Consider the following 144,179-nt stretch of genomic DNA (forward strand, 5'->3'; position numbering starts at 1 on the left):
GAAAGTAGAAGCAAACAGCTATAGATTCGGTTTCATTCGTGATTTTTCATTTTTGGTCAGTAGGGGATTCTGGAGACGAACGGATTCGGTTAATTTTTTTCATTCGTGATTTACTGTTTGATTTTACAGATTCGTTTATTGTCCTTTAAACAGTATTTTCCATTGATTTTCGGTCGGCTCCAAAAGTGCGCTAGAAACGCCATATTCCTACCTACTTATATATATATATGTATGTGTGTGTGTGTGTGTGTGTGTGTGTTTTATTCAAGAAACTCCAAGTATTTATGGCAAATTTGTGTGATAAAGTTGTCAAAAACATGAATATTCCAAATAAAAAAAAATTTAAAGATATAAAAAAGACAGACTTAGGGTTTAAAATTCATTAATTTTAACTATACCTCAATCACTATATGTAATATCCTTATTCTTAATTTTGTCTTCTAGCTTTTGCTTCTTGAGCTTGTATATTAAAAATTATTGTACACTGTACCTTTTATTTATTTGTCTTTCACATCCATAATTCACCCACAAAATTTTCGACAGCCCTATTGAATAAATATGAGTAATTTAAATTAATACCAAAATTAAATGGTAACACTCATTCTTTACTGCGCACTTCTAGAGTTCATCTTGATAAGTTCTTATTTTGGGACATTTTTCGTAATGTGCCATGATGCAATCTTCAACTGCACCGTCCCTTGTTGTCAACTGCACATACTTCCTACACATTAACTCCCCATCGACATACTACAGTATAAGAAAATTTATCATACAACGTTGAAAAAATTCATAGTGTCTGACACTAGAGAACATTTTGAACATAGGTATTAAAACGCAATCGTAATTGAAACGTAAAAATTAGTATCAGCTACCCAACAAGTTCTCCCCTCAGTGATCATCAAGTGGCTGTCATTCAAAAATTATTGGGCTACGACTTTATAACTATGTAAATTAGCAATCTCTCATCATGAATTTATTCTAAAAGAGACAATCTTGTCTAATAATTTCAAGAATCAAGAATCTTTATTTCTAAAGAACATTACAATAATTTCTTTACACAAAAATTACATCAAAAAGTACATAAAAGTACAATGGATAGGCACCTCTGAGCTATTAGCTGAGTTGAGGTTGCCATCACTAATTAATTTAAGGCAGATGGGCCTGGCAGCTCCTCTTTCAGAGTAAAATATACATAATTAGAGTAATGAATAAACCATACCAATATTTAAAACAAAGCACACAATTAAGTTGTATTTAATAATGAAATGCAATACATTAAATTACCACAACATATAAAAAATAATTAAATTACTACATAAATTCACATACACATACATACATATACATAAATCCACACACATACACATACACACATACAGATACATATTCATTTATACACATTCACACATACATACAAATACACGCACATAAACATAAATTTACAAACACATACATTACTGAAACATATAACACACATACAAACACACTACAAAGATAAATAGATAAAGATGTAACCATTACACACTCATACAATAAAACAAGTCTTCAACAAAATATCTAATTTATGAGTCGCTCTACATCAACAATTGTAAAAAGCCAGCATTTCAAACTTCGTACTAATGTACCCAATGTTTTCGACGAGGACACATCGAAAGGTAATTTGTTATAGAGCTTCGGAGCTATGAATGTGTAAAAACGTTTTTAAACTTAATAATAATAATAATAATGTTGTCTTTATTTTCATCAAGCGTTTCTCAGTTTCATACAGAACAACTGCTTTTCAGAACAACTATCGTCACATACAACATATAAATGAAAATGAAATACAAATAAATAAAGAAAATCTATACATTAAGCAAATTCTGCCTCATCTTATTCTTAAATGTAGCTATCGAACATTGTTTCACGTTTGGTGGGAGGTCGTTGTACAATTTCGGGCCGAAGTAAGAGAAGCTCCTCCTTCCCAACTCCAGCCTAACTTTGGGAAAGTGAAGAAGATTCCCATGGCGGGTTCTGCGCTGAGAGACCTCATCCCGAAATGAGAGCTTCTCACTAAGGTACTGAGGCTCCTGATTAACAAGAGCTTTGTGGACCATACAGCACGTCATGACCCTGCAGACGGTCTCTACCGACATCATCCCAGCCGCATCTCTGTAAGGAGAGACATGCTCAAATCGTTTAAAATTAAAAATGAAACGGATTGCAGAGTTTTGCAACTTTTGAATGCGATGCATGTCTTCTCCAGAAATGCTATTCCCGTAGGCTAGGAAACAGTAGGCGAAAACGGACAGGACTAGTGACTGCATGATAACGTAGTTTCGCAGACTCAGGTAAAAGATCTCTAAATCTGTAGAGTCCTCTCAGTCTACCGAGTGCTCGTTCACAGGCATGCGTGACATGGTCAGAGAACGTGAGGCCGCTGTCTAGCACAACGCCAAGAGTCCTCGCCCTATCAAATACAGCCAAACTCTGGCCATCAAGCCTCACCATCACTCCTCTTTCACTGAGGGACTGCACAATGTTGTGTGGCGCCGTATGCAACACAGTGCACTTGCCTATGTTTAGTTTCAGCCCATTCGCCATTGAACACCCCAATATTTTTTCAAGGTCGACATTGATCATATCAATGGCTGACACCATCTGCGATGGCTCATAAGACAAGTGCAGCTTCGAGTCGTCAGCATACAAATGAACTGTGCAATTTTGCACACATCTTGGCATATCGGCTGTGTACATATTGAACAGAATAGGCCCTAGGCAACTACCTTGAGGAACGCCTCGATACTTCACAAGCGGGGTTGACGTTTCACTCCCTAAACGCGTCACCTGCAGCCTGGAGTCTAAGTATGACCTTAGAAACTTCTAACTTAGGAAAAGGAATAGTTACTATGTTTAAAATGTGTAACCTAATCGAGTGAACATTTACATTTCCCAGTGTGTGGCCGCCTCTTGAGAAAATATCCTGAGTACCCTATAAATGTACAAATATCTAAGCGGAAGTATTCCAAGCTGAATATAAAAGGAAAAGAATAATCACGCCGATTAGCTCTGACAATTTATAGTAACTAAATATACTAATAGTACAGTTTAGAGTAGATTATTAACCATTATATATGGGAAATATGCATATTAAATTTAACTTGTATTGTAATAACTAAAGTAGCAATAAACTACAACATAGTTAATAGTGCTATTCAATTAAAGGTTTGTTATACAAAACAGTAAATAGTTTTCTTCCATAACTGTTCTGCTAACAACATTATAAATCTAAAAATAGATACAGTTTATCTCCCTAGTTTTATAGCTATGATTTTTACACGTTTGCTCTTTGAGTCGTATAATGCAGTAAAATCGACTTTTATTAAAATATAATTTAAACTTATATTTTGGCACATAGGTTAATATAGATATAGTTGTTAATATAATTATTATTTTATTACTACATGGAATAACAATTACTAAATGGAAACTTGAAAAGATACATATTGGAAACAGGAAACCATTTCGTGTACATATTTAGTTTATAAACATGTTTGAATGTTATTATGATGTATACACAGTATTTTGGAATAACAAAAAAAAATATATATATATACTACTTTTAACATATATGTTACTAAAACAATAATAGTAAACTTATTGGTATCGTACAGACAAACTCAGACAAAAAAAGCAATTCTGAAAAAGCTAACCTCTACTTTAAGTTTTAAATATTAAAAGGCTTTGTTTTTTTCCTAAACTGCTGACCAAAAAAATGCGGGCATTATCATAGCTGGTTATAACTGATGTTATGGATGGGATTTTATAACAGCGTGTTTACACTGTTATTATATTTTAGACATATACGGGTAGTTATTCTTTAAAAAGTGGAAATTTTTAAAAATATAAAAATAATTACAATATGTTAATTATATTATGTGTACTTATAGTAGATTAATTTCATTTACTCCGTTCCGAGAACGTATATTTTGCTAAAATGCAATGTTGTACTTTCTACTATCTATCTGCTATGTACTATTACACTAAATTACAATTTAACTTCTCCAGGAAAGTGTATTGAACGTATGATTTGTAAAGTTATTTTTATAATTTTTTTACCTGTATGATAAATCCGATGTCAGCAACATCAACACTCTTAGTGTGGACATTTTTGTGGTATAAGGACCAATTGCATCAGTCCTGAGACCGTCCTAAGGAAAAAAGTAATATGGTTTATAGGAATTTCATTTTTTTCCGTCACCAGATAAGTCACTCTCCTATAGTATCCAAGTTAGTAGGTCGTAGCGTTGAAACTTGTTCAAAGACGATCGCCCAACTTTGTCTCATGGAATGAGGTGTCGTGTAATTAGAGTATTAGTTTTAACTTTTGTAGGTTTTCCACTGATTTGAAATATTATCTTGGTGTAAAATTTAATTAGCAGATAAGTTCAGTTTTACCCTACTGACGACATATGTTGAAGGCAAGGCAGTGTAAGAATTCCCCATACTTAATATGACGGTTTGCAATAAGAGTTGGCAGATAATTTTGTCTTTAAAGATCTACTATGGAGACGGGCGTTGTGCTGATATTAAGTTATAAGCATGTATTCTCGCATAACTGCTACTAAACAAAACTGAAATTTGCTGTACTCCTGTTATACAGCATCTCCAAAACATACAAACAAAACAGTATGTTACTTAGGATAATTGATAAATAAAATACAAATTATCAAGTATTAAGGGACTAAGCAAATAAACTCACACACTTGATAAGTGGTAGTGTGTTAATTAACGTCATGGTTCAGTAAAAGCATTTGTCTGTTTATTTATCAAACAACATATAACTGTCAAGAATTAACTAAAAGATCGTATATCGTTCATTGTAATCCAGGTAATGTAACTATCCTTTTCGATAACCACCATATTTTTAATAACAAGTGGTGTGGCAGTACTTTATAACACTGAATATGCAAATAATTATAAATAAACTCTGGGATTAGAATAGTAAAATTAAACTTCGTGAGAACGATATAACATTATTTTAAAAGGTTTTGAGTGTCTATTTCAGTAAATGACTGAGAAAACGGTTGAAGCAACGAAACATTCCGACCGGTCAGATGTGATAACCTGCCTATAAACGGTAGAAGGCAATCTCAAACTGCTGATTGAACACGGTTAAGTGCGATTTAACACTACGTCATTGGATTATCTTATTCCTTAAAATGTCTAGTCAATAAACTGTAACTGCTCGTTGTATTAAAGAAACTTATTTAAAAAGGTTTCATTAAATTAGTTAGTGATATCATACACTTAATCAACCCTATATAAATTATTTATATACTATTTAACAAATGTTAATACTATTTCGTGTCCATGATGTAATATTCTAAGCAGATTTTTCAAATGTGTCAATTTATTTACAAATTTCTTAGGTTTGGGTTTCTCATACCATATTAAATTATATTTACTAAAACTAAAAATCTTTTGTCAATACTCTCTCCTCTATAAAAATATTTATAACAGTGATCTTTACTCTGGATTACTTTGTCTGTCTGTTTGTAAACCTATAAGGAGGAATTTAGGATTGAATATATTTCTATAAATATTTGTTATAATATAACAAATAATTTCAATTTTATATTTGTAGAACTTCAACAATACAAAATGGTCAATCATACACAAAACAAATGTTGATAGATTTATTGATAATTTTATACAGTTATTATTTTCTAAAATGGAAGTAGAAAACATGAATAATTAGAATGAAGAAATAAAATTTTTGGTCTATTAAGTACAGATAAAGGAAATTAAAAGTTCGAGTTTGGTTGTTATTTCTCAAACTTCAAATGGATTTTAACCGACTAATAAATTTGGACAGTTTAAAGCGGTTAAGAATTATATATATAAATATATATAAGTATATAAATATACACATATATATATATATATATATATATATATATATATATAATCTTGTTGTTATCACGTCCCTGCTAGTGCAGTCGTCCTCAGCCCTATTGAGTCACCATACGTGACAATGCGACCCTGGCACTCTCCAGTTTTCTACCTGAAGCGTTTAGCTTAACCTCGGCGATACATACATTGCCAGTGTTCTTGCAATGTTTTCAATATGCAAGGCTTATCAACAAAACAAATACTAACAACTGTACAGTGAGATGTAAGATCATTGTTTGCTGCGTGTATGACATACTTAGTCCATTGCTACTCATACTTGTTGATTCCAAGTAAAACTGTCGCATTATTGTAATTGTAAAACTGTTTCTACAACATACACTCAAGTAAATTAAATCTATGTATCTCTTCATCCCCAATGTATTTTTCAGGCCTATTTTAGATACTTAATTTGTCGTCGGTATTATTTTGTTTATTAACTTTTGAATTATTTTCCATTTCTAAAATAAAAATACATCATATGCTGCATTCATATATATTTAAATATATATATATAATAAAATGTTAAACCAAATTCTTACAACATGTACATAGAATTAATTAACAACTACACAATTATCTCTTATTACTCTTAAATTCTCACATTGTAGTAATTTCCTTATAAATTAATAGAAAAAGACTGTGTTGTTTCTTTACAGAATATTACCTCTGTCAGAAAGAACTAAAAAAATCTGAACACGCTATTGGCACTGACCATATAGCTGAAATTACGATTTCTTAAAACAAAATACAAAATATTATAAAAAAGCCACTATTCCAGCCCAGTTCGAGGAATTTAGCTGCGCGCGTGACCTTGAGTGTGTGGTGATCGACGGGAGGGGTGGCGGGTTAACATTATGCGCTGCGTCCCGAAAACATATCCTGTGACTCATGGGTAAAGCCCTCCTTTCAGGAATCGTATTGACCCAAATAACTCACACTCACTACAATCAGTCTGTTTTGTGACAGTCAGCACTGTGGTTAAATTAAATAATAAGAGAATACCAAATACTAGCAAGAATAGGACTTATCCTTGTTTTTCAGTTGTTATAGTGTTGTTTAACGTGTTTTGGAAAATAACGTATTTGTCAATACTAATCTATAAATCGAAATCGTGAGTTTAAAGTCGTTAAAGAGATTGTTGCACCTTCATCTCAATTAGCCACACGTAAACGCAACCCGCCACACAGATAGCGTTTATTTATTGAAAGGGTAGTATTCGGGGTCTACGAGCACAGCTAAATTCCTCCAACTGGTATCATACAACATAAAGTTTAAACCTAAAAGTTCTGAAACCAAATTAAGAAGGTCAATCAATACCTACCATGATAGCGGAAACTTATAGGAGTACGTTTGACCCATGTGTGAAGGGTGAAGTTCAAGTTACTGCCGTAGTACTAACGGTTTGTGACAAGAATGTACATGTGTACACAGTTCAGAATGTTACAATTCATGCTAAAATGTGTGCACTATGTAATGTCTTGCACTATGATATAAAATCACTAAGACTGTGTGGTTGTAACACATGGCAGGACATCACTTTCACACAGCTGTGCGATTTACAATTGACATATACTTTTAAATAATCCCACATTATCACATGTTAGTAATATAAACCAATAGTTATGTGATTACTACATCTTATCTATTATAATTAAACTGTTATGCTTGTTGTATAGTAATAATAATAATTTAATTAGTAAACAATAAAAAAATTCTGAATAGTTGATCTGTGGTCACAACATGTAGAGTATATCTTAAAAATAAAGTTTGAATATCCTGAAAATACAATCACATGAATTAAAAGTGGAAATAATTTCCTAGTTTTACTGTTTAGTAACACATCAATATAGAAACTATCTTAAATATAACGTTTTAAGATAGGTATACAAATCAAACTAACAAGGACAATTATACCACAATGGAAGAATCGTTGAGAAAATGTTTTTTAATTAATGGGCAATGGAAGAGTAAAGGTCAAGTAATTGCTGCAGAACGACATTTTAAAAGCATTTACATACGCTTATGGGACAATCTGTTTAGTTTTATTAACATTTGGTAGTATAAGCAATGACTAATGCTTGAAATCCTTAACGTGGAATACGGATATGTCCGTATGATCGGAATTGCACTCATCGCGGTGTACGGGAATGTTAAGGATATTGTCTTATTTTAGTTTGTTGTGTACATTACAATCCAAGAAAGTGTCGCAGATTTGTAGTAATTCGTAAATATACTGATTTATGGCCGTCAGCAAAAAACTGGATTCCGTGTAATGCTGAAATATGAAACAGTTTCCCGCACTATTCATTTATCGTCGATTTATCAGGCGATGCGTGGCGGGCATGCGAATATGGTCTTAAGGCGCATCCATGTATAAAACGCGGCCGCCAGTACTGGTATAGTTTTTGTTGAATATGTGTTTGCTTGTACAATGGATTGTTTTTATTTCTAAATGCACGCTAATTGAATCCAAGCTAAATTTTCCCTCTGTAATTGATATTCAACAGGAGATAAGTGATGAGGTGACTGCCACATTTCTATGCCGTTTTTCAGCCGTCCCTCTCTACTTTAATATGTATACATATAATGATGAATTCTAAAATTCAACCTTGTTTTACACCTTATAAAACAATATAGAAAAATATTATATAGAAACTACAGACCACAGAAGTTCTTTTCGCTCATATTATATATGTGTGAATGCTATAAACGAATACCATATTACTGTATTATATTGAAATGACACTATATGACTTTTGTGTATGGTGGAGATAATTTCAAGCAACTTCCATTTTAAAATTTAATCTATCCAACTTTTTAGGGAAATTTCGATGCTTTCACCTTACAGCAGGGAGTTAGTGTCTTTGTTTTATTGATACGTGATATATTTCTTAATATAAACATAAATATATTTTATTGTATTCGCAGTTAACTAAAAGGACGTTGTTTGAATTAAATTTACTACTTCGATTTATTTATGTATTTGTATGTGTAACCTATTTCAGATTTTAAGTGCATGATTAATATGATATTTATACATATTCTAAGGTAACATTTGTTAGTAACGTAACAAGTATATTGTATTTTCAAGTATTTATAGAATAATATATAATTATTTCTTCATTTTCTTTTGGCACGATGTATTGTAAGAAATAAATAGTGAATAGTATTACCCTAAACAAGACAGAAGCTCCCAACACATACTATTATTACTTTTACCCTAAAAAGTCTAAAAAATCGATAACAACAAATTGTCACTAGCTAATCATTTAATGTACGATCATTGTAAGACATCTCCTAATAGGTTAAAAATATCGTTGAAATTCAGTTACGTTTGATATATATATTAGGTAACTTAAGTTAATACGACAGAAGTGTATCAAAATGTATTTTAAGTTATGAAAGGTACTAAGCCATCATTACGAGCAAATATAAATTTTTAAATAACGATAAGCGTTTCTTAAAACAGAGAAGTTTTAAACATATTCCATGTGGCACAAGAAAAATAATTTAAAAGCGTAATAATAACACTTATTAGAAGGTATTTCTGAAGGTTTGTATGTGATTACTTTCTCACACCTATTATAAGTTCTATATCATAAGTAACATTTACTGCTAAGATGAGATTAAATAAAATAACGGTAAGAATATTCTGAAGAGCTCAAATATAAAAGTTACAATAATTTAATACTTATATGTTTAGGCAGAACTGATTTAGGCTTTTGGATCTTCCTGACCAGAACAGTCTGTATGTCACATTAAAACAAATTATTGCTAGTAATATGTAAATTCTTCCCATAAATGATTTACATGAATACGTTAAAAATAATAAAGCGGTAGGACATCTACAATACAACAAAATAACACTTATTCGTTACCATAGCCTTATTACACAACACAGTACAAGATTAAGTTTCCAAGCAGTGATGACAACTCATATACACGAATAAGTCATTTTTATAATTTTAAACTCCACAAAATATTTAAATTCAACTTTGACACAACGTTAATCTAGTGTACTTAACATTTAAATTCTATGGAACTCTGTATTTTAATTTTTTCAGTGATAAAATATTATGAGTGATATTAAATTATTCTACTCGCATGAAGGGAAGGCCCTGTTTTAGCCCCTTCACGTCAAAGCGGGCATTGTAAGCCGTACTACCTCACGTTTAGGCTTTGTAACCATTTAACTTGAAGAGACCCACTTCCACAGCCATTCCCCGCAGCAAACGAAACATATATACCAATAATTTTTACCTCATTATATCGGTATTTGCTATTAGTGATGTTCCGCTTTTGGTTGATATCCATTTGGACATCCCAGATTTAAGTCACACTTTGATCTTTACTGTATCCATTATAGGTTCTACTGCCAGATGTAAACCAGCCAAAAATGAACCCTCCTAGAGGATTTGTAACCTCACTCAAATCCTGAAATCCTGTTTTTTTTTTTTTTTATTTATTTTTTTGGCTAAAAATGTAAGAAATTTGGTGTAAATGTAGAAATTACCCCAGATATAATTGACCTCTTTAATATTATAATTTGGAGAAGTTTTAACTTCAGAACTATTCCTTGTCGGGATGTTGTAGGATAAAATTATACATGCTGTTATACATAATAATATTTTCCCTAGCATAACACAAGTAGCAAGGTCATTATTATACAACAGTAGTGCATTTTCTCTTTGACGTACAGTTCATCACGTACTATTTTAGCACCAGGTACGCCTGGGTTAGCCGTTGGTCCCCAGGTGAAGTGTTAGAGGGCTTCTTAGCCCTAACTTCACCTTGTAAAATAAGACATCTTTACTTTACTTTAATTTTTTATATTTAGTTAGTTAGTGTATCCCTAATTTCTAAAAAAATTAGCAACAGGTGGAAGTCTTAATATGTCTTTCACGCTATTTGCTTCCTTTTCATATTTGGCTTCCATTTCCTAATATACCTTGGTATATGTACATTTCATATTATATCCTGCCCATCTCTGTTCCCTCACACAGTCGCCTGTTAAAGAACCTCTAGCAATGGCCTTTTAGTAGTATCGTCTACGGCAGATTTAACAAATGTCGCTCCGATGATTACCATTGATCGGCAAACCACGTTTCCCCAATTCATGCTCTTTATACAGACTCAGGACCAAAGATACTTGAATTTATACTCAGTTTCCGTAAAAATTCTAGATTGGTCGTTGCAGTATCAATTAAGGAGCGGTATCATTATCAACGTTCGGGTACCAGAAATGTGACGTAATTTCAGAGTCGACAATCGTCACAGATTAAGTTACGGACACTGATGTGAAGAGGAGTCTATGCCGTTCAGCTCCCCTTCACCTAATCGCGTGTGAGGAATTAACTGAGGGTTTGAAGTTAGTCATACATCAAAGCCAAAAGTCGTACGAGATGACACAATTTATCATCGCTAACCATCACGTGTGAAATCGAAGCTCAGAGGCCCCACTACGCTCACCCACGCATATTACTGGAGCTTATCTGACGATTTTCCAGATGAAAGATACTCCCTTCAACTTGACATTACCGTACGTGAAATGTAAATTAGCCAGTTTGTTGGAGTAAATATAGGGGTGGCTACCTCACTGCAGATACTTTACATATTACCTAAGGAAGCCTTGGGGAATGTGACAAAGGCAAAGGGCCGTCGCGGAATATCCGTCCACAATCTGCCAAATATGCTATTGACAACCTTATCATGAGTGAATTCCCTCTGGCGTGACTTTTGCAGTATATTCTATTTACCAGGGAGCTAGGTGTGAAGAGAATGTACAGACATAAAACTAAGCTGATGTAACTATTGAAAAAGGTCGTCCACACCAGCAATATATAACCACGTAAATAGGTCCGTATACTGAACCCTACCTTTAACTTAAGAACTATCAGTCACTCCTTTAGTTAAATGACGAAATATGTCGTTATAAAGCAGGCCTTAGTATATAAATTTGAATGCTAGCTATACATTTTTTAGGCAAGTACTGATTGCTGCAAAGAAATTCTATTTTAGAATACTGTACTGTCTAGTGGTTCTATAAAGCATGTCCCAATGTTTTCTAGTAGCTCACTCTGTGTCACTCTGACATAAAAAGAAACACCTTTCCAAAATTGTAATTTGAGGAATACCTTTCTTTTTATTTCCCTCATGCATAACATCATTAATTTTAAAGAAACATTTACAGGATTCAATAATGTAAAGGTAGTACACTACCCATAATAGTGTTCCAAGGTAAATTATGGGTTTAAAAGTAACGCTCATGTATGCGATTTACCTGCCAGGGCTTTAAAATAGTTAATGTGCGACTTCCATAAAAGGGGATAATGTTGAGTTGAGGGATAATTTTTAAAATTTGGAAAGGCATAATTGAAAACAGCCTTAGTCACTTTGAGAAGTCTGTAAATTTCAAATGTACGTTCGTCAACTACAATCGACGTCATCAGGATCAGGTCATGAATAGCCACCTCGTAGTCAGATTCTTTTCCCGCGATTGGAGATAATTTATATTTAGCTTTATGTTATGCATTAATTTTATTTCACTAAATATCATATGGAACATTCACTTTTATAACCTTGTCTTCCACGAGTATTTCATTATTATGAACATACAAATATCACAGCTCTATTTGTTACTGTAGTTTTCATTTCATATTTCGGCAAAACGAAAGAGGTTAATTAATGCTCTGTACATACAACTGTTCTAAGTAATTGAAATACTTTAAATATAGACTAAAACTGTAAAATTGTGTTTCTCATTTATTAATTTTTACTGCAATTACAAAATCATTATTAGGCTGAGTAAAAATTAACTGTTTCTATATCAGCACAAGAAAAAATTAAAAATATAATACAATATATAATAGTAATTAAAAACTTTAACAAAACTCGGTTACTACCTTAAGTTTAAAAGATAATATTTACCTTATTTATAAATGAATTAAAATTATTTTTAAATATATCCAATTTTTTAAGACAAATACCATGTCGGCATATTCTTCCGTTGTAAATAACAAAGGCATTGCAATTGTGATAGTAAGTTACTTTAAAATACACTTCACTAACAAACGAGTAGTAAATTAATTGTATTAAATTGCACTCATTAAACTAGTACAGAATTGGTAACAAATAATTTGGATTCCTCAATAAATTGCAGTGTATTGTTGAACAGCTGATTTGTGATACCAACTTATAAAAACATAATTTACCTTCTGTAAAGCTAACGTGACAAAGATATTTAGGTACATGATGTAACCATTTGGATAGTCCTAAAAAGTAATAGTATTATTGTTTTTTAGTTGAGCATTAATCTATTAAAATCGTATTTACAATTGTATGCTAATCAATTATTTGTGTACCTTATATCATTACATTACGGTGTTTTATTTACTAAATACGTATTTCTTGCTTGGTAGAATGTTTGTTGTAAAATTAAATTCCAGAAACTAATACTTCGCTGTTAATAGCCGTGTGGCACATAATTTTATTCAGAATTAAATTTTTCTGCAAGTTTCTTTGTAAAAATGTGGGTCTTCAATGCCTATTTAACAAAATAATTGTCCGTTAAACCTTAAAAAAGTGTTTTCAAAATTATTTTATTTCTGTTTTTTGTAGTATAACAAAAAAAACTAAATGAGATACAGCTATGAGATGAACTTTATTCAATTTCTCATCTAAAAATCCGTTAGAAAAAGTTGCATTCGCCTATAAATATCTCTTCATAAACACGCGGCAAATCATCATTTGACCTCCTGCACACAATTTTTGGTGAAATCTTCAATTGGCCATAACCCAGTAAGGAAGCATTTCCGGACCCATGTTTATATGAACTTTTTTCTTTATTTTTTATAGTAAAATCAGCTCAGAAAGTGCCGGTACTATATAATAGATATAATTTAGATATAATAGTAATCTAGAGTGTAGTATTACATTGTAGTAGTATCAAAAGTGTAGTATTAAACACTTTCCACAGATTCCACCTGGATGTGCTAGACATTCCAACAGGTGTATAACCGCGTATAAGTCACGATCCACTAACTGTTATTGAGTTGCACATACTGTGCTACAGAGTTATTTGGCCACTCACTTTAATAGTATGGTTCTTACATTTCCCTGCTTTATTGAGCTTTATTTGTAATAAAAAAATATTCTTGTATCCTCACAAAAACAACAAAAGAACAGTTGCATTAAATGAAGTTCCATTACTACGCCTTCATGTATGAAATTCTGTGGTAAAGAGCAGCAATCTTTTGTAAAGAGCAGCTGGAATTGGCAGAGACCCCTGGATTGACATAATAAAAGGAGACGGAAATTGCAAAGTATAGATTTAAAATTAACTTACTTGTTCATTAGTAATAGTAACTAGTAACTAGTAATGGATATCACGTAATTAGTTGTAATAATTTGTCAAATATCGGGTTGTACTAAATTAACTTGGTAAAGCTTACTAGTCTTACGAAACGAATAGTACTTTCTTACTAGAAATATAAAAAAATATCAGGTTTCCTACTCTTAATCAGTTCTTACGTGTGCAGATATAAATGTATGTTGACATTCAAATAGTAGGTAATAGATTAAATTTCAAATATTTCACGTTTCGTTGTCGCAAAAAGCATTTGATGATACATTTCGTAACATAATAATAACATATCTATTGTACTTGAAAAGTTTAATATTTTGTGTTAGAAAATGAAACACATGACTATTTTGTATCAGTTTAGCTGTCAATTACAGCAATGCAGTAACAATTACAATACAAATTTAATATCTAATACCACTTCAACTGTATTCAAGTATGTATTAACCAGCTATTTTCCTAGAATATGACAGTAATGTGGTTCATTAAAACCTTAATAATTGCCATAATTTGTTTTGCAATAATGCAAATCCCACCCAATTCCTAGTCCATAATCTCTTCCACAGATTAGTGTGAACCAGAAAACAATTGACGATTTAAAAATTAGCTTTGAAAATTCTAGTATTTATAATATAACGGGCATTTTGTAATAGTTTGTTAAGAAATTAAGCATAATTTACTCCTGGCAAAGTACCTGAGATGCCCAACCTAAGCTGAATGTTACGCAGTGGTGTCTTTGCCACGTGTTATATTGAGACACCTGGTTGCAGCACATTTGAGCTTATAGAAAACTGAGATTTCCGCTATGTCGTATAAGTGTCAGAATATTTAAAGCCTGATGTTATTTTGATATGATGTGTAACAAACATCATGCTAAAAAAATAATTTCTTTTTAGTAAATATTTCTGTATTTTGATACGTTTGTATCATAGTCATATATTATACCAACAATAATACTTTAATTTAACAAGCTAACAAACCAATAACAAACGTACCAAATATATATATATATATATATATATACTGTATGCAGAAAATTAATGCGCAGAGGCATCTTTGAAACAATATGTATACACTTTTTGTATCCTTCTTGAAAATGGCAATATTATTCGAAATGTATATATATACATACACATTTTATATATATATATATATATATATATATATATATATATAAAATTTGAACAAGTATTTAAAAGACAAATTTAGCCAGGTTTGTATTCGGACCCTTTTTTTAAATCGTTGATGATTATTGATGATTTTAATTAAATCAGCCCAAAATTCTGTGACATTGTGGCCGATGTGTTCAGTCCGCAAGGCGTAGGACACGGACCCTGCCTTCTCGTGTTCTTAGCAAGCTGAACTGTAAAATACCTAGGAATCGTGGGGGGGGGAGGGGAATTATAGTTTCAAAAATATACAAAAACTATAATGGGGCAAGAGATAGATCCTTTAATGCATGCCTGCATGACTAAGTCCTCTTTAATAGTAAGTATGAAAGAACTTCAAGTATTAGTAACTTAAAATAACATGAATTGAACTAATTAGCAGACAGTTAATTTTCAAAATGAAACAAATAATGTTCAAAGTTTATTTGCGATATGAAGTGGCCACTATTTTCATGTTCTATCCTTCCGATTTCATCAATCCGATCTCCCCACTCTGTACTTGGAATTGAGACTGATGCAAACAGAACAGCTTAATTCACTAATCTGTTTGAATAGACTTATGTGCACGCGCGAGATGTGAGTATGCAGGTAGAATGAAAGCAGTCCTCCATGTTCTGACGTGCTATTGTCTAACGCGTGTAGTTTCTAGTTTATTTCAACCACTCCTAGTAAAATTATTTCTGTTCAGGAACGGCATATGTGGTCGCTTCATAAGCCATGGCATATTCAAATATTTAATAAACGGTTGTTTGATTGTAAGCAACTTTAATGGTCAGTATTACCTGCTAATATTACAGTTATGTAGAAGATGTTTTTGTGCTCACTCTGCCGATTCTGGCTTGATACCTACCAGTAAAAAATGGGGTGTATGATAAGTATCCTTTTATTAAAAATTATAAGTATCATTTTGCTAAAACTAAAGTTGTGACATATTCTGTTCGCTACAATGTATTTTGTAGAGAAAACTCATGAGCAGTGACAAATGAATATTACAGTTGGAGAACGAATGTCAGGTGGTTGCTTGAAATACTTGTTAAGTAATATATACGAGGATTTGTCTGTGGAAGGATATTAAAGTAATAATAAATGTTGAACCCGTGAGAAACATAAAGTTTTACTGAAATAAACATGCATGTTCTTGGTCTTATATAGTTTGCACCCAATAATAATGCATATTGGTTAATCTTATTACAGGTGTTTAAAAAGGTATTAATATTTAATTTCATGTAAAAAATTGGTTGTATTATTTCGTACACCCGATATAAAATGCAACTTGCATATTTTTTCTATAATAATTTGATAGTACGTCCAAAATCATTATTAAGACTATTATACGTTATTTACCTGTAAGTGTCAAAGGTTACACAAATTACATTAGTTTTAAGTTTGGCATTGCTTGACTGTGACCAATTAAAGGCACCGTGATTTTTGTTGTGTATAGTATTTTGACACTTCTCTTAACACGCGTCTCCTTAACAACCAGTAATTTAGACGGTACCATGCAGTCACTCACACCTCCCCCGCCATCCTCTTCTATAGTGTCTAGGAGTGATATTTAATATAGAAAATCTCTTCCACTAACTTATTGATTGTAATAATTATTATTTAGTGCCAGCGTACAACAACATACGTGCATCGTACAATGTCATAGCTGAATATTTATTTCTTTTTCCGTCGAGTTAATCTGCGAATAATAAAAACTATTCTCTCTAGGAAAAGTGTAATAAGAGTACCGAGAATTTTAAACTTAAAACAACATAGGGTTAGTCCTAATGAAAGGCAGCAGTTCACAAACTCAAATATTAAAAAATGAAATGCAAATTAGAGTATAAAAGATCAAACTATTCCAAGAAGGCATTACATGGAACAACAAAGATAGCTAGCTCCACATATGACAAGTATTATAAAATTGTATTTTTCAATTCTAGTCTACTGTATACATACTATTAGTAAATATTCCTAATTACTCTTTTACAGCAAAAAATAAATAAATAAACTAAATAATAAATAAACCGTTTTGAAGAAAAGTCACGGGATTCCACTTTATGCCAGAGATTGCAATGAGGCCTGACCGTTTACTCATCGAAAATAATACCAAGAAGAACTATATCCCATGAACCATGCAAGAGCATGTCAGATCAGGAGCATAAGATAATAATGTAATGATGTCAAAATAACACATATTACGTCGAGTTCCTAAGTAACTCGCCGCCACTTCTTTTTAAAATTCTTCAGTTCAGTTGTGTAATAAATTGAAGGTATTAGCTTTGAAAATTTGCTCTCGAATGTTTTTAGATCATTGGTTTATTTTACAGCATTTTCCTAACAGTGACTGGGCTCCAAAAGTGGTTCTAATGCTGTACCTTCTGCTTACTCTTCTAATTTTCTCCGCCTTCTCAAGCACAAGGAATGTTATCGATGTTTTAATTTTTTGACAAGATAATATTTTCTATAATTTTCAGTTATAATTGACACAAAAAGAATCCAATTTTATAAGATTCAAAAAATTTTCCAATTCCTCCTTTAGTTTATTTTTTTCTTAACATGAACTCACTTTTAAGTAAAGGATATGCAAATCCTTCTTTAAAAGATTTTAATGGATGGATTTAAAATGTACTTAGTGACCCCCGTACGCTTTCTTTGTAGAAGCTGTTATTTTACATACGTTTCCATACTCATGTCAAAAATTTATTATTTGGACTTTTTTCATTTGAATGGACATAGCATTGCTATGAATAGCAGGTGAAAATTCAGTTTTATTTCTTTTAATTTATTGTTTCTATGAGAAAAGACAATAACAGTTTTATCCACGTAAAAGGCTATACACAGGATATAGCCAAAAAATGGGCAACAAAGAAAACCCTACATTCATTTCCTCATCTTTAGACAATTTTACGTCTAGTTAAAAATAGTTGTATAAAGTCCATAATTATGCAAGCTCCAAGATTGCGGAAGTCTAGTTCTCTAGTTTAGTATTTGTTCTTCTTTAAAAAAATCAGAGATTCAGGAAATGCTACTTAGTGAACAGACTTTCAACGTCAAAGCTAACTAGCCTTTTGGTCCTAGCCAGTTTCCATGCTTTTGAGCACTCGACGAAGATCTTAGAGTTTTTAATTAACACGTGAGTTTGACATGAAAGTGGTGTCAGTATGCCCATTTGATAATTATTCCATACACGTTGAGTTCCTGAAAATATTTATTGGCTAAAGAAGAATGTTAAATTTGTGAATTTTCGCGGGACTACATTTGCATGAGACTTTAGTTTAGTGAAATGTTAATTTTTATCTAAACTAATCTTAAAATCTTGATAACTTTTAAAGAGATATTGAAGATACTGGGTTTAATTTACAATAAATAAACTTTTTATCTTCAACTGTTTATCTGAATATACTAAGCTATTTTTTTATAACACAGCTGTGGCGAAAATGGCAGGAGTGGATTTAACGATTGACTTCTCCCATGGACCAATTAATTGCAACCTTTGCACACGTAATATTAATGGTCTTTTACTGTAGCAAAGTACATGTAACTTCAGCTAGTGTTACTTCTGAAATACATTATATTTTCTTTTCTATTAAATTACAACAATATTTAAGTTGAAATTAAATCTTTTCTCTTAAATAATCTCAAAGGATAAACTTAAAGAGATTATCTTTAACTTGAAGTTCTTCTTTATATTATAGTTTTCAAGGATCTTCAATATACTAATTAGAGATAATTTTATATCCTATTTTCATATTAATATTATAAATTCGAAAGTGCAAGTATGTTATTTTTGTTTTGCTTTCACGCATAAACTATTCAACGGATTGCACTGAAATTATACATAGACACTCTTACGTTCCCTGGCATGAATATAGGCCTATACTATTTTCGAAACTCCCTCCTAGAGACGCCTATTAAGAGGTATTTTTTCCCAGACTACAGTTCAAAAAACAAGACCTTATTGACTACAACTATATAAATAAATATTACTGAAATGTTGCATAAACTTACCAAGGGTTTTTCTCTTATACCGGGAGTTGATGTTTTTGAGCGCAGTGGAGTTCTCAGTTTTAAGTATGTATGTATATTTTTCTTCATCATGACAACAAGGCAAAATCAACTATAGCCGTGGAAATATTTTAGACCGAAAGAAGTTTGTAAAAGACGGAAGTTGACCCTATTTGAAAGAAGTAGTAGTATCAGTCTTTAGTGTTTACATATATTCTTTTTATCAGGACATTTGTGGCAAATTCTTCTGGGGCACTGGAAATATCTTTGACTAGAATATAAAGCTACTTTACAGGAGATGCTTTCCTAGATCTACACACATACACATATTGAGTCGAACATATATATAATTGCGTTTGAAGCTGCAGGTATCGGCTAGTGCTATAAATAATCTTTAAATTTTCCATGTTTGATAACATTTTAAAAATGCATATTAGGTTAAATTCCATTCAAATTTCTAGTTAAATTACCTTAAACTCTTATTATTTAATATACAATAACAGTAAAGTTTGTAATAAAGTCCTTCTTAATCGATAATCTTTAATATTGTTTTAGATGTATTTTTCGGTATTACTGGTATGGCAAATGTTAGAATCTGTATCTAGCAGTTTTTTATTATTTATACGTTGAAGAATAATATCGTTAATATATGAAACTCTAACTTTTTATGATAACTCCTTATTGTTTGTTATATTACAAAACATGTATTTTAATGTACACGTATTGAAATTAATATAGATTAAACTTTTTGATCACAATATCGGACTATGATCTTAGAAAATTTTTAATATACTTATCAAATAGTACCTATTATGTTATAGTAATTTAAAAAGCTAGTAATAATAAGTAAGAATAGAACAAATTCAATGTTATCAAATAAATTAAACAAGTTTATTTTCAGATCTATGCAAATCTCTCAGTGATATCCAGGTTTATAACATTATGATAAACATCTGCAACATTTTAAATTTTTTTCTGTTTTGTTTGGAAACTTAAAAAAATATTTAGCAAAAATTGTATTCAGAACATATTCAGATTAATCATTCGCTTTATTTGTGGTATGTCAATATTATTTTCAGCATCGTGGATTTCTGACGTACTCATACGAAACACGTTATGACTTACACCATAATTTCATCATTACATTACATTTTTATTGGTTAACGTAAAATTAAGAAGCAATACTTCTTTAGGTATGGCTGCATATATATCTACATAACTTTTGTTCAGTTGTATCAACTATATTACTAAAAGGGAGCTATATAAATATATATGTAATTGTAGTTAAAAATAAAGCTTGAGGAATTTTAAATTTGAAAAAATGTGTTACATGCAATTTGATATCATATTGATTATATTATTAATTCTTAAGTATTCAAGTTGCCAAAACGCTTAACTGCTTGTTGGCTAAAATGTGCACTTGTCTTTCCAATAAAGAAACAATTAAATTAGATTTTTAATTGCGCTAGATAATTTTTTATCTTGTATACAATAATCTTTATTCTAATAACAAAGGTGTTATTCATTAAATAGTGTTAACTTTGCTGTAAACAGTATTTTTTTTAAATGTCATGATATTCAAAATTTTCTTACAGTTGAGAAAAACTTAGTTTTCTAATTTTTTAGCTCCTGTAAGCTTCTATATCTCAACTTGACAACTCTCTGAAAGTCAACAGCGAGAAGAGCTACTGAGTAAAATGCTTTCAAAAAGATTACTTGAAAACTCAACTAAATCTTCTGTCAACAGGAAAATATGTGGGAATGAATTCGATACCTTGTCTTATTTCAATATTAATTCGATGGCATTTGGTGCCAATTGTATAGTCAGTAAAGAATTAAGCAAAATGTAACCTTTTCAGAAGAACGTGCTCAAAATAAATGTCTGTTTATGTAACAAATAATACATACTAAATGTATTTGATGATAAATACTATTAATTTTTGATTCGTTAAAAATAATAATATTTAAATGCATTTGTTAATGCTTATTTATATATTCCACTGATTTATCACAGGCCAAACGGGTAGGAAAGAGGAAAGTCACTGTTGACTGAATAACATTCATGACTTATAAGCCCAACACCGTTATATTTTAATATTTTTTAACATCTTACATGGGGACACGATTTACCCTGCCATGGAGAATATTAGGATTTATCCTAATATAAAATTAGTGTTGATTAAAAGCGCAGGTTTTATAAAATTAATTAAAACTGACATCCTAAAACACTGCACTGGTGATCTCCTTAATTTAGTTTAATAATAACAATGTTAAACCCCATACACATTTAATTCTTTATTTATATTTTTAAAATAAGGGCAGATGTCCCATTATAAATATAATTGTATATATTTAATAAAACTGTTTGGTACTCAGTTGTTTTTAGCCGAATTTTGTTGAAACAAAGAAATAAACCAGTTAATTATGTTAGTGTAATTTTGTAATATTTCTTACATATTTATATATATTTAGTCCACGCTAAACTATTACTAAAAATACAGTTTACATTTTTCTAGTTATTTAGTATACTGTTTTAAGCCTTTTTGTATCTTTTAAAAATAAAAAGTACTAAGCGTTTCGTTAGCGCATACATTATTTTTAAAGGTTTTTTTACTACCGGCACCTTAACCATAAAAGTCAAATTATTATCACTGGATTTCCTGAAAACTAAGGAGAGTTATAAATCCCCAGATTCCTGAGAAGCCAGTCTATAAAATCTTCATTATCTCCCACAACATTTGCGTGGATACGTAACTGACTGTCTAGAATAAATTACCGTTATTAAATTTTTCCTCTTCATTTCTTAGTTTACAGTTTCACATGAATCCTTATTGTTCGTAAATAAATGACTCAAAGTAAGCACAACAAACAAGTTTTAGAATGACAACTCCAATATTCTCCTATTATTTTGCACCCAATAAATATATTTTAGTAGAAAGTATATGCTCCGAATAACATTTAAACGATTTTATTTTATTTTATAGTTATAGTTTAACTTCCTTTCATTTTTTTAACCTTTTTGGATCTTTTCAGCCGTAGGTTCGCTGGTTAAGTGTTAGAGAGGACTTCTTAACCTAACATCGCCTGGTAAAATTAGATATCTTTACTTTGCTTTTCTTTTGATTTATCAGGGTAATAGTGTTACGGTCTGCTGTAGCTTAGGTGTATCAGTAACGTTCAACGTTTTGACTGTTAGAGTTGGTTAAACCAAGAATATTTCACATTTTAAAGGTTCGCTTCGATAGTTCTGTTTTGAAAAAGTTATTACAGGAAGACTGAGCGTGTCACTGACCGCTGACAGACTGAAAATCAGCACTGTGCTGGTACCGACAACAAGGCAATCAATACAATCGTCAACAGGCGCTCGACAATAGATCACCTTCTCGACAACTTATACAGAGTCTAGTGTGTTATTGAACGTTCAAGGAACGCGTTGTGGTGGTAGGGCTGCGGGGAGTGGGGAGCGGGGTAGGTTTAGGGGTGGGGTGGGAGTCAGGGCGGAATCGATCCCCGGGCACACGCCGGCGTCCTCCTTCTGCCCAGTGCCGAGTACCCAGTACCAGTACCCAGTCTGAGTCGTGTCTCTGTGCCTCTCGCTTTGGTCTGGTACCGCCTCCGCCAGTTCCCGGTCAGGTGTCAGACATCCGGTCAGGTAAGTGTGGTGCACGTAAAACTTAATATCCACCCATTCAGTATTCTTGTTTACGTGACTATTTCACTTAATACAGGATTTACATTATAAGCCACGAATCAAATATAAAAAATAGCATTGGTGATCGCTGGCCCTTCTGCGTTTTATGGTGTCAGATTTTGGAACAGTAACTTCATATTATGTTTAACAGAAAAAGTAACAGTTTTTGTATGTGACTTATACAATTTTATTTCAATATAATAGATTCCAAAGTGTTGTGAACAATTTTTAGTTTACCAATGTATTGCTATAAATAATTGAAAGTGTGTAATGTAATTCAATATCGTTGAACTAACATCAGTAACAAAAAGTAGGTACAATAATGTAAACTGGACATGTAATTAAGTAGCGGTATTTAACTGAATGTTCTAGATACCCATAGTGTTCATCGATACTAGTAGTTGTAATCTTAGCTGTTGGTTTCATACCAATTATACAGAGAGGTTTTGAGATTTACATTTACTTCCCAAATTTATTTGTTATATTAACGAAAATTATTACATTTTTAGAATAACTTCAATATTATGATCTAAGGACGAATAGTTTCGCTGTTTTCATTTAATAAAATTATACAAGGTTTTAGGCCAGAGAGGTGTCGACCAGCCAGAATACACAGTAGAGCTCTAGCTTGTCGACACTCAATAATGTAATAAAGTGGAGGCAGCTGCCCCTACCCGCTACCCGCTACCCGCTTCCTACTACCCTCTACCCACAGGTCGGACAAATAGACAGAGACCAAACCACGATTCACGAAGTATCTTTCAACTCCACAACAAGACATAATAACAGCACTTGGAATCTTCACCACGTCGATATTTATCGTTATAATAGGCCAAACGTTCAATATAGATACAACTAGGCAATCTGTTACTTCAATCCCGTAGCTATTGAACGTTGATATCAACATATATAAATACCCAATCGAGAAATCGAGAATTTTTGCTGTTGATTCATAATTTATTTTCAATGACACTATTTAAAGTGCTAATCGTCTAGAAAGACAAAGATCTGCATTGTTTTTCGGATTAACTTCGTATACATAAGTAGTGTAAAATATGAAGCGTAATCATAAATAGGTTATCACTTAAATGTAAATAAAAAAAGCAACATATCATTGGCAGACACTATTAGTATGTAATAATACCAATATAACAAATGTATGTATATACTGTTTGGCATGTTTACACGAACATTAATTATTTTTAAGAATATAATGTAACATCGCCTGAATTTAAATTAAGTTTTTCTTTCTTTTTAAACGCTTTATGAAATTCTTTACTGACAGACCATGAGAACTATAAAAAGTTATGATAACGAAATCAAAACTTTGTTCATTTTACATAAGTTTAAAATCTTTTTTCAGTTTTTAACTTCTTATACGAGTACTGTCCATTAAAATAATAAGTAACCAGTTTTAAAGTTTCCAACACTTTATAAAAAGGAGCATGTGATATTATAAACTGAGGATTTGATGTGTAGGACATACTGCATTACAATTGTGAAGCAGTTTTACTATCATATTTTGCGATTCAAGATAGTTTCAGTTTTAGACATGTATGATTAATAAGGCTTCACGTTTTGTTAATGATATAGTGTGTTTGGTCTCAGTCTCTAACCTTTTATTCCAACATCCATAATACCTTAAACCGAAAAAGAAAGCAAGGTGATACAAACATATGTCTTGTAATAGTTATTATTTGAATATGCGCTTTTGCACAAAACAATGTGTAAAGAAGTTAAGGTAAAACAATTGTGCAAAATTTTTCCTTGTCATTACGGACCTTCATAATGTGTCAAATTGAATTTGATATCAAACATGATGGTCTCATTAGTTTTTAAATTGTGTGCGTTATAAATTTAATTATTTTGAGCTATGGTATAGCATTTAATACCCAGTAATTTCCGAAATATTCAGAGCGTACTTTGCGGTTACTTTGTTAGTGAATGCAAAATTGTGAATGGAGAAATATACACGCGATTTTCGGCCAATAATAGAAATACGGCATAGGTAAATAATTTCTCTTTCACTTCACTTTAACGAAATCTTTCTTTATCATCGTGGTTTTAATGCTAATTCTTACAATATTCTTCATTAAAAATCAGCATTTAAATGTACCACATTCCTTTCAAAAGGAAAACTAAAATTAGTAACTTTTCATTATACTATTACGACCAAATGAATCCAACAAAAAGTTAACTTAGCTGTTACTAAGATGACATATAAATGAAACAAAATCAGCTCTTTCGCAGTTTCAATTATTAACAAAGCACATTAAGAACTTCAAACTCCCCTCCAACTCATCATCAATCAGCCCCGGAAACTGAATTAAACGAAAAAATTTAAAAAAATGTTTGAACGTCAGATTCAGAGACAGTTAATTGAGTATTTCATGCAGGTAAGAGTCATGGTTCCATAGTAGGATTGGCTCCTGAATGATTAATACAAAGTATGGAAATCAATTTGTTACAATCGTTTGCGTTTGGTTTATAATTTATCTGAAAGTGCCGATCATATTGAGCTTTTACGTATAATACTGAATTCTGTGATGTTTAAAATCTTCCTGCTCCTTATCCTAACACATGAAGAGAAATATAATATTCACTATGCATTGCAAGAAATCTATTCTGTAACAATGTTTTAACATTTATACTTTTCGTGTTAAAATCCAATTATATACTTATATTATTATAGCAATGTAATTATACCTGGTAGATAAATGGTAAAAAATACTGACATATAGTAATCAATTGAATTATTTACTAAGCATCTTTATGCATTGATCATTTTAGTTTTTTTACACGCGTTAAGTGGGTTCGTAATAGAAAAAGATAGGCTCATAGAAATTCAATCGAATCACATTTTCTCTTAATAATGATTTTAATAATCAAATATATCTTATGGAAGCAATCTATTTTTGCATATTATCTAAACGTTTTATTAAACTTTATTGCAACGAGAAAAGGAGGAAACTAAAGTTTCACTGTTACTGGTCGGCATTTAGTGAACATCTCCTTTAACTCCGTTAGTTAGTTCCAAATACGTGCTGAGATGCAGTGGGAATAAATGGGTTCTGTCAATTGTTTGATTACCACATCGCAAAACTCGTTATTTATTTCCGTAATTTCTTTTATTCCATTTAAATTTAAAATCTTCCTTGTATACGTAAAATAATACAGCCGTAAGAATATTTTTGTACATAATATATAAAAAAGTTACGAAACTAAAATAATTTTTAATTTACTATTTAGTATTTAACTATAAAAGATTGTGTCCGGTTAAAAATGTTTGCATTTAGTTCTACTTTACTCCAGTTTGCGTATAGTTAGTAAAATACAACTTGGTTAACAATCTGTGAGCGTTTAGGACAGAAAAACTTTTCTTTATATTAAGCTCTAGTACTGAAATGAATACAAAATAAGAAAGTAATCTCCTTATAACATATTATATTTTTTAAATTACTGTGAAATAAGTATGAAATACTATATAATACGTTTCATTGAAAAATAAAACTTTCATAATAAAATAGGATAATAATTAAATTATAAACCCAGGCTTACTAGATAAATTTAAAAATACTTACTTCAAAATCACGTTAATTTATTTCATTTTAGATTCATGGGGGGAAATAAGTTTCGCCAATTTTGTAGTTTTTGTGCTTCTGAGTTAAACTTTGCCAAAATATTTGCAGTACGTATATTATCTTGTTTTATTCTGTTTTTATGTCCTTTGTAGTTGGATTTGAAATGTCTTTGTCGTGTAAAAAACAACTTGGCACTGGAATTTTAGAGGATTGAAAGCAAATTTATTTTTAGTATTGAATTCATAGAAAACTATATCAATATAAATCGTCAAACTTAATTAACTTAGCATACCCTTTCTACAGCGTGAACTGCCTCAAAAACACTAGCGTAGGAATGTAACACTCTACTATGTACCGTACCATCCCACAACCAGCGTCTCCCATAAACTCATTAACTATGTAATTAAATATTTAGGTAATATTACATTTCTCTAACAATAATCCCGTATAGTCAATCTACAATCTGGGCTACAATGTAAAATGCTGTATTGCGCGAGATTTCATAATATTATTATTTTCCATGATGCACGGATCACACAATCAAATTTTCAACTATTGAAATGTTTAAAACTGTATGAACATGTTAGATATTATCACACATTTCAATTATCCAATATTAACCTAGTTTGCTCTTTTCATCAACACACCATTGTTGCAACATACCGGGTCTGGTAAACACTGGTTCACACCATTATAATTACATTTCCTCTTTCGATTGATACTGCTACTATATTGAAACAAGAGATTATTCTCATGAATGAATCCTATTCAACTTCATCGAATAGACTTCCACGGTAGCTACGATATTTGTGAACTCATTCAATATAATGAAATATTGTTTATCTTGTTACTGTATTTTCTTTTTCACCGTAATTATAGCCCAACAATAGTTTAAAATTCACTATATTAACACTAAAATATTGTAACACTTTGGTGTACGTCACGTGATTTGATATATTGATTTTTATTGCTTCATCGAATTGCACAACTTTCAGACTTGACGGACTCCTACATTTTTAAGCCTAATGTCAAAATTTACACACAAAACCTTAAGAAACCCTAAGATAGAAACGTTTAGTTATTTATATAATTGAATACAGGATATTTTTACAGGCAATATTTTAAAGTATTAAAACCTAAATATAGATCACAAACGTACTAAAATAATTACAACACGTCAGGAGAAATGATCAAACTTGACATGATTTTATGAAGCATCAAACCGTGTATAACATACGGGTTGAAAAAAACGGTTGAATTTATATCAAAGACCTTATTAGAGTAATGACCGAAGCGGAGTACAGTGGACATATTACACAGGTTATTTTACACGAGCTTAAAAAAACTGGATTTCGTTTTATATTGTAATGCAACTTTAATTTTTGTAAGCAGGTTTTTTGTGTTTAAAACTTTAATTTGTACAACAATGCAGAAACATTTCGATCCCCACAAATAAAATTAATAAAAAATTCACCATTCAAATCCTCTTACTATAACATTGAAAAGCTAGTAAACTGTTCTCAGGCACGGTACTTTGTTGATGTATTTTAGTAAGAACAAAACAAGAAGACAATATTGAACGTCTTGCGTACATTTTAAGAGAAGCGAATGGAGAATGACACATAAAGTTTCCCCACTCGAAGCAAAAGTGTCCTTCGGTGCTTCGCTTATTCCAGCTTGGCTTCACCTCGATAGTAAAATATGATTGCGAAAGGAAAATACACCAAAACTTTTTTACCCATGGTTATGAAATCGCTAATTAGATTTTGCTACACATTTATACTTGAAAATTAGGAATTATTTTGGTTTTCACTCAGAATTTGTTTAAAATATTTCGTTGGTCCTAACCTACTAAAGGAAGGTGTAGCTGCTATTTTTTTAATTTATGTACTAAATTGTTGTCTATAATTTTAGTATCTTTATTTAACTATCACAATATAACAATTATTTATTATTTTTGAATATATGTATTCAATTAAGTCATAATATTTATATATTTTTAGGCTAATAAGAGAGAAAACTTACTATCAAAATTTCGCGTATCTATAAATATTTATTCATTTTTAATCTACTTATTACTTTAGGCCATGTTTTGACAACAATTCCTGTAGAAATAACCGAAAATAGTAGGTGTACCTTTGAGAGAGAAAGAAAATAGAACTGTGTTACCAAATATAGTCGATGGTTGAATACGTTACTCTTATCTCGCTTATTATTATTTAATAATATTTAGACTATTGTATTAATGTCGATGGTTGGTAGCAACACCTTTGCATATAAAATAGAGAGTGTTATTGATTAATCAAGAAGGTTATTCACTCTATGGGACTGTTAAATTAAAGGAAAAAGTTAGTTATGTATTACACGATTATGAATTCCATAAATTATGTTTAGTATGATTAATAAGTACTCATTTCTGACCAAAGGGATAAACTTAATTCTACTTTTTGTAGCGTATGAAGTTAATTTATCTTTTATTTCTTAATATTAAAAGAAACGAAGTAATTTCATGATTGCTGTTATAAAACCGTAATACCTTTTATTTACAAACGTTAAAAAAAACAATAAAAGCCATACAATGTTCTGTAGTTATCTTTAAATATAGTAGAATTATTTTTTAACTTTTTTTGTATATAAGCCACAATGAATTAGTATTACGACTGTGCCACTCAAACCTTTTTTTAAATTTCCGAATGGTTTTTAGAGTTTTTGAGAGTGTAAAGCTTCCTGACCTGTGGTGCGGGCGTGATGCTCTTACCGAGGCAATGTGCGCCTAACCGACGACGCGTGGATATCATCAGTGTATGAAAACTACGGGATAGGTAAACAAGTGCAATATAAACTAATCGCAACACAGCTGGTAAGCTACTCTTCAACTGATGTACAACGTTCTCAACAAATGTATGTTCATCTCATTTCTTCTATTTTCATAACACAATCTCTATGTTAATCTTATTCTATCTAAATATATAGTATTGCGTGCAATATATATAATGTGTTGTATCCAATAAAAAACCGCTCCTGCGCATTAATAAAAAACAATCTAATTTAAAAAGTAAGTAACCTACATACATATCTGGTCTGGTTAGATTGTTGTATTTTACTACACGTGCACATGATATATAGTTTTGAATTAAATTCATTTAATTTCAACGCGGTGCTATCATGTAACTCCCAAAGAATTCAAAACGTATCTTTCTTTCAGTAAACCTATAACCCAACTCACTAAGATTTCTTTGTACACTTCTATTTTAATACAACAATCAAATTAATTGGTATTTTATTGGTTTTATTTTATTAAATAGTTTTTTTTCACTTTGAGTCATCAGTACATTCTACAGAAATTGTACGAAAGGGCTGACGTTTTGATACATTTCCTGTGTGATAAACTTTGCAACTCAGAGGAAGTTATGAAACTACAATTTTAAGATCGTACTAAGAATTAGCGCATATTAAGAAGTAGACGCGCTCGGATTTAAGCCTGAAGATGATGGCTTACATATTATATAGTGGTCAGACTTTCGGTATATAAACATTTGGTAACCTTAAAAGTACTCTCCAGTAGTTTATACAAACATTGACAGAAGATACGTGCACAATTAAAACTGCTGCCATTAAAGCCCTAGGTATACAATAAAGTATTTTTGATATTTTTAAAATCTAAAGCAAATTTAGACATTTTAATGTTTATAATAGTAGAAACCCCCTTTTTCCTTGATTGTGTTTTGCCAAAAATTTACAAAATAAAAAAAGTTATATATTACTATGAATCATTATGAAAGAAACTTAACGAACGTTGAACCAATAGGCAGTGAGTGAATAACAAAACATAAAGTCACGCTTTTAAATGAAGCAATTCAGTGGTGAGGTCACACACCATGAAAACGTAATAAAATATCTCACATTGTGTGCAAATATGTCATGTTTTATACAATCAGTTGTATCAATAAATGTTAAATTAATACTATCGTCTAAATTATTTGTTTATCCACGTTATATCAGTACTACGTAATATAATGTATTTTGCGGACATGCCAAAGATAGAACGAGTTACATTGGATCAATCACTAATTAAAGTCAATATTAGAAAATAACATCAGTTCATTGTGACTACTTACTTGTGAATCGTTGTATTTGATGTCTGAATGTTTCTTCCTTGAGTTGAGTATCAGCCTACAGATTACCTGGATTATCTGTGGAAAAAAAAATAGTAAAAAAGTTTTCATAATGATTGTTTTCACATCATTTATTTTAATGTTGAATTTAATCTTACTAATGAAGAAGCTAAAAATCTTCCAGATTACTGGATTTCTAAGCTTTCCAGCAACAGGGTCACAAAGACTGATATAGTTATTATATGACACTAAAGAAGTTTACGATTGTGCAATAATTCACGAACGAACTCTGAGGATTCACTTCAACAGATAAGTGACTTGCTGTCTTCACTTGTTTGCTCAGCAAGAAGTCAGCTAGCAATTTCGCGTTGACATTTGGACAAACCATCAAGAGTCTAATTACAGCATCTACCGCCGCCTGGAGTTCTTTAGACTTCGTTACCGTTTATTTACCTTCACTCTAAGCAAGTTATTTAATTCACCGAGGCCGTTACAAACAGATTCCAATGATTTAAAATGTGACAAATCTATAATCTCTTGTCACCTAACATTAAAGGATGTTGCTTGTACCATTACTGTAAATAAATATTGTAACCTAATGAAGAGAACTATTTTATTGACTCTATAGGTATTTTTTTGTAATTTTATTTATTCAGGGATGTAAAATTCTTGAGGTCCTAAAATAGTATGAACTACGACCATTGTAAAGAGCAACCTAACATCACATAGAACAAACTTTAAATATGCTTATAGGCTATATGTTGATTTAACCATACTTGATTGAAGTTATAGTTATTATATAATGCAATTAATATTTTAAAACCCACGGTTTTGCAATGCTTTCAAACAAGGTAGGTTTGTCTCAGAATTTAGGCTTAACTTATTTATTCAGTTGCTGAATGCTTGCCGGTGTATGCAACACACTTCTGCTGTGCATTGCAATGGCATCGTATGCTTACAATTTATAATTAAATTCACAATCTTTAATTTATGGCATCGGGTATACATTAGGAATCATTGCATAAAAACCCGAAGGGTTGTCTGAAAATAATGTAGGAAATTATTACTGAATTAGATGCTGGTATACTCAAATTTTCAACAAATTAGGTGTATAAAACAGTATAATTACGTAAATAATTTTTTCTCATTGGTTTTATTAATAAATAAGCCATTGGTACTAATAATTTTATAGTTAAAATCCATGAAAGGTCTCAGCTTAATAGTTGCCAATGTGTTGAAATGAGTCGTGAAAAGAAGTAAAACCTTTCATTTATAAGAAAATATATTCATGTGTCATAGAAGTAGTTAAATAAAGCAAAAATATTTTTTTCATCAGAAAGAGTGAGTTTTTGTGTGTTTTGCAAGCCCTTACAGGAACTAAAATATTAGAAGTGATACATGGATGGTTGTGTTTTTAATTTTTACAATATACTAAAATCTGTTACACGTAGCATTTGAATTTACACACCATTCACGAATAAAGCTACAATAATTATTTTATTTATAAGGAATTCTGAAAAATTTAGTTTATTATTTGCTCAATTATGTTAATTTATTACATTACAAATCCATGCTACAGATGCTCAAAAAACTGAAGAAAAAAAGTTTCTTTCAGACATTTAATTTGAGAGTTTTATGTTCCCACTTTGGAAAAATAATCCATTGGAAAAAAGCAAAAACCCAAACAACGACACTTTTTAGTTTGTTGGCATAATAAAATTAAAGCATACTATGATCATAAATGAAAACAATCACTGTTTTTCATTCTTTCTTATTACTGTAGAAATAATACGTAGAAGGTGCCTTTTTCCATTCTACAGCTAGAATCTTACCAAATGTGCAACTTTAAAAAGGTTTTTTGCGTTACAAAAACAATTACATAGTTATGCGTTTTATATTGTTTTTGTTATGAAATTAGTATATACAAAAACATAGTAAAATTATTTTTTTTATGTTACCGTTTTACGAGGTTATAATCCCTTAAACTTTTTAAGGTCCAAAGAACATTTTAATAGTCTTTCATTTGGGCTATTTTTAATTATTTATTGGACCTCTTAAGTCGATGAACCAAAACGTTCTTATAATTAATTAATTCCATGTAATGTTATAGGATTACTTATATTCTGTGAATGAATCTTTATTTTTGCCCAGTGGATAAGAAGAGAAGATGAACCTTTATCACCAATCTTTATTTCCATGCTGACTAGGTCAAACCCGGTTGTTGTGGAACTGCATGGGTCAGGGGAACGCTATTCGATTCGGTTTCAACGTTTTAAGGATTTTATTGTTACGGTTAGTGCCAATTGACGACGAGTGAACATCGTTTCGCTACCTTGTACAACAGACGGGTGCAAAGTAATGACTTGGATTCACAACAGTACTTCTCAAACAGTTTATTCTCGTATATTCTTTAAAAGGGGAATTATGGGATTTATAAATTACTTCGAGTAAATAAAAATTACTTATATTGATACTATTTATAGCTCGTTGCTCTAGAATTACTTTTATAAGTATATGGGAAAATATATATTATTTAAAACATATTTAAATACGTATGATACCTAGGTTAAAAAATAATTTTGGGACGAAAACCACGAGTTATCTCGTGATATGTTACGTTACATATTAAATATGTTTATTACATATGCTGTTATGTTAATCATGGCCAGTAATTTTGTTTGGAAGTTGGCTATAATGTATGTCTTTCTTTTTTATTTATGTTGACACCTGAGCTATGACACAAACAATAACATTGTAAATTTGGTTATTCATTTCTTGTAAAAGTTTCGAATTGTGGTTTTATAGTTTACATTTATTATAAAAAGGAGAACAAGAAGAAAATAGGTACTATACGACAATGCTACAAAACGAAAACAATTATAGAACAATTAAAATACAACGAATCTTTTCAAAAAATCCAGGTCAATCTTCTTCAAAGCTAGGTCTACAACATCACTTTTTTAGCTAAAGTTAAGTGACAGCTCTGACACTTATATTTCCAATACTAGTACTTTTCAATATGAAGTAATATATATGGAACAACTAAAATTAGTTTTAGGTTATATAGCTGTATTCAAGCTTTGTCAGCATAAACTATAGATCTCTACGTAAACCATAGTCGGGCTTTACTACTCAATTTACAATATCAAGCTCAAATTGTAAACAGGGTACAAAATATTTTGTAAACAGCCATATAGCCATCATAAGATAGCCCTAGTCCTATTACACTCTATGATATAGATTTGATACATTTATGCCTTGCAAGTAATCGAAAAAGGGAATACTGCTGCTAAAAGCCTATGCAGCATTCTAGATTTGACTCCTCCATCTACAATGTATACAAAACATGAGGCATTATGATTGGTTTGTGAAAAGCTATGCAAAACCTTCAGTGGAAATTTCTGTTGAAAAATGTATTATGTACACTAATAATGTGCGGAAAAAAGGAAACTGTCTAATTAAAAACCCCTTTCTGTTAAAAATCTCCTTACTTAAACTGATAAACAGAAAATACAGATTTCTACAAATAAGAAGCCAGTGTACCAGCTCTCTCCAAAAGACGAGGAGTCGTGGTATAGATACAACACATCTATAGTTTCAGAAGAACTTGATGACCACTCTGAACATTTTCACCTGCTAGACCTCATTATGTTATTTTAAACATAATTTTTCCACATTTTGCTGATTCGGAACTACTAAAGAAATGTTTAAAGGAAATTCACTAAATCCAAAGGAATTTTAATTTAGTAAGTGTCACAGTTTCAAACAGATATTTGTAACTCTCAGAACATTAAATATTGGTCTACCTGAAGCTATACTTTCATTTAATGATTGGCGATTGTCCAAAATTGTAGTAATGGGATAGATGGGACTTTAAACAGGAAAAAGTAATGTCAAGTCAATGGAACTATGATCGCAAACGGGTGTTCGAGGTTTTAAAGCTTAAAACAACTTGGAAAAAATCAGAATGAAATAAAACTAGGCCTAAAAAGTGGTGGGAGTTAAGCTACAATGTGTTTTATTGTTTTGTTGTACAATACATTTTTGTACCATTGCCGTAAAACATCTTTTTTTAAACATATTCCATGAGAACCGTTTAATATGTATCAAAAAATGTTTTGTAAATATAAATGGGCCCTTTATCTACTAAGTATAATACGATTTCACTCGTATATCTCAAAGAAAAAAAAGGTAATGTAATCTTTTTGTTTTTAAAAAAAACCACCATAATTTGACTCTTTCTTTATTTTATTTATGTCTCGTAATATGAACTAGATGAAGGTCTAGTATAAAAGGTTTAAAAAATATTAACTTAGTTTAAGTAGAGCATGTGTAATGTGTAATATAGATAAAATAATCGTTAAATGCGATTTGCCGTGCCCTTGATTAAAATAATAGGAATTTCACGAAGTGTTAATATATAACTGTTATTTTATCAAAAAACCAAAGCTAATATTATTAGGTTACCTAGCTTTGCTTGTAATTTCAGTAGATTATACTTAATAGACCACGTAAACAAACTATCTATGTGACTAAAACTATTACACACACGCGCAGATTCAAAAAAATAAAACTAACAAGTTTTGAACTTGTAGCATAACAATCCATAAAACTTTCATTGTTTTAATGGAATATATTATGAACACTAAAAGAAGGACATACGTATTTATGTCCCGTTGTTACTAGTGTACTTTGTGATAAGGTGTAAAACGTCAGAAAACGGATCGCGTTGATCAACCCATTACAGTAAATACTTGATCCGGAGCAATTTCAAATTAATTGGATGGTTATTGCAATCACATTAAATTCTCGCAGGATCATCTTGATGGTTTTCTATTAGCACACGTACGTGAGCTGCGTTTAACCAGCTCTGATAACCTGTATACTGGAATGAGAGTAGGCTATGTACTAACTACAGTACGTTATTAAATTGAAACGAATGTTTATTAATTGTTGTACATTATAAAATTCTTTGGCCAAGATGTACAAGGTTGATACGATGTTCATTACTGCTGGATTGGCTAGGACTCATTATTTTATCTATTGGATCTAATGATTACAAATTTCTGTTTAATATAATTTCTTTTATAGAGAGTATTCATAATAATTCTCAAATACAAATGACATTATAACTATTGTGTTACCTATGACCCCAAACTGCTAAATATTCATATAATACCGACGTATTTAAGCGTAAATGAGTTGCTGCAGTGGTTAGCCTAGTAGTGTACGAGATAATCTCAATTAATTAATTAAATAAAAGAAAAGGAGGTCATATATAAATATAATCAATATATAGAGCGCTGCAGAAGACTACGCATTAGCATGCTGATAAATATTAGCAAAATATAAAACCTGTTGAAAATTCACAGTCAATCCTGATTTAGCTAAGAAAAGGGTATTTGTAGCTTACCATGGTACACCAAATTCATGAGAAATATATATATAAATCCAAGAAAGAATTTATCTTAGAAAAGTGATTAAATAAAGTTTAATCAACCATAAAACCAAACCAAAGTAATTGCACTCAAAGAAATATGATTTCTTCAGATCTCTAACTCTGAAAACAAAATTAGCTGAATTGAAACAATTAAGGAAACAACAGTACGCATCCGAAATTTCATATACTCTTGTACATGTACAATGATGATACTGAAGTTAAAGTTGCAGAGTACTTTCTTTTTAAGTCAACAAAGTGCATTTTTGTGGAAATGCAAAAAAAACCACTGAGTTCTCGGAAGTTTTAGAGGAGGAATTATGTAAAACGATTACATTATTAGTTGACTTAAATTAAGTATTTTCGAAATGAATTAGTTTTTGTACATCGATCGTTTCGTAATCACTTTCAAACAGCAACGAATTTATGCAATAACGATCGCAAAACAGGGTTACTTCAAAGTCGTTGTTACAACACTGATTCCGCCATGATGCTGGTAAAATAGGTTATTGTTCAAGCCAGTTCATTTCATTTCTAATCCCTCCATTATGCTGGCCAGATTCTCCATGAGGCTTGTGAGATAGGATTGGCGACGAAGCCGGTACATATCCTCCCATCAAGCTTGTGATATCCAACACGGGACTTGCAAGATAGGTTTGTTCACAAAGCCGGTATATGACTAATCCCTTTATACAGGTGAGACAAGTTTGTCACTTAAGACAGTCTACTCTCAGTATCGATTTCAGGCCAGCCGATTAGGTTTGTCTGTCAATTTTTACTATCGTGCGAATTATTTTCGTTAGATAAGTCAGTGATTTCCTATACTACCTTGAACCTCGTGGAAAGAGTAGTAGCAACGTTGAGCATGCTGTACTCTCAACTAAGTCCGTTTTGAAACTGGTAAGATAAGGTTTCCAGTAAACATAGTCCCTTGGTCTCAGTAAAAGTAACAAAACTGCCCTTCTCGATTCTACTATGTCTTAAAAATATTTCAATATACTGCGTAAGTTGTATCGTTCATAGAAAATATATATTACACCCTTGAGTGAGTACAGTGACGTTTCTTATCATTAACAGTTTTAGAATCTGAACACCGATGGACTATGCATTATAAAATTAATTATTTAGTGACAACATAACGTCCATTGTTTTAAATTTATGTTTAATCGTTGCCTGTATTTTGTTATGTTTATTAGTTGTAATTCTGCATTGTATTATGCACATTCTGTGTGCTATAATGGAGCAAATATTAAATGTTGTGGAAATGGTTTTAAGGATAAAACCCCTATAGTTATATTATGAGTTATAATAGTTAGTGTCTAGTACCATTGGGATTGCAGTAGCAAGTTCAAAGTAATAACAATGGAACTGCAACACTTCCCCAAAGAATCAAGCTAATAAAAATAGAGAAACTTTACAGAACTTTAATGTAAAAACACCTTTTACAGTAGGATCTATATCGTTTTATGTCGTACCTGGTGAGGGTTGTTTCCTATATACATTTCTTGAGAACACCTTGTTTGTAATAGGTACTGAATTAATTCATTCTGCAACAAAGTAAGATGTTTCTATAGTGCTAAGGAGTTAGTATGTATATCATACATGGTATGGAGTGACTTTAAAGCAAACATTTCTACTTTATTTTTTAAGCGATTCACAAAACACAAATATTTAGGGTAGTTTATGACGCTTCTCAATGTTCTACAAATTCAAAAAGTGTTTTAAAACTATTAAACATATAACGTAAATTAAAGTTGTCTAGGACAATGTTTAGTAAGCATTTTTCTTTAACCGTAAAAAATATGTGTTACCGTTTCTAGAAGTGACCAGAAGTATATGAGGAGAATTTAATTTTAATATTTAGGTATATAAATATGGAACCCTGCACATAAGGTATGGTTCAAAATCCAATTGTACACTTCAAAAAATGGCCACTAGGTAAAGATTCGTTCCTAAATGTAATCATTGAACAGAATACATGATATATATTAAAACTATTGAATAAACGAGAACAATGATATATGTGTAATTCTTTAAGAAACGATAACAACTACAACAAATCAAGTGTCAAAAATCGATGTCTTGAATATATATGTAGCTCAATAGTCTAGCAGGAAAGGTATCTATAATGATATAAATGACGTGGAAAGAAAGAACAATTTGTATTTAAATAGGTAACATAGGGTTCATAACAGGACACATTTATAGAATATAGAGTTGCTCTAGATAAGATTGGTATGAGAGAGATAGAGGGAGGAGGAGACATTGACAATATATTTACTATGGTTGAATGAACTCCATCTTTAAATAAGCCAGAACAACGATGTCTAGTAGCTCCTACACATATCTCCTCAAAGAGTTAGCTTTCTTAATCCTTTGAACATTGCCTTTGTAGATTTACAATATGTAAGTTTTTTAATTGATTCAATAGCTTTTTTCATGATACTGATTCTTTATATGTTGGTATTTCAATAATTAGTACTTCGTCAGTCACCTATTTGAAAAAGTCCCAACTTTGAAGACCAACAATACCAATAAAAAGAAGGAAGATTGTAGAAGATTTTGTAAATAAAAATAAACATTACAATTTTGTATGTCTTCGTCATATAATAGTCGTGAAAAATAGTGTTAAAAGCAAGACAAATCCTAGCGTTTGGCGGGAACATCTTGGCCAAGCCCAGTAACGCTACACTACACACAACACGCCCCTGACATCTGACGGACGTGATTAGAACTACAAAGAGTTGCTTCTAAAACTCGCCGAGGGATGGCAGGATAGTTCACTATAAAAAATAAGTAGATCAAAACGTAACGTTCATGTTGTTTATATATATATATATATATATATATATATATATATAAACAGTGACGTCGTCATTGAAACACGCAATGATGTGACGTTTTAACTGTTTAAAACCTAACAGAAAGTGTGTATTTGGCTTATATACTATATATACTTGGCAGAAGGATTGATATTTCCTAACAACTGATAAATTTGCAGATTGGCAAAAACTGGGAATTACTGCATTTTTCCAACAACAGGAAGAGTTTTGTTTTAAATTTGGACTCGCTATAATTATTGATACACTTCACAAAGATTATAATAAATTTAAAATATTAAATTGTTAGTAAAAATAATTTAATTTGTTTAAACAAATATACCCATGTAATGAAAAGATAATTACAACGTTAGGGTAGGCTCTAAAATTAAATGTATTTATTTTTTTCAGGTATTCTTAAATCGATATTTTAAACTTACACCAATAGTACATAAAAACGCGCATGTAGCAACGTGAGTTACATACAACTCATAATTAAATATACACTTGGAATGAAATTACAAAATCAACAAGCGGTCGGAATAAATCAAATGACCGTATTTATGATTTGAGTAAAAGGACAGGTGTGCAGACTAAATAAACCCGGCAGGCATCGCTGGCAATAACGGTACTTTCAATCATTGTCACGCCTAATGTTATTAGAGGACCAGCACTGATGGATTGCACCGAGTTGGTATCAATCACCTCCTACTATTTAATCTAATAAATACTTATTTTCGTACGTTTCACTAAAAGTACTGTGCTGCCCAATCCGTAAATAACGCATAGCACATGAGCGGGCAATCACATCATCTGTTGGGCAATATAAAATGTGTTGTAATACATCATGATATTTTATATATATATATATATATATATATATATATATATTATATATATACAAACTAGTAAATTCAAACATATAGTCATATTGTTCGTGTAAGGTATAATCATATTGCCATTATTCTGATACAAACGACATTTCATGAGTTCTAGGCACTGGAATGCACGAGAGCCGGTCTTTGTATGTATTAAACCACCACTGAAATTCAATGATAATTGGAATAAAGCTTTGTGTACCAATCAACAAAGCCACCATGGCAGACAATAATTGGAATTACTGTACTTTGCTGTTGTACATTTTGACACACTTTGTCAAAAACATGTCCACATAATGAAGAGCAAGAGAGAACATAATACAAGTGGCTATTAGAATTAGCATCTAATTAGAAGACTGTTTACTATAAATAAATTTGAAAATAAATATCAAGCAGGGTTTTAAATTATCGCTATGACATAGTGCATGTATTACGGTCGTGGCGCCTGAGAAGGTACAACAGTAAATAGTTTCCTATGCAAAGCAGACATCAATATTAGATCACCATTCCATGTTTCGGAGCTGGTAAATAGAGATGGGGATGTATAGAGCTATTGAATTGGACAGTTAAAGCTTCAGTGGTGTACCAATGATAGCGTCAAGGGGGGGCCCTCACCCCACCGCGCTGTGACGCCCACATACCTGAGGGTGAGGTTAGCCTAAACCTCAGGGGGCAGGAGGCACGTTTACCACAACCTCTTGTCGTCGAGCAGACCGTGCACCTAGAGTTTATATTTTGTTTTTAAAACAAACCAGCCTCTCAACCTAAAGTTGGTTGCCAGTTAAATATGTTATTATTTTTTCATACTGTTTTATATTAAGGCTAATTATAGTTAAGTAATTTTATTTAAATATAATATTGGCTAAACAATATATATATTTTGAGTAACGTTAGTAACTACTTACGTTGCTATCGTATGCCTTATAAAAATTAAGAAAAATTCGCAGATATTGTATGTTATTTATATTATATACGTTTAATATGCAATTTCATTAGTTTTATATAGTAAAATAAAACATAATATTAAATATGTGTGTACTGTTACAAGTTCCATATGTCTCTGTAGTTTAATGTTACTATTGTCTTGAATTTTCTGATTAATAAACATAAAAAAAAAAACACGGAATAAAGTTACATTACACGAACTTTTGCGTTACTTGAGACGTAAATGAATAAAGAAAAGAATATTTTGCAGAAATTAACAGCTGTATATTCAGTTAATGGGTTAGAACACCCAAATATTTTAGAGGTTTACCAGCCGAAGTCCACACTACACTACACATTGGACCTAATCTATTTATTACCTATGAAATTTACCTACTATGACTGCAATTTAGCTAATATGCACAGTTCCAGTTTGAAACGGTTACGCAAGGTAAACAATGATTTCAACTAAATGCATTTAGTTTTTACCCGTTTCTCTCGCTATATACCAATAAATAATTATTTTTCAGACTTAAAAAACTGCCAATTATTACCATCCTACAACTTGCATACATATACATATATATATATATATATTATATATATATATATATATATATATATATATATATATACATGTAATAGTGTATTTATCAGTAGGATGCCAAACCTCAACTCTTAAGATTTATAGTTATATACACAGTGTAGATAACTAGTGGTACACAACGCGAGAATGAAGGTAAATATAAATTGTATTTCCAGTTTTAATTGGAATCAATCATTGATGGATTACCTTATCTAAACTGTTCCGCTGTAGTATTTAAATTGTAATTGAGCTGAATAAACTAAATTAGTCACTGTTTTGAATAGACCGATTTTATAGGTATGAATTTACTGTTAATGGTTATCTATTTATTTTATTTTATTTGTTTTAAAAGGTATTGGTTCAGGTACTTTGTCTTCATTGAATTGTGTATAGAATAAACATAAAACTGCCCTGTTAGCTGTAATGCAGGATGAAGATTAGAAACGGTAGTGAATTAATAGCCCAGTAACCAGAGACCTACGGTTTAACCTTAGCTCCAAACCACTTAGGCACTGATCTAATTGTATTTACTAATTATTAACGCCAGCTCTGCTACTTGTAGCACTTGCTGAGACTCTGACGGTCCCACCTACCGAACTTGTACAAACCAGGGTTCCTAAGACATAATTGCAACTCATACATGTCTGTCTTGAATGACATGCCTAGTAAGTGATCATCGCGTACCTAAATCAAAACATTAATATATACAATATTTGGGATTGTTTTAGAGAATTAAAGAGTGTTGACTGCTCCATGATTAATTTATATATATATATATATATATATATATATATATATATATACACTGAAATACGTAAAATCCTTGTCTTTATCTATACAAAAAATTCCCAAAAAGTTACTGTATTTTCCTGAGTAATACTTTATTGTAAATTTCGAGTTTTGTGTTAAAATATCTTAAGGTGTGGATAGATTTCTGAGAACATTAATTAAAACTCATACAGCTCCGGGATATTATTTTAATCAAAAGATTATTTTGTTCGTAAAATGTTGAATCTATTTTAATAACACACAAATAAATGTATAAAAAGGAAACTTTCTTAATACAGATAATACCCTAAAGAATCTATTCTGTTAGAAAAACAAAATTCTACTACACAAAATAATAATGGTGCTATCTGAATTTTTAAATCAATAATACCTGTTAGTGACTTTATAAGAATAAGCTTTTTTCTAAGTACATCTAGTTCAAATTAATTACCGTTATTTTATTTTAAATAAACTGAGTGGACCTCACATTAGAGTTTCGTAGTAGTCTAAAAACTAAATCTACCAAACTACATCAAAAAATCTAAACTGTACCTACTGCAATAAATAAAATTTTGCAATTATTTAAGACTAAAAAAATACATGAAAAATAAAAAATAAATAGTTGCTCAAATTAAAATCAACACCTTAATAAACAGTTACGATGTAGAATAAACTGATTATTTATGTTTGTTACCTAATGGTTATACAGACCGTATCACGTCTTGAGCACTTTTTTGGAACGAAAAATTGGAAAAAGCACTCACCTTTGTACAGTTAATAGTAGAGAAAAAAATAATGTTCTCGTATTCCAGTATTAAGGGGGTAATTACATTTTCACAGTTGAAGAACATTTACAGGTATTGTAGTACATGTAACAATATATCGATAAATTTTGTTTATCGAATACAAGCACATTCACTCATTTTCACTCAGCGTATAAAAGCATAAATGTTGAACTGTTTCACAATCTATTAAGAAGCCCTATACTGAAGTAATATTTATTCATATTTCAAGATTATCCGATTTATAATCATTAAGACGTTTAGCTACTTTAGTCGATTCGGGAGAAGAATCTGTTGATGACTTTGAAATATTGGGCAATGGGCCGAAAGTTACTACAGCTAACAAACAAATCCGGAAAATCATACATTTTATCTAAGTGTTAGTGTAAATATAAATATGTATGGAAAAGGAAATACCAAAATATATGCTCGTAGACACATCATCTCTTTTATATGTTTTAATATTCACTGATGTTTGTGACATAAGTGTAGAGCAGGAACATATCACAAAACCGTGTTTGTGGAATATATCATATGTAAAATATATGCAGGTAAAAATGTTTCTCGAAAGGAAATATGAACATAATGAATAAATTACAACTTCGATAACAAATCTATTTTCTCGTTGTGACAACCGAAACACAGTGAGAACATAGAATTACAAGTACTGTTAAAATAAAGTCCACGATCTTGAAACAAGACGATAAAAAAACTTAGTGGCATTCCAGAAATAAAGTAATCTTTTACTCAGTAATTTATTCCTACACTTACGACATACCTCGTAAAGTCTGCAACTGTAACTTTTTTATGTTTACTTAAACGTACAGAATTAGTAGTATATCGTGCAAGCCTATTTGTGATTCCTTTTTTAAAGCGAGTTTTAGTTTATAATCTGCGCTAGCTGCTTATGTTACAGAATTACATACAGAATGTTATTATTTTCTTATTTAACATAATTAGATATTTTTTAGAAGCCATCGTAATGGAATATACGTCAACATGTCTTTTTTAAATGTTGAATCAGATGAAATTTATGTTTGTGATACATGTAATTTATATAAAACTGCAATTATTATGTAAACGTTTTTGTTATATTTAAGTTATTTAAATAAAATTTTTATAAATAAAAATGTATAATATAATACATAGACATAAAAAGAAATATGTCTACGTAAAAGTTGAAAATGCTAGGATTTGTAACTTGTAAACGATAAGTTTTGGTATTTACATTGTATGGTAAGTTATAAAGGTAAGTAAACCGACAAAGGAATATAAAATAACGTACAAAAGTTACATAACAAATCTACGAAGTATGCCTCGTTTTTGTGATTTAAGGTATAATAACCAATACATCAAAATGTAATCATTTGAGCATAGTTGCTCATTCAGGAGAGAGCTAATCAGGAAAACTTTTTCAACAAATTTCATCCCATACGTGTATATTATACAGGTGATTCATGAAGTTTCTCCCCCCACTTCTACAGCACATTGTACTAGTAAAAAATAATGAAAAAATGTTATATAAACATAGGTCCGAAAACGCTTCGTTAGCGAGTTACAGCTAGGCGAAAGATTTTGCCTGAATTCCTGGGTAAAGAGTAAAATAAAGCCATACTGAACTTTTTGGAAAGGTTAATTAAGTAAGAAATATCGTGGATTCTTATGTATTTTTTACCTGATAAAGCTAATAAAATAGGTTTCAGAACTGTGCCTGTAGTTAGTTTTTGAGGGATTCAGGGTTTTTAAATGCAAAAATTTGGGGCACGAAAACAATGTTTTTTTAAGTTTGATGTACAATAACTTTGTTAAATTGGTAATAAATACATAAAATCAACAATAATTAATTGTAGAGAATTTAAATTCTGAAAACATTGATATAATCAAAGTCTAAAATAAAACAGAAAATAAGTACCAAAAAATCGATTTTATTCAGTATAATACATTACTAGCTGTAAAGAAATTACCGTACGGTATTTTAGTTAAAATAAAACAAAAACAAAATGTTTGTTCGTTAATGATGAGATAAATTGAGAAAACAAGATTAACTGTTAAATAAATTTGTTTGTAAATTAAAAATATCATGTTTTATTACGTTGTATTTTTTTTTTAAATAAAAAATTTACATCAAATGTTCGAAAATAAATTAAGCAAACATTTTTCCCATTATTGTTTACTAATCATCGAAATGCAGTTTTTTTGTTTTATTAATTTCTAACTTTGGTAACGCACAAATAACAGCTGATCAACAATGGTATTCTGTACTGTTACGTTAGAACTGTGTATTAGTGGTGTTTTGCAAGCCTACAGCTGGAGATCGGGTTCTGTGAATCGTGTTATTTAATTGCAATTTTTATGTGAGTTATAATTCGATTGTTTATTCAGCGAAAAAAAATGCCTTTACTTATTTACATCAGAGGAATACGCTGATTATGGTTTTTATTTTGGGTTACTGTAATGGTAATGCTAGAGCTGCTGTAGAAGAATATGAACTACGTTACCCTAATAGGAGGATTCCAGATACCAAAACAATTTCAGGAACTTTTCGTACTCTTCGGGAAACAGGATCACTACCAAGTACTAGAACCAATTATAAACGAGCTGTCCAACTTGATGATGATATTGTTATTAATGCTGTTCATCGCAGTCCAGGTGTAAGTACACGACGTATTTCTAGGCGGATAGGAGTTTCGCAGTCAAAACGGTGTGGAGGTCACTTAATCGAAAAAAATTTTATCCGTTTCATAAACAAAAGGTTCAACATCTACAGCTAGGGGATGGTCCGCTTCGCTTGGAGTTTTGCAACTTTTTGAATATTAATAATCAACTCTACAAAGCGTATTTTGTTTACGGATGAGGCACAATTCACTCGGGTTGGTGTCAATAACTTGCACAATGAACACTCATGGCAGAAGAAAATCCACACGAGGTAGTGGAAACAGAACTTTCAACACCGATTTAGCGTCAATGTCTGGTGTGGCCTTTTGCACAATCGGCTGATTGGACCTTTCATATTACCTGGACGCCTTAAATGCTGAGTTCTATTTGCATTTCCTTCAAGAAGAGTTGCCGCAGCTGTTAGAGAATGTTCCTTTACATCTCAGACAAAATTTGTACTTCCAGCATGACGGAGCACCTCCCCACTTTTCACGTGCCGTTTCTGCTTACTTTAAATCATCAATTTCCTGGACACTGGATTGGTCGTGGAGGGCCTCACCCTTGGCCACCAAGATCACCAGATCTATATCCATTGGATTATTGCATCTGGGGATGGATGAAAGACATTGTATACAAGACAAAAGTCAATTCTCGTGATGAATTAATTGCCCGTATTATGGATTCGGCTGTGCAGATACAGGGAAGTCCTGAAAAATTAAGAAACGCAACAAAAAGCAATACACAAACGTGCTGCAAAATGTATTGATAATGATGGCCTCATTTTCGAACATCTATTATAAAAAGGTGCGTACGGTTGGCCCAACCTGATTAATTTTGCTTAAAAACTAGTAATGTATTATACTGAATAAAATCGATTTTTTGGTACTTATTTCTGTTTTATTTTAGACTTTTGATTATATCAATTTTCTCAGAATTAAATTCTCTACAATTAATTATTGTTGATTTTATGTATTTATTACCAATTTTAACAAAGTTATTGTACATCAAACTTAAAAAAAACATTGTGTTTCGTGCCCCAATTTTTTGCATTTAACCCTGAATCCCTCAAAAACTACTACAGGTACAGTTCTGAAAACCTATTTTATTAGCTTTATCAGGTAAAAATACATAAGAAATCCACGATATTTCTTACTTAATTAACCTTTCCAAAAGTTCAGTATGGCTTTATTTTACTCTTTACCCAGGAATTCAGGCAAAATCTTTCGCTAGCTGTAACTCGCTAACGAAGCGTTTTCGGACCTATGTTTATATAACATTTTTTCAATTTTTTACTAGTACAATGTGCTGTAGAAGTGGGGGGAGAACTTCATGAATCACCCTGTATATATATATATTATATATATATATATATATATATATATATATATATATATATATATATAATTATTTATCTAGTAAATGCTCAAAATAACCAAACTACCTTATACACAATTGATGACTGCAAACAATTTTAAGCACTTATTTTGTTGAGCTAAGCTCTATCAGTTATAGTTGGAGTAAACCGATTCTTTTTTTCAATCTTGTATTATATTAAAACCTAAGAGCCTCGGCAGTCATGCTGATACAGCCAGATGTCACAACCCAAGACAATACACGCGGAGACGGCTCAAGAAACCACTACCTGGGCTCTAGCTTACCGTCCCAAACCTTTTACGACCGACTACTCGGGTACCTCATTAGTGCACGCTGTTGCAACGTCTCTCAAAAACAACATTTATCTTCACGCGTCATAAACTATGCCAAAATGGGGTTGTACGAATAATAGAATAGTTAAATCATTCAAAGCATCAACAATTAAATCATGACCGTGCTTTGTACCATTTATTATTGCAAATTATTATTTATATTATGTTATTACATTATTGCATTTATATTATTATACCAATTATTTATAAAAAGTAGGGTATTACGTAACACACACACACACACACACACACACACACACACACACACACACACACACACACACATATATATATATATATATATATATATATATATATATATATATATATATATATATATATATATATATATAACGTAATACGCTACTTTTTATAAGTTATTGTTACTGATTTAGACAATATTAAACTTATTATTTCCCTCTTAACACGTATGTTACGATACGCATTATGAATTTATAATATATCAAATTTTTCTTTCTTTTTTATGGTTGTAAATGATGAAAACTGACATTGGTAAAGAATGGTGAAAACTTAAACCTGCCTACAACAGTCTCCAAATTAAATGGTCTTTAGATGAAACATTTATCAATTTCAAAATAACGAAACACTGCTGAATCAAAAGCTCAAGCACGAACAAATATATTTGTTCGCATAATAGTGCTGTGATATTGCAATATTTTTGTGCATAACATAATATTATCTTTTTGATTTTTTTTACAAATAACATAAACATGTATAAAAGAATTTATGTTTCATTACATGAATATTTTAGCTATTTTAGGTTGCCTTTGGCTTAACATATATTAAGAGATAATGAGTTTAATAACAAATAATATCATAACCTTTATCATTTGCTGTATATAACTATATTTCCTGGGTAGAGAGAAGACACCACCTGAGAAATACACATTTATCCAGTTCAGTGATTCGTCATAATAAAGTAGCTCTCTCATGTTTTGCACAAAATAAATACTTAACAGAGACGTTCACCTGTATTTTATCTGTATCTGCGAACAGGAAAGTGATCTCATCTCTAAAACAGAGATATATAGTGTTTACTTGATAATTTCTTTGTCAAGACTTATTAATTATATAATTAACATCGATTAATTATATTGCATCCAATTAATTACGTCCCTTATACTCGTCTCGATTTCACTAACAACGTTGTTTTTCTCCAAGTTTAATCCGATATATACAAAATTAACTTTAGGTTTCACATCTTTTGTTTATGTAATTACTTAAAAATAATTTTTCAGGCTTGTGAATTTTTGAAGCCATAGTTTATAAGAACATGAATTCCAGAAAACCGGAATATACTGTACATTGCATTATAATATATGGTAGACTAATTATATAATACATTTACATTATAACTTGAACCAAGCAATAAATATCTTCGTAAAATGAAATACTATTACTTTCATGAAACAATTATGTAATATTCTACTCACTAAACACAATTCCTTTCAACCTGTTTATCAATAACATGTCACGTAATCAATTAACAATGCGACATTTTATTTTACTAGATAAAAAGAGATAGTCTTGGTTAAACAAACACTATGAAAGGTCATTAATGTAAGGTAAATTAATTTCTTGTATTTTGTATAAATTATTTATTTTTATTATCTGTTAAAAACATACATTATTATTTATTTTTTATTATATTCTCCTGCTATATAAAATTAAAACGATTTTGAATTCTAGTATTTCAAGCGAAAATTCGTCTTTAAATTTGAATAACAAGAGTCAAATACCTTAGTTATTTTAAAGAGGGAGAGTTTTAATTAATTAGACTGTTAAATTTGCATCGAATAAAGCTACGAATGTTACACATGAGGCACTAGTTGCAATTGTTTTAATGATTTTACCGTATATAAATATTTTTTTTAAGTGTAATGACATATTTGAGCAATTTAATGTTTTTTTCCTAACTGCGCGCAGAATTGTAGGAGGTGGTTATTTGTACAAATACAGAATAAACTATATAAATAGATGAGATACAAAGCACTCTAGTAAACATATTTACAGAAGCGATTTTACTTAATTGATCCAATATTATGAAAACACTTCTCATATATAATGTCGATCAATTTATAAATAGAAGATTTTACGTTAACTAGACTTATTTCTTGTTTATCTAGATAACGAAAAACGGTTTTAATAAGGTATATACATGTTATTTTTTCTCAATTTAAAAAAAATATAAAGACCAATTTCAAAAATTATTATTGCTGTCGAAGTCAAATAACACGTACTTTGACAAAAAATAATGATGTAGACTGTATATGTTTAGAAGTACAAATAATGTGAATCATTTTAAAGATTATATTTTATACAATCATACTCTTTAGTGCTTAACTTCTGTTGGCATCATGGATTTCTGTCTGATGTTGATGGAGACACCTATTATGTGAGCAAGTAGAGGTTATGCTCTCACTGGATGATAAAAATAAGACCGATAGGTAAATGAGACACAAAAGTACTTTTTATAACATTTACTTTTTGTTGAAATTACAACAAAGCACATAATATTTGTAAATAAATATTAACAAAAAACAAACATATTGCAATAAATGATCAAAATATCCATATTTTGAAATATGAAGTAAAAAAGACAGTAAAAACCCATACAGTAACAATGCAAAGATTCGTTAAAAAATTAAATTTCCTGAAGTAAGCAAAGTGTCTTTTGGTTTTAAGCTGAATGTAATAAATACCTATTTAATCTAAGATAGCTTCAATTAGTGTCATCAATTCTTAAAAATTTTTACAATAAACAAAAATGATTAGTCGCTGGACAAAATAGTATCAATGTTTTCAACTCATAGTGTCTAAGCATTTATTTTAGACTGTTGCATGAAACAAATGATTACACGTAGGATTTAAAGTAGGTTCATAGACACAACTGTTCTTTGACATTTTACTTACATCAATTTGATTTAGTTCTTGCTTATAGAACAGATTCATCTATGTTGTATTAAAGCCAAACAATTAAAATATACAGGTAAATTGTCCGTAGTTTATAAGCCGTTAATACAATAATAAACAGTTCTACACAGTATTAAACGATAGTTTAAAACACGATTAACAGCTATTTATAATAAAAATGTAAGCAAAAGGCTATGTAAAATACATTGGTTGTTTTTAGGTAATAAGTAAAACAAATATTATACGCGAGTTTGGAATATGATTTTCTCATTTCTTTATTTATCAATTTAATAAAGATGATTTGAAGAAAACGCGAAACTATGGATATTGCTTAGTAAGTCACAAAATAAAGGAAAATGACGTTGTAACCTCATAATGTAATTCAAAAGGCAGCATATTTAGCGTTTAGCGTCATTACAAACGATAAACTTGTCATAAATCACTCTTTATTTAACACGGTAGACAAAGCAAAGTCACCCTGAATGTGTGAAAGTGCTATCTCTAATGCTGTCGTTTCCAGAAGCTATTGTATTTACATGCAATAAAACACCTATCCAGATATTGCTTAACTGCATGGTATAGAAAAAATGTGTGTTTTAGTATGACATTATTTTTTGCAAAGTATCAAGTTCCATTGCAATTTACGAGTAAAGTAAGGATTTTCATGTGTTATTATTACACATAACATATTTAATTCATAGCCTTTAAAACGTGTGTTTAATTTTAATTATTACACAGAATTTAATATAATTTCCAATGTTATTAAACGATCTACTCTTACGGGAACATGTTTAGTTCTATCTCTTCAATAAATCGTTTACTGGTACTACCTGCCAACCATGGAATGCTCTTCTAATGGCATCAGAAATCTTGGCATGTGTTCTAGTTTCAGGACAGTAGTCGGGGAAATTTTACATTTATATATTTTTTGTTCATCTATATGTTCTTTTATATTCATTTATAAATGCTTTTTAACGATGAACTTTACTGATGTAGAAGAGGGGACTTTATACTTCTAATTTCACCTCTAATAAAAGTAAGTTTATTTAAATTTTTATATCAATTTTTCTCTTATATTAGTGAATAACATTTCAAAAAACTAAAAGCCGGAAACGTTATAATTAACTTGAAGCTTTCTTAACGAGTTAGTTTCATATGTGTGTTTAATATGTTTCACTATACGCATAGATCGTTTCCTCATTTTGAACTATTATTCTTTCATTCATTTTACAGATGCAAGAGCGGTACAGTAAATTTATATAAGAAAATGAGCTAATAACAAAATACTAGGTTGTTTATCATCGAGTAACGAAATTATCCCAGTTTTCTAACGTTAATGCATTTTCCTATCGGTACAGACAGGTTATTCAAATAGGACTGTCCTTTTAGTTAAGACCTGCTACGAATCTTTTCATGGTAGAAAAATTTGACACGAATAGCTCTTTCTGCGGTTGAATAACAAACCCTGTCCACTCTTTCATTCCATGCTTAAAACTATGTACATCTGCTCTTACTAAACCACCAACTATTATACTGTATTCTGAAAAATTACCATTCAGAATAAAATTTCTAAATCGTGATTGTTAAGAAATCAATTCTTAATTGATCGATGCTTTTTGCCGATGTAGATTCCAAATAATTTTGTGACATGTACCAATCTATCTTCTAAACAAGACAATTATGTGGGCAGTGTGAATGTTATGGGCTTTATGTAATCGTGTTTTAGAATTGTAGGATTCGTCCAAGTAAATACTTGATTTGTTATTAGATTATTTTTAGTATTGAAGAGGCGTGAAAAGAAAAAGATGAGGCAGGTCTGAGATTATTCCTCTCCATAATTAGTTGCATAGGAAAGAATAAAATAGGCGCTGGTATCCACAATTGAACCAATTTTAATTCACTTATTACAATGGAAATAGCGGATGCACTAAGCGACCACATATATCTCTCGCAGGTATGTCGGTTATTTAGGAAACCTTTCACTCTAACTAGATACTGCACCTTGCGATATAAGTCTAAAAGTAATATTATACGAAATATGCATTAATAATATACTTTCTATATGTAGACAGCCTCGGCGACTGGTTCACCCAAACTTTAGTCACCTTTTTCGTCGTAAATACAATCACTTTGAAATACCACTGCATTAGGGATAATTTAGAACAGGCTGGGTATCCCCAATGTCAATACCCGATAGTAATATATTGTTTTTAAAAGTTTTGGTGGCTTACATCTTGTTTTATTTGTGATATTACGACTAAGGTTCTGTAACGCACCTTTATAAACTTAAGTAGAAATAGCAAGTGGACCAATAGAGCTTTCAATGCCAAAAATGTTGAATAAGTCCAAATACAACTGTCTGCCATGAACCAGTATCGCGGTAAATAATCGTTAACTTGGCTATGTCCTAGAAGAGTAGTTTCGAAGCCAACACCATTTTATTCGCACCGTACACATTCACTTGCCTAGGGATTCAATCATCTCATAACACTCACAGTAAATTTGGGCGTACAGTATGGGCTGGTCTTGGTGTTCCGTGGCACCTAAATAGTATTACGTACTCTAAGTGATATCATACGTGTTGAAAATGTGTTAGACAGAAAGTAATATTAAGGAGTTAATATTAAGTTAATAATATAAGAATAATAATTGAAATTAATATAAAATCGCAGTGTTTCATTATATGCTTTCCATTTATAAAGTTATTCGCCCAAATGTTCTATTTGTTTTTTCTTGGTATGTGAATATGATAAACAAATATATTTCTTAAATAAACAAAAACTGTCACTTGATGGTGCATCAGAATGTGGTAGTAAATAAGGAATGTGAAAAAGCATCAAATATGCAAAACTGAAAGGCTTCGCACATATCTTACTGTAGATACGTATGAACGTTTTCAACAACAATTGTTGTTTCACGCGTACTTCCACTTTGATGATAAACTAGTATGTGACAGTGTGTATATATATATATATATATATATATATATAGTGTTAAAAGTATGGATACAGTCTGTTTAGTTTTTTATGGATAAAGCTGGAGGGATGGAACTCGGGACACTTTTGTAAAAAATAGAAGTGAACTTGTTAGTCACTTTTAAAACTTGGCCCATTTCCCCGAAATGGAATATTGGAGGGCGACTCAAAATTTTAAAATATAAAGACATATTAAGTCACAAAGATCTGGACAAAAGAAGAAGAACAGTGAAAACCAAAGCGGTCTATCTCAAACCAGTACAAAATTGCAGCTAATTGAAATAAATTTCAAATCGATTGAGGCAAAATATGAACATCCATATTTAAAAGGTAAATAATAAATAGGCAACCATTTTATTTACAAACTAAAACCAGCCTTACAGTACCTCCTGCAGGGCAGGCCTCGTTTATCATATCAGTTTTGAGTACCAACCAACAACTGTAATAAATTTTGGTTCCAGGAGGATGGAGCACCTCCACACTATGCCCTGCATGTCCACGAACATTTAATCAATACTTTTCCAAATCGCTGGATAGGCAGAAGAGGACATATCGTTTTGCCACCAAGATTGCCAGATCTATCTCCACTTGACTACTTTGTGTGGTCTTACATGGAAAACCAAGTCTGAAAAACGAAACCTTAGTGTATTATTGTCCTTAGGGACCAAAAATCAGCAGAAATTTAAAAATTATCGCGTGAGTCCCTACAGCATGCCGTTTCTGAAACAGGGTTGAACATTTTCAAACTGACCTAAGGCAGTAGTTTGCACATCTGATATAAAAACACAGGTTGCTAGTAAGTTTTAGCCGTTTATTTCTTAACGTAATGGCGAACACTGGTGCTGCTGTAACTTTACAATTTATAATTTTAAACTGTTTTCCAAAAGGCCCATTTTGAGGAAATGGTACGCTTTTGTTTCCTAAAGAGGTGTCTTGAGTTTCATTTTTCATCTTTTTCCATTGAAGGTTGACTAGGATCCACCCATGCTTTTAATTAAATATTCCGTCAACGCATAAATGAGCACGGCCATTTTAAAGATACGCCAACACAAGCCAGGAGTGCCAAACATGCCACAGTTGAGACTTTATCAGTCTTTTCCTGCTCCTGGCTTGTGCAAGAGTACCTTTAAAGTGGTCGTGCTCTCTTATGTGTTGGCGGGTTTTGTTTAAATAAGTACTCTTGGAACTTTTATTAAATTAAAAAAAATTGTTGGTATCTTGTAAAGTTTTTTCTAACTTATTTAAAACAGCTTATGCCTATGAAAAAGACAAAATGGTATTTCCTTTTGGCTTGTGCAAGCGTACCTTTAAAGAGATCGTGTTTGCTTATTCACTGACAGATTTCCTTGTAACGAGTACCGCTAGAATTGTAATAAAATTGCGCGAATAGTTTGCATCTAGTACATTTTTTTATAATTATACCTTTTTATTTGACTTTAAATATTTTCAACAGACCTCATTTTGTTATTACTAAAGAAAATAACACATTTATTTTCTTTTCCTCTAATCTTATGAAAACGATGTACGAAATTCACATACAGATTCATTCATACAGAGACATTAATTTTTTATAACAGAGGCCAGCGGCTAAACGACACATTGTTCGGCCTATATTTAAACGACGTTTTTTGCTTGAAATGGTGAATATTATCACGCACAGAAGATTTTGACACCCTTTTGTGAACACTCTGTATATGATATGATTGAGGAAACAGTTACTAAGAAAACGAGACTACGAGTAGGAAAACCACTTCCCACTCTACTCTAAGGAACTATAAAATTAAGCTATTTTACTTCATGGTGTTCCATGGAGCAAGTATTTCAAGATTAATTTTTAAACTTCTGATAGGGTGACTTGCTTAAATACATCACATTTAGACCCAAAAACTTGGAGTCATTCACAAAAGTTAAATTACAACATCAATAACGCTAAACGTTTTATTATCCACGAAATAGTTCAGTGTAGTGCACAGTTTAATACGATGTATACCGACCCACTTTTAGACTTCTCAATATTTCCCTACCATAAAAAATAATTTAAAAAATAAATTGCATCACCGCATCGTACATTTGTTATAATTCTAATCATCGCCCTCACAGTTAACGTTTTTGTGACATTGAAGAAATTTTAACCTTTAAGACTTTGTACTCCAAGATTCTAGCACATAACACCATTGGGGACTCACCATGCTAATGCAGTAGGATTACGGTATATATTATTATTATTGATAAAGCTCTGCCAAATAATCTAAAAAAAATACAAAGATTCGGTTGAAAATAAGTTGACCATGACTGCTACATACTTTTAAGTCTTACAAATGTTTACCACAAGTATAATTGGCTTCTGCCGTTGGAATCATGAAGTGAACAAGTGTTTAATAGAAAATATTTGTACTATAATGTGTACAGTAAAAACTCTGCATACCATAGATGTAATGTGTGCATTTTTGGTTTAAAATAATTTACCTGTTCTCCTGCGTAAAATATTATTAATGAGAAATAAATTTAAAGTACAACATTTGTGTACAAACTCGTTTTATATTCAGTGCAAAGTTATTGATACATATGAAATTTTGGCGTCATAATATTGAAGTTTAAGTTGAAATTTCATTCATCGAACATATTGTAAATACAAATACCTTATCAAATTGTGCTAAATTAGTAGTTCTTTTTTTGCAACAAAATCTGATAAAACTTGTCTAAGGACCAGATTTGTTTAGTGAGCTCCGCTTAATTTGACACGACCTCTGCATTCTTTTAGCACTATCAGTTACTAAGGTGATTTGATTACCTGATAATCCACGGTGTTGACAATGTGGTAACATGATAAAAGGGTATAATAGCTCTCCACGTCCGTACCACGAAGCTATTGTCCACAACACTTCGTGAGATAAGATAACAAAGTCTTGTGTAGTGCTGCTGTAAACAACACTCTTTGTTAAGTAACTATAATGTGATCTTGGATACGCGTATTATTTTGAATAACTTTGAAAACTTCAAACTTCAAAAGTCACAAGATGGAGCATTACAAGACTGTGTTAGTTTAATGAGATAATCTGTTTTAATTAATTTAAATTATATATATATATATATGTATATATATGTATGTATATATATATATATATATATATATATATATATATATATATATATAGTCCATATATATTATATGAAACAATTTATGTTTCTAAAATAAAGTAAAAATGTTTTGTTTTACAAAATACTATTGTTACTGCTGTAAAAATTACAATAATTTATATTCTTTATTTAATAACATCATTATTTTAATTGAGTAAAATTTTGACAATTTGTTAAAAGTAGAAAAAACTTAACTCTACAGAGAACAGATTTCCGAAGAATTATTAAAGTATAATCCATACAAGAGAGGTTACGCTCAGTATGTAAACTGTATGTTCTTTATGTAAACTTAAAATCGAATTTGTTCATGTTTTACATCCCATGAAATGGACTATTATTCAAAATGAGTTAAAATCAGCCTAGAAAATATATTGAAGTAAGGTTATTTTTAACAATTATAACTATATTTTGTCAAATTACATTATATCCATACAGATTTAATGCAAAACTTCCAGAAAATTTTTAAATGTTTGGTAAGCATCCATGTTTGGTAAGTCTTACAATGCTGATAATAATCCTATTTCAAGGTTAACTGCCCATTGATAATTTTAAATTTTAGACCTTTTACTCTTTAAAACAACCAAATTTAGGTTTAGTAAAGACCAGGTTACATCCTATACTTAATTTATAATTGATTATATCTAATAATATGTGATAGAAAAATTGTATTATATCAATTAAATTTATGAAAATGTTCTTGTAGCCGAACAATATCTGAGATTTAAAAATACTCAAAAACTACAATATAAAATTAGTATAAAATATGTTTTTCTTCCTACTGTTAAATTGTTAAACATGTAACAATGTTTTTGCAAATTAGTTCTTTGGCTCACGGTGTTTAAAAATTAATATACTAAAGTCAACAGATTCGTAAGATCATATCGACTGCTGCATTAGTTGTATATATGATCTACAATCCAGAAATAAATGTAATCTTAACACTAATAATCAATGTAGCCGAGTTTAAATAAATAAGGTAATGAGGTTTATCAAGGTGTTATTTACGCATGAGACAATCAAACACGCCACGTCATAGTCCTAAACTGAGGACACGTGAAACATTGTAAATTTCTCTACATAGTCGCCTGTTCATTGTAGACGGCAATTGACGCGCTGCACCCGAATTGCATCGCTTTAACACCAGGCGTTACTAACGCTGTTAAATGGCCGCTACAAAGTGACAACATTCCGTCGCTTGTTAAGCTGATATTGTTACAGTAAAGGATGTTAAAATTGTCTCTTTTAGATACTTAATATGAAACACTTTTCCTCTAACTGTAAAACATTTTTCCTAAAAACCTTGTTACTATCATTTATAACGGTTGTACCTAAGTACTTGCGGTTTCCAAACTTTTATTGGACACCGACAAACTAAGGTCTGTAACAAATTTTATATTTTAATAGAGGTCATATACAATTTATATTCACCATCACAATTACTATATATATGCGTGCGTGCTTGCTTGCTTGCGTGTGTGTGTGTGTGTGTGTGTGTGTGTGTGTGTGTGTGCGTGCGTGCGTGCGTTCGTGTGTTTATCGTAATATGACCTTAATGGAACGACCATTTTAAATTAAATTCTCAACTATGATAGCAACTTATGTAGGGTTTTAATAAAATATTCTCCTTTATGGTGCAACCAATAATCTAAAACTAACATTACCTATCTGTTTTATGAACATTAGTTGGGTAATACCGATAACTCAGCATGGATAATGCGGAAGATATAGTACGATATTTGTTCACATTACAATATTTCTTTAAGACTAGAAGAAAGCAATTACTTAAACGTGACCTTGATTGCTTTTATTCCTTAAAGCAACTACATGTGCCTGATATCATAGTGTCTTTGAAACATTACGTCTTGGTGTACCAATATAATTACTTGCATGGTAATTGATTTATCCCGGATAACCACAAATGATCAATTTACTCGTAACAAATATTATTTTTCTTTTTAAATATTTGAGTCTTTTATAAAATATGAAGTTTTATTGATGGAACGTTATTTATACATATCAAATATCTACATGTATGTATATATATCCACTATTTATAGGAAGAGTACTTTCTTGTCAAGATTCCAAGTTCACTAATATCGGAATTTCTTTTGTTGATTTAAATAAATGATGTATTTATTTTGTAAATTATGAATTTTGGTTAATTCATCTTGGGATAATTTGTCAGAGTTTGATATTGAGTACTAATTTTGGATTTATTTGAAATAAAATAGTTTAATATATCCCTAAAAGTTCATATTAGTATATTAAAGATGTTTTTTTTATATTTCATATTACATAAATTATATATCTATATATATTTATTTCATTAAGTGTTAAAAATCTCAGTAATTGTAACATGAGTGTAATAGATTTACTTTAAAAATCCAACTTGCAAATATTTCTTTATTCAGTATTATTTATTAATAATTCCAATATATTTACTTCTTAATTATTTGTTGAAATCACTCCAGAATATTTTATAATACATCATTGCAATCTATTTACGTCATTATCGACAAAATTCCGTCGATTAGCCTAGTCTTTTAATATTAATGGCAGAGGTTGTGATCTTTTTAAATAAATAACCCTTGCCACTCTGATATTGAATACTTATTATACAGTAATAAGCTACATATTTGTAATCTTAAAATAATACTTGTATGGTAAAATTGACTTCTTCAAAATATTCTATGATGTTTTTGTATGAAGTATTTAACCGTACGATTTAACGTGTGTAAATTTACTAAATAACTACATCCCTCAGTACATGTCTGGTTATATATTACTCATACTACTATTACATATTTATTTATTTATCAACGGACAACCATTTTTTATAAGAATAATACAAACTAATTAATTCAAGACAGACAGCATAATCGAACAAATTTACAATAAAACATGGTGTGTTAGTTTTGACTATGCAAGAAGTATCAAAAAATAACAAATCATAAATAACACTAACCAACTCGAAAACTAATATAACTTGACTATAATAACAATAACAACAACAACAAGATAAAAGAAAAACAATGATAAACATTTAAGAATTAACAAGATAAATTTAGAGCAGATAACAAACAACAAGAAATAAAGTAGCAGATCTACTTGAAAAAGTCTATACAGTTACAATATATCAGGCAATTAACAATGTACAATCACATTCAGCAGTGCAATTTTAGAAACAATTATCTATTGATTAAAAAAGTACAAAACAAATAAGTTCAATTTACCACCAAGCTATTAGAATAAAATAATAACATAACAAATAAATTAATTAAGCATCACTGAGCATGGTGAAAAGACTATTTCTAAAAAAGCTATAGCTACATGCGAAATAGTCCAGATGCTGGCACACCAAATATAATATTGTTTGGAATACTTACAGTTCTCTTTTTTTACGCAAAAGAAAGTAATGCGATTATCAGAGTTGATTGGTCTCCTAATCTATATTATCAATTATTAACAAGTTTTTTTGTATTTAGATATTAAGATGTATGTGCATATTTTAGCATCTATTCCTAATCATTTTTTTATTCAATACAAATTGATATAGTAACATTTACAATTTCATACTATTTTGTTATCAGGTGAACTAAACAATACATTTAGTTATGAGGTCAATTGGCTATAGCTTATTTTCCACGTATGACTAATTTTCAAGCTCATATAATACCTCGCCTTCGGATAGCTGAGGTTGGTGTTTGGTTAAATTTGTCATGAGGTTTCCAAATTTCATGTTCAAAGCTATATCGGTTCTAGGAAGTCGTGCGGGTCGTATTGCATCGCTAACGCTCAGCCAGATTTTGCGTGATACGAAGAACTAAGCAAAGGATTTCGTAGGAAAATTAAATTTTACTAAAATTTCGTATTCAAGGGGTATTTTTGGGACGAAAGATCATAAATCCCAAAAAGGTAAGGTTATACGAGTAAATACCAAATAACATTCTAAAAGGTCACTTTCCAATCAATATGCTGTGTTAGATTTGTTTTCCGGCTTCAAGATCGATAAAAATCGCTCTTTGAACACACACAAATAAACATGGAAAATTTTCTAAATTAATTCAAACTTTTGACATGGAGGGCATTTTGTGGCTTAACCGTTGGATTTACGACAAAAGGCGACTGGATCTCTCCCGTCGGATATTAAATTATAATTTAAAATTATAGCAATTCTACCTTCAGATTTCAGCTATCACCACTGGTTTAGGCGGTACAGAGCTTTGGAGAAAAGACAGCACTGGTCAGCTCTTAAGAACTTCTTAATGTAATTAAAAATGAAAATTGACCATCTTTTCTGGCAATTTTATCGTGTAAGCTACAACTGTACGCCTGGTTCTTTCTTGGAGGGTGTAGTGTTTGTGAACATATATAGAATTCACTATGTCCATGTCTACTATTGATGCTTTGCTAACGCTCAGCCAGTTCCCGTGGGGGGAATATAGCCCGTAATTGAACTATGTTTTGTTTGCCGAAAGTTCGCTATCGACTCCAGAAACAAAAGTCTCACTTCAAAATGACATAATATTAAAGTTTATTAGCCAAATTATTGAAGATAGAGCAAACAGCCACTAAATATTTTTTTTTGCAGATCCCATTATTTTGTGTAATAATCAAATTTTTATTTCTTGCTACAGGTAATATTTCGGCTGCAATGGAGCCCAGAATGACAATTTTCGAATAAAACTCAAGTAATACATTTAAACACGTTTTGCGGGCAAACCATTGAGGATAGGGCACAGTGTTACTAGGTCTTTTTTGTAGATCACCTTGTTTCATAAATGCCATAGGAAACTTGTTTTCAGCTAAGACCTACGGTTCAACCGCTATTAAGCCCGGAATGTAGATATTTAAATGAAAATTACGAAACTTTTCCACATAATTGCGTTTTGCGGCCTAACCAATAAAGATAGAGCAAAAGGTCACTGGACTTTTTTTGTAAATAACTACATTACCGACTAACAATCAGAGCTGGCTCTAACGTTTCGCTCGCTATCGGGCTTCTAATAAATGCCTGCGAGGGTGAAAAGTGCGAGAGTTTGCGTTTTTTAAGGGATTTAAAAGTTAAAATTTGCGGTTGTCAGGCTTCTCCCGGTTCTTTGAAGGTGAAAGCTACGTGCGTGCAAAAGGTTCGTGTTTCCAGCACTTCTAGAAGTGGGTTAGAATTTTCTATACCCTATCAGTCACTGAGTTAAATTTGTGGCTGTATATAAATACTCGCCTTCGGCTCACTGAGGGCTACGCCCCCAGGCCCCTTAAGATAGTGGTTAAGATTCGGGGATAGGAGGGATTTGGTTATTGGTTAAATTCAGACTTGAGGTTTTCAAGTTACGTGTTCCCTACTGTGTCCTCTCTCGTGGATTGTTATGCTTCGCTAACGCTCAGCCAAATAATGTGTGATATATAACACAAATCAATGGGTTTTGTCGAAAAATTAAGTGACGTGTTAGCAAATTTAGGAGACTAAGAATTGGGTGATAACTAAAGTCTGAGATTATGTTTGCCAGGAAGTGTAAAGTAGAGTGTTTAAATTTAACCAAACTTTTGAGTTGGGGGCGTTTTGTGGCTTACCCGTTGGAGTTACGACAAAAAGTGACTGGACCTTTCTTGTATAAAATTTAAAACTGAAGAAGGATTCTGCTGTCCGATTTTACCTACGACCTCTGGTTTAGGTAGTAAAGAGCTTGGAATAAAAGACTGCACTGGTCAGCTATGGTGAATTTTTAGTGTAAACAAAATAAAAACTACCTTTATACGATTATTAAGTTGATCAGGGGGTTTAATTTAATCAGGAATTCATCTACCATGAAATTCGCGGGATGGGGCTTATGTCATTCCCGACTAACGATTTTTTCTCAAATTCAAGCTACCTCTAACGGTACGCCCGCTATCGGGCTTCAAAGAAATGCCTGCAAGGGTGAAAAGTGCGAAAGTTTGCCAATTGTTTTGAGGGTTTTAAAAGTAAAAATTTCCAATTTTCAGAGTTTTCCCGATGGTTTGAAAGTAAAAGCTACGTGCGTGCAAAATTTGGTGTTTCCAGCACTTCTAGAAGTAGGTTAGAATTTCGTATACCCTATCAGTCAGTGAGTTGTATGCGGCTGTATATATAGGGATAAACAAGCTAGCACTGAGCTCGAAAGATGATAAAAGAATTGTTCTAGAAAATAAGATTGATACAGTAACGTATGGTTATAAAAATTAAACAAAATCTGATATATTATATGAATTAAATAAAATTTTTATAATTAAAAATAACCTTTGCTAACGCTCAGCCAATTCGCGATGTGCTCTAGTAGCAACGTATACTAGTCACTGGTTTACGAAGTAATACAAATTAAATCTAGAACTGTTATTAATTGCACCAATGTTATTCGGAAGAAATACAAAACCCTTAAAATTGCCTATTCACAAAAAAGATTTTGCTATTGAGAGCGTATAACAGGCTTACGGAAAGGTATACAACAAAAAGCTCCTTAGCCTTTTTTGTAGATCCTATTAATGGCTATCTATTACAGTGTTTAAGTTTAAGCTAGGATAAACGGGTCAACCGATATCGTCTCCAGTAAAAACATTTTCACGTCAAAATTACAAAATATTAGCATTTATTGGCCAAACCGATAGAGATAGGGCAAAAGGTTACTTGACCTTTTTTGTATATCATCTTATTTTGTATTAAAATCCGCTTTTTAATTTACCCTAACTTTAAAGTTTCTGCTGATATAGAACGCAGAAACAAAATTCTGAATTAAAACTTTAAAAAGCGACACATTTAAACGCGTTTGGCAGCCAAACCATGGAGAACAGAACAAAATGTTACAGGATTTTTTTGTAGATCACGCAATTTTATAAATCCCACTGAAAATTTGTATTGAGCTACGACCTACCGTTTAGCCGCTATCAAGCCCGAAATGAAAATCTTTAGGCAACAATTTCAAAAATATTTCACTTCATCACATTTTGCGGCCAAACCAATTGACATAGAGTAAAATGTCACTGGACCTTTTTTGTAGGCCACTTCATTTCACACTAGCGTTTTTACATCAGATCAGAGCTAGCTACAACGGTTCTCCCGCTATCGGGCTTCAAAGAAATGCCTGCAAGGGTGAAAAGTGCGAAAGTTTGCCAATTTTTTTGAGGGGTTTAAAAGTAAAACTTTCCCGGAGATTTGAGGGTAAAAGCTACGTGCGTGCAAAATTTCGTGTTTCCAGCACTTCTAGAAGTGGGTTAGAATTTGCTATACCCTATCAGTGAGTTGCAAATGCGGCTGTATATACCTGTATAAGGTTTATTATCTAAAATAATAGGTATCTAAAATATTTTCTTTTTTAGTTAAACAAATTTTTAACTTTGTTTCGAATCACCACTTCTCTTATAATGATGAACCATCATCACAATTCGAATTGCTATAGTTTATAAAGCATTATGTATCTTACAGCTAAGGTTAGGGAAAGAATTCCCAGTAACACTTTACACTGCATTGTTTTTATCACTTAAATTTAAAAACGAAATTGAAAATTGGAATTTGTTTATTCGAGGAAAACAGATTACAATCTATTTTGATGATTACACTTCCTGCAATACTACATGTTTATAACCAAAAGTAAAATTATTGCAATTTATGTAAAGATATGAGTTTTGAAAAACTAGTAATCGAATAAGTGGTAACTGTTTGGTTGCATTTGCAATTATTCGCGTTAGTGTATTTCTTTCTTCAAAGTACAAAATATATTGATTTTTGTAATGCAGAATAATTCAGGTTTCCATATAAGGTGCGTTATATGAGTAATGTGTAACACGTAACCAAATTTATTTTTAGACAACTGTACTTTAACTATCGTACGTCATAAATTCTATGGGGTTCGCATAATTTTACGTATTTTGGTTGTGTGATAAATACATATAGTTCCTTCATTATTTTAATTCTTTTCTTCTACTCCTTGCTATTAATAGGCTATAAATTCTTGTATTGTTTTAATGTAGGCTTCTTCATGGAAAAATGATTTTTCTGTTTTGAATAGACATCTTGCATAGACGTACTTAATTTTCACCTTTTATATAAAAATTATATTAGTTTACAAGACAATAAGTATTCAAACTAAAAAAAAAATCTTTTATCCATAGCCTGTTCGGAATATGGAAAATGTATTACAGTACTATAAACGACGAGATATATCACAGTACTACTTTCTCTACAGTGGCAAAACAAAAGAGCGTGAACGGTTATAAATTGAACATAAGCCCACAAAAAGGTGTGAGTGATGTCTAAAACCCAGCTCGTGTCAAGTTATAACAACAACGGTTCAACTTCATGATGTGTCATCGGACCGGACTGTACTCGGCCGTTCAGTGACAAAGTGGCAGTATTGTTTTATTGACCTAATCGTGTTTCCATAACAGTCTCCCGTGTAATATAAACTACACAACAACAAGCAGACGACCAGCGTTGTGTCCAAATGTTGACATGTGCCGGGTTCACGGACACTGGTCTAGTTAAGTAGGACTATAATGGAATTTGTAATGTCGAGACGAGTGTGCATTAATATACTATCATGTAATCAGTTAAAATTACTTAAATAAATGTAGGAGTTTTTTTCACACTACCTATTTATTCTTGAAAGCGTTTTTTTCATCTGTTACGTGTAGCTGACTCCTTTTATGATATTTACTGGCAGTGAATACACATTTTATATTATATTCATCCTACTAAAGTGTTACCATATTTTAGAGGAAGCTCCATCTACAATTGCACGTTTCAAATATATATATTATTAAAGCATATCTGTTTACTTAACATTTTGTGTATTTGCTAGCGCTAGTCGTCTAGGTTCACATAACATTTAGAAATGTTCTTTTGAGTATGATCTGAATAGCCTTAGGGACTATTATCAATTGAGAAAACATTTGATGCTAAAGCAGGAGCGGAACTCGCATTTGTTGCGAATATCATATCAGTGTGAACAGAAAATATACAGACTCAGACAACTAGTGTTAGTAGACAAATCTTTATAACCTACACTGTGACGAAAGGAAGCAGATAGTGGTATGGAAATCTGTCTACAGATGCGTTGTGACACTCTGATATAAAAGTATGCTATTCTTAGGTAAGCCGACTGGCAAAGCCTCTTCTTGTGTGTACTCATCTGAATAATCTTGTTATTAATGCATGATGATAGCAAATAAGATCAATTTGCTCTTATATATTAATGCGTTTGAATCACCAAAAACACAGCACTTTTTTAACTTATATTCAGTTGCCACTCTCATGTTTGAGAATTTTACTTAATTATTAACTATTTATGATTCGTTCAACTATAATATTGCAGGTTTGTACAAGTATTTGAATTGGAGAAGCTGAATATTTGCATTAATTACGTAGTACGACGAATAAATAAATTGCCAGTTTGAACTGTTTAATTTTTAATATTTAATATCAATTTACATGTAATTTAACATAAACTACGGAATTGTGTGTCTATATTATTTTTCACTGATTAAATATACATGAAATTAAATTTATGTTGTTTGTCATTATTTCAGATTAATTGATTCAACATATGATAAGTTATATTTATTGAAATTACATTATTATAATTATTTATGTTCAAAGTTTTAATAATAAAAAATATCCTTGATTCAAATTGTTCTTCAAACAAGTATATTACATACATCCTAAGTATTAAGAAAAGAAACTTATATAACAAAAAACATATCAATAGTATTTAATTGGTTACTTACTATACTTATTCACTATGAACTTATTTAATGATAGCAATTTGAATTTAATACTATAAATATTATGAAATAAAATTTAATTCAAGACTAAATTATAGATCTCTCGTTTATCGGGAAGGAATTGTATCATTGTCGTAAAGGTCCCGACGAGTTAGTCCTCTATTTCTTCATCAATATTCATTTACGTTATAATAAGCTATTAACACTTATATTGTTATAGATTTTCAAGCTACTGTTATCATACCATTATTAAACATTATATATACGTTTATATGTGTGTTTGTGTAAAAGAAATTAAATACGCATATTCCTGCACAATGTTAAACAGAATTATTTTCTTCACGGCCAGTGAGGTACCTAAAATAATGTGTTATATATTATAATTAACCAATATAAAATCAAACTTTAAAGTGTATATTTATTAGTTGTCAATTTTGAAATACCAAAAACCCATCAATTTATTTATATTGTTGAACATGAAGTATTATGTGTGATAAATGTATCACATCTTTTAGATTATTTGACACACTCTAATTAAAAATTAATGTCTTTCTAGTCTACATATAAGTTCAGCACAATTTGTGTGCGCCTAGAAATCTGTTGAACCCAGAATCTTGTCGATGTTGCTAGGAAATGCTATCTCCGCTATATTACAAAGCTCTCTGAAAGGAAATTGTTTTTAAGGCGTTCACGAGAGCTTACCTCCAGTGACAATAAAATGTGATATAAACAAAATCCCATGATAACATATTATTATGCTTTATTATTATTATTATTATAAATTATTCCTTTTCAATGTAAAAAAATATCTCAAGCTTAAACGCTCAGCAACATATTTCATTTACGTATTTGAATGGTGTCGAAAAGACATGGAATCTAAACTTTTTAGTGGATCTTAACTAATTTCCTATTTTTTAAATAAATTATATGAAACATATATTTAAATCTACAACTCACAAATTAATTCAAAAGCAGTGATTCTGGCAGCCGCAAAATATATGTTTCGATATTATTATGAATATTTTTGAATAATACTACATATCTATTATGAATCACAACAGTGTTGCCCATCATAATATAATTTAGAGTTCTGTCTTCAGTTTGACTTTTTACCACGAGATGTTGAGTTTTGCCTCACTTTAATATTGAAGTGGGCTTCCAGTGGAAAAGTGGGTTGCTGCAATTAAGGGTTGAAATTATTGTTATCATGATTGGACAGCGCGTGACGGATGGGACTCCTGGAACACACGCTGTTTCCCATTTCTGAAATCACTTTACTAGTTTCAAATGTTCCCATTATAAAGGGAATTTTTACATTTTGGCCAAACTTTATTGCTTGTCACATGACAATTGACCTTTATGAAGTTACATATAAGATTATCAGAAGTAAATAAATATTGCAGTACGTTACTATTAAAAAAGTACAATCTATGCCAATCGTTCTTCTAATTCAATGATTAAATATAAGTTAAGAATATAATTCATAGCTATTTCTAAAAAAAATAACTACAATTGTAACATTCAAATTAGGAAAATAGCTTGTGTAGGAGATAAAGCAGTTTATGGATATTACTTTTCCATCTTTATTTTATAAACTACAATTTTTCACGTTCTTTCTTCGGCCTTTTCCACCAAAACTTTCATAGAAGATGTATTAATTTTAAATTATTAGCTGAGCGTAACGAAGCTTATGAACATACTTGTAACACTGTTTAGGCGAGTCAAAAACAAATAGAACAATAACTATAACTTTTGATCTTTATTACTATATCGAATTAATTATCACTAAGTTTTGTTTGTTTTGATTTACGCTAAATATTGAAATAACCGGGACTTAAAGAGCATAGCCTATACTATATGTATGTGTGTGTATTTATATATAAATGTGTCAAGGAAAAGTGGTTATTACAATCTATAATTAATAATATATATGAGAGAAACTTGGGAATTTAGTTTATTTTAGGGATTAAGGATTTATAGTGATGGTTTAGTATTTTATAAGATAAAAATTATAGGAAAAAAAGTAAAATATACCTCATAGATGAAGCTTTGGTTATGATTTGATTCAATGATGCTAGGAAAAACATCTGTGTACGAATAGGATTGACTATAATGTCCGAGTTGATAACAATCTTGGAACCATTTCGTTGCAATGTGCCAGAGACAGTCGAAATATTTTGTTTCAGACTACCTATATCTTCTATTTAGTTTAATGTAAATAACAAAATATATTTTAATATTCGTAGCTAACTTCAGCAATGGTATAGGGTAATACGTCGTTTGCCTTATGTCATGCTTCTGGGTTATATCCATGTTGGAAGGGAGCTGTTTTACGTCTTGGAACAACGTGATGGAACAGAGTACAGAGATGTCGTTTCCCCTTAAGCACCATATACACCTTTTTTGTCATCGTTGTGATAATGTCCTGGCGCAATAACACTGATGAGCTTGTTAGATAGAGTTTTCTCAAATAAATATCATTATATCTAATACTTCAACAAGAAAGCTATGCCTAACCTAGAGCCTACATCGTATGATGGAGGGAACATTTGTAAAGAATAAACAATATATGTCAATCAATTATTTACATTATATATGACCTATATATTTACTTTTAGTGAATTTTCTTGGAGTAAGGTACACGTATATTATTTATGGTACGTTTTCGACGGTAAAAGATCATTTGGAATTTTAAGTGATTAATATAAACGTTACTATCTAGAATATGGTATTTAAAAACAATTAATAAATATAATCTTTAGTACTATGAACTAAACGTGCAATGGGATGAAATTAAAACTCTCGCAGCATTGATTAACGACTCGAATTCATTTAATATAATTTGACATTACCTTTTAGGAACTTCGAACAATGGAATTTATTGTATTATCTGCTATAAGAAACAAAGCAGTTTATATTGTTTCCTACATATAACTATACTTTAATGTTTTTTATGTGTTTACTTATCTGTAACGGAAAGAGTGAGCATACTGTTATAAATATTTAGCGCACATAGTAGTTATGAAATGTTAGAACATGTTATTAAATACGATTCTGATCATTTGTATTTCGTTTCAGGAGGGAGCTGAAGGGACCTTAGGAGGTCTATGATATGACAAGAGAACACTGAGGTCATCGGATCCAGAACCGACCTAAACTTACAGTTCTCTAAAACAGCTGAAGATGGACATTCCTCTGCGAGACGTCGGGTGACGGCTGCTGAACCGAGTGTTCCGTGCTATCAATGGAAAACAATGGATAAGACAGGAACAACGTACCGGTACAACCCGTCATTCCACGGCCACATCCAGCACGGAATGCAGAAGAACAACAACGGTAAGACCTCCCTGAGCAGAGTACAAGCGCACGCTCTCGGCTACCACGAGGATGATAGCCAGACCTGCTTCTGTTTTGAGAGCGATGACGACAGTGCGGACAAAATAAGATTTAAGAACACCAAACGCAAGCTTGCGCGAGGCTGCATGAGTAACCTCATGATCTGCGCCATCCTTATAGGTTATACGTTTATTGGTGCTGTTATATTCTTAATAGTGGAAGGTGACTCCGGGTTTTATTCTATATCTAGTTCTGGACGCTCTAAAATTCATTCGTTGGCGGGTCAAAACAGGAGACCCGCTTCTAATGCTACGTGGCTAGCGAAAATCAGTGAAGAATCGAGAACAAATACTGTAGATAAAATTTGGAACATTACGGTTAACTTGAATATACTTTATAGAGAAAATTGGACGCGGCTCATGGCCCAGGAGATCTCCCATTTCCAGGAGCAGCTTGTCCAGAGACTGACGGAGGAGATGGCCGCCAAGAATTATCCGCATGACTCCCGCCTGGTCGACGGCCATCAAAAGGTCGACTGGAACCTCGCAAAGGCCTTTCTTTACTCCCTGACAGTGCTCACTACTATAGGTAAGGTTATAAAATTTACCTTCTTCTCAGTAATAACGACATATTGTAATTAATCTAACATACAGCAAACATATGTGAAAGTGAATTAAAACATACTTTGTACTCAAAAGATGAGTTGCGACACGCAGAAGTAATTAATCTTAAACACACGTTTAGAAAGTTAAAACCGGATTTTCCAGATATTAGCTACCCTTCAGTGATGCAAGACATAAGTATACTTAGTTTTGAGATCTGCAATCCGATTTCTTTCTCAGATGGAAAACTAAACTAACACAACTACAATATATTTTAAATTAACAAATCATATTAGATTGTTGTGACCAGTGACTTAAGATTACCACTGACTGGCTATAGGGAGCTCGAGTTGAAGCCGCGACTCGGCTGATTGATGGGGATGACGCAACGTGAGTCACCCACTACCAAGTGCTGACACGCTGTTTGTATTAGGAGTCATAATGTTGTCTATGACAAATGAGTATGTGGAGGTTCAAGTAGTTGACTCTTTATAGAAAACTAGTCAGTAGCGAAAGAGTCACTAACATGAGATCACGAACCGGTCACAATAACAATTTAAGTATTCAAAATAACTTACAACAGGATTCTTTCCCATACACAGCCGTTTTAAGTTCACCAAAAAATTCAGGAAGCTGATACTAATGAGATGCTGTGTTTTTCAATTCGCGAACAGTTTACTACTGTTTTTATCAGTTCAATGTAGTTGAGTGTAGAATTATAAAGAATGTCTAGTGCTGTTTATTAAGGATTGCGTAAGGTCTAGTATTACTTTGATTTTATGACAAAATAGGGGTGGCCTTGTATAACTATTTCAGGGTTTTAATTTTGCTTGCGAAGTCTGGGAATCCTTACTTAGAGCTATTAATAGTGTTTAGATTATCAACATATATCCAATAAACAATCTTAAATTTAAATTATTAGAACAATGTACTGCTAGAGTTTAATAATCAATAACATTGACATTATAGAAAATGACCATCACTTCCAAAATCAATATGTAATATATAATAATGTCTAGAATCCAATTACTCACTGAAAATACTGGTAAATAAAAATAAAAACATATAACGAAAAAAACACTTTTTACGGCAGTAGGTTGAAAAAGTAATAAGCTTATTTTGTGTAATTTTCTACACACAAAGATCTCTAACTTATAGGTTGAAAATTATAACTCTTATCAACTTTATTTTATTTGACATTTACGAATTATATATATATTACAATGAGATTCTTAATAAAATTAAAAATTGATTCAAAATCCATAGGCCCAGAGGCCGTCCTGGAGGCCCAATGCCAGTGTATTTGTACCAGGCACAAAGTATCTTGATTCTGAATGAGTTGTCAAAAAGACTTTACTATGACTCCGCATTGACTTGTTACGTATTTATATAGCTCTCCAGTCTTAAGTTTCGTTTATAGTTGGTTTTCCACAATAGTTTACCAAATCTTGACAAACGGTTGACCGACTAACTAAATGGTCCAATAATTAAGTACAATAAAGCCTTGATGAATTTACTGTTAAAGGAATCAGAATCTTGATGTATTGTGTGGCTTCTTCCCATACGATCATGTGATAGAATTCATACGGTCATGTTGCAATGCCGAGGAGTAAATTTAGATCTTAATTTATCTGTAGAATGTACTTAATATTTCATAGATGTGTTCTCTACTTCATGCTCTAAGGCATCAGTAGGTTATTATTTAACAGTGTTAATTTTCCACCATACAATCTTTGCGCAATTGTTCTTTATGATGACCGAAACATACGAATCGAAGAGCGTTTCAAGGATATTATACTTTCCTAATTTATTATTTCAACTAACGTAATTTTAGAATACAAATATTTTTACTGAAGAATTATTACTGGCCATAATTGCAAAAATATTAAAGAAAACATTGATATTTTTAAGATATTGATAGATAAGCAAAAAATTAAATACAAAATGTAATTGTGCATTTATTATAACTATATAACTAAGATCCTAAATACATTTAGAATGTAAATCTGAAAATGTAAGTGTAATTTTTAAAGGTTATTACTTAGAGGTTATTTTTTCACTTTGAAGCACAATGACAAAACATGTCCAGAAAGCTTAATAATATATCCAAAACCAAGTTTTACAGTATACTTTTTTTACTAAATAAAATTAATATTCAATGACATCAAAAATATAAATAAAGTTACTTCAATTTAGAAATAAATTAAATAGTCAATACTGGTATATAATCACAAGTATTCGTCTTGAAATTTAGGATACGAGTAATATATTAAAAATACTTAATATGTGATATCCGCACTTACTGAAAACAAATATGTGTGTTAATATTTGAAAATTTTAAATGTATTCAAACCTACATTACGGTGTTACACCTAAATATATTATTTTCCAGAGAAGAAATGAAAGTATATATACATAATGATGAAGCATTTGCTAAATTTTTGACGGCTTGAAATATGCTTGAAAATTTTATTAGCAAGGGCAATTAAATAAATTTTTTTTTTTACTTCAAATTAACATTAAAACGTAAAAAACTTTTTTAAATCAAACTTGCGAATACATTTTTTTACTATTTTTCTCTGTTCAAATTTTTCATCCTCCTTGTATAATAAGTAATATGACCAACATATGAACACGTGAAAGTGATATACGTTCTGGAGATAAGAGGACCGGAGCGATGAGAGCCAGGTAGGGTTGTCCTGGGAAGAGGACTTTAGTTACATATAGTCTCTTTATTGCTAGAGTTAAATTATTTTAATTGCATTACAAAATAATACTTTCCATTGATGTAATTCATAGTATATTTCGTAATTAATTTTAGGTACATAATTCTATGGAGGTCATGACTAATCAAGCAAAATTCGAATGGGGGCTTTTTATATGTAAAAAGACAAAAAGTCGTGCAATAATCAGAAGTATAATATTTATGAAAAACTAATACGTTAGAAAATTGAAAATGATGTAGTGAATTTCAACGGAGCTCAATTTAAAAGTGGGATTTCTCAATATAAAGCTTGTGTTAAAATTTAGTATAATCTAAGGTTAATATTACAGTGGCTGCACCTTTGTACTCATGCTTATGTCTCAAGTGGTATTTGGAAAAATATGTTTTAAATATGTGCATATGGAAATCAAATGTCTTAATTTCATATAAAACACATTTTCAATAACTTAATTTTCTTATACGTGCATCGCATTTTCAAGGTGACGCCATCAGTGCAAGGCACGTTAGTACTTAGGAGGCGACGTAAATTAAGATCAAAAGTTGTTTTGTATTCTGTAATATATTACAGGGATTTAAAAAAATACTTAGACAGGTATATCTTACTATTGAGGACTTTTTATAACATGGATGTAGTGTTAAAAAATTCAAGTAACTAAGTATAAAATCTACCTATTTTTTTATTTACTGTTAGAAATATTTAATAAGTAAACTAACTTGCTAAAGAATGGTATGCCGTATTTATGGAATGCATAGCAAAAGGACATTTATTCCTTCTTAAAGTTATTACTTAGCCTATATTTCCTACGTCTACTACGAAAATTTTAGTTTGGTTGTACAAAATCGCTTTAAAAATATGTGTCATTCGTATTGACGGAAAGGATGTAAGTATTTAACCCAAACCAAACACGATGTAATTACACAAACAACAATTATATACCACAATTTATATACTGAAATAATTAGATTAAATTGAAATATTATTTATTGATCTGAATTTCACCACATTAAACCTAAACCTGATCACTGTAAAGATTAAGTGATAAAACGTGACGGAAAGAATTAGGCATGTACGAGTTAAACCTTTTGAGTTACTGTTCCTACAAAGAGTACTCATTAAGGCTGAGACACACATACCCGCACCGCGCCCGACACGTCGTGAGTCGGCCGTGTGTTGGCCGTCGTACGGTGAAAGAATTGCAGCGCAGTTTTCAACCTGCAAGTCCACACATGTCCGCAACGACACCAGACCGTCGTGGTCGCACCGTGCCCGCACCTTCACCGATAGTTGAAGTTTGAGTTTTGACGGGCACGGTGCGGTCTACGAGCGGCATCATATGTTGTTTATTGTTGCGTTCTTCCTTTTAAAACTATTTAAGTAGTCTAAACGTTCTATTTTATTGAATTATTTAGTATAGCCTACTAACTATGCATCCTGTGTTCGCGTACAAAATCATATTTATTGATACAAGTATTACATTTTTTTACCTTAGAGTAAACTAGTCATATTTTCTCATTGTGCTAAAATTACAACACATTTGTAAACCATGTTGTACATTAAGTAATTTTAAACAACCAAATTCGAATTATGTAAAATCTATAAAAAGTTTTCATTAATTAATAAATAACAAGCATGTACTTATTTGCACAAAAATCTATTTTTCATTAATGTATTGAAGTTAATACTTGATAAATTTATTCCGGTATTTTGTATGGATCATATTTAGAATGTTTCTATGAAATTTTATTTTTTTTCACTTCAATAAAGTAAAAATAAAAATATTTTATTTACAATAAGATTTTCAAGCAAGAAAAACCCATGTTCTCCAGTATATATTTTACAAATATTTACTATGTTTTACAAATTATTATAACAGGGCTTGCAACATGGCTAACTCTCTGGCATCACACTATAAGCTCTTGGGTTTAATGCAAAAAACACCAAATATAATTTTTTAGTTTATTTGACCAAAATTCACTGCAATGAAACACAATGAACAAGAATTATAGGGATAACAAATATAACCAAGATATTTACACATTTACGTACTAGCTGACTGTACAAAGCTTTATTGTAGCATTGCAATGTTTCATTCACCACAGCGATTAATGAAAATTACAACAATAAAATTAACATTCTTTATCTTAAGCAATACCTAATCTTATGAATATTTTTTAAGTATCTGTCACTTCAAAATCCAAAAAAAAACATGCTCTAGTACAAACAGTGAGATTGTTGCGCTCGGACTGCATACGGTCATGTGTGGCCTCACGGTAACCGAGCCGAGCCCGTACCGACAATCGGCTGACTCACGTGTCGGGCACGGTGCGGTTATGTGTGTCCCAACCTTTATCTGATACGTACTATTGTACATGTATACATAATTTTTTAATTATGTTCCAGGTTATGGTAACATTACTCCGAGGACCACGCTAGGTAAGGCGGTGACTATGGGTTACGCGGCATTGGGCATCCCTCTCATGCTGATCTACCTGTCGAGCATGGGCAGCCTATTGTCCAATTGTGCGAGGCATATCTTCACGCGGTCGCTGTGTTGTTGCCTGTGTTCCAACTGTGGGTACTGTTGCTACGACGAGAAAAGAATGCAAGAGAAGGAACGTCGAATGCGGAAGAAGCGTGAACAGAAGGAGTATGAACAGCAAATGCAAACGATTACACACCATCAGGAGCCTTTCTACGTCAGGTCTCCTTCTTCCACCTTCACTACTTCCACCAGCAACAATTTGCATTCGCCCGTCCGAGTCGAAAGTGATGGCATCAAGATGGCGGCCACGCGCGCATCCTCCACCGTGCTAGACTCCGAGTGTCTTAGTGCAGACACCTCTGTCATAGAGCCGAAGTCGTTCAAGGACGGGGCAAACTGCTTGGCTCCACTTACACTCTGTTTTCTAATTATGATATTTTACATCTGTGGCGGAGCGGTTATCCTCTGTCGACTCGAAAGCTCCTGGAGTTTTTTAGATAGTATATTTTTTTGCTTCATGACACTCAGCACAATCGGATTTGGAGATTCCATTCCTTCGGCCAGTGTCCTGTCGACAAAGATCGGTCCCAACAGGACGGGTGGGAGTCTGATAATTTGGTTTTGCTCACTTTACATCTTGGCCGGGATGGCTCTTACTGCCATGTGCTTCAACGTGGTCCACGACGAGATAGTTCACAAGCTGAAACATCACTATAACGAATCCTCGCTGGCCGGAAGGATAGTCAAGGACGGCTCAGTATCCACCAAACTCGGGAGCACGAGCAACTTCCTGGACAGCGAAACTGCAGTCAACACAACTATCGACTACCCGCCCACGTCTTGACCCCTCTCGCTCAAACACGCCCACTCCCCACTACTGCCCCATAACACCGACTCTCAGGACCGTTCCGGCTTATACCCTCTATTCGGCCTAGGGCTTACGGCGCCATTCGCTGACCCTCTAGCCCCACTGGTCCCTGAGCCACCCCCTCAGCCCCCTCAGCTACCTCAGCCGGACCTCACCACTCTTCCCGAGGAGGATGAAGAACACACCGTTATGTGACTTTGTACGTACCCATTTAACAAGTAACGTGTTTTAATTATCATTTAGAAACAGTTTAGAAATGATGAATTTGTTTGTATTAAAAGTTAATACCTACTGCAATGGAAACGCATTTTCACAATGCTTGCAAATTAACTGTAATATGTGCATTTTTATATTTTCCAGTCTTTAATTGAGTAAACAAGTTTAAAACTTTCCTCTGACTTAATCGGTAACTGAATTCACTTTGTTTGAGTGAGTGTTAGTTTCGTTTTTCCTTTTTATGAGGTATTATTCATATCACATGGCTGAAACAATTCATTCTGGAAACTCTTAGAGTAAATTGCTTATAAAATAAGACTACAGTTTAGTTTAAACATGAGCAATATTCAGTTAAAAAAATAAAACTAAATATTAATTTAGTAATCAATCAAAAAACGTATTAACTCATTTAACGTAAGTTTTTCATTTGTTTCCAGTTAAGTTACTTCCTAAGCAAATACCTAAATGTGGTTATACCTGTTATACATACAACTTTTCTGCGACTGGTCAACGAGCTCTGCTCATAATACTAATGTACTTATGTGACTATATTGGTAATAATTTTACTGAGTTCAAGCCGATTTATTGGCAAGTGGTTTTAAATAGGCAATAACTATATTATTGTAATAAGACATACATTTATATTTTTGACTTAATTCTCTATCTGTAGCCCATTTGATAAACCTAAGTTTAAGCCCCTATTCAAAGACAATAAGTAAATATTTTAAAATACATGAAAATTATTTGTTAAAACCCAAAATCTAATATCTCATATAGCAAGTACACTGTTTTAAAATATTAAGTACAGTTCCATGTATTTAATTCGGTTTGTTTGATAAGTCACTCATCGTAAAAATATAATAAATAAATATGGAATTTAACCACATGAAATATGTAAATAAATGTCATGTACAAATAAAATTCTCATTTATTCTCATATTAGGACTAATTCGTCCTACCATAATTGTAAAAGTTTATATTTCATAACATTTCGAAAGTAAAATTCAATAATAAATATGCAATTTAACTTCATTAAAATGCAAATAAATACCGTATGCAAGCAAGAATTTCTTTGCTAGATACCAAGACCATAAATTTAGAATTGTTATTTTTTTAAATGTTTCTATTAATCGACTTTTTAATGCACAACACCCCATTTCATCACTACTTTGACTTCGAGTATTATTTACGAGTCATATATTTTTTTCCTAGAAAGATAAGTATGTGATTTTTGCAACTATTTAAACGTAAATAAACTAACTCCCCAAAATTCTATAACTTCTATGTCTTGAAATACCAATTTATTTTTTTATAAATAACAAATTTTCTCCTTGGTCAATTTCTTATAATATAATAATTTGCTAAGCCAATTGCCATAAGAAAAAATTTAAGGCAAATCCCGACTATTCAATTATTTCGGATAGGAAATAATTTGAGGAAGGAAAACAGTTAAAAATGAGTTGCCAGTACTATAGCCGAATATTAAAAAAATGTACAAGTAGTAGTGAGTCCCAAGTAATTTGGAAAAAAATTGTAATTCAATTAAAAAATATAATGAGTGTAAATGGAGCTAAAAATGAAAAATTTCTAATAAATTGAAGTTATCAAATTTTCAATTATGTCGAGAAAAGTTTATTCTATTGAAATAAATTCATTCCATTAAACGGCAAGCAAAATATTAAGTATACTTCAATAACATTTTAATAGTTTTTGATTATCAAGATCATTTAGTAAGGAACAGTGTCGCTTACTTCGTGGCGTAAATCCTCAGGATCAGGCGGGTTGTGTCGTACAAGCGGAGATCAGAGCGACCGCAGTAGGTCCCCTCGATCGTTCGTGGCTGGCGACTAACTTCCGACTTGCCAGTTAGCAGTCGCATTGAATGCTCGCTCACTGCGGCGCATGCGTGGTGGGAGAGCTTTTCCTTATCTTTATCCTCGTGGGGGGGGGGGGGTCGCGGCGACATTCGCGATCACGGACCTGTGAGTGATTTCGTTTCTGATTCATCGTTGGTAAAGTAAAAATAATCGTTTCAGTACTTTTCATTTATGTCACTATAAAATTCACGTAGTTATATTATACTGTTAGGAAAAAGCATATTGTGTGTTTTAATTTGGAAATTCAAACTATCGGAATTTAATTTTTGATAACAAAAATCACATGTTACAAATTATTAAACTGGAATGTGTCATATAGACATACATATGTCTCATTTTAGAAGCGGCTTCCTGTTCTGAAATAAAAAGCTTTCCCGCTGTTATTAATTTGAGAAGATTTCTCGATATATAAAACTATTATGTAATAAAATATTTAGTTTTTTAATATCTGAATTTATGTAATATCTAGGGTCATAATCAGAATACTTTTGAATTTTTCTCAGACACAAACTATAAACTACTGGATTCTGATTAGACACTTACACGATGATAAGTGGCATATTTTTGTAGAGGTCGATTTTACAAATTGGTTGAACAGTCATAAATATGTACAATTTATCGAATAAACGTGTTAAGGTAATATACAAGAGTATATTGCCTTTTATCTTCTCAAATAAAAACAAACTTATAGTTTATAATTTTCTTTAAACACTGTCATATCGATATTTTAAGATAGATAGCTATTAATAATCTTAGTTATCTTTAGAGGATAAAGGGCAGTGTTACATTGTTGTGTCTACTGGTATGTGTGGATATGTGGGGACAAGGAAGAAAAGGCCAACTAATAACCCAGGTGTGTCCTTCTGTCTAGTAGTTAATGCGATGCGAGTCTAAAGGTCAATGATAACAGAGTCCTTGACCAGAGTGCTCATTGATTCCGCTCGTCTTAGTGGCTTATACGCCACCGCACATTTCTGCTAGTCTTATTTGATAATTTATTTATATGTCCAGTTTTAATTCATAATTCCCTACTTGAAAGCTACTATTAATATTTTTCATCATTTTCAGTATGTTTTCTTTTATATTGGTATATATCTGAACTGACGTACCTAAATTCGACATTGACATATAAATATTAAAATCTGAAACTAGTTACTAAGTATTAGTATTTATAAATTGCTCCAAAGCTATTGCCTCATTCACTTTTCGTCGAGAGTAGCAGTGAAACGCACACATAAAAAAGTGAATAAAGTTAATGCCGTTACGAGAGTTTCTGCACGTTCTTTTATTCAGTTTATTTTATTATACACGAATAGTTTAGCTAAAGAAATTTGATGATAAGGTTAGCTAAGCCCTTGGCAGCAATTTCAAAATAATCTTGGACCGGAAACTATTTGGCATTGAATGAAGAGATGAGAAATGATGACTTTCTACATACCATGCCCAGTATACGTTGCACCATAATACGTTGGGCAAAAGAGGTCAGAGAAAAAATTCATAAATGTCCCGAAAAAATGATATCACTCACTCACTGTTACATGAAGATGAGAGTTAAAAATGATAGACGAGGAAGAAGAAGGAGAAAGTGATGTCTAACGATACACCATCATCATGTGATTTAAAACACCAATCATAATACGTTAACAAGAGATGTCTGATTAGTAGAGGGGTCTTACACCTGTTTAGAAATGTTACAATGAGAGAGTACTATAATATACTAATTTACCTTAAAAAACAATATGGTGTATGACAGTATACAACAAATATATTATTATATTATAACATAACTATCCAAAAGTTCATATCATCAACAGTTATTTAGAAACTCTTGGGAATTTGCAAATCTTCTTTGAGGATGTCTAATAAACAATCATGTGGGGCAATTTAAATAGATTTGAAATCATTGTCAATGGGTCTTTCTCAAAATCATTGGCTGGGGGTTAACTGAAGTGAAACAGGATGACCTACCAGTTTATCTTTAGATCATCTTAGATCCGTCTTAAGATAAAACTCGCAGTGAGAGAAAGCCAACCACCGTAAAAACATTAATGTTTTGCCACTCTGTCAAAATGGTTAAAGTTTCGACAAAATTAAAATTATACCTTAATTAACTGGACTTTATGTTGAAATCGGCTTAATGACTCTAATCCTTACCTTTAAAATCTGTTATCAAGACCTTTACAATAAAGAAGCCAAGACACGATTCAGTTACCGTTAATAGTTTAAAGGGATTACTTTGAAAGTTAAATAAATATTATTATATTTAAGTTATATAATAATATTTGATTTCTCGGTGTCTCATTCAAATCTTTTATTTTATAGATGAATGAGTTATCATAATTGAAATATTTCAGGTGCCACGAAAGCCCATTATTGGAGAGAGAACTGAAACATTGAAATCCAATAAAAATCCCCACAGGAGGATTTCATAAGAAGTAGTTTTAATGTTGCAATGCTATTTTCGGGTCATGCAAAAATATTCGCAATTTTTCATTTAGCTAGTCGAGCAAGGTGGAGGTTTTTAATCCGAGATTTTAGTTGATTTATTATTTATTGTTAGGAGTCGAATCAGATGTCCACTTCAAAAGAAAACGATACTTCTAACAGAATAGGGCATTACTTCATAAAGTCAAAGCCAATAAAAATATCAGAAAGAAAAAAATATACTCTATCCTGTTTAGTAAAATTATTGCTATAGCAATTTCGAATTAAGAAAAGAAATTACGTGTTATTTATCAGTAGGTTATTAAGTAGGTAATCAGTACCTGGGGTGTGTACATATAGTATCGTACCCATATCTTGATAGTGTAGGCTCTACTAATATCTTAGCCGGGGGAGACATGTACGATAATAATTGTAAGAACCTAGGCCGGGACGATTGATTGGTTGAATAATGGCAGTTAGTACAAGCAAAATACACATTTAGAGAAACAAGCTAAATAGTAGTATTTTAATAATGGCACACAAGACAATATTCAACAAACAGTGTATATACAGCAATATAAATAAAGAGCTAGCCATGCATCATTATCACAGTGTACTTATTATAGTTATGAAGCATGACAAAATATTTAACTTATTATTATATAAAAAATATTTTTGAGATGTGCTAGGGTTGGAAAATTTATACTTAAACCATAGACGAAATTGTACATTTTCTGTGGAAAATTCCATGACTCCAAAATATTTAGTTAATTCTTTAAGATTTAAATACCAAGCCAAATTTATGGAATAATGGCATAATAAATGTTTACACAAATGTTGTTCTCTAATATATGCAAGCTAGGAAAACAATAAATCCTATAAACCCGGCAGTAAAAGCCACGTAGCTAAACTATCCAAAGCTTTACGTGAGAAACGCTTATCTACAGAACCCTCTTCTAAATAAGCTAAAATACAGTTACATAATTTGTTTACAGGAAATCATCTGGTTGAAGTTGGCAGGACGTTTACTTTTATAAAAAGTTGCGAGTGTTTAAATGTATAAAAGATTTACTTAGAACATTATAAATAATTATGAAACAGTGCATTAATGGAATTTTAAGAAAAGTATACAATAACACTGTAGGTTCTAAATTCGTAAAGATAAATTAATAATAATCAGTTAAACGAATAATTCGAATAATTAACTAAAACGTGTTAAACGTTATATTAAATATTATTTTAACAATAATAATAACGACTTTGTAGAAAACCAACTTTATCAGGGAGGATCGGCAGAAAGAAAATATTTGTAAAGTGAGTCGTAAGAATGGAAGCCACGACAATCGTGAGAAAGAAAACCAAAATATTACTAATTGTTTTGCTGAAAAATATAGAAGGAAAATTTGAACACATCTATTAACGATTTAATCGAATTAAAAATCGATTCTATTTAAATCAATTAATTCCCTTAAACGGCAAACAGTATATGAAAGTCTATTTCAATTATTATATTGAATTATTTATATTAATTTTAATAGTTATTGATTATCAAGATCATTTATTAAGGAACAGTGTCGCTGTCCCTTACCTGGTAGCATGAATCTTCAGGATCGCAGTCTGGTCGTATCTTAGAAGCGGCGAGCAGAGCTAGCGCCCTAGGCCACTTCGATCGTTCGCGGCTGGTGAGAAACTCCTGACTCGCCAAATCAGTCGGCAGTGATTATGTAGGATCGCTCCCCACTGCCGCGCACGCGTAATGGAAGAACCTTCCCCTCTCGTTGGCCTGTGGAGGGGGGAAGCGGTGATATTTCTGTGGGCACCTATCAAGTAGTGTCTGACTCCACGATGATAAAAATATTTTTTCCAGTTTTATAATTTAGATTATTATAAATTATTCACGCCGTTTTTTTGTACTGTTCAAACATATTGTGTTCTAATGTAGCATTTTAAATAATCGGTATTTAATTTCTTATGTTGAAAAAGTAGCGTAACAATGTCTACTAGGATTTTGACATAGTAGAATAATTTAGTTGGATCTTTTCGCAACTTAATTTACAAAAGAACATACAACAATACTTTAGGATACTATGTTTTTTATAGCTAAATTTACGATATGGGAATCAACATCATCTTCACCTACTTACTCAGAAAAACCCTGTTTAATAATGTCAGTGGCTACTGCTTGGAATTGTTTTCTTGTTTATTAACAATAAAATTTTACTTTTGGTTTCAAGCTTTATGTATTCTCTTACAAGTTTAAATTTAAAGAGTTATCGTTCAAATATCGACTTCAGTGTCCCTTTTTTATAATCGGATAGTTTTGATAACAATAAAAGCCATGGAATTATGTGTATTATAATGAATTACGAATCTCCCTCCTAGTAAATATTCAGCACCTAAACTTTTCACTATAAGGCCTTTCAACCCTCTAAGAGTTAATCAACACAATTTTTTCACCTTTTGGCGTTTCTATAGGGTTAAACGACATAATTCAGTCAGTCAAACATTCCCTCACATAATTTACCTCTTACAAAATACTCCGTAATTATCGATTTGATTCATGTACCATTGGATTCGGGAATATAAATTCTAACGGAAACTAAAGTTTTCATCTCCTTTGTTTTGTGGTTGTGACTAGCAAGTTATTATTCCAAACGTAAATGAAAACATCGCCTGTTTGTTGCGAACGCCGTCTTGCCGGCGCTGTTTACTTTTACGTCTGTACCGTGCCGTGTATCATTCTAAATTTTATTCATGTTTTAGTCTCGTCTCTCCTGTATATTATGGATTTATATTTTTCTATCTAGTAAGCATTATCGCATTATCTTTCGTAAATTTGGTATTATTCAATATATTTAAAAATGGTGTGTCGTTTTCTAAAAATAAAAAAAGATTATCAGTTATAAATCATACATTTTAATATAGTACACACTAGAAACAATATCTTATGCTATGTGGAGATGTTTATAAAATTTTGGAATACTGACAAAAAATAACGTTTTTCATAACTTTCAAAAAGTAAGTAATTGATGTACAATACATTTCATTATGATTAAGAAAATATGTATATGTCATATATTCACGTTCAATTGTATTAGAAAAACTTATATTACCAAATTCTTACGTATAGACCCGATTTTCATAATTAATGTGCATAACGACTTTATTGTTTATAGATTTATAATGGTTTCATATGCGTGAAAAAAATTTATTAGTTTTGTAAAGCTAGAAATTTGACACAAAAAAGCTATTTCATTTTCCCTTTTTCTCACAATAACTCGATTTGATAGGCATGACACCCGTCCCCATCAAATTCAGGAAATTATTTTTTATGTGTATTTAATGAAAACATTGTTTTAAATCAAACATTTTAGCTTCTACTTTAAATGCAAAAATTATCCTTTGTTTAATTTTTTACAAAAATATGTATATTTACATACGGGATGATTCGTTTAGAGTTACCGTCTGTTTCTCAGCTTATTGTAAACAATGAAAAATGTTCATATAAACATAGGTCCGGAAATGCTTTGTTACTGAGTAACGGCCTAAAAAAGATTTCACCCACCTTGTAGTACCCGAGGTTAAATTATCATTTGCTGGGAGTTTGGGAAGAGGGATTTAGAGACAAACGCAGTTGTTCTAATGGGTTTTGACACGATTAATTGAACAAAGATTGTTCCATAAATGTATCTCTCTTATTGTTTAAGATTTACTATGTAAAGCACAAAAAGAGCATTCGAAAAACTTTTCTTTTATGTATAAGAACAATTAATTCGTTAAATAGGTAATAAAAACATACATTTTTAGAGAGATACTTGTAGAAAATATAATACTGAAGACAATTACAAACAATAAGGCAATAATATTGAAGTAATAGTTTTTACAATTTAAATTTTACTACCAACACTCATTGTGTAGAAAAACAAGTTAACGAAATTGAATGACAGAAAATTATTCGTACGCTTAATAAAGTTTGAAGTAAAATTTAGAGACAGTTTTCTAAAATCTGTCCTCGTACTTCCGTACATTTGGCAGCTCGCTTTCAGATTAATCGTGCAGCGCTCCGTAACGCTGTATGGTTATTCTGGATTTGTGCAGCGGCATCTGCAATACGATCCAACAATACTTCCCGTGTATCAACTACTAGATTCTTCCTCCAACCCTATACACAGAAATCTAACGGCGTTAGATCTGGTTTTTCATATTTTTTATAGTACAATAAGCTCAGAAAATGTCGGTAACACAACCAGAAACATCCTGTATGTATTGCAACTAATTTATATTTTTAACGTTAAAAAAAAAATCTTGCATAATTCTATAGAACAGCCAGAAACTACAGGATAAAATGACCACCAGTTATATGGTCAAACGTTTTCATAATTTAAGACTTTTTCTAAACGAAACATGCCCAAAATGTGGCGGTGGTCTTTACTAACTCATACGTAAAGTTACCTTTTATTTTGTCTAGAGTATCTAAAACACATGGAACTCTGTTGAAAACTGCCAAGAATGTATGGTTACTACCTTAAAAATAAGATAGATGGCTGACTCATTACATAGGATATAATACATACATACATACATATATATATATATATATATATATATATATATATATATATATATATATATATATCCTATGTCGTCTTTATATTATAAAGACGACAAAGGTACCAATTCAGAATACATTTCAATTAACGTAAGTTATGTTAAGTTATGTTTTCGGAGCCATACAGTGAGTACTAAGGAGTGTAAATAACACAATTACTGTTTTCACTCATGCATCTTCTTTCATATGTTAAGCCTTGGCCGGATTTCGTTGCGTGCATGAAACAATGCTCGATACATATCCACTCCGTCTCATTGTAAACATTCCTTCTTGAAACAGCGCTAGGCCCCTTTCTGTTAGTTTATCGTTGACAGAGTTATGTTGACATAATAGCTTCTAAACAGAGCTGAGTTGAGAAGTGTTTCTTAGACGCCCGATGACTCATTCTGGTTACAGGAGAAGGCGGCGTTAATACAAACATGATTAGGCGGTCCTAGTAAACAATGAACGCTGTGTGGTGACGCGGTTCTCTTTGATCCCAGGAAATATAAATGTCGTTTGTGGGAATAAACGTATGCCATGTAAGAAAATCACAACCTAACAATTTAAAATATAGCTAACATAATACTGTAAAAAATAAAAATCACCGTCAGTGCTTTCATAATGTATATACAAAACGCGTTGTAAACCCTAGATAAACCACTGCAATATTCTATCATGTCACAGCACAACACCAATGACGAAGAAGTGAAATCGTATGTTTTATACGGTAAATTATACATTGCATGCCTCTTTGCCAATGGCGCAGAGTGGCGAGTGCAACAATTACCGCAAAATAACCGGATGAAGCAACGTCTAGCGTGGCTGCTGCTTGGATAGGTTACCGCTGACCAATCCAGTCCTTGCAAGTTGCTCTCCTGCCCGGTCATTGATGGTGATTCGGAAGTCACCTTTAAGCCGTTGGTCTCCAGTTTAAGTGTTAGAGAAGGCTTTTTAACCCCAACTTCGCCTGGTAAAATAAGACATCTTTACGTTACTTTACTTCTTAGTATACACTACTAATACATATACTAACACTTTAGAAGGTTGAAATGGGAACTGGCAGTTGCGTACACGTAATTTAAAATAAAGTAAAAGTGGAATTTTGATGTTTTGAACTACATTGATTAATTTTAACAACGTTTTTTTTTTACTTGTATTAATATAGTACAAAACTGCAGCTTCACAGTCGGTTGGTCAAACCAGTCCGGGATATGACGGTGTCCATAAGTAGTGAATGAAGGCAATACCCTAAATAAAAGTGTTACGATCAAATTTCTCTCGAACCAAAACTGGCTATAACTAAAATCTTTAATGATAAAAAACACGTAATTAATAAAAGTAAATCGCTGTTTCACGGGAGAGATGTATTGTTGCGCCACCTTTCTTTTGTTTTAATTATTTGGTTGAAATGCAAAAAAAGTGATACCATTTAAAAATGAACATTTTTAACGATATTAATGTTTTGTTGTATTAAAATAATACTAAACTGTACTATACATAATGCATACAGAAACATTTATTGAATCTTTTTTTCAGCACATATGGACCAAACTCATATTCAGAATTGAACGGTAATACGGGTTAAAAAAAGGAACTTTGCCCTGAAAGTGAGTGTTTAAAGAGGAGTAGGAAGGAAACAAAAGTGAGGTGATGGAGACTCGTCTATTCAAGTCCTAAAAATGTTGTAGAATATCAGCTTGTCTGAAATTTTTCCAAATATTTGACGATTTCCCTTCATTGAGTGATTTACGTGGAATGAAACAAAATGAAGTAGATGGGACTATGATAGCTCGCAATATAATAACTCTCAGTCAGTTGAGCTTTTCTTATTACCTTTTACTTTGTACTATGTACGGTTACTAAACTGTCTCACACAAAATTAAAATTTCGAACAAAAGTTGTACAGCACACTGGTTTGGAGTAAAATTTACAGAAATTTGGCCTAGTACCGTATTCATAAATCCCGTTATACCACATATGCCAACCGCAGTTGCATTCATCCAGCAAGCTAATATGTATATTTACCGTAAGATTGTCTATCGTGTGAGGTGATGTAATTTTACGGTCTGATGAGTATGAAAAGGGAAGGATTATATTACGGTTGCTGTGTACACAACGTATGTGTGCCCGCTTAGAGCTTCTCGTCCTTCAACACATTCCTCCTCCTACAGGTACTGAAGTTAGTCTCTCCCCATACCTCACTACACAGTGATAGCCTTAGAAAATTCGGTGTCAAATTTAAACATACCCAAGAACAATCCGATTATGGTTTATTTACAATTCATTACTTAAAAAAGGTCAATAATATTCGTTGTACGATACATTCTACCGAACCTACTCCCACAGAGACATATACAAACAATTGAAACGCTTGATAAAAGTTATTAAAAAGAAAATATGCACTCAATGTTAAACAAACAAAAAACAATTAAAAAAACGGGTATTTTAAAAACAAAAATGTAGCAGTTCTAATTGTAAATTTCTTGAAAAGAAAATTTAAATATTTAATAAAACAAATCCTGAAATTTGTAAAGATACAATTAGGCAAATTCTAACATGAGAAGAGTTTCAAATTCCAAACATACGTCAAAATATCAGTCATTTAATAAAGGCGTAATAACACAGTAAATGACTCTACTGACTCCATAAAAACATAATCAGCGTATAAGCATAAATTACATTATTATAGTTACGAAGTCACTTCCATTGATCAGTATGTTGAATATTAATACCACGTGATTGAATGGAAAGTAGAAAGCCCTGGCTTAAGATTTAATAACTTGTAGTTTTTATTAACCTACTGAGCCACTTTACTAATAACCGTGTTATTACGCGGAATGACTATTTTCAGACTCTTCAGTCAAGTATCAACAAATATAATAGATTTTTCTAGATAATTTCATTTAGAGTAAAATTTGAACACGAACAGGTGTTTTCCAGAAATTACAAAAACACTCAGCTAGTTATCGCACAAAAAGGAAATATACCTGTATAGGGACGAAGTTTTATTAGAGCAATGGAAATGAGGAATTTAATATGAACATATGGTATTACGATTTCAAGTTTGGTTCTATGGCCAACATAAAACTTGTCTGTATGATAATACTCCACACGCACCAGATTTTAAATTTGAGAAAGCTTACACATTTCTGATGATTACCAACATTTTCGAATTTTTTGAAAATGTGTATAAATTAACTGGCGTTAACTAAATTTTAGCTAAAAAGGATAATATGCAAGATTTCTCATATATATTTTTCAATAAACAAATTAATTTCTTTAGAGAACTATTAATTACATTTCCAATCTTCCTATAAAGGTGAAAGATAAAAAATTAACTTGTTACGTATTCAATAATACATGGTAATGCATGTTTCTTTTTCTTTTAAGAAAAACAATATAAATACTTCAAAATAAATTGAAAGTTTAAACAAAAAATAATGTAATAATTATTATTGCTCTACTAACAGATTTAAATAATTTATGTTGCATTCAAGTGATATTTAGTTTCCATTCAGATCCTTCAAATGTTTCTATTTTATTTTGTTTCAGTTGAACTATATTGGAAAATTAGTAGTGTTTGAAAACAGAAAACATAGTTGAAACCAATATAACTAATATGATACGTCTCTTTATAAATCTAGTAAGGAATATCATAACGTAGAAATAGACGTTCATAAACTCAGGCATGTGAATAATATTTTTAATGATGTGTTGATGGAATTATTCCGTTAACATCACGTTTCTAATCGCTCCCTTAACTTTGTACGGACACAATGACCGTGTTTTTAGTGGCCTACTTTTTAATAAGATTGTTAGGAAATGTGATTCAAATAAAATCTGAATGAAATATATAGGCGTATTCACTCGTTTGACGTACAATCGCATTTCATCATTAATAATTACTGTGAATTATTTATAAATTACTGTTAAATGGCTGAGAAACACGCAAATTTCTGAATGCCTGCAATAACATAATGGAAAATTTAGATAGATTCATTTGCTCTCTCTAAATATTAAGTACATCAAGTTATAGATAACATAAATGGTCATTGAAAGACATATTTTATTTAAGTTTTAGCCACTACTACGAAAACATCGAGCTTTTCCGTAAGTACTGTCTAGACTTCACGTACGTCGTAAACCAAGAACATCTTAAAATATGGAAAGATAGCAAACATCTTGAAAGAGACATATAAATACATAAAAATATATAATAGAAAAGATAGAGTTATTTATGGTTATTCTAAGAGTTTTTTAGACGATTTTTGAAACACTGCCTAAGTAGTAATGTCCTCAAAATTACTGCACGAAGAGCATAGTGGAATGTGGGAAAGCTAAGAAAAATGTTATGAATCGTTCGGATTGTACATTACAAAGACCGACAGAGTATCTGGGTTAAAGAGAGCATTGAGAAGAGCTGTACAGGTCTTTACCCCCACTTGCTTCCAATGGAAAGGAATAATGAAAGAGAAATATCTTCAGTCAGTTTACCGGTAATAACACTGTTCTTAATTTTTTTTTTAATTTTTAAAAACTAACATATTAGATTATTGAAATAGAATATATCTTGTATACTAAATAAATCTTGTAAATTACATCTCTGAAGTAACAAAAAGTACAATGTTTAACGAGTACTCTATTACAGTATAATATAACCAACGTATCCAATAAGTGCAAGGCGTATGCGTTGTTGAAATGTAATTAGAAACTGTATGTATTTATTGAACACTTTTTATGTAAATATTATTTTTTATTTTATTTCTATAAGATACTGACAGGATTTACTTGAATGTTTAAATTTTAGCCCGAATTAATGAAACTCTTGTCATTCTTTATATCTCTAGAGGTGACCTTGGGGGTATGGACGGACATTACATTCACAAGACCCCACCCAGTTTAATTTTAAATTTGTATTCCCGAAAGTACCATAATATTGGTTACGTGTTATATGAGACATAGGAAAAACATTTCTTTCATATGTTTTATATCAGGGAGCATATTATTTTTTCTAATACTGGAAGATTACTGAAGCGGTTCCATGAGGTGGTTGCAAAATACATGGAAACTAGTCGACAGTAAGGTTTGCGTTTAAAATTTATTTTCTTTTTGAAAGATATCGTAATATAACATTACAAACATACACAAATATAGTTTAAAAGAAGTTACGAAATAAAGATTAAATTTAAACCTATTTACAGGATTTCGAATTGGATTCTTATAATTAGCATAGTACAGTAATAGACATAAAAAAGTAGGACGTTGCAAACAAATAAAGATAAACATATTATATATATATGATTCAGATATTACACCAATAGAGATTTACCAGAGTTTTAAGTTTAAAGAAAATATACATTTAAGTTTTTTTTTTTTTAATTTGTCATGGAAAAAACTACATCATAAACATTATAGTTGAAGTAACATAGTAAACAAATTGTAATAATATAATACACCATCGACATATGTTATAAGAAATCTACTGGTAAAATGCTTTTATATAAAAATTATATATTATAATTGAACGAAAATCCAAAGGGTAATCGAGTTTTAATGTCGTTATGAACTAAGAATTATCATTCACAAACCCTGACCCAGTCTAAGATATAACATTAGACGGTTCCAAATTAAAGTATCAAAGCATATGCTGCAAACAATTTCAATACTATATGTATTTTATTTAGTATTTGGGAAGCCCTTATCCATTTCAATTTTCTGCATACTAAGGTTATTGTAAATTTAATATTGCAACTAAAGTATTATTGTTTAGAACTTTTAATTGAGAAAAACATATTTTACATAATACGCATAATTATAGACATATTTATAAATCTGGAAGGTAAATCTTGATCCTGTGGTAGGATACAAAGTAGACTACGCAATAAAATACATTTCGGGTATAATAGTTTGTACATACTTAATAGTTGTTGTGTAAAACTTAGATATGTGTTTTTAGCCCAGATGAGTCCTGATACTGTTACTGTATTATTATTTAAATCTAATTAAAGTAACTGACTCAAATTTAATTACTATCCATGGTCATATCACATTTTGTGGTCTGTTTTCATCACAGTAATGGAATCAAAGCCAGGTAATTGATCGACAGCAGATAAACATAAAAACTTGTTATGTAGGCATTTCAACTGAAATATGTATAGATTAAACAATGTATTTAGCCTCTTCGTAAGGTTTTATCTATAGCAGTTAGTGGATTTCTTTAGGGTTTTCAAGCTTACATTAAAGAATCAAATATTTGCACAACTAATACAAACCGAGATGGTGTCAGTTACAATATTTAAATGATCCAATAAAATTTAATGATCCATTTGTTTGTCTTAAAAAAGACTATGGGCCACGCTATCATTGACTGTTTTGGGCAAAACAAACTAGCTTTTAATACTCATCATCATACTAGGCAGTTTCAAACCAAACAGACGTCTAATAAATTAATCTACTAAATTTTTTATTAACAGTTATGTGATGAATTATTTGTCTCTGACAGTAAGAATGATTTGCATGGTCTACTTACTGTTGTGTTACTTAGATTTTTACCCGTAATATGTATAAGGAAAAAACAAAGGACAGTCGGGTCTAAACAAATATACTATAGAATAAGTAAACAGTACTATACATTACTACTACAAATGGAGTAGCATTTATAACGTGTATGTCATTTTAAACATTTCAAATCAAAATCGTGCGTACTATTTATACGATAACTTAGTACTAGTGATCATAATGTGTCTCATTCCAGACGAATAATATACATCACAAATGATATATTACAAAGTAAATTCCACAAACATGCTTTAACACACGTTTTTGAAAGGAACTTGCGATACAAATAATAACTTTTAGTTCTTCTTATAATAACCTCATTTTTAAATATGCTTTTTAATAAAAATCATATACAATAACAATATAACAATTTATTTAATTTGACTAGAAATTTCTTTGAAATGGCAGCAATTGTTCAGTACGATCGAAATATAGGATCAAATCTTTATCTTATGTTATTAAAACGTAACTACATCATTTAATAGATGTTAATTTCATATAGTATTTTTTAAGAGAAGAGTCACTGATGGCATGCATGAGTAGGTTTTTATGTTTTATGTTTACGTTTTAATTTTAAATATAATAGTAAATAGATTACTAGAACATATCATTGCATGAGAAAAACCCTGCAACTGTTTGTATTTATAAAAATGTATACTTATTTAGTCTAGGTACATTTTACCATTGTATCTTGGAAAATAAGTTCAGGAAATCTTTAGTTTAAGCTATCTATTTCCAAATTTTATAAAAATGAAACTAGACTTGTCAACTTAAACCAAAATATGATTTGATACCAGGGCCCACATGTGAAATTTGTATTATATCTATAGTTAAAGCATGCTTCAAAGTTTGTGAAGTCCTGTCAGTAATCACAATTAGGTTTACAATACGATAACAGCGTACTCTGTAGAGTGTTCAATGACCTTTATAATAGTTGTGGTTTATTTTCCAAAAACATAGGTAGCCATTTACTAACCCTTCTCAAAAGTTAGTTGATTGAATTTGTGGAAATTATGGAATTTGTGTTCCGATTGAAAACATGCAATCATAATATTAATTTTAGAAACTTAGTATTAGATAATCTAAAATACATATCAGGTCTTTTAGAAATGTATTATTTAAAGAAATATTCCGTGTTTTCAAAAATATCTCTATTCAAGACAGCTAAATTTAATTAAAATTGAAATCCATAAACGGATACCCTTTGAAAAATGTGGATAAAATTCGGAAGGTTTCCATTTTGGTTTTAACATGTTGCAAATTCTATCATACTAACAAAAAAAAGTTTCTCAATATGTACGTACGATCACATACCTGTATATGAATGCGTGTGTCTTTATATGTATGTACGTGTTTTTATTACATTATTACTCCTTTCCAGGTAACTGACATTCAAAATACATAAAACAAATATTTTATTTGTATATGGATATGAACATGTATGAACAAATGAATATTAACCTTGGGTCAGTATATAAACATAAGTAATCTTATGAATGTTGCAGCGGGTTGGTGATAAGGTAGCAGGTAGAGGACCGAGGGCAAGTACTGGGCAGAGGGCAGTAAGGAAGGGACTCCTGCACTCGCATCCTCGTTACTCTGTCATTGGCCTGTGAAGCAAATATTTCAACTGGAAAGAAAATTTTGATGTTATCATTTATAAACTTTAAATGACATCAGCCAATTCACCAAGACTGAAGATGGAACCCCTGTAAATACAGTTACAGCTGTAATAAATATGAAGAAAGATTATTAGTAATTTGCAACCACTTTGGCACTTGGTTTTTAACACAAAACTTTGTTCAATATGGTATTATCAGATACACCTATTGTTTATTCATAGACCAATTTATAACATTTTTACATAGCTTAAATATTGTTATTTCTTTACTAGGTTGTAGAATAAGTTTAATTTATGTGCCATGGTAAAAGCTCAACTATATTTCAACTCCATCGATATAAAAATGAAATAGAATAATTTTAATTTCACATGTTACTCTTTACATAGAATACCTTCATGGTTACTCTGTAATTCAATTATATGTTAATGATCAAAACGTATTTCGTCTAACGGGACTCGAAATAGTAACGTCCTACATTTTTGTGTGCATAATATAGATCTCATGATTGCCCAATGAAGCATATCGAATGAAGTAAACTAAAGTTTGTATTCGGGATAATATCATACGTTTTAAATAAATAAGTCATACACAACCCGTAAACAGAAATTATTTCGTATCATAGTAGATGTAGCTGACTACTCTCCACTAAAAGCTGTCCCACTTTCACTTGAATAAAGTATTTTATTTCCCAAGCTGGTTTATAAGTGCTTTCAGTTTTCACCTACACATATTTGAGTACTGTGTTTCATCCCCCGCCTAAGTACGTTTTTAAAAAGGCATCTTGCTCTTGTATTGTTCATAATAAACTATATTACAACCAATCATATTAAGTACAAATGTAGTAAAGTAAATGTCAGTACGGTATAATATTAATTCTTTCACAATGTTTCAGAAGAATGTGGTCTTAGTTATTAGTTATTTCTAAAAAATAGAATATTTCTCAAAATGGAAGTAAAATATACAATTTAATATCAAATCATTAATAAAAATTTTTTCCGTCTGAAATTCATGATAGTGAATATTTTAAAACCTCAGTAAATTCTGATTTTTTTGGAACCGTTTGTTAAAAAGTAAACATTTCGTCTAAAATACTCATTAGTCATTGTTCCCTTCATATCTATAATTTTAATGGACCCATTGTTCAATAACCTATACTACAGTAATGGAGAGTAATTTGTATAGTAAAAGGACTATTTAAATTTGTGTAGGTTTCAATTCAATTCAATTCAATTCTCTTGACTATATAGGAGTGTGGCTCTCATACCATTGTTATAGACAATGTACAGTAAAAGTTTTACATACTTTTTAAATGATTGATATAACTATAGCATCCCGCAATTAAGAGTCCCGTTGGAAGATCTAAACCTAATCAGTTATTTACGTTATTACTATGTAAATAAGTTGTCCTACGCAAATTATTAATACAATTTTTGCTAAATAATGATTTTTGATAGATTCGTTACTACAATTCCTTTCGATTATTAAAATAGGTATATTACCAACGAGAAGTTTTTAAGCTGCGTTACCATGAAATGTTTTGATATTGGTTTAGAATTAATTTCCATATCAATAATTATCAAGTACCGATTAATCTTTAAAGGATGTGTTTTTGGTTCATTAATTATCTTTTATTTGACTGTTTATTTGTACAATTCATATTATGAATACGGACATTTTGCCAATTATTTAATTCAAAATATGTAATTCATAGAATGACAAAGTTATATACTTAAGGATATTAAAAGAATTATTCAACGAAACACAAAGAAAATAGTATTTGCTTGTTCAAGAAAGAGGATTAGAGGAGTTTAGAGGATTATATTGAAGTTCTCTAAACACAAATTTTCACATAAAGTAGAAAAGACTGGATTTTACGTATAAATATATAAAAATCCGTAAATAAACTCCCTGAAGGTTTTGTAATACATATTTAAGGTTTGAAATGTATGCCTGTATGATTTATTACAATTCTGTCATATTAAAAAGTTTAAGAACTATGGTTGTACAAGTGAGTTTGAATTATTATGTGCGTTCAATGTTCCATACGTTGTATAAGAACGTATCACACACAAGGTAATATCAACAAGCAACTGTTGTTTCACTGTTTAAAAAATGTTCAGTGTTGTCTTGTTATCGTGTGTTATCCAAAAACGGTGCATTACCTATGGTCTGTTATATTTTGTAAAAATTAACCAACATACACTTTGAAGACAACCGATGAGGATGCGATTGTAACTGGGTTCAACTAATACATACATTGAGGGCTGGATTTTTATGACTAGTCTAAAATTAGGTATGTTAGTTTAATGCTAATGTAAATGTCTTGTTACTAAGGATTGTGCTTATATGTAAACATAGTGTAAGTTTTATTATTGTTGTATGGACTTATTGTACAACATATGACAATTTCTGTTCAATTTTATGAATATTAAAATATTACATTTTAATTCAAAATGTTAGGGTTTTTTATAATCCCATTATATATGTAAAGTTTTCTGTAAATAGACAAACAAATATTAAACAGTATTGCAATTTTATGAAAGCTTTTTATGTATTAACAGCTAAACATATAATTAAAAAAGTTTAGTACTATATTTTAAAATTGCGTTTTCTTATTTTTTAGTTTTAATACCGGCCAAAAAGTAGGATACATTTGTAAAAACTACTTTCTTTATTAAAAATACTCAGGTGTCAATGTACTACGTGATCTGGCTATACATAAGTGCCAAAAATACTTTAAACAATATTAGCTTAGACTGATATTTACATTAATATTATTCTTTATGCTTTTCCAGTCTGAATTTCACCACGTGCGCTCAGACTCAATAAATTACAATTAAATCCCATTTTGAAGATGGCACACTAGCTCTTAATCTTTGGTTATTATAAACAGTTTCAAGACTTGTATAATGCACATATTATTTGGCTAGCTTAAACTTCAGAGTTTATTTCAAAGTTTTAATGCATCAGAAATGGAAAGTTTAACAACGGTTCATCTGATTACGTAGTTTCAATAAAGGTTTATTCAATTATATTTTATAAAAAATTTTTTTTTTCCTTTCCTTTCTTATTCAATAATTTTCAGTAGTGTAGTAATTAACCAAAGAGGTAGTTTTCAATCAATTCAACCATTCTATATTTAATGAACTAAATTTTACAGACCTTAAGAACATTTTTTTTATGTTTAAATGACTGGACATTTATTTCAAGCAAGAATATTAGAATGATATTTAAAGTTGTTGAAAATTCTTATATTTGATCTCTGACCTAATATACATTTCATTTATCAAGGAATTTATTTTTTTCGGTAAGGGGCTGTAGTCACAACTGTGGAATGTGGTGTGGTATTTTCCGCGGCCTTCTATAGCATATAAACTATTGTTCAGATACACCCGTGCGAATTGTCTAAGTGGTATTTACTCAGCTCAAAACTGTTTCCTCCCTTCACAATACTTCCATCATAGGCAACTAACTCTTAATACATGGTGAAGCTATTAAGTGCATATGTCAGGTTTACAGCATATTTAATAACTGGAGTTGGTAAATCATTACATCGTTAATAGATCAGAATTATAATTAGGAAATAAGTTACTCACGTTTCTCTCTTGGAATTGTTATGAAAATTTTAGGTTTGGAGAAGTCTTATTCATAGTTGATTTTTTTTATTTATAATAATATGCAACATGCAACACTTTTAATGTGGGGTATTCGGACAGTTCCCATCCCCTAAAGATCTGTATTGCCAGCACATCCATACTACCATAACGTTATATACCAACGTAATTATAGTAATTTGATATTTTTATATATTTAATAGGTTAAGCTAAAAAAAATAAAACACTACTGACGTGTTTTATATATTATTAACTATAAAGCGTTCCTTAACGGACACGTGTTCTTTGCATTGATTAATTTAACAGAACACATTTTCTCTTCTTTAATTCACACACACATACATAATATATATACATAGCAAATAAAAGCTTTGTATCTATATTTATTTTCCTTTAGCATTATAAAACCGTTCTTAGTATTTATAGGTAATTTGGATATGACAATTTGGACAGAAATGTGTTTACAAAATAGTTTATGAATGAAAAATAATCTACATAAAATGGTAAAGAATATAGTGAACATGATTCTAATCTTTGCTGCAATTTGGTGGTTTCAATCCATTATATTTAGTAACGAATACTTTTCATAAGCAAGCAAATTTTACTGTCACCAAGAGAACTTAAATTTTTTCTGAAATAAGTTTCTGGCCTTACAAAATATTTGCAGAATCGGTTTTTCACATTTAGAGTAACTTATGAGCCAGACACAACTAATGACTGCAATACTTGCAACACCGGAGACGATATATCAATGTTTAATGGTGCCAAGCCAAGTCTCTTCTCCTGGCTCGACGACAGTAGTTTACTTTGCACTACTTTGTCATCGTTAATACTGCACGAAGTACTTTTATATTACTTTTTAAATGTTGTAAAACTGTTAATAGCATTTACAACGTAGCCACTATTTTAGACATTTTTTTATTCAAAACTAATGAACTAAATTACAAAAAAAGTTTCTTTACTATTACGGATATATTTCTTAATTTATTTCCATTTATTTCTTAAGGAAAAATAATCAAGCAAGTTATTATATACGCACATCTAAAAATTAATAAGATACGTATTAGCTGATTAATCAATCTATACTTTAAAAACGAGTATTACCTGTTTTGGACTTTCTGCACACATTGTTGAATTATTTATTACAAATCTAAAAGTTTTGAATTTGCGATAAGATTTAATTTGTATTACTATTATTTAATAACAGTTAAAATTCTAAAAATTATTATTCTTAACATCAACAATTTAGTAATTTAAAATAATAATTCAAAATCGGTAAAAATTCAAAACCAAAAGAAAATTTGATAATTTTCATGACACAATTATATACAAATCAAACGTAACTTTGTCAAAGTGATTTATCTTCACGGCTAGTATACCTCATTTGTATTTACAAAACAAACCCCAAAATATTTGCGCCACATGAAATATTAAAAAGTATGCTAAATATTTTGAAATATTGAAAGCGTTTTATCATTATTTATCCGGTTATTAATTCTACAAATAATACAGTAACTCCACATGCTATTGTCTGAACATGATGCACTCAATTGGAATGAATTCAATAATAAAGAGCATACTGCTAAGTAGTTACATTAGGGTATATCACTTGTTATATTTTGAAGGTTGGCTTTGATTAAAATCCCAAATTAGAAGACTAAATTAGAAAACTAATGAGTATCAAAATAACAAGCGTGAATTGTTTCTTTTCATTAGAAAATTTACTAATAAGTTATATTTATGGATACATAGGATTTTCTATTTTCGTATAATAGGAAATAATTTCTGAAAGTATAACATTAGTAATTTTAGCGGGGACTACACATTTTAGGATATGATTTAACTGGATAGTCAGTAAATTTTTGCTATGATATATTATAAGTAAGACCTTACTGAACTTGATGTAATACGGCACGTGACTGGACTGCGTGGGGGATCCGCCCCCGGACGTGATGGTGTCTCGGGCTGACGTGTTAAAGGACAATGTTTATCTCTTCTCTAAGCCCCTTCAGCATTTAATAAATCTAAGTATTTCTTCCGGTATTTTCCCGGATATCTTTAAAATCGCTAAGGTCATTCCACTGCATAAAGGAGATAGCTTCTTAGATAAAAATAATTTCCGCCCCATCAGCCTTTTGAGTGTATTCTCCAAGATCCTTGAGCGTATAATTAAAGAACAATTAGTTGCCTATCTTTCTAACAAACCAAATCTTGTGTGAGTGTCAGTATGGGTTCAGAAAGGATAGGAACATTTCTGATGCTCTTTTTGATGTCAACAGACAAATCAATGATGCTATATCTAAGAAACCTGCGCATTATTTTAATATTTCTTGATTTGAGGAAGGCCTTTGATAGCATTGATAGAAATAGGTTGGCTCCTTAAATTGGAGGCCACTGGAGTTCGGGGTAATGCACTTTCATGTTCTCGACCTACCTCACAAGTAGGCTGCAGACCGTGTCTGTCTGTGGGACCGAGAGTGACGCGCTTCCGGTGGACTACGGGGTGGTTCAGGGCAGTACGCTGGGCACAATTTCTGTTTTTGATTTATATTAACAATATCTCTAAATTGAACTTAAATGGCAATCCTGTTTTATTTGCAGATGATAGCTTAATTTTAATAAAAGGTAGCGACTGGGTTGATGCCCGTTCTAACGCTCTATATGACCTATGGTCTTAAAAAAATGGTTTGACCAAAATATCCTTTCATTAAATACATCAAAGACTAAGTTTATGCCCATCTCTCTCCGGGAGACCACAGACTATGCCCTCGGCGACCTCGTGGTACATAATTGTGGCAGTTACAACAATGAACTTTGTTCTTGTGAAACTTTTGAAAATGTATCGTCTTATAAATATTTGGGTGTATTCTTTGATAAGCGCTTAAAATGGTCTGTACATGTTGAATATGTAAAAAAGAGAGCAAGGAAATATATATTTGCGTTTAAACAATTAAGTGAAATTTTAAATGAAAAAGAAATTAAACTTGCTTATTTCGCCTATGGCCCAATCGTTGTTCTCGTTTGGAATAATAGCCTGGGGTGGAGCGTATAAAAACTCTTTTGCAACCTCTGCAAGTGGTTCAGAAGGCAATCTTAAAAGCCGGTTTCAAAAAATCTAGGAGATATCCTACTGACACTTTATATCAAGAAACTGCCATTCTATCAATTCGAAAAATATTCATTAAAACACTCCTCGTTCATATTTATAAACATTTTTATACAATTTTCTCTACAACTTCGCATTCTCATAACACACGTTACTCACGGAATATTGGTGTCTCATCTATGCAAATCAGTAAATCCTTTCTCATCTACAAATTCTCTTTATATATCCCATATTCTGTATAGAAATATCTGTAAATACTTTCCTGACAACCAAATATTCAACTCACCGTCGATATATAAATGCAAGAAAACGCTCGAATGATGGCTGTATGCTATCAGCGCAGAAGAGGCCGAGGCAATTATCACGGCTGACTACAGACGGACCTGACTTTTGACCCTGCCTCCCTCCTCTTAAATGCCACTTCAACAGCACTGATGCCTCTATGGTTTTTTCCTATTTTATACATTTATTTTTTATTTCATAACATTTCGGCAAGAAATCTGCTAGTAATAGGTTAGGTTGTTCTGCGTGTTGACCTTTTTATCTTGAAAAATACACCATTCCTTAATTGTTTTTTCATCTCAGTAAATCTTTCCTTTAAACTATTGGTAGTATGTACGCTGATAAATTTCAATACCGTAATACGTAAATACGGTTTTTTGGCGCGCGCGCGCGCGCGCGCGTGTGTGTGTGTGTGTGTGTGTGTGTGTGTGTGTTGTGTGTGTGGGTGTGTTGTGAGTGAGTGTGTGTTTTGTGTTGATGTTATATTGATAATTAATCACCCGATTCAATTCGTCCACAATCTCCAGGAAAGCAACTCGAGCCTACGCACAGGCTTTCTGCCCATGTAGGCTCATTTCCTAGGCCACTTTAATTTGATTGAGTGTAATATTTTCATGTTTAATGTTTTTTAAGTACACATTTAAATATTATAGTAACAAGATAATATAGATTTGATAGTAAATGTGCTAGCATGTAAATATTTTTGGGAAATAAATTATGATTTTGATTTGATTTGATTTGATTTGATTTGATTTCTTTGGGACAACATAAAACTTATGATTCGAGCTTATGATTTAAAAAAAAAGTTGTGCATTTCCTTTAATGCATATATTGCTGACCTCGTTTTGTTAAATAATAATACGTATGTGACACTGCAAACAGGAAAAAATACTTTTTAATTGGTATTATATGAGGTACTATTATATTTATTGTAATCGAACATGAGCTGATTTTATTATCAATAATTTGTGTACAACATTAAAGTGACTAGGTATATTATTAGCCAATATTTTTGATTGCTTCCATCACCAAAACAAGGACTTCCAATTTCTTTTAACGACATCATAAAGTTTTAAATTACATAAAACATTTAGGAAATGTATGTGCTAGCATCCTCTACGAAGAATTGATTGAGCATTTTAAAAGTTATAGTTTTATAGAACCCCATTTACGCTGAAAAATTGGGCTAAATGGTTTTCCCTTTCACTGTACAAGTACTGTATAAAATCTCCTGTATGCAACAAGACAACGTAGAGTTTATTATAACCTATATAATTAGCTATCACTTTTTACTCACTATATGTGTCACACTTTTAAATAAATTGTAATGTATTTTCCTAATTATCTGTAGCGCTATTAGTTTTTTTGAAAAATTAGCTGTCACTCAAAACATATAATATACTTTTAAATATATATAAATAATTTAAATTATTAAGTTAAATGGTAGTAAAGATAATTCAAACATAAGAGAGGATGCCTACGCAAAATAAAAGGTATTTTCGTCTTCTTTACATCAACAGCCTAAAATATAAACTTATGAATATAATTGACATGTTTATAATAATTGTTAGTATATTTTAGTATATTACTTTATACTAAAGATTATACAGCAAAGTTTAATGAATTTACAAATCTGTTATTTTGGGAAACCAGTGCGGAAAATTCCTAGTGTCTAGTCATTGCAATTTTGTAAAAGCTTATTTGAAGGTGAAAAACTCAACTTTCCAAGAAATGGTGTTTGAATTCAGAGTTGATAACGCTCTAAAATATAATATTCACAGTCATTATAATGTTGTGTAAACCTCACCTTCTATATTTTGTTTTACCTTGTACTTCATATATATATATATATATATATATATATATATATATATATATATATATATATATATATATATATATTTATATATATATATATATATTTCTATATTGATTGCATCACTGACAAAAAACCCATTTACATATATAAAAACTTTCCATAAAAAAACTGCATAGTATTATGGATCTTCCAAAAAAGATTTAACGCAGCTCGTTTTGATCTCGCATAATAAGACTAAATTGTTAATTGTATCCTCATTATAGTCCCCGGAAAGGAGTAAATATTCATCCCCCATAGAAATATAAAAGTATTATAACTGATGATTGTTTTTGTTTTAAGCCAATAATTATATTTCTTTTTGTAACAATGAGATAAGTGTACGTCATTTAATTCTAATAATAAAAGGAAATTTTATATTTACGTTATAATTTAAAATTCGATTTTTTTAAATCTGTTGATTCCCTTAAAGTTATACAGTTATTCAACACTGATATGTAATATTATTTCGACTCGAATAGAAATTTACCTTTTTTTAAGCAAATAATTTTATGTAATAAATAATTTTTCAAGAATCAGTTATGTAGTTACAAGAGAGGCATAATCATAAGATAAATTTTTACAACAAACTTTTTTGAAGAGATTAATGAATTGCATGAGAAGGAGAATATTATTAGATGAATATATTCAAAACTCAGTTATAAATTTTATGAACAGTACAAAACAATACACAATCTTTTATTGCGATGGCAAATACGCTAATGAAATACAAATACACTTTTAGAGATTACAATGTGCTGAGGCAATACACATATTAATTTAATGTTGCAATCCAATCTAGCAATAGTGCTTTAAATAAATATATTACAAAAAATTTATCACCCTTTAAGCCTGCCAAATAGTTTACACATGTTTCACATAAGGATTCTAACTTAATCTACCTATACAGACCTTGTTCATTATTCATTATATTTTATATACGGGGGTTATATTATATCTGATGCGGGGTTTTCAGTGAGTACGAAAACAACCAACTGTTCAAAATATAGAAATCGTTCAACCCTTCATATTCAATAAAACTATTTAGTATCCCCTGTGATTGTTCACCTTCAGTAGAGGGCGAATCTATATGACTGTGCAGTTTATGGCAAATTGAAGTTTCACCAAACTGTATACAAGTTACCTGAGTTGTATAATTGTATATTAATGAAAATATATTGAATTTAAAATTTGGCACACACTTACAGTATGTATTTTAAGCTGACATGCGATTAAATAGATTTTGTAGTAAATTAACAATACATTTTTTATTCATTACGTTCATGGCTGATATTGTGAAATATTTGTAAAAGTGTTTGTAAGAAATCTTACTTTTGACACTTGTCTATAGGTCACACAGCTTCCTAATAACTTTCTATGTTTTTAAGTTTTAAATACATTTTAAATGGCAATTACATTGCTTTAGAAACCTGTGTTATGTATTTAACTAAGTTACTTTAATGAAATAAAACCTAAAATCAAACTGATTAATTTATACAGGAAAAATACTGATGTTATTTAGCATTAATATGTAAATCCCTACACACACAAGTTTTATTTCTAGTAACATAAAAATCGTTGTAATATTTATTTAATTTTGTAGAATTCAGGTTTATTTCACCCTATACTATATTTTATTATAAATCTCTTTCAGTTAAATCAGTTTCACCAAGCGGTTCCTTATTTCAGTAATTTCTTTTAAAAATCAGAAATACAACACAACATAAGAATATTTATTGTAAATGTAGTGTTCAATACTCTCACGTTCTCATTAAAACATAGAAATAAAGAGTAACTAAATAATAGTTATTAAATTAACTTAAATTGTATCAGTTCTAACGATGATTGAGCAGTGAATTCAATCAAACCAAACGATACGTAATATGTGTGGAGAAAACTGGACATACATCCAGAAAAAAGACCTTTGCTATACATTTCATTACTAATAGAATGGCATAAAATATAATGAAATCAATTGGTGTGAACCTAAGTAATTCAGTAGAAGAATCAAAATAATTATGATTATTAATTAATTAAAAAATACTTATGCGCAAAATTTAATATTCACTTTTCTTCCCCTTGCATTGAATATTATGGTTACTTGAATATAGTACATTAAGTTAAGTCAATATTATTACAGTAAATACAAAAAGTTTGAATTTATGTACAGTATAAACGTGATGCCCATTTAACCCTAAGGAAGGATGTAAAAGGTAACGGATTGTCGTAAAATTGTCTCAATAACTAGTTTTCATGTATAGTTTTGTTGTTGAGAGCATATTATCAATATTGTAAAACCATTCCTTGGTAAACAGTTGTATTAAATTTGTGTGTATATAGTCGTGTTTCATAACAATTTTGTATAATGTGATATATGTGTAACGACTGTTTAGAGTTGTTTAAAGTTTTTAATGAAAATAGTACTTATGGTCAATTTTGTGTATATCCCCAAGAAATTTATTATTTACTATCTAGAAACTGTCTGTTGAAGACACTGGTCAATTAATTACGATTGTGGATTTAATCTATTACATTAATTAAGTTGGTTATATAAATTTGTATGAAACTATAAATTTTTTATTTTATTATTATTAAGTGCGCCTATCAACAAGTAAATAATTTTTTTTTAAATTATATTTTACATACCTTTAAAAAATCTTCGGTACATCGTGTCTGAAGCTGGTAAGTACCAAACGCACGTAAAAACCCCACGCGAATCGATTTTAGAAATAATATTCATAGAGCGCATTAAAGCCAAGGAGCACCGAACAAAATGTACTCCGAAGTACTAGAGAATATAGTCCGACCGATACGTCGACTAGAGTCTATCAGTCTCACTAATGAACCGAGCGTCTACTGCGAGTGAGAGCGAACGAACACGTGGTCTCACATTGTATACTAACCACTTGGTGGGGTGGAGACTGCTGACTCGCTACGTGTTTACACTTTGGCTTCCTCTGTCATCAACTTTAAGGAGACCACTGAATGCTAAACCATCAAGATGAAGTGGATATACAGTCGTGACATATCTATTAGACAGATTGAAGTACTTTGACAGATCTAAGAAAGCGATGACAAAACTGAGTAGATATGTTGATGAACTATGAACGATGAATGATCGCATCTACACTGTAAAGTCATTACTTATTTTCTTTTAACCATTTTATTTAGGAAAATACGTAATATTCCCTTATTCCAATACTAATTTTAAAAATAAAAGTTTCTGACTTACCATTTTTTATTGGCAATCGCATAGTTACCCTCTCATAAATCATTTTATTTGTTAGACTTTGAGTATAACACTAAAGTAAAATAATCCTCAGTGTTGATGCCTCTTTGGAAATTTTCAATTATGTAATTTCATTCATAAATTTGATAAAGACAACCATTATTTATCTTAATTATAATGGTCCTATCAATGTTAAAATATTATATCTATTTATTTCCTTGCGCATTAAAACATCTAAGAAATTATAACTAAGGGAAGCATGTCATTGTATACAAAATTATTAATATATATGTAGGAAATGTATAGGTATTGGGATATAAATATATTAGTTACTTGATAAATACCATAGAAATGCAGTATTTAAATTTTTACATTAACATTATATTATTCTTTTTATTTTCAATAGAGCAAAAAACTATATAAAAGTAATAGAGCATAATTTATTTTTTGTGTTTATTAACTGTATTAATTATTTATGATGTATAAACTTAAAAGATTTTCTATTACTATACGAAAAAGTAGTATCCTCTTTATAGATATTGAAAGCATACAATCCCCACATAATTCACATTTCCCCTCTAATGGTAGTTGTTATACTACTTTAATATTCATATATAATGTTAAAAATAGGAGTTGAAAATAAAAAAGAACATTTTTAATTTACATACAAATACAATAAAGGAAACGCGTTCACCACACAATGTCAAGTAATGCATCGTCCAGAATATGGACAGTGGCCGTTGTGTTTTGTCTTTCGATTGTATGTTTACATTTAAATTTGAGCATTATTTTAAAGCGAAAGTTCTCTGTGTAAAAACGCTTAATCGGAAAGTGGTGAGCGAAGAGTGTGAAGTAACAGGATTTTGTGTACCAGTTTAATGTGTTGTTCAGATAAAATGTAACCATGGCATAGTTGCCAAAATACGTGTCAGATAATACAGTTATTTGTGTTAGGAAGAATAACAGGATTTTTCTGATATTTGCCATCGTGAGTAAATATTAAACAATAACACTCAACACTTTGAAATAATTCTATTCATTAGAGATTAGTTTAAGGCTTTATTACGTGTAATTCATTTGTTACAATCGAACTGAGTAAAAAAAATGTCTTGAGCAATATCAAAACATATACATATAAAATATTGCCATATACAATTTTTAAGTATTATATTTTGAAAACTGACTTTGTAATCAAAGATATATAGTTAATTACTTATCACTACAAATATGATTTATATTTTTTTGTTTTCCTTAAGATTTGTTATGAGATAATAATGTTACTGTTACTCTGGCATAATTGCTGAAACACGTGTCAGGAAATATAAATTTCGAAATGGTTACATGATGATTTTTCTTAATATATTTTTTACAGTATCACTATATAGTGATTAATGATACGTTTAGTTGTTTATATGTTCAATTAGCTAATTAATAGTTTTAGACGTATTTCTTATATTCATATAAGACTAGACAGTACAGCATGAACAAAAGCAAGCATGGTGGACGCCATTCGCATGTCGATATAAAATGTGCATTATTATGTATGGTATAATACAATTTAATGGTCATCGATGATTTATTTAGTGTTATATTTTTGTGTTAATATTAATATTAAAGTTTTAATTCTCTGTTATGTTGCACAGAAAGTAGTTTCATGTGGTAAATCTCACTTACCAAACTGTGCTCAACTAAGACTCCCGTATCACGAAACACAGATGTCCGAACATAATCCTAATAATTAAAATGAGTTTAATACTAAGATACATACCAAATTAGGCAATCTGAGGTGCATCAGTTGTCTTGGGGGGTTTCAATGGCCTTAAAACCATTTGTGTTCGATATAGTATGTTGTAAAAATCATTTTTCAATTAAGACACCTCATTATATGCCCGTTCAATAAAATACAGTGTGTCCACAAAATAATGTCAGCTGGTCTGGAAACAGATATAAATTAAAACAGTAGTTTATAAAGTTTTATTTTACTTAACTGAAATACCTGTTCTCATCTTTTGCTCAACAGCCATAATGGCAACTTTTTAAAGAGTTTTATACTGTGATTTTAATGTGGCTTGAGTTTAAATGAGTGTTTCATGAAAATTCCTCTTAAGATCCAGCGTTGCAACGTGGATGTGAGTTGAATGTCTATACAGTTCATAAAGTTTAGAAGAAAATACTTAAGTTTTAGTGGTTACAAATTACAATTATTGCATTCTTTAAAGCCAGATGACATATTAAAGAGTTATACTACTTTTCTGTTGTTATTCTGTTTGAAAATGGACTAGATCAAACTTTATAAATCAAATTATTTTTAGTGTTGAGGCTACTTTTCATTGGAAATATGCATTGTTATAACGTTCATATATTGAAAACAAAGCAGTGAATCAGGGCTGCGATCGAATCATGTTTGTTTGGATGTCTAAAGAGTGATTCGTGGTGCTCATGTGCAGCTCAGATAAACTGACGTAAAACTAAAGTACTATCTAATCCTATGTTAATCTTATTCTTGTAATGTATATACTTTTGTAAAAAAATTTATTTAAAAATGTGACATGCCTTACAGTGTGAACAAACTGCAATTAATTAGCAAGCCTAGATTCAGAATTTCGAAATAGAGTTAGAAACATATTGTGACTATACATTGTATTATGTCTTGTTGGACTAATACCTAATTGCATTTTGTGTTTATAAACATTACGAACATCACTCAATTCCCTTACTAATTCTATTTTTCCCCAGTCCCTAGCAATAGTGATGCTGCTAGTGTTTTCCCTAGCAAGCATAAATGTTGTTCACAAATACCTGTAAGTGGTCTCTCCATTATCCCTAGTGCACATAAGATATGCTGTAGTTATATACTCAGATTGTTTTTTGTTATAGGACCAGTAATTGTTTATTGAACATTCCAGTGGTTTAGTTGTAGTGGAACTTCAAAACTTTGACACTTCTATTATTGATCGTCTGTTTTGTGGTATTGAGGTGACAACCTATGTTATATGTTTATATGTATTCTTGCAGTTTAAACAGGTTCTTCAATTTATACATGAATAAGTCATTGGATTTACGACACTTGTTTTTATAGAAAGTCAGATTTAATCCTTGGTGGATACGTATATAAAAAAAACTCAATATAAACAAAAGTGATATCAATAAAAGTGTTGTTAGTTAGAAAAAACATGTCATTTTTAGGAAAATACTACAGTATGTGATGAAGTTGAAACGAATATCAAAATATTGGCTTGCCAACCCTTTAAATGTCCGTTATGTGCAATTTAAAGTTTGTTTAACTGTATTAAAGTTTATTGGATGCGTATTGAATAATGCTAACATACGTACTATAAACGTAATATAACATTTTACATGTGAATGTTATTTTGTGTAAATGTATAAATTTAGATTTACGATCAATTCAGCTTTTTTCAATATAAGATATATCATTATACCATTCAAAGAAAAAAAAACATCAGAGATAAATAACTATTCCTTGAGAGAAACAGTTAAACACTCTACTTCACTAAGCTGCACGCAACCCTACTACGCTACCTAAGAAACTGTACAGCTTACCGAATCCAATACTCAAATGATAGTAACTGATAAATTCTTATACAGCAGAATTTGGTGAGAGTCCCTGATCAGAATTTTAACGAAACAATTTCATTATACTTAACTTGGAATATCATTCCCCAATAAATAAATCAAATAAATTATTATTTATTTCTATTTTCACAAAAATATTTAAATATGTCATGTTTCCAACTATTAAGCATATCAGAAAAAAAAGGTTAGTTTCTTTTAACAGCCATATTTTATGCATACAGGTCCATCTGCAGTTAAAAACTGAGTGGATGACGCTCATATGTTGTCGATACATGCATTTAAGAAATCAGCTTTAAGCACTGTACGGCATATTTCAGCTATTAATCGGACGACAATTTACATACACATATCCAGGTTGAAATCATTAGATTTTTAATTAAGGAAATGCTTTAATGTTTTAAACACTTTTTGCCAGCTGTGGGGGTCGTTCGAATTGGAGGTGGAGGGCTGTGCCCTGCTTTCGACATGCTTCAGTCGGTGATGGTGCTAGTAGTGGGAGCGAAGCCACAGACAGCTACTCAGGACACCGTCTTGAGAACAATGCACTCAACACAGGGTCAATGTACTGCAGTGACGCAAGCTTAAATCAACGTCCTGGAAATAAATATAATGTTCTGTGGAACTATATTACAGTGAACTGGATGGACAAGATTTTATTGTTTCTTATCATTTTAGTTATAATATTTTTATGACATTGGCTAAAAAATTGCCATAAATAAACTGACATAAAATTGGCAATCAATAAATAGCTAAACAAACCTTTCAAACGTATTTTTGTTCTGTTTTTGTATGTAATTGAGTAAGTTAACGTGCTTATTATGAAGCAAAAAAGTGCAAAAATAAAACAACAATTAAATAGTAGCAAATCCCTGTCACCTTTATTAACTCAAAATTTCCTTAACCGAAAAACTAGTCACTACCGGTTCGTATAATTATCTTTGCCGTAACTGTTAAAAAAACATAAACTGATCGATGGTAAATTATTGTTATAATTGCTACTTATATAATTACTATATGGATAAGCATCTGTGCATTTCCTCTTGGAACGTATAGAGAATGGCATCAACATCTGAAAGAAATGTGATTATCCGGACGCTTGCTTCATTCAGTGATAAAAGAAAGTAGTAAAATTCGAGAGATCTGCAATCGTATCTCTCCTCAAGACATGAACTTGGTATCGTTATTGTTTGCGTATAATAATGTTGACGATAAAAAGTCCCATGTCATAGATTTCGGTTTATTTACCAGTTTTAAGACCCATTTATAAAATTTCTTTCCAGCTTTTCAGTGCAATCTTTTGAACTAAAACTGTGAGCTAGCTTTTTCTGACTGTTGATTAATCAACAAGCTGACAGAAACGTAATAATAATAATGTACATAAACACTTTACGTTTTATTGTTCATAAAAATCTCTCAAAAACTATCTAATGGATCTACGTTCCTCATTCGAAGTAAGCATTCATTGTTGATTTAAAACTGTAATAAAACAGTGACTCTTTACATTGCGTAAACAAGCGGCCAAGGACCTATACTTTATTCTTCATTAAAATGTGTAGGATTGTAAATGCTGTATGGGTGAAGAATGTATAAGTAAACCGGAGAAGATATTATTCGTTATATCTGACCTAATTATTTATATATATATATATATATATATATATATATACAGGGTGTATATTATGTCTGGAAACACCCAAATATATCCTTTAATAATTTTAAATATAAATTTGAAACCTCTTACAATCGTGATAGAGATTGGGCATCTACTTTTTGGAACAATGTTTTGTTATGTCACACCAACGGGGGACGTCCTGCCGAGGGTATCGTGAATAATTCTTAATGGAAGCCTATACCTTGTGATACATAATTTTAAAGGTAATAGCTTACCGAATTGAATGCCACAAACCGCATCTTAAAGGAATTATTCTATCAGGAAAATAGAGCATTTTTAGTATTGAAAATTTACTGATGTTCAACAATGTAATTTTAAACATGGTTCTTGCCACAAAATGTGTTACAATAATTTTTTAGCATTTTTTTAAATGTTCAATTAAATAAAAACAAAAAATTTCATTTTAAGCTGGTTCTATTAGCACAAATTTGCCAGTTTTTATTACAGTACAATTATGGAAATACTTTATGTTATTGATTTCTTATTACAAATAAAAAATAATGTATGCTGTTAGAAAAGTCTTACAACAAACGTTTTACCTGCATTTGGTGTCAAAAGCAATTTTTCGAACTGTGTTCCTTCTACGGTTTGACAATGAGCCAATCTTGTGTAAAATGATTCGACAGAGTTGCCTAACATTTCTTCAGTTATCAAAGCAATCTCCTCTATAATCCTGTTTCTTAGGTCTTCCAAATTATGAGGCTTTCTTCTATAAACATTGGATTTTAAATGACCCCATAGGAAATAATCGATTGGTGACAAATCCGGAGATCTTGGAGGCCATTCGATTTCTCCTCTTCGGCCAATCCATTTATGAGGAAACCTTAAATCCAAATACTCTCTTACCTGTCTCCCATAATGGGGTGGAGCACCATCCTGCTGAAACCATACATTATCAAAGTATTCTCCTGATGCAATTTGAATAGCTGGGATTATTTAATTTTGGAGCATATTGTAGTAAAGTTCGGCATTTAAATTTCCATTGATGAAAAAGGGTCCAACAATTTTGTTACCTAAAATTCCACACCATACGTTCAGTTTTTGTGGTTGCTGTGAATGGGACTCAGTAATCCAATGTGGGTTTTTCACTAGCCCAGTAACGGCAATTGTGCCTGTTAACATTGCCATTTAGGAAAAAAGTTGCCTCATCAGAAAATAGTATGTTGGTCAGAAAATCTCTATTGTCATCACATTTGCGCATCACAAGTTCACAAAACTCAACTCTTCTGTCGTAATCATTCCTCACTTAACTGTTGGACTAAATGAACTTTAAATGGTTTGTATTTATAAATTTTCAAAATCTTACTCACAGACATAGGGTGCATATCATGTTGCTGTGCAGCTTTTCTGAGCGATGTATGTGGGTCTTCAATAAATGTTTGCAAAACATCTAGTGCATGTTCTTCATCTGTTGCAGATTGTATCCTACCCGACTTTGGCCGATTACGTACACTCCCTGTCATTTTCAAAAACGCTCAATAGTTTTTGATATTTTGAAACACTTATGGGATTCCTTTCTGGGAAAGTGTCATTAAACAAATTACAAACTTCCCGATAAGATCTTTGACGATCGCCATATCCTCGCATCATCAACAGAGTAATTCGTTCTCTTTCAGACAATTCCATTAAAATGCCAAATAAAAACTGAACTACTGTAATTAGATAACTTGTTGACAGCAATGCTTCAGAGACACTGATTAACTCGACAGGAATGATATGACCTTTGTCCATTTGTAATTCCCAAGCTTAGACCTGTCTAGTGAAAGCTCCATGCTCAACAAACTGAAACCTGTAGACCAGATGATTAATAACACAATAATGTTTCTCATAGGCTAGTGACCTTTGTCTCTTTAAACCTTCCTGCTGACTGGAAAACACCAAGTACAGATTCATAAGTAATCAGAGAAAGTGACTCTTAAGTTTTATTCATTGTAATAAAAAACTGGTAAATTTTTACTAATGAAACCAGCTTAAAAAATAAATTGTTTATTTTATTTTAATTGAACATTTAAAAAATGCTAAAAAAATTAGTGTAACACATTTTGTGGCAAGAACCATGTTTAAAATTACATTGTTGAACATCAGTAAATTTTCAATACTAAAAATGCTCTATTTTCTGATAGAATAATTCCTTTGAGATGCGGTTTGTGGCATTCAATTCAGTAAGCTATTACCTTTAAAATTATGTATCACAAGGTATAGGCTTCCATTAAGAATATTCACGATACCCTCGGCAGGACGTCCCCCGTTGGTGTGACATAACAAAACATTGTTCCAAAAAGTAGATGCCCAATCTCTATCACGATTGTAAGAGGTTTCAAATTTATATTTAAATTATTAAAGGATATATTTGGGTGTTTCCAGACATAATATACACCCTGTATATATATATATATTATATATATATATATATATATATATATATATATTATAATTATATATAAAAATATGTTTAAGTGTTGGTATAAACAATTCGAATATGTGCGGTGTGAGCACGAGTGCACAAAAATCTGTTTGAACTTACATTACACAATTCCTTTATTTATATTTATTCAGACTATTTTTGGATGAATGGGTAAAGGTGAATCATTCGAAGATTTTTTCACTTCATTAAAATAACATCCATACTTAGACTAATACTGTAATGAGCAATTTTCACTTGGCAATAAATCAAACAAAGATTTAAGCGTACACTACTTACCATGTGTTTCCAGCTGATCTCCACCATGGAAACGGATAACGCCTTTACGTAAGGTTACGTTTGTTAGTAACAGCAATTTTGTATTTAGAGATACGAGTAGTATATTTGTTTAGGTGTAAAGTATAGATTGTTGGATTTTCGTGTATTTTAGTGTTGTTAGTGAAAATGTAGCAAACCCAAAAAGTCTGTTAAAATACTAATGTATAATGCTGGAGAATGTTCATAAAACATTTCGAGAACGGTGTTCCCTATTTCAAGCTAGTCAAATGAATTAAATATGTATTTTAATTGATTTTTTACTGCACAAACTTATAACAAGAAATACGAACTTTATTAATTTGAAATTTATTAAAAGGTGTAACTGTTTCTCATTATATCAGTGCTATTTTAAAAACTACTAAGAAATAAATACATATTTAAAGTTGTTACAGTTTATATGTTTTCAAACATATAATTCTAATATTATCAGATTTACATTTTTATTTGACCAATTATTGATTTTTTTCATTAGTTGTACCCATTGTTGTGAAGTCGCTACCAACTTTAAGAGTTCTATTTTATTGATGTTATTTTCATTCAAGATTGTAGGAATTAACGCTTAAAAATAAGTACTTCAAAATTCATAGCTTTAAAATTCTCTGTAGACTTTCTTCAGGTAGTTTCTTATCTTAGATATTCACCGAGCAGCAATAACATCGGAACTCCACAACAGCCACTCAGCTCCACATGTAAACGGACGTCTTCATTACTCACTCACGTACTCAACTCTCTCACTACTCAAGGAGGTGATGTGTAGTGGCTGGGATCTGCTGCAGACGGACAGAACAACAACATAAACTTATAAAGTACATTTTAGAAGTCCATCGTGAGTAGTTTTACCGCTTACACGTTGAATATCAGCTCCAATGGAGGATTGTCAACATGGAGTTCGGAAAATAAATATGCCGTAAGCATAATTCAACTTGTACATCGTTTTAAAGTGTAATGTAAGATGTATATGTAAAGTCCAAAGCCCAAGCTTAAAAATAAGGTATTTAATTTTACTCTATCAAATTTGTTGGCCAATTGAAGAAATGATGTTTTAAAAAACCCCCATAATTTAAGATACGTTTATTAGTAATAGTAACCTAGTAATAGTAATAGGAACATCAACAACCATGAAACATAATACGGTTACCAGGAGACACAGTAAATGTACTCATATAAACATGCCCCAAAGTAAATCACTTATTCTCTATTCATCTAAAGGTTAATAGAGAGAGGCGGTGTGACTTTTAAGACACCCGGTGTATGTATATATATATATATATATATATATATATATATATATATATATATATATATATGTATGTGTGTGAATGTGTGTGTGCTTGCTTGCGTGTGTGTGAGTGAGAAAAAATTATATTTTATTGCATAAATAGGTACTAACATATTACTGGAAATTCTATCGGGTAATTGCATTGTTGCAAGTAAGATGTATGAGCCTGGTGTTGTTGGCGGCCATTGATGCATGATGGGGTGTTGGGCACTGGATATGACAGCTGTAATAGACCATATCATACCAGTTAGCCTATATATCAGGAATATTATCTTTATCACCTCCTCCACAAAAAGCCATGTGCCTTTAACCTAATCTTATAGAGAAAGGTTTATCATTAATCCAGAGTTTTGTATTTTTCATTCATAAATGTTTGTACTACAATTATTTGACTTTCAATAAAATGGCCCTAATTTATTGGCTGAGGTTTGGAATCAAATATATTCATTATTGTCTTTGACAGATGTTCAAATCACTGTCATAAAAATGGATTAAAAAAAGATAATATCAACACCACCTGCCAGCTTTATCTATTCAGAATAAACAATATACGTTTCCTTTGTTTATTTCCAAGACTTCTGTTTTAAATTGGGAACACTATGAATTTTCTGTGAAGACGTTTTGTTCTGGGTCGTGGATGTATTCCCACCACAAACATCCCACGACCCAGGATATTCCTTACAAGAGTGTGTTTGCCATCTAGTGTTTCTTTATTGGAGGCTGAGTTTCGTAGCACTTGATATCAAAATATGCAAATCTGAAGGTAAAATTACTAAGATCCTTACTATGCCTACAGTTTGGTTAGCATGAGGTTCATGATCAAGTTTTATAAAGTGATCATTTGTGCTAGTTCAGATTATGTGTCAAGTATTATCCACAACTTGCACGCTGAGACACTTTGTCCAGTACTAAAATTAATAAAGGGTGCATAAATAGAAACCCCTTTCTCATGAAAACTCAACTGTCCACAAGATATATTTCCTTACGGAAAAAATAATTCCACTTTCGAGTTATTAGAGGAATCCAAACATACATAAAACAGTATCAACTGTAGAAAAAATTCAGGAGTTAACATAGTGAAAAAATATTTTAATATACAAAGTTCAAAGCCCCATGTGAGACTTGGAAGAGGTATTTCAACCAATAACCTACTTCAGCGATTAAATGAAACTGACGTCACCAACTGCATATCCGTGGAGACGTCATCAACGGCTCCGAGTGCATCTGCGTCCCCTGAGACTCCTGAGAATCCTCTTTTAACAGACTTTCTCTCGCCTTGTGAAGTTTACCGGTGACAGTTCTGAAGGAAATACTACTCGAGATAATTTTAACATTAATTAGAGCGCAGTGCACGATAACACTCTAAATACATGATTAGGACATGAAGGCGTGTGCGTGAACATATCTACCTTAAATACTGTTTAGATTTTTGAATACCGTAAATACTAAATATCTAGTTTATTTTTATGTTTGGGCGTTAGATTTTTAACTTACAATGAATAATTGTAAATATGTTGGAAATTAGAGTTTTTTTTTTATTTGATAATGTCCTGGCTCGAATTTGTAATAATTCTAATCGTTTATCAAGTGCTATCAGTGGTTTGGGATTTAAATAAAGTGGTAACGCCTGATAACCCATCCTGGAGTCTTGCTGTCTTTGATATAAACAAACCAAACTTTTTACATATTAACTATTTTTTTTAACTATTGTGCGTATCTGCTCAGAGGTTTGTAGCCTAAACGTGAAAATTAAGTTTTATAATGTAAGTAGTACGTTTTTGAGAAATAGAATGAAAAAAAACATATAACTTTAGCTTTGGCAAAGAGTTAAAAATCAGTCTGCTTTATACAATAAAGGAATATTGAACAAACCGCTAGACAAAGATAACACCAACTATGTTAAGGTTACCCATACCGTTAAGGGTAATAATAAAATACAATATAAAAATATATCTTTTAGGGGGTAGTTATGTTAGTGACATTATGAAATGTTTGCAACTTTAGTTGCCTGAAGTATATTATTATTTATTCACTATTACAACGGCGAACACCTTTAGTACTAGGAAATGACAATAAAGACTAATTTTTGCTATTTGTAATGTTACCAAAGTTCAATGATTTACAAAATAAAAATCTGTAAAATTAGACATGGGCAGCAAATACATTGGTAAGTATAATAAATAATATAAGGTTTAGGCGATTAACAATTAATAAAACATTTTACATATACATGTATATATATATATATATATATATATATATATATATATATATATATATATATATATATATATATATATAAGCATTGCTTTCTTGGAACGTGTTTTGAAAAATTAATTATTCACAGAGTTTAATGAAATATGATATTACAGTTGTAAAAGGAGACACCATTGTCCCAACTGAGAGCGTTGTTGTCTCACATGGTAAGCACGCGTATTTTGCATCGCTGTTCTAACAGAGATTCATAACTTATTACGTCTCGGTCTCATTGATTTAAAAATCATGAGGCCTTATGTACAAACAGTACGATTTGGACCCTTTCGATTCAAACAAATACTTCTTTCCTCAAATACTGCGCTCCTCAATCTAGCCGGCCAACAAGGTAAAATCAAAATATAATAAAACTATGCTAATATGGAAAATAGACAATCTGTTGAGTTAATAGTAAATATAAAACAAGAGTTGAATCGTAGTAATACAAACCAAAACTAAATTTCTGGAGCTCTCTTTCGCCAAAAGCAAGACACGTGTACAGGCAAGCTTCACAGACCTGTCAAGTAACAAGTGACTCATTCAAGAGGGGCGTATATTATATCACTCTATCGGTCGCACGTGCGGGTATATCAACTACACGGCTGTTGCCCAGTCCAAACTACCAGGACCTTAAGCATATCTAATTATGTAATACTCTAAATTGGTAGAATACAAATCAAGGTAAACCATTCAGATTTTAGGTTACTTAAAACATGTCTTTACAAAATACTATCATAAAGCTAGGAAGAGAAAACCTGCATAGTCTGCTTTCTTTACCCGAAAGGTTGAAGTTTACTCAGGTTTACAAAATAGTACTCTAAATGCGTAGAATACAAATCAAGGTAATCCAAAATATAGTTAATAATTTTAACAAAATCAATCTTTTATTCCTTTTGTTTAATTTATAATAAAACTATTTACTGTTTATGTTATAAATTTTAGTAATAATGAATTTTACTAAATGCTATTCACCTTGAGCACATTTCGTATTTTACTTGTAAACAGTTTTTCTTATGACTATATTCCATATCCAACTTAAATTTGAATTAGTATTAATATGACAAACAATATTTACAATAGTTTCAAGATTGTATTTTATTTAAAAGATTTATTCATAAAATACTATCCTAAAGCCAGGAAAAGAAAACATGCATGGTCAGCCTTTACCGAAAGGTTGAAAAATCACTCAAGTTCCCTTCTGCACCCCTCCCCCAAACACCTAAAAGGCACCATTCAAAAGCAAAAACACTGATTTAATTAGTCTGGTATACCACTTATTAGATTATGTCTGGTATGGTTTATAATCCGTTAGCTCTAATTTAGACTAACTGTCAACAATCACTTTTTAATATATATATTAATACTAGAGACCTGGTGGTCACATACGAATGCATGAGATAAAATACAATAGTTTTAAAATAAAAATGTTAAGATAATGTTGGATTGAACATATTGTAAGCAGAAATGATTTATTATGTACTTTAGAGAGATAACATGAATTATGCGAGTCACGAAAAAGTCCCTGGTCGCAACTCAAACTAAAAGAAAATTGTATTTATATTAGACATTCCCACATTTTGTACATGAAGGGCTTTGCAAATTGGCAGTACATAGAGCAACGTCTGTGCGTGCTGTTCAGTTCCAATCTCGATCAGTACAATGTAATAATAATCACTATAATAGTAAAATAAGAAACGCTGTATATAAATAAAAAAATATAAAGATAAAACAGAGGTGAAGTAACAAATACGAAAAACAGTTTTAACTATTGTTTAAACTGTTTTTCGTAACGGTTTGAGTTTTAATTTTTCATTATTATGAAAAATTAAAACTCAATTAAAACCATACTATAAATTAAATTTTATTTATTAAAAGTGTTAACATGCGTTTAAAAAATACGAAAAGAAAATAAATTATGAAAGTGGAATAAACCAAAATAAATTGTCACAAAAGGATGTCGCAAGGATGTTGGTAATGTTGGCGTTTACAATGACATCTTTGTATTCAATACAGGCAGCTCCTGCAGGTGTCTTATCACAAGTGTACAACGCGTTGGCGATATTATACGCATTAGTAAGGTTAATAGACAGTTTAATGAAAGGGACCTGCAAGCTAACACTAACAGCGTATCTGGTAGGGTAACTGAGTAATAGAGGTGAAGACGGCATCTTTACGAGATTAGATGTAGATCTGTGCAGTCCTAATAAATAATTGCCTAATTGTAAAATATCTGTCTCCATAAGAGAGTAGATGAATAATTTATTAAAAGCATATTTGATTTATAATTTATTCTTACTTAAAATGTTGCAAGAAAACCATTTCTTTATGGTTATTGGCATGCCAGTTAGGCAACTAAAAATTAGTACTGTATCAGCTGCAAACAAGAGTAGTTTTCATGTGAGATTCAGTTAATCTAAGTTATTTATATATACTAGAGAAATGTATACGGATAAATATATACGGGCCCAGCGTGCTTGCCTGAACCACTCATAATTTTCTTCCTGACATTCACTGCTAATATTATTTATACTCATAACTTAAATACGATCGCTTGGATAGCTTATAAAACCAACCAAGGCCGACTATTAGACGAAGCAACAAATTTATATATATATATATATATATATATATTATATATATATATATATATATATACACAATCTTTGGCTTTTACCTCGCCTAAAACCAAATTGCGATATGGACTTCTCCAATACATTACTGACTGCACGTAGTCACGAAATCGATCTGTAATTGTTCATATCAGATTTGTCATTCAAATGTATTACCTGGGCTTATTTAAATTTTTGAAAAGCTCCTTTAGTAATACTGAAATTTATTAAATGCTCAATCGCTCACAGAAGACTCTTAATATTACGTTTTAAAGAAATATGCAATTTCATCGACTCCGGGAGCAGAGCCACCACGCACCCCGGCTACGCATCTCTTCACCTGGCTCTCCATAATTGGTTTCAAGTGGAACACACCGATAATTTCAGTGATAAATTTCCGAAACAGTTTTAAAACAATTCCACGAGTTTATAATTGTCTTTATGTAATACGTAGTATTTTTTTCACTTTATTGTACTTATTTCTGTACGTTTTTAAATAATTTTTAAGATTATGTTCAAATTACTTTTTCAACGTTTTTCAAGTTTGTCTCATTTCCTGATGGACTGAATGAGATTTATTGTTATCCATGGTTTAAGCTTTGCACGTACCATGCATTTTCTGTTTAAGAGAAGAATGTCTAAAATCTTCAAAAGATTTTATAAATACGATGTCAAGCGTATGTCAAGCGTTAACGTTTCCTCCTGCAACACGTGTTTCCATGGCAGCTCCCTTAACAACTTCTGTAGTAGCTCATGGTCCAGATAAGTGTCAACGTCACTGTTAAAGATCGGGACAAACATACCCGCATCACGCCCGACGCGTAAAGGTTGGGACACACATAACCGCAACCGTGCCCGACACGTGAGTCGGCCGAGTATCGGTGCGGGCTCGGCTCGGTTACCGTGAGGCCACACATGTCCGTATGCAGTCCGAGCGCAACAATCTCACTGTTTGTACTAGAGCATGTTTCTTTTGAATTCGAAGTGACAGATACTTAAAAAAATTCGGAATATTAGGTATTGCTTGAGATAATTGTTAATTTCATTGTTGTTATTTTTATTAATCGCTGTGGTGAATGAAATATTGCAATGCTACAGTAAAGCTTTGTACAATCAGTTAGTATGTAAAATTTGTAAATATCTTTATCTTGGTTATATTTTTTATCCCTATAATTCTTGTTCATTGTGTTTCATTGCAATGAATTTTGGTCAAATACACTATAAACAGTATATTTGGTGTTTTTTGTATTAAACCCAAAAGCTATAGAGTTTGCCATGTTGGAAGCCCGTTTATAATAATTTGTAAAACATAGTAAATATTTGTAAAATTTATACTGGAGATTTTACCAAATGTTTTTCTTTTATAGCTCCGAAGACAAATAATTTATTGCCAGAATTAGTCAAAAATAGTAGAAACATAAATATATTTTCTAAAAAATAGAGTATGGTTGATCGGTCAAAATGATATTGAGTATATGTTTTAAGATAATAAATTAGTGTATGGTTAGTCTTGTCTGCTAAGTTATAATAATATTTAAATAGACACGTTAGAGCATTATAAAAAAATTATTTGTAATATAATATTTAATGTTACATGTGTAAAGCCTAATATTTTTAATTAATTGTAAATCATGCATAAATCCTTTTTGTTTAATACAGCACACTAGTTATACCTAAATTTAAACTTTGAAAACGTAATATTACATTATTTACTACATAAGCTACAATAACTCATTTTTATCATTTTAATTCTTGCTCGATTCCGCTATTTTTATTTTGTACCCTTTTTGTATATAGTATCCCCCAACACAGGCACAGCCTTAATTGGATACCTAAATTTCCCTTATTTTGTAAATCTGTTGGCCTAATTATTAGTTTAAAAAAAAGAAAGAAAAATCTAAAGGGATGTAACCTACTTTTTTATATTTTATTACTCTAAGTAAATAAATTAGAAATAAAGTAAGTAGAAAACATTTTTTTTGTATTTGTTATTTACTGCTATTTGTAAATACGTTATGTTTATAGTATTATTTATTACTAAGCACTGGCAATAATATTTATTTGTAATATTCCGTTTGTTATTATGGGGAAATAAATGATTTATTATTATTATTTATTTTTAACGTGGGTTTTTCTTGCTTGAAAATCTTTATTGTAAATAAAATATTTTTATTTTTACTTTATTGAAGTGAAAAGAAATACAAAATAAAAATGTCATGGAAACATTCTAAATATGACCCTTACAAAATACCGGAATAAATGTATTAAGTAACTTCAATACATCAAAGAAAAAATAGATTTTCGCGCAAATAAATTACATGCTTGTTATTTTTTAATTAATGAAAAATGTTTATAGATTTTTAATAATTCGAATTTAGTTGTTTTAAAATCACTTAAGGTACAACATGGTTTTCAAATTTGTTGTAATAAGAAAGTATGCACAATAAGAAAATATGACTAGTTTACTCTAAGGTAAGAAAATGTAATACTTTTAATAATAAATATGATTTTGTTACGCGAACACAGGATGTAGCGTTAGTAGGCTATACTAAATAATTCACCAAAATAGAACGTGTAGACTACTTAAATAGTTTTAAAAAGAAGAACGCAACAGTAAACAACATATGATGCCGCTCGTAGACCACACCGTGCCCGTCAAAATTCAAACTAAACATGTCGGTGACGGTGCGGCCACGACGGTCTGGTGTCGGTGCGGACATGTGTGGACCTTGCAGGTTGAAAACTGCGCTGCAATTCTTTCACCGTATGAAGGCCAGCATACGGCCGACTGACGTGGTCGGGCTCGGTGCGGTTATGTGTGTCCCAACCTTAAATCGGGAGAGTGTCACTGGTCATATGGTGAAAGAATTGCATGGAGGTATTCAACCTCCACGTCCATACGTGTCCGCACCGACACCAGACCGTCGAAGCCGCGCGCCGTGCCGATACCATCACCGGTACCCTAAGTTTGAAATATTACAGGCACGGTGCGGACTAAAATCGTCATCAAGCATAGATATAGAAAAATTATTGAAGAATTGAGGCTTACTCTAAAGTCTTTGACTAAACTAGTAATGTCTGTGTAATCTAGTAATGTATTGCGCTAGAATTACAACAAAACACATTACGTGGTACCTAAAACTTTTAATTATTATACGCTATAAAACTATGTTATATATTTAGTGGTATTAGAACAACCATACTACAATATTGTACAATATAAAAATTTTAGATTATTACAATTCACAAACATATATTAATTTTGTGAAAAAGTCTGTTAATTTTGTGTGTATTGGAATTACTTACTGTAACGTTTTTTTATGTTTTCCAGTGTTTTGCAGGAGTCAAATTTAAAGTGTTTCTATGACATTCTATTTTTTTATCCTTCTCAATACAATAAAGTCTTTAAGCTAACATATTTTATTTACCGTTATAAGATTTGAAAGTACGAAAAAATATTATACTCTATTATATATTGTACAAATATTACTATGTTTTACCAATTATTATAAAAAGACTTACAACATGGGCAACTCTATCCTTACACGTAACGAGTTAATTTAAAGTAATAATGGAAACATTAAATAAAATGTACAAAAGGAGTTTATCGAAATTCACTGCAATAAAAACACAATAAAAAAGAATAAATAATAATAAGAATAAAAAAAACATAACTAAAACAATATTAAGTACAAATCGTGTATACTGGCTGCTTGTACCAATCTTTGCTATAACTCTTTAATGTTCCCTTCATCAGAGCCGATTAATAAATATACGAACGTGAAAAAATCATTTAATTTTTATTTACTTATTTTATTTTTTATTTACTACATTAAGTATCTAACGACGCGACTGAAGTTTATTGTTCTTTGCAACACACAGATCCTTCTGGGGAACTTAAGAAATATTTAAACTGTTCTCACACAGCGAATTTTTTTTGGAAAAGCTTCCGCGAAACCGAGGCATTTTTTGTAGGATTTTTGGTCTTCTTTCTCAAGTTTGCTTTGCACTGGATTTAATTTCATAGCTCTCACGCAAAGTACAAATTTATTTTTCCGAATAAAGATGTGTAATATTATAGCTTACTTAGCCATGTTTATGTTCTAGAGTTTATATCAAATGAGGTGAGAGAAAATGTGTAAACTTCTCCTTCCATTGTCCTTCTCTTCATGCGAAGACAAACCACATCTGTCGTTAACAGCTCGCAGTGTCTGCCTTTTTTCTTATTCTTTCTCCAGAGCCATAGCAGTATTACTAAGCCACTAATGTTTAACTGCTAAATTTGTTCATTTTAAATCCCAAAGAAATATGATCTAGTTGAAACAGTGAGATTTTGCACACGGGCTGCACACGAACGGACATGTGTGGCTTCTCACAGTGACCAAACCGAGCCCACACCGACACTCGGCTGACTCACGTGTAAGGCGCGGGGAGGGTATGTGTATGCCGATCTAAAGTCGGGTGCGTTGTGCTCTGGGCTCCACCCAAGCCAGCAAAGCATAGTTGTCTGTCAAGTCCATATTTAGAACTCCCGCCGTTACAGTCTTTTAGACAGGGTGTTTAACAAATTTTAGTCAATGCAAGCTGTAAAATAATACTAAAAAAACTTGGTAAATACTCAGTTACTATTGTAGGTTTGTTAATACATTATAGTATAAATTCTGCTCTGCATAATATATACTTAAGTCTTTCTCGTTTAAATTTTGACTTTATGTTAAAGTATACGTATATGTTCTTATCAGCGTAAATATGATGCGTTTTTCGCTGTTGTTTGAATGGTATTGTTACAAGTCATGTAAATGCCAAAAGCCAGTTCAAGGTTCAGTTTCAGCCATTTCGCCCCCCCTCCCCTTTACAGGTTGACTGCCATGAGTACCATATGTGGTACTCACGGCCCTAGGCCTGACTGCCACATGTTTATTGATGATCACCTCCCTGAGGCCACAAATTTTTTTGAATAAAAAAACAAAAATATTGACTTTTTCCCCTTTGTCGACCTATAAAATAAACTTTTATATATTATTTAAACAAAAATAATACTAGTTTTGCTGAGTACCATTTATGGTACTCATGGCCTGTGGCTGCAACTGTATGTTATTAAAAGTTTTTAATCATTTTAAAACTAATCCATAGTAAGCCTCAACATCATATTTTCCTCCAAAACCTTACTGTTTGTAAAATAAATAAATGTGAGGGTTCATAAAATAAAAAATAATTTATGATACAAAGTAAATATTTATTATTATTATTATTATTAGAGTAAAACATAGAAAATTGTTTACAGAAAACGCCTATTTGGCAATGTTTTGGTACTAATTTACCGCTTGGTGTTCACTTTATGAAAAGAAAAGAAACATTCTGAGCAGAAGTACAGATTGCAATTAAGGCATTTAGTGTAAACCTTTTTAGTTTTCGCCTGTGCTTCTTTCCTGCCTCTTTCTTGAGCTAGTTTTGTATAACACTTGGTACACTTGTTTCTTTTAGGTTGCCTTTCCAACTTGTGCTCTTGACTAATAGTGATTTCTTGAGGTATGTTATCAGTTTTTTTAAACAGTTCAATGACTAAATTTTCTTTAAATTCTGTAATTTTTAATTTTTTACCTGCTACACTCTTGAATATGTGGAGAGAATTAACAACTGATGTACTGAGGATCATGTCAAATACAATCTTTCTGTACCATGTTACGCTGCGCCTTAGAGGTGATGAATAGGCTGCCATTTGGTCTGCATAATCAATAAATGCTTTGGCAGTGTTATATTCAATCACAGCTTCAGGTTTACTCTTCTGTTTCCCTCCTTTCACATTTATTGTCTTACATTCGGTGCCATGTTTAGTTGTAAGCATTTGTACATATTTTTTATCCTTCAATTTTAATACTATCACATTGTTTTCATTTTTTAGAGCTCCCCTTTCTTTAGTTTTGCATTCATAATTTCTTTAGGGTTGTTTGTTTCCTTTTCTTATTTAGTGTTTCTTTAGCCTAACCATTCAGCTAAAGGAACACTAGTGTACCAATTATCGGTATAAATTGTCCTTCCAAAATCCAAGTAAGTCTCTACTAGTTCCAAAACTACCTTGGCGGAAAGATTTGTAGCTCTTTGATCTTGCTCCTTCCCACTGTATATCTTATAAGTTACACAATAACCACCTTCTGCACACAACTTAAATATCTTAATTCCATAACGGTGCCTTTTGTTCTTTAAGTATTGTTTGAAAATTAACCGTCCAAGAAATGGTACAACTGACTCATCAACACACAGTGTTTCTCTGTAGGTAACTAATAATTTGAAACTTTCATTCAATAGGGAAACAAGTTTTTCGATTTTGTAAAGCCTATTCCCTGGAATGTGTTCTTCATTGTTAGCACAGTGTAGAACTCTTAGAATGAGCTCAAACCTATTTCTGGACATGACTTTAGATAATACAGAATTATATAACGTGTCGTTTCTCCAGTAATGAGCTATTGTAGGTAATATACATTTAACCCCATGGACATAACAATTCTGAAAAACATTTCGCTAACTGTACAGTCAATCCATTTCCCAAGCCTACCATGGGGGCTATGAGGAATACATTGTATAATCTGCTGTGGATAACGGTTAGTTTCTTCCACTAGTAAACCAACAACTTCACTGTTTAAAAACAAATTAAAAAAGTCAATAGGTTCGCAACTTACCATAGTTTCAACAAGGTCTGGATTAATACCTACAGGCTCATTGTTTGGATTGTAGGGGTACATGTTAAAAGTCTCATTCACAGACTTCCAATTAGATACTCTGTTAGAAGGTTGTAGTATAGGATTTTCATTATTGTCTGAATCTGACAGGTCAGATATAATTTCATCAAATAAACGCCGAGGCCTAGTATTTGTTTGTAGTGTAGGTCTGCGCTTGGACGGTGTACTTGAACTAAATCTAACTCTTTTTAATGTAGATGGTTGTGGGTTATTAATTTCTTCACTATTACTAACCTCATCAACATCACTTACAACAAAGTCTGGGTCTTCATCAGTATTATCGTCAAATACTTCAAGAACAGTATCACTATCGTAATTGAAACCCCCTTCACTACTTCTCATACTGTCATTTAACATTTGTAATATGTAATCATCGTCACCTGCCATATTATCATACTATAAATGCACTCATCCACACTTCACTGACAGTAGCAAACTAACATTGAGGTTATAAAGAACCTTTCTCAACCAACACACAAAACAATGTAATGGTCAAAACAGCTGATTATTAGATTACCATGAATGCCAACGAAATAAAAAAAATGTTTGCTAAGACTAGGGACATGTAATTTGGTATGTATATAATCGACTTGATAATTTTTGAAATTAAAATCATGATCATTGGTACGAAAATTTAATTTTTTTTTCAACCCTTCATTGAGATAGAGTGAGTACCATTTCTGGTACCATATATGGTACTCATGGCAGTCAGGCGTTGGGCAAAACATTCGGCGTGGCAGTCAACCTATTAAATAATCTGTTGTACACCCCCGAGTAATTCAGTATTTTAGTAAATAACCTCTCAATAATTTCTATTTTAATTGTTTCTGTGCTATAAATATCACAATTTTCTAGAGAACTAAACCTTTATAATTGCTAGTTCATGCATCAGTGAGAATAATACAGTAATGCCAAATTTGATATTCAAACTACTAATTAAGAAACTGTCTGTTTTTAAAACAGCTTCGTTTATTACAGGGAATAAATCTTAAACGTTAGAGTTAGTCATGAATTTTTCTAAGAATTGGTTAACGTCATTGTGTGAGTCATCTTGTTCACAGTAAATATGTCAGTAGGTGTCAAGTATGTCAAGTGGCATTACGTCACCGTGCATTCGCTACCACGTCCGCCGCATCACCAAAGAGCTGGATTATTTTAATGATTATGTTTCAGAAAATAAAAAAATTAAAAAAGTAAAAAGTTGATTTACAGAGTGCAGTATGGACTTTACACGCATTAAAAAACTACATATTCTTCTGAGAGTTATATATTTAAACTTGAGAATTTAGTTCTGAGAATTCAAATAGTAGGTTCTTACAATTCATCTTTGATCATAGAACTCAAAAGCTCACTAAGGTTTAGATAACAAATAATATTTAAATATATAATATTAAAAACATTTTGTTGTTACAGATTTGTAGTAAAAATAATAAAACAACTATGACAGACGACCTTTATATGTTTTATTTACTGATGAAAATAGTTTGTCTTCTTTAAACTTTAAATAATTGAAATCACATGAAAGCAATAAATAAAATTAAAATTCACTTTAAAACGGTATTGAAATGTAAATAAATAAAATATGAGGTTGAGATTTAAAGTTATGAAAGTAATGACATAAAAAACATAAATTTAAAACATAAATAGATACTTAAACACATATAGATCACTTTATTGCAATATATTTAGCAATTTATAATTAAATAAGGTTTACTGTCTAGGAGTATGCTGTTACTGTTATTATCAACTACTTTAATAAAATTCATATAAATTTGAGGTTACTGTAATGGAATAATTTGTTTAAAATGGAAGTATGTTTAAGATAAAAGTGTTATCATTAAGTGTTTTGTTTAAGAACTTTTAAGTATTCCGTACTTAACTAGAAAATAAAATAAAATTACAATTCATAATGAGACCAGAAACTGCTCTAAAAATATTTGAAATAAATAATATATAATGTTTCAATCATTTACCTGCGATATATTTTATAAAATGATTATATAGATTTAATTTTGAACTTCTTATGTGCCGACGTTTTGTATGTATTCAGATGGTCAGTGAACCAATAATAAAGACTGGTTTTACGATACGAAATGGTGGGAAAGAAATTATCAGAAATATAATTGAGTGCTGACATAGCGAAGAGTAGGAAGATTTTTTTTGGTCCTATGTTAAAAGCAACTGCACTGGTAGCAGAGATTTGTAATTTTTCTGAAAGAGCAGTAAAAATGATTTGGAAAGAAGTAAAGAACACGCCAAATATATATTTCATAGCCCTGTAAATAATGGGAAGCGTCCTTATAAGAGCAACATAGCTCCATATCTATAGTACAGTGAATAACAAAAAGGTATCGAATCACCACTGAAATACATGATTGACTGGCCACATAAATAGTAAGAAGCAAACCGATGATTGTACTTTTTATTAAAAACTTACAGTATTTTGAAGCTCATTTAACATGTTAAAATAATGACAAATTTTTATATAAACATGGGACCTTAAACGCTTCATTACAGAGTTTCGGATAGCGAAATATTTCGCCCAGATTTCAGCTCACCATGTAAAACGAGGTCTTCTTAAAATTCTGGTGAGATACATCTGGAGGTAAATTCAATTCAATTCAATTTCTAATAATTTTTGACCTGATAAATTGAATAAGACAGATCCCAAAACTGTAAGTTAAGTAGTTTTTGAAAAAAATACCATTACAAATGGAACAAATGGAGAGTAAACATACATCTTGTCCTATTTGGGTAACAATAACTATGGTATTTTACTAAGAAACAAATCAAAACTTTTAATAAAACGTAGAAAAACATTATTCTAAGCGGTATAAATAAAGTACACAGAAAGTAAAACGACTTTTATTTATTACAGTACAACACGCTTTTTATATTTAACTGAGAATAACTTTTTAACTTCCCATTAAACAAATTAAACGTAAAAAAAGAAAATTTAAAGTGCAAAAGAGAGCTATTGAGTTGACAAGAGAGCTAACAACTGAGTTTCAGTACGTGTAGGTATTTATTTTTCGTAGTAACTATTAAGTTCTGGAGTAGTAATTTCACACTAAAAAACGCAAAAAATACGAAGATATGATGTTTATTTATAGTGTGTGTGAAGGCAGTGCTACGGTCGCTGGTTAAGAATACAGGCAACGTTACCCGTGCCGCAGAATCCAAATTCTAGGGCAATTAGTCCTACATTTCTTACGTTACGGGAAACAGGATTACTTCCACAAAATTCCGGTATGACCGCTCTTGCCAACATAACGTTATTGCAGAGGAAAACATTGCTGTTGCTGTTGAACAAAGTCTAGGTATTAGTACAAGACGTATTCCTAAACGGTTCATGGTTACGCAAAGTAAAGTGTGAAGAACACTCAATAATAACCATATACCTACCATTAACAAAAATACAACATTTAAATCTAGGAGAAAATGTCCATCATTCGGAGTAGTGCATATTTTATTTATGAACGAGTCACAGCTCACCCTTGATGATATGAACAATTTACGAAATCAACATTCTTGGGCAGAAGTGATCCCTCATGGAACAGTTCAAATTACCTTTCAAAAGTATTTTATCATTAACGTATGGTGTGATGTTATTCATTATTAGCTGATTGCACCGTTTATTTTTCAGGAGCACTTAATAGGCCCGATACACTTAAAGTTTATTCAAGAACAAATACCGATATTACTTGAAAGTGTTCCTCTTCCAACGTGACAATAGCTGTACTTCCAACATGACAATAGCTGTACGTCCAACGTGAAAATAGCTGTACTTCCAACGTGACAATGGCTGTACTTCCAACGTGACAATAGCTGTACTTCCAACATGATAGTGCATCGCCAAATTTTTTAAATACTTATTCCACACACTTGCATCAATAATTTCTAAATAAATGTATAAGTCGTGGAGGCCATATACACAGGCCACCCAGGTTACCAGATCATACGCCGTTGAGTTTTTGCATATGAGGATGGATGAAGGAAAACATTTACGAGATCAACGTTGATTCCCGTGAGGCGCTACTTAGACGTAAAGAAGTTTTTACGCAATTAAATGAATGCGCTGTCGAACCATGGAAAGCAACAAGAGCCATCCCAAAACGAGCAGAAAAATGCATTGAAGTCGGCGTCGACACTTTTGAAAATCTACTGTCATTTGGTTGAATAGGTTTAGATTAACGTTTTTTTTGTTAATTTTAACTCTGTAGTGTTATTAATAAAGATTCATTCAATCAAAAATCTAGTCACTTTTTGTAAGCTTTATTTACTCCAATTTCTTCAAAAAAATTGTATAAATATATAAAAAATCAAACAAATTGTATTTAAAATGTTAAGCAGTTTCTTGGCGAAATAACATAGTTATTGTTACCCAGAGATGAAAAAATGTGTTTTTCTACTCCATTTTTGCCTTTGACACGGGTTTTTCAAAAAATAGTTTACTTATAGTTCTCGGACTTGTTTTATTCAGTTTATCAGGTCGAAATCCATAAGAAACGATTGAATAATCCCCTAAATCTATCTCGCAGGAATTTCATGAAGACCTCGTTTTACATGGTGAGCTGAAATCCGGGCGAAATCTTTTGCTCCCGTAACTTGGCAAAGAAGCATTTCCAGACACATGTTTATGTACACTTTTTTCATTATATAAAATTAGCTCTCACAGTTTCTTCATATCTTCCAAAATCAACCTGTTTAAGACGGCTCAGGGGCTAAAACTCCCCTTGGAATTGAAAAGAAACAAAGAAACTTGTAAAGTACTTTTTTAATAAAATACAACATACAGTATTTAGGAGTTTTTAATGCTAAATAATTTACCGGGGTTTTATTTGTGATCCCCTGCCTCCTGAAACACCATATTCGGTCCATATTCATCCGGCAACACGCCATTTCCAAAAGTTATGCCTTGTTTTTTTAACTAAAATACTTACTTTATTTAGTTAAGTTGTTATATGTTAGTTTAAGTTGTTTATAATTTAGTTTATGTGATATAGTTTTACGTAATGAGCGAAATTTGCATTAAAGTCAATGCTACCGTCAATTACAAAATAGTAGTGTATAAATATAAACCATATTTTATTTGCATTTAACGCTATTCATATAAAACTGGTTTACTTAAAAAAACGTTGTCGTTTCATTCTATATTACATTTTATGACGACTAAATTTGATAAATAAATTCCGGAATAAACATTTAACGTTTATTTTCAAAAGAGAATATTTTTTTAAATTAAGCTGTACTTATTTAGCGTAATTAATTTTCTAGGGCTTCAATTTCATTCTTTCGCTGTTTTATTTAAATTAAATAGTTATTAGGTTATGTTATTATGACTTCAATCTTAATGATTAATTACTCTTAACCGACACAAAGTAGTATTTGTGTGTAATATCTTTTTAGTTTTGAAATTTAATTTTATACGTGGCTGCTAAATAAATGATATTGGAAGTTAAAATCTGTTATTATTGTACTATAGAACATTAAACTTTGTAACACTTAATAAATCGCATCATTTAAACGAAAACTGCAATCTTTGGATTCTTTTATAAGAATTATGGATTCATGAATGTCGTTTGCAACATTAGTGTACAAGATTACAGTTATTGACTTACGCTAACGAGGTGGTTAGCGCTTACAAACAAAATTATAAGATCATCTTATACATATAATACGTGAAGGGAATTTTGTGAACAATCCAGCGCCCTTAATCCTAAACCAAAATTGGCAATCAACATGACAGAATAAATCCCTTTGGGTGTAAAAGTGTTAAAGAGATTTTTGGTTCTCAAATTTCTTTTTAGGGAGTAGTTTTGTTTGGGGCGGAGGGGAATGATAAGTGAACTGTGTGAAGATGGTATTCTGGATTGCCATCTTTTGAATATACAACAAATTCTGGATCTCTTTCAGGACAGTCTTGTACACCACACCATTATCATTGTTTTTAGTAGATTGTATCGTTACAGATGTCATAATAAATTTCAATAGATACTTTTTTATCTTGTTCGGCAGGAATTTGTCTGAGGACTTAAATTATGGCTTTTAACGCTTGTGCATATGGTTTAACTCCTTTAGAAACTTTGATATTTCATGCATTAGAGTTGGATCGCAAATTTAATTTTCTTTAGCATCATTTCGCATTTTAACCTCTGGTACTATATCTTTAAATTAAGATATACTAAGGAAAATTATCACACACTAAATATAGGTTCTTATTGTGTTAAAACATTAAACTTGAAATTTTCTCCATTGGCTACGAATAAAAGCATGGATTAAAAAAGAATTATGTATTTTACCGATTTTACTCTTTTGTATAAAAACAGTATAAGGATTTTGTCCATAATAATCTATGACTAATCTTATCAAATCTGTTTACAAATGTATATTCACTATGTATGTATCACTTCCTAGGTTTAAGGTCATTAAGAATTTATAAGATTTTGGAACTAAGTTAGCCTTATTCAACCGTGCCTTAGCCACGGTTCGATGACCTGTTCGGTTTTAGAAAGAGCAAATCGACTTTAGAAGCCATCGTCAGTTTAATTGATATGGTCATAGAGTGGATATAAGGTTGGAATTCCACAAGTGGTACATTTCTCGATCTAACTTAACCATTTAATTGCGTAGACCACGTCTCTCTCTACCGAGTCTCTACATTTTACAGTAAACTCTGTTCTATAAGCCGAAATTTTCCCTAAAAAGAGGTCGAATCATACATGATTATGAGACAAGAGGCAGAGATAGCTTCCGAACTGGGAGACTCAGAACGGTAGCTTACGAGAATTTGCCTTCACACGCTGTGTTTATTTAAGTAACAGATTGCCAGATTTGATCATAAGTGCCACAACAGCCAAATCGTTAAAAGGCGAATTTATAATAATAATATAACTGGGAGACCGATTATTTAAAAGTCTGACCCCTTATGTTGGAAGTGGGTATGATTGATCAATGAATAGGGGCTAAATGAATGTAAAAACTTTTTACCTGAATGTGTATTGTGGTATAAATGCACAACAACGATTTGACTTACTAATGCCTTAAACTTTACTATTAAAACTTTTCACCATGCCTTGAATAATCTTAAATTTTATTATAAAACAGAAATAAAATACCCTAATGTATAACCTATTCTCCATATATTTTTAGTAAGTGTGTTCGTGGAAATATAGAGAAAAGGATAGAGAAATTAAATGCCACGAAAATGTGAACCCTTAATTCTTATCTCCGACGTTATATGTAAATCGACAGAATTTTTATCCACTTTAACATTGGTCTTATTAGTCACAAAAATAATACAAACTCTTAAAATGAGTATAAGATTTTTGGCCATTAGAATCGGTATAACCCCTCAATTAGGTTCAGTTATATTAAAAAATGATCGAAAGGCTTCCTGTTCCCACGTCAGCTCCCACGCATCCAGCTTGATTGCAATTGGATGACATTTCTTGCATCCCATCTCAATCTTTCTAGTCATAACTTGTACGTTTAAAACATGCATCAACAGATAAAAGGCAATACTTATTACCTGCAAATATACTACTGGATGATAATTAAAAGCCTACAAATTGTTTCGATATTAATATCAGATCATTTGTGAGCGTGAGAACATTTATACATTTGGAATGCATGGTCTTTTTTTATTCCGTTGTTAATATTTTGGACTGTGAGCTATGATCAAATATTGATATTCATAATAATCTATACAGAATTCCAGCGCCATTAGTTTTATAAAAGGGTAATTATCTTCTAATCTTAATTAAGTATCTGTAAATAAATTCATTAATTGATATTAATAACATAATTATTTTAGGGTAGATATTATATTGAATTTCAGATCACCACAAAAAACTAAAATTGCAAGTAACTTTTTATTTAGTTCTTTGGCTCATAGTCTTGTTTTAATTAGCTTTTAGCTGAGAGTTTCCTTCAGGATTAAGCAAATTTAAATAGGACCAACAACCCATTTGGTAATGGAGAAATCTTAGTAAGAAGTATAAGATACAGAGTACTGGAATTGTCTTTCCAAACAAGAGAATCAATAGGACCCCACGAGAACGTGTTGTGAACAGTAATCTCACAATCTCTGATCCTGTCACTGACGCTACTCAGCATGCCTTGGGCAACTGAAGGATATGTTTGTATCAAACGATGAGCTATTATCCGGTTCGTTCACTTATTCTATTGTTGGTTTATTTATATGACAATATTTGATATGACTATATTAAATTTGACATGACTACATTAACTTCCAAACTTTTTGTTTATTCATTTCCAGCATGTCTGTTGCAGCTTCGTACGCTTTGGAATATTGGTCATCTTTAGAATAAGTCACAATATTTTTACCCTAACCTTCCTCACCAAACCAGGCCCATAATATTGTGCTCATAAGTTCATCAATTATGAATATTGGAATTATCGAGCACCATTCAATTCATCATTGTAAGCAAATATTTTGAATTTTTCATCTCTATTTCACGTATATATGGTACTTACGATGTGCGTTAAATTGATTGATATTGGAGGCTTCCACGAGTTCTCACAATTGGTTATGGAAGCATACAAATACCCAGTCATGAAAGTACCTATCGATCACATGTGGGGTCATATTGCATTTTTTAATGTTTTAGTACTTTTCAATAAGATAATATTAAAAGTACATTCCTTTGCCTTCAAAGCATGTTGGAGGTTGGCACTTATATTCATTTTAAAAGATATATAACAAACTTCAGGTCACAAACAGGATGACTTGAGACATGCCTTAACCTGATCTGGACTTGTTCCTCATAATAAAACTGTTAGTGTTTGTCTAAAATCAATCAGGTAAAAGCAAAAAGCACTCTACTCATAAGACGGCTTTGTCCTCAAGCGTTCCATTAAGAACCTCAAACCTTCCCTTGTGAGATATAGTGCAAACATATCACACTATCATTTTGGTTTCTCGAAGCAAAAAATGAGCCATGTCACTCTGCTCAGAGATTTTACATATTGTAACTTTAAAACCATTCAAAGTGAGAGATAACTTGAAGGTAAAGTAAACCGCCCTTTCTCCATTATTCAAAGCAACTGCAATGCCTGAGTACCTAACGGGGCGATATACATATGATAGCTTATAATTGTAGACAACGGATTAATGAGGAACGCTTTACCTATGTCACCAAGAACCCCAAGAGATGATAACTGATATCCGAATCAGTGCTGTCCATGAGTATTTGAGTACATTATACACTTTCGAGGTTCTGCCGGAGAAACTTCATTCACAGTTCGAAGATAATTATTATCTTCCTTAACAATTGTAACTCATGTTGTAACTCAACATGTTTCCCCAAAACCACCTTCACAGACCGTTTGTAATGGAATCCATATTTGTTAGAAGTGAGACCTTCTCAGCATTAAAAGCTTCATAAAACAATTGAGGCCATCTTTTTAGTCAGAAATAGTCCTTGGAAATAGTCAGATTGGCGAATAAAATAGAGGATCTGATGTCATGTCGATATGGAATACTGTGGACAAATATATTAGTCTTATTTTCAAGTGAAAAAGAGACTTCAGCCCTTGGATGATGCTCAGATGACCTAGTTCATTGAAATGTATTCCTTACTTGATTAAAATGGCGTTAAACTCTCTTCCCTAACTGTTTCACGATATAATGGCTTTTCTCTTGTTTTTAACCAACTCATGAAAGTATTTTGTCTGCAAATTAAATTCTTTTCTTTATTTGGAGAAATTGGAACTTATATGTAAACTTCAGCTTTGAAAAAACATTTTCGGGCAAAAACTCACCTTTTAGTTTTTCACTACAGTCTAATTTTAACGTGGCAGCTCCTTTGATTTTTCACAATCTGATCACTGAGAATTAAGAATCTTCGCTTATGTTTTAATTTTCTCCATTTAAAACAGTCAGTTTATGCAGTAAAATATTCATGTGGTCTTGTAATTTTGTATACCTTCCTTTAATTGGATATTTGTCTTACATTATAAATAATTATCAAGATGTTTCACTTTTATTTTTTTATTTTTCTCAATTATGTGATAACAACCTGTTTTATTGTGCTAGTTCAGAAGGAGTCTGTTTTAGGTCAGAGTTTATTTTGAGCGTGGAATCAAATATGTTCTGTGAGGCAGTTTTGATAATGAATTCAACCATAGGATCGCTGGTATATTTTTCTGATGTGCTCGAAAGAACATAATGCAAATGTATCGCTAGGTCAGCTACCTCAGAACTGATAACGTCATCCTTTAAGCTAGCAAAAACACTTTCAGCTTCAAGAAGTAGCTGTACATGTCTACTGCGTCATAATTATCCTCTTCATTCTAATATAAAAAATAGAGCTCTTTCAGTGATTATATAGTTTTACAGGTGATTTCATTGTGCCTGCGAGTATTCTAACGCAACAACAACAATAGCAGAAAATGATATTATCGCTAGCTAATTGAAGGGGTCATGTTCAAACCATTTTATTGTTCTGATATACTGTGCATTTGAAGAAAAACGCAGTAACGCACTAAGATATTGCATTCAATAAATTAGTATAAATATGTTATGCTAGGGTATAAATATGCTTATGTAAATATATACATATTAGTTACTCAAGAAATAATACATTACTGAGGCCCCGTAATTACATTAAATTATCTTTCAAATCCTTAATGTAGAATTTTTAACTTCTTATAATGATCATTGGTATGTGAAGGACACAGGATTTTTCCGGACATTTGCCATCGTTCAGTGAAACAAGAAATCAGTAACACTACGTTTCGAGATCTGCAATCTGATCTCTTCTTCAGATAAAGGACGATGGCAAATGTCCGGAAAAATCCTGTTTCCTTCACAATCCTTCCATCGTCAAAAATAACTTTTAACAAAGAATCATTCTTATATCATATATACAACATTGAATTATTAATGTTTTATATATATATATATATATATATATATTATTTCCGGTTTAACACTGCGCCAAAGCATTGCTAACGTCATTAATCATATATTTCAGTCTTGTTATGGAAAATTAGTGAAGAGATGATAAACTAAAATTATCATCCACGTAACCACCATGGTAGTAGCTGGTGGTAGTATTTGAGTTTCAGTTACAGCCAGAAATAACTCAGGTTGTGTTGCCATTATTTTGATGCAGGTTAAAATGAAAACTAGAATATAGTCATTACAATGGTTGCTAAGCACAAGATTATGAATTTACTTATAAATTACAGGGTATCTTTATTCGAGATAAGATTAACTAGTTAAATGGAACAGGTACTGGTAATGAACGAAACATTTTTTGGATTCATTCTTACTTGAATAAACCTAATACGTTTACTCGATTTTAGGATACGATTTTTTCTGTTATAATACCCGGACATATACTGTACTACAACTTAAGGTTTCATTAGCTTAGTTTGCGTATGCTTAAGTATTATTCAATGCAACTAACATTATGTTATTGTTATCTTTTCATTTAAATCTGCGTGGTAAAAATTAAATGTTCTATTTTGTAAATGATTTACAAAATGTTCAGTGTGTAGCAGCAGAAGGGGAGAGGGCAAGCGCTTGTTTACACACTGTACCTATTGTATTTCGCTTGTAATATAAAAAAAATTAACAGAAGATTAAGAAAATATTTTTATCTCATTCTAGTGTACTGTGTTGTAATTACAAAATTAGCTTTAAGATGAACTATACGATAACGTAGCTGTGGAGATTTACAACGTTAAACTGATTATTTCACCAGGAGAAGTTAGTACTAAGAAGCCCTCTCTGATACTTAACCCGAGAGTCATCGGCTTAAATGTGACTTCCGATCCAATAACAATGGCCGGAAGGACAGACTTGGTGGTAAAATATTAGTAATATTTTATCTAAACTGACAAATTCACCTTTAAAATTATGGGAGCTATTAAAATGACTTCTCACTGGGCAGGTTGACTGTGATGATCTTCTTTCAAGGATTAGTTTCCGCATCCCTGGATCAACCAGATCTCGAGACTTGTTTTTTCGTCACCAGTATTCCACATCCTACGCCTACCATAGTTGTCTGCCTAGACTCCAAAGAAGAGGAAATGCACTGTCTTCGGGGCTGGGATATGATTTCTTCTTTGATTCCGAATTAGCATTAAGAAGACTTTTTAAGTTATAAATTACTTACTATATTCTTACTTGTTATTGTGTACCAATTAGTCTTGATCATATGTTTACCATATCATGCACTTATTAACATTATTTATTGCGTCCAGTTCACATCTAAGTTTGTGATTTGTAGATTAATTAGTCATTGTTGTTGCTTGTATAGTTATTATTAAATATTATCTATATATTATGTTATTGTTTAAATTATTTATATTGTTGTTAACTTATTTATTTTTATCACTGTTAAATTTATCACACACATCAAATTAAGTTAAATTGTTTGGTCCTGTGTGGAACTTTACTAATTGGATTAGTTCGGAGCAGAATAAAGTGCTTGATGGCTCCTTTAAAGGGCCACATACAGAAATTCAAAAGTGGGAAAGTTCTCCTAAAACTGATCGTAATTTATGTCCAATTGTTAGTTGCTTTTTGTTATTATTTAATTTACTCGTTATTGTTATGGATTTGAATTGTTTTTGATATTCTTATCAATGTTTCTGTCACTTATTTAGACTATCTTGATAAGTTCTCTTTTATATAATATAATTTATAAGTAAGTAGTCAAGTATTCTTGAGTCTATAATTTGTCATTGAATGGAAATGGTGTAACCGTTGATACAAAAAAAAAAAAAAAAAAAAAAAAAAAAATTAGTGATGTTCTATAATATACAAAATCAGATATGATATTTTAGTAATATACCATTGAAGTATCCGAAGTGCTGTTTATTTATCATTGCACACATCCGTGGTATTTAACTTATTACATGATCCAATATGAGTTCCATTACATGATTTACACTTTTTTAACGTTAGATCGGTTTTCAGTAAATGACAGATATTCGAATTTTACTGTCCGTAACAAAAGTAATATTGTTTGCATAAATCCATACATTTGCATGTTTGATTACATCAAATATTTTATTTAAATTGATTCATTACTTTTAGCGAACAATAATACTACTTTCTCGGAAACCTTATATCTACAATAAATTGTTTTAGTAAATTGAATGAAATGTTCTACCCCTAAAACTTCTTTTTGTCTAGTCTACTTTTTATTACTCGAAAGTTTTCCTTATAAATAATAGTATTCACGTGCTGTGTAATATTCTGCAATATAACCACAAGAATGAAAGAAAATACATTTATTTCCAGCCATAAACGATACAGTAACATCCACAATATTTACGTCTAGAAAGATATCTTCGCATGGGTCGTAACAAGTGCGCGAGAATCGAGTCCGATCAGTCCACGTTTAATTAATTAATTCGTATATTTGAATTTGTCAATAACAAGTTTAAAGATTCTTTGTTTTAAAATAGAATTAAAAGTAATAATATCTCTGGCTGTACAGACTGTGGCTCTACCTATAGTAACTTACAAATGTATAATCAAATTATAATCCATTGAAAGCATAAATATTTTGGCCTTCGCCACTCATTTCTAAATAGCAAACTCTCCACACATGCTGATTTCAAAACAGATACAATCATCAAGTTTACCTTGTACCACCTAATTTACGGTACATTCATCCTGTATAACGCACACATACCTACATACGCATAAACACACACACACACACACTGACAAATACACACACCACACTCACACACATACAGACAAACAGACACCCACACATAAACTACCAAGTTTACGTAAATACCTTGTTAGTTAGGTCGGCCTGTAAGTAGACTTAAAAACATTAACAATCCCTGTTTTACGTATTACTAATAGCTAATTATTACCTATTTCTTATATGAATAATAATTGCATCAACCGGGAGCGAGCTTTTACTTGGTGGGGTAATTTTGAAAAATCTATACTAGATATATATATATATATATATATATATATATATATATATATATATATATATATATATATATATATAAAGTCTCCATAAAATTTACAGATTTATTGATTCTTGGTGTTATAATACACAAGATAATTTGTCTTTTTAAACGAATGGGTGGTTGTTTTTTTTCGAACATATTTTCTTAGTTTTTAAAAATACATAAGATTATTGTACTTGAATACAACAAAGTTGTATTAAGAACCTTGAATTCATTAAATAGATTTTTATATGTGTAACTAGCTGGTTTTTGTAATGCCACTTTCACAATGGCTTTCTGTGCAGTATGTAATGATAGAAAAATAATGTTATGTGCTCCGCCCCAAGCAGTAATACCAAATTGTAATAACAATTGTGTATATGGGTAATAAGCAGTATTATTTGAAATTGGTGTTAATATTTTATGAAAAGCAGAATGCAGATGTTCTCAATCTATTCTTTAACAATTGCACATGAACTTTCCACTTAAATCTACTAACAAAAAATGTTTATCTCTTTACAGATACTAAATAAAAAGTTAGATAAATGATGCCATAAATGATATAATATAATCATAAAATATTTATACGTAACGCATTTAACATGGCGAAATATACACGAAATGGAAACGATTAAAAATAATAAAAACAAAGGACATTTTGAAGCTATTAAATGCAAGAATATACCACATTTAACCGACATATATAAATAAAAACTATAAGAAACAATGCTAAAACTATTACCACCAAATCGATTGGCACGTACCGGTGCAAACACTTGTCACGCTCGTTGCTGTAAAATGTGACGAAGCAGTTTTGGGATGATAAGCAAAATTTACAGAGAGTACGTGGCTATGATATCGTGACTGCCAACCCCCAGTGATAAACCGAGGTCCTACACATACACTGTGTAAACAAGCGCTTGCCCTCTCTCTCACACTGCCAGCCCACACTGCCCACCCACACCTCAAAGTTACACTGTTCCACACCAAACAATACTGACCAACACCGATGTCAGAGACGTACTACGGTTACACGCCCATTTCCTAATTGTCTTTCATTTTCGTGTCGTTGCTTCAGGATTGGATTCGCCAACAAAGCTTAACATATTCACTGCGACACACTCATGTTCAGACTTTAAAGCCACCGGAATAGTAGCAATATGCGTCCACTGCAGTTAATGTGTTAAAATTCATATATGTCAAGCTACAGTATATTGTTTTAATATCCCAGTTATCCATCTCTATTGGCTGCAGTCGACGTCAGTTAACTAATACAGTCAGTATTTTGGTATAAAGCGTTCAAGAGTCATTTAAGGCCTCCTAAAATATGAAAAAAACTACTGAACTGAAGCAAATCTTAAAATATTAACAAATTCTCAAGAAGCATTGTAGAGTTTTTAATATGAAACATAAATGACATTGAACTGAAAACTGGAATATACATATGCCATTACCCTGTACTAATAATTAGTTAAACTCCTATTGAGGAAATATTTTTTTCTATCAAGGAAACTTAATTTATAAGTTTACTATTGACACAATTTTAATGTGTTAAACTAGTCGATAAAAATACAATAGACAAACTACTTAAAAATGAACTTCTATGGTCATAAAATTACGTTATAGTTTGCAGACTATATAAAACACGATGTCTCATTTAACTACGCAATATATACAACTATACATATATAATGGTAACATTTCTGGAACTCATCTTCTGTAATGTCCTCTAAGACTCTCGTCACAGCTTTTTGGACATTTTGTGTTGTTTGAAAATGGTGTCCCTTCACCGCCGTTTTGAATCTTGAATTAGAAAAAAGTCGCACGGAGCGATATCTGATTAATAAGGTGGCTGTGGTTGTACTGAAATTCGTTTTGAGGTTAAAAATTGCTGTACTTACAAAGCAGTATGGGATGGAGCATTATCGTGATGCAGAGTCTAATTATCAACAATGTTGGCACGGACACGGAAGAACTCTTTTCCAAAGTTATTACTTGACGAAACGTTTATCGATTGATGTTCAGTTATTCTGCAATCATTTTCACGGACAATCTTCGATCAGATCGTACGAGTTCAAGCACCCTGGTCAAGTTGACATCCGTCCGTGAGGTTACTGGTCGTCCACTGCGGTCTTAACCTTCAAAATTCGTTCTGCCTTACTAAACATGTTATGCCAAAGAAAAACTAGAGCTCTTGACATAAACTCCTCTCAAAAAGCCTTCTGAAGCTTACTATAAGTTTTCGTTGCGTTTTCACCCAATGTAACGCAAAACGAAATGGCATACCATTGCGCAGTATTATGCGGTTCTATTTCTGTGACGAGAGACACAAACGTGTTAAATTATTAACCACAACTCAAAACTGAGCAGTTGCATCGATGGGCCGATGGGACTAGAAGCAGCTTATAGATCAAGGTTAAAGATATTGTACCTATGCAAGCGTGCTGGATTGCCACATCTTGCATAGAAAATCAGTCTAATTACTTTATTGTCGGACCCCGTATATATAAATTTCTGTTGTGCTGATGAGATAATTTACACCAATTATTTGGCGTTACTATCCAAACCTTGATTTGATGTCACCATTTAGAAACTTTCCTAATAGAACATATCGTAAAACATTTCTTCCAATAACATATTTATATATATCTTAAGTGAAAAATATGTTCCGTTACTATGCTTGGCACAAAACCTACCCTGTTTGTACCTTTCACATGTTGTTTTAAATGAAAACTATTCCCCTAACTACTTCACAAATACCTTCAAAAAACCCCATAGCTGGGTCATTTTAACACTTAGTTGGCTCTGCAAATATCTTTCAACTTTAGTCCCGTTAATTAACTTTTGTATTTACTATGTTCCACCATCTTAATATTACTGTACTTTTAGTAATTCATAAGTTCCAGTTATTTCTCCTGCAAAGATCTGTGCAATAGCAAGAACACAATGCAACATTTTGCCTTTCTATACTGCTCGGATAAAGTACTTTTTGACATACGGAAGGAATATATCGCTTTATATAGCTTACATTTGCATGAATATAATGTTGAGGATAAATTATTTTCATCAGACTTTACATGGTCTATGTGATTCAACAAAACCTCAGGATCATGAAACTTGAGTGTTTGTTGATAGTCACTTTCATTCAAGTAGTAATTATGTATTGATTTAAAGATATGAGCCGTATCGAACAAAATAAAAACTGTAATTTGATCGTTAAAGGGGTTTTTATTGACTGTTTCATATCCCATGTACAAAGTAGATCAAACATTTTCCCATTTACACTATTATTATCAGATATAATAGCAACAATGCGGAATCCAATCGAAGACAGGAGCTTAAGTCAATCCATTGTCAGCTGATAGAGATCTTTACCACATATGTGTGTTTGCGGGATATGTCTAACAACATCATTATAGTATAACACAATTCAAGAAATCATAAAGTTTGAATAGTTTCTGCTGGTTCAGGACCACCACTTTTTATTACCATACCCTAGAATTTCCCGGCTTTGTATGAAACGTCAGTTTTATATAAACCTCGTCAAGAAGAAGGGTAATATACAATACTTTATGCTCTGAACACTTTATTTTTTCAAGGAAGCACATTGTTGATAGTTTAAAACAGAACATTGACAGCCTAATTTAATTTTAAATGTATCATATATGTAGCGCTTATTGGGCAGTTTTACAACATTGCTTCTCTGAAGGATCAGTAAACCTTAGTACGTATGCCCATACTAACATTCTAGAACTATAACGTAGGGTTTCCA

General features: G+C 31.3%; 1 protein-coding gene across 1 annotated transcript; it reads left to right on the forward strand.

Moving 5' to 3' along the window:
* Positions 1–23,009: 23,009 nt before the first annotated feature.
* LOC124369315 (TWiK family of potassium channels protein 7-like) lies at positions 23,010–96,443 on the forward strand. Its single transcript, XM_046827264.1, has 4 exons — positions 23,010–23,107; positions 69,255–70,100; positions 75,241–76,389; positions 93,362–96,443. Exons 2-3 carry the CDS (start codon positions 69,431–69,433, stop codon positions 76,164–76,166), a joined length of 1,596 nt encoding a protein of 531 aa, XP_046683220.1. The 5' UTR covers positions 23,010–23,107; positions 69,255–69,430; the 3' UTR covers positions 76,167–76,389; positions 93,362–96,443.
* Positions 96,444–144,179: the final 47,736 nt, after the last annotated feature.

Source organism: Homalodisca vitripennis, chromosome X (genome assembly GCF_021130785.1).
Source record: "Homalodisca vitripennis isolate AUS2020 chromosome X, UT_GWSS_2.1, whole genome shotgun sequence".
NCBI classification, from domain to species: domain Eukaryota; kingdom Metazoa; phylum Arthropoda; class Insecta; order Hemiptera; family Cicadellidae; genus Homalodisca; species Homalodisca vitripennis.

Excerpts from the sequence above, each read along its gene's own strand:
- LOC124369315 (XM_046827264.1), top strand. The coding sequence starts at position 69,431 with ATGGATAAGACAGGAACAACGTACCGGTACAACCCGTCATTCCACGGC. Across the intron at positions 70,101-75,240 it reads GACAGTGCTCACTACTATAG|GTTATGGTAACATTACTCCG; the intron begins GTAAGGTTATAA and ends ATTATGTTCCAG.